At 39.6% G+C, this 144,179-nt stretch overlaps 1 protein-coding gene across 4 annotated transcripts; it reads right to left on the bottom strand.

Annotated features, from left to right (window-relative positions):
• Positions 1–21,538: 21,538 nt before the first annotated feature.
• Positions 21,539–106,258, bottom strand: GK (glycerol kinase). 4 transcript variants are annotated; one of them, XM_068962468.1, is made up of 21 exons: positions 106,098–106,258; positions 94,185–94,258; positions 91,715–91,821; positions 76,980–77,057; positions 65,761–65,837; positions 63,083–63,220; positions 60,894–61,003; positions 59,945–60,011; positions 58,808–58,825; positions 57,027–57,062; positions 56,584–56,651; positions 50,415–50,457; positions 49,586–49,666; positions 35,472–35,550; positions 34,172–34,268; positions 33,309–33,393; positions 32,058–32,178; positions 31,806–31,949; positions 29,509–29,589; positions 26,448–26,534; positions 21,539–24,619 (listed from the first exon to the last, which is right to left on the bottom strand). In XM_068962468.1, the coding sequence occupies exons 1-21, from the start codon at positions 106,173–106,175 to the stop codon at positions 24,609–24,611; spliced, it is 1,680 nt and encodes a 559-aa protein (XP_068818569.1). In that variant the 5' UTR covers positions 106,176–106,258; the 3' UTR covers positions 21,539–24,608. The 4 variants fall into 4 exon arrangements, with proteins under 4 accessions (XP_068818569.1, XP_068818565.1, XP_068818567.1 ...); XM_068962464.1 differs by lacking the exon at positions 58,808–58,825 and adding an exon at positions 69,582–69,665; XM_068962466.1 differs by lacking the exon at positions 58,808–58,825.
• Positions 106,259–144,179: the final 37,921 nt, after the last annotated feature.

Raw genomic sequence — 144,179 nt, forward strand, 5'->3', positions numbered from 1 at the left:
TCCTACTATAATATCTCAGGGATTTACCTACATTTATGTAGAATCAATGCATTGTGACTGCCAACTAAAGAATGTCACTCACCATCTAGCTCTACAAGGATTGTCATCAACTACTGCAGTCACTGACCTTCAGCACCCCCTGAAAGGCATTCAGGGCAGAAATCTGGAATGAGGCACTCTGTGAGCTGGGAAAACTGGCAGAACAGGCCTTCAGATATGTGTTTTTGACACCAATTTCATACATCTTCCCGTATTTAGAAAAGCACTAAAACCATTAACTAAGAGGTCTGTTCCTCGTGACACCTTCTACCAAGACGTGCCATGATAGCATGTAACCCTTCTATAAAACCAGCATAATCACAAAATACTCCTCTTTGGAATAGTTCCCCAGAGCTGAGGCTGTCTCCTGAGCTATAGTCCCAGTAAGTCCCCAAATAAAACTCAAACCCACAGCTCCCATGTTGTGCGGTTGTATTTCGGTCAACATTATCTAGGTACAACTACTGTTTGATCTGCTGTTCTTCATCTAGTGTCACACACAGTGTATCAGATAAGTACTTTGCCTAGTAAAACACCCCCTTACTCCCTGCAAAAGTTCATACTTTATATACCTATTGTTGCCCTGCTGTACCCTCAAAACAAGGCAAATTATATTAAATATACAACACTTAACTAAATCACCTAACAAACCTTTATTTCATGAGACTAAAGTTAATAATTATCCCAAACTAGACTCCTAACTATATCTATGCATTACTTAGGTATGTAAAGTTCATAAAGACAGACAACTCCCTCAATCTGCCATTTACTGCCAACAAAATCGAAATGAAAGTACATTTTAATAATCTCCCAAAGAAAAAAAACTCTCAATACTAATTTTAACACAAGCCAAACTACAATACCAAATACCAATATTATTACTTAAATACATAATTCTTATACATATAAAATCCAACTCAACTTGTTAATGTTGCTTAATAATTAAAGCAAGGCACTGAACTTCCCTGGTGGTCCAGTGGATAAGAATCTGCCTGCCAATGTAGGAGACATGGGCTTGATCCCTGGTCTGGGAAGATTCCACATGCCACGGAGCAACTAAGCCCTCAAGTAGGCCCCACTGTGCAAACTGCGAGCCAGAACTACTGAAGTCTGACAGTCTAGAGGCTGTGCACTGCAACAAGAGAAGGCACGGCGATGAGAAGCCCATGCACAACTAGAGAGTAGCCCCCGCTTCCCACAACTAAAGAAAAGTCCATGCAGCAAAGAAGACCAACCAAAAAGAGAATAAATAATGTTTAAAAATTAAAAAAAAAAATCAAGGCACTGAAAAATACTTAGATGAGTTTACTAACTCTGAAAACACGTAAGGTTTGGCCCCAGCCTTTCTATGAATTTCAGGTAAAATTACATATACAAGTACCTGCAGCCCAGTAAGAATGCCCTCTAAATCATAAAAGATCAAAAGGAGCAGGCATCAAGCACATTAAAAAGTGGCTCACAACATCTTGCTTAACCTTACCCCACAGGAAACAGCAGTGCTAAAAAGTAAGCTTGTAACTGAAAGTTTAAGCTACCTTAACTAAACAGCACAATTGCACTCAACTCACACACTAGTAAAGTAATGCTTAAAATTCTCCAAGCCAAGCTTCAGCAATACGTGAACCATGAACTTCCAGATGTTCAAGCTGGTTTTAGAAAAGGCAGAGGAACCAGAGATCAAATTGCCAACATCCGTTGGATCATGGAAAAACCAAGAGAGTTCCAGAAAAACATCAATTTCTGCTTTACTGACTATGCCAAAGCCTTTGACTATGTGGATCACAATAAACTGTGGAAAATTCTGAAAGAGATGGGCATAGCAGACCACCTGACCTGCCTCTTGAGAAATCTGTATGCAGGTCAGGAAGCAACAGTTAGAGGTGGACATGGAACAACAGACTTGTTCCAAATAGGAAAAGGAGGACGTCAAGGCTGTATATAGTCACCCTGCTTATTTAACTTATATGCAGAGTACATCATGAGAAACGCTGCGCTGGAAAAAGCACAAGCTGGAATCAAGATTGCCAGGAGAAATCTTGTCATCTGCATAACCTCAGATATGCAGATGACACCACCCTTATGGCAGAAAGTGAAGAGGAACTAAAAAGCCTCTTGATGAAAGTGAAAAAGGAGAGTAAAAAAGTTGGCTTAAAGCTCAACATTCAGAAAACGAAGATCATGGCATCCAGTCCCATCACTTCATGGCAAATAGATGGGGAAACAGTGGCTGACTTTATTTTTCTGGGCTCCAAAATCACTGCAGTTGGTGACTGCAGCCATGAAATTAAAAGACACTTACTCCTTGGAAGGAAAGTTATGACCAACCTAGACACCATATTAAAAAGCAGAGACATTACTTTGCCAACAAAGGTCTGTCTAGTCAAGGCTATGGTTTTTCCAGTGGTCATGTATGGATGTGAGAGTTGGACTGTGAAGAAAGCTGAGCACTGAAGAATTGATGCTTTTGAACTGGAGAAGACTCTTGAGAGTCCCTTGGACTGCAAGGAGATCCAACCAGTCCATCCTAAAGGAGATCGGTCCTGGGTGTTCATTAGAAGGACTGATGCTGAAGCTGAAACTCCAATACTTTGGCCACCTGATGCAAAGAGCTGACTCATTTGAAAAGACCCTGATGCTGGGAAAGATTGAGGGCAAGAGGAGAAGAGGACGACAGAGGATGAGATGGTTGGATGGCATCACCAACTCCATGGACATGGGTTTGGGTGGACTCTGGGAGTTGGTGATGGACAGGGAGGCCTGGCGTGCTGCAGTTCATGGGGTCGCAAAGAGTCGGACCCGACTGAGCAACTGATCTGAACTGAACTAAAGAGGGTTGGTAAATTTAGGCCAGCCGCCGCAGTCAGACAATTTACCCAAATTAATAGAAATCCACTATAAAGCTTGTCAAAGAGTACCTCAAAATAAAGTCCTAGCTATGCTACCATAAGCCAAATAAAAATAAATAATAAAATAAAATATAAAATATAAAATTAAATAATAAAATAAAAATAACTTGTAAAACTGACCTTAACATTTCTGATTACACAATAGCTAAGACCGAAACGGGGGTTAGATATCCCACTCTGTTTAGCCCTAAACCCAAATGATTCTAACAACACAATTATTTACCAGAGTACTACTGGCAATAGCCTAAAACTCAAAGGACTTGACAGTGTTCCATACCCTTCCAGAGGAACCTGTTCTATCATCGATAAACCCCTATAAACCTCACTAACCCTTGTTAATACAGTCTATATACTGCACACCCTAAAAGCAATAATAGTAAGTGTAATGATCAGGCATAAAAACATGGTCAAGGTGTAACCTATGGGATGGGAAGAAATGTGTTATACTTTCTACCTCCAGAACGTAAAATATTTTCTAAGAAAGCTTTTATGAAATAAAAAGCCAAAGGAGGATTTAGTAGTAAATTAAGAACAGAGCACTTAATTCAATCAGGCCTAAAAGTACACACACACTGCCCTTCACCCTCTACAAACGTCAAAAACTTCTTTGAACTTATTAACAAGTATCAAACATAAAAGCAGAGATTAAGTCACAAGGTAAGCATACTGAAAGTGGGCTTGGATGAATCAAAAAGTGTGGCTTAAACAAATGCACTTACTTTATACCCAGGAGACTGCATGCTGTGTGAACACTGGGAACTAAAACTAGCCCAAACTTCCCACCAAGCTCAACTATTAAAAGGAAATTAAATAAAACACTTATTCAATATCTTAAGTATAGGAGACAGAAATTTTAATTTGTTAGTTTAGAGAAAGGACTGTTAAAGGAATGACGCCAAAAAGCAGTAAAAGTAGCAAAAACCAAAGTTTACCCCTTTGACCTTTTGTACCGAATATGATGATTTAACTAGAAAACTTGAACAAAGAGAACTTCAGTTAAACCCACTAAAACCAGAAGAGCTATTTATGAACAGTTTATAAGGACAAACTCACCTAACGGACAAAACAGTGAGAAGATCTGAGAGTAGAGGCGACAAGCCTAAAAGCCTGGTGCTGGCTGCGGTAACATGATGTTGCATCCCCAGCAGTCAAGATCAGAGGGGAGAGTAACTGAACGTTCTCCTTCCATGGACTCTCTCCTTCTGGATTCACCACCATACCTCTAAAGCACTGATTCCCTAGCAAGCTCTCCAGGCCCTGCAGGATTACTTTCCGTTGGCTTTGGGATTTAAAGAGGAAAGCTTGAATTTGTTTTGGTCTCCATTCTCTTGTATTTGACCCAAAGGGTTTCTGGGATCACTGTACATATGCTTATGTCAGCTTTCCATTGTAAAAAAAAAAAATAGCCCAACAGACACAGCTATTGTACTGGTCAGTTATTAGCATGTAATTGATGAAACAAAATCTGTTGCATACAATCAACAGTGATTGTGCTCACAGGGCTGTGAGTCAGCTGTGGAGTCTGTTGATCTAAGAGCATCTGAGTCAGCTCCACGTCTATCTTATTGTCCTGAATCCACAGGGTTAGCTAATCAGGATTTTTCAGTAATGACTTATCTTTTAAATCTACTGGCCACACTGAGTTCCCAGGTTGGTCGGTTTGCTTGTAGGTTTTTTCATTTGCCTCTTTCACCTTCCTTCTGCCCTTAACCCGACTCCCCTGTGTTTAAAATGTGGCTTTATAAAAGTTTTAAGACACAGTAGTTTGTTTCTCTGACTTTTAAATCCCAATTTTTAAAAAGATTTTTTAAAAGATGACTTTTCTTTTATCTAGTACATTTATGAAATTTACAGAGACATTTTAGTTTATTATTTCTACACCTGTCAATTCCTAGAACAGGTGGGTAAGAAATCTGTTTATTACACTAAGATATCAAGGGCTCTTTTTATTACAACTATATCAAGACATTCTTTTCTTTTCTGGTATTATTATTCACAGAGGAAGGATCACCTTTTGTCCTTAACTTGAAAGTTCTAGCTAGACATTTATCAAACAACCAGCACTTTCAAAGGCTTCTCAGGCTATTTTGCCAGTTATCTGAGAAGGAATGATGATGAAAAGAAGCTCTGAAACCTCCCCAGAGAATCAGTGATGAAAAAATAAATTAATCCTAGAATGGATAAATCTTCTGTGGTTGATGGGATGGGAGTTTGCTAATTTAGGGTCACCTACTTAGGAATGACTTCGTATGCTTTGCGGATTAATCATAAATATTAATGGCGGAGGTTACTGAGGTAGAAAATAAAGGCTTACAAATACATATATCTGCAAATATTCATCATGGAAACTTTATTGAATGAAAATGAACCACATTTCCAGCCTGGATGGGAGGCGAATTTGGGGGAGAAACAATACAGGTATACGTAGGTCTGAGTCCTTTTGCTGTCTACCTCAAACTGTTGCAATATTGTTAATTGGCTATACTCCAATACAAAATAAAAAGTTTAAAAGAAAAGAAAATGAGCCACATATCTAGGAAGCAAGCCTACATCAAAGACTAGAATATGGAATCAAAGTTCACCCAGTATAACTTCAGGGCATGTGGCTCAATTGCACATGACCTTCCACTCTTCAGCCACCATTTCTTGCTAACACTTCTGAATGTGTACGTCACCCAGCTTTGGGCCCCAGAAATGCATATGGAAGGACAACAGTTAATTGTGATCTGAAGAGACTCAGTTGTGCTAAGAAGTCTGGTAGTGTGGTTCAGAGCATCAGTTCTGGAGTCTGACATACTCAAACCTGCGTCTTGCTCTTAGACTTTGGGCAAATCACTCAACACCCCTGAGCCCCTTCTAGGGATTCAGAGAGCTTGTCTCTTCTGGGGAAGATTCTAGTCCTAGGATCAGCCTTCATGAGCACCACTCCATCTGCCCCTCCACACTCCTGCCCACCCACGAGGCCTCTGAAATTCCCTCCTGGGGTTTTTGCAGGGAGAAGAACCTGAACCTTCCCTCTGGTGGAGACCTGGGGCTCTGGGCCCTTTATTTCCTAACTCTCTGTCTTTAGAAGCATTTATCTTTGCCCCTTGCACCCCACTCAATCAAGCATAAAGCCCTCCAAGCATTAAAAGGAAAAAACCAGCAGAAAAACACTCAATAAATTATCTAGTCAGAGTTAAATAGTATTAACTAATTTTAAGGATATTAATGAGAATTCAACGTGATAATGTATGACAAAGCATATAAAGCACTTAACGTGGATATACAATAACATCTCAATATTATTATTATTATTGTCTACTGATCACCTTATAATAGCAACATTTTATAAACCAGGGGATCAACATTTGATATTGAACCTCTTGGGCAGTTTGCCTTGCCAGGTGGCTGAGTGGTAAAGAACCTACCTGCCAATGCAGGAGATGCAGAAGACATGGGTTTGATCCTTAGATGGGGATGATCCCCTGGAGTAGGAAATGACAACCCACTCCAGTGTTCTTGCCTGGGAAACCCCATGGACAGAAGAGCCTGGTGGGCTACAGCCCATGGACTTGCAAGAGTCTGACACAACTGAGTGACTGAGTGCTCAAAGCACACACAAGACAGACTTAAATTCAAATTCTGGCTCCTTCTTTTTAAGGACATGCAAGGGCTTCCCTGGTGGCTCAGACAGTAAAGGATCCGCCTGCAATGCAGGGGACCTGGGTGCGACCCCTGGCTCGGGAAGATTTCCTGGAGTAGAAAATGGCAACACACTCCAGTATCCTTGCCTGGAAAATTCCATGGACAGAGAAGCCTGTCGGGCTGTCATCCATAGACTCACAAAAGAGTCGGACATAACTGAGCACCACACACACACACACACACACACACACACACACACACACACACATCTTATCATGACTATTTTCCCTATCTACTAAAAGATAATAATAGTTAACATTTATTGAGCAGTTACTCTGTGACACCCTTGTTCTAAGCAATTTGTTTAACCCTCACAACTCTTAAGAGGTGAGGACTGTTATTATTTTCTAGATTAGGCAACAATGCAAACAAACAACTAGACGAACAGCACACAACTAATTATTGTATGTCAAACCCAGGCAGAGAGCCCAAAAGCGTATCCATGTCATCCTTGTTCCCCTTAGTTTTCCTCTGATGTTTTAGAAATGTATTTTATTTTCCCTCAAGATTCTTGCAAATTGAGATTTGCTTTCTATTTGTTATTTATTAGCTGCAATTCTTACAAAACCTTTTAAAAAGTCAAACAATGGAAATGTATATACAGTAAAAGGGAAGGGACTTCCCTGGTGGTCCAGTGGGTAAGGCCTCACACTCCTCATGCAGGGAGCCTGGGTTCAACCCCTGGTCAGGGAACTTGATCCCACATGCCACAGCTAAAGATCCCACATGCTGCAACAAAGATCAAAGATCCTGCGTGCTGCAATTAAGACCTGGTGCAGCCAAATATAATAAATAAAAATAAATATTTAGAAATAAATTTTAAAAAGGGAAAGTCTCCTACTCCATACTAGGAAAAGTATGGTCCTCTTCACACACTAGGAAAGCACCATAAATATGTTCAGTGTAGACCTTTATTAAAAATCTCAATAGCATTCTCTACTGACATTACAATGGCCACAGTAGGAGAAAACCAGTATCATGAGTTTATAATAGCATGACTATAATACGCAGGAATTATGTCCAGAATTGCTTTCTGACTTCTGATCATTTCTGTTAAACTTTCTTCACTTTACCTCAACCTTTAAGGAGAATTTGGAAGAAGAAAAAAGTGACTCTGGAGGTAAATCCTAGGAGATAAAATGGCAACTGAGCCCTCCTTCAGACCAGACTCTGGGAAACTGAACACTGATGATATGAACACTGGTGATATGACCGATCACCATATACATGATGAAAAATTATTACCCAAGCCACCAGAAGGCCCATCATTCATAAAGCAGCATTCAAAAATGGCCATCCCTAAACCACCAGAACAGTCTTTTGCAGCTAAAGGTAAATTCTTAGAATGTGATTCATTCATTTATTCTACACATATATATTCAGCATCTACCACATGCTACACACTCCTACATAATATGACTTAAGAAACAGACTTAATCAGAAAATTAGGAAAAACTCTGTCTTCATGGAGCATATATTCTAGAGAATGGTAAGAGAAACAAACAAGCAAAGTCATTTAATAAAATACATGATGTGTCAGAAGGTAATAAATATTATGGAGGAAAAACATCAGAATTAAAAGTATTGGATAGGCCCAAGATTTTATTCATGTTGCTTATTTCTCATTTAAGATATTTTCTTCTATGGTCTGAGCTGTGTTTTAAATTTTTTGGCTTTCCTATTGTGAGATAGAATTGACATACAGAAAAGCACATATAAATATAAATAGGCAATTATATAAAGTATATATTATTATAGGGTGAACACCATGTACCCACCAGTCCACTCATGAGATAGAATGGCCTGCTATACACTGAATATTTGCGTCCCCGCAGAATTCATATCGTTGAAGCCTCATTCCCAATGTGATGGAGTTGGGAGTTGGGCCTTTGGACATGATTATGTCATGAGGGTGAAGCCCTCATGAATGGGATAAGTGCCCTTATAAGAGAGACCCCAAAGAGCTCCCTTGTCTCTTTTACCTTGTGAGGACAGAGTGTAAAAATGGTTGTCTGTGAACCAGGAAGCAGGCCCTCTCCCGACATCAAATCTGCTGGTGCCTTGCTCTTGGACTTCCCAGTCTCCAGAACTGTGAAAAATAAATGTTTGTTGTTTAAGCCACTAGTGTATGATATTTTTGTTATCACAACCCGAATGGACTAAGACATGGCCCAACCACAACACCCTCCACAGACTTTCAGAGGTATCCACTCTTTTGATTTCCACATTAGTCACTCCCTTGCATTTTAATAGTGTAACTACCTATATATACCTTCCTGGGCTTCCCAGGTGGCTCTAGTGGTAAAGAACATGCTTGTCAATGCAGGAGACATAAGAGACCTGGGTTCGATCCCTTAGTTGGGAAGATCCCCTGGAGGCGGGCATGGCAACCCACTCCAGTGTTCCTGCCTGGAGAATCCCCATGGACAGAGGAGCCTGTCAGGCTACAGTCCATAGGGTCACACAGAGTTGGACACGACTGAAGTGACTTAACACACATACACATATACTTCTCTAAAAAAAGATAGTATAGCCTTTGGGATTTCCTCTGTGATGAGGTGCTTCTTCCATTTAACCATTTTTCTAAATTGGGTTGTCTCCTTTTTTCTTATTGATTTACAGAAGTTTCTTTCAATTCTGGACACAAGTGCTTGGTTATATATATATATAATGCAAATATTTGTCCCTTCTCTGACTGGTGTTCTCACTTCTTACAATGTCTGTGACAGGCATGGAAGGGGCTCTGACCACCTGCGAGGAGGGAGGTTAGCTGATAGCCTCCTGCTGCTGGGTCCTCTGGGGTCCTTCTCAGTGTCTGAACTGCACTTAGGCTTTTTGGGGTGGCCACTGGCCCATGACTGAGCACATGGTGGTACTCAGGTCTGGCCATTTCTTCCTCTTTTAAAATTAAAACGAAAGTTATTTTATTTATTTACTTTTGGCTGTGCTGGGTCTTTGCTGCTGCGAGGGCTCCTCTCTAGTTGCAGCGAACGGGGGCTACTCTCTAGTTATGCTTCTCAGACTTCTCATTGTGGTGGCCTTTCTTGTTGTGGGGCATGGACTCTAGGGCCCACGGGCTCCAGTAGTTGTGGCTCAAGGACTCTAAAGCTCAGGCTCAATAGCTGTGGCATATGGGCTGTTCTATGGCATGTGGGATCTTCCTGGACCAGGGATCAAACCCGTGCATCCTGCATTGGCAGGCAGATTCTTTACCACTGAGCCACCAGAGAAGCCCCTCAGCAGGTTATTTTTCATCATGTCTTGCCTTCCAGTGGTTTCATGAACTCCAGGCTGTTAGACGCCTTAGGAAAATTATTTCTGGTGGCTTCCAATGGCCTCAGGTCGAGAGGCTTTGTGGTTTGATTAAGCCAGACACTTTGCAGGCATTCCCTGTCCAGATTTCATCAACTAAGTTCAGGGCTTGAGGGACCTAGCTCATTGGAGCTAGGAGTTCTGGGGGTACAAATTTGCATGAGACAGGCATGTGCCAACTTCTCAGGGACTCTTTTTCTTCTCTTTTCTACTCTGGCTGTGCTGAGAGCCAAGGCAGCCTTCTCTCTAGTTTCCTGGGATAGGGAATAAGGGAATGGATCCTGGAGGTGCAGTCTTCTTGAGTCCCTTCATAATGCTGCAGAATCACAAGAGACTCCCTTTTATTGTGACTGTGTCCTGCTCCTGGACATCTGGACCCCAGGTGTAAAGATTATTCATCTTCAGTGCTCTGAGAGCTTATATCATGGACTACAGGCTACCATCCCCACGTTAAACATTAACCTGGGAGTTCATATATATATAAACTTTCTATATGTATATATAAACTTTAAAGAAAGTTTATATATATATATTTAGATCTTCCATAGTTTTAAGGTATTATTTCAATATTTCCAATGAAAAGGTTGATCCAAATCACCTAGTGTGATAAATATGGCCACGAATTATTTGCAGCTCTTTCTGTCAAGAGACAGGAACTATTTTCCCTTCCTCTGACTTCAGGCTGGGCATATGATCTGCTTTGATCAACAGAAAGCGGCAGAAGTAACACTGTAGGATTTCCCAAGCCGAAGCCTCAAGGGGCCCTACAACTTGCACTTCTGCTCAGTTGGAACCCAGCCACCACGAGAACAGTGAGCACCTTAGGTGCTCTGGTTAACAGCATAAGCTAACTGTCAGATGTGTGAGTGGGGTCACCCGGGGCCAGCCAGCTCCCAGCCAACTTGTCATCTCACTGGAAGCCCATAAATGATCCAAGCAAGATCAACAAAACTGCCCTCAATGAGCCCAGGCCCAACGGATGGTCCACAGAACTGTGATCAATACAATTGTTGTTGTTTTAAACCATAAAGCTTTGAGGCAGTCTCCTATGCAGCAATAGATAACTGACACTCCCAGCTCACCAGTTATTAAAAACTGCAACTACCCTAAACTGAAATTTTGATGCTAAAACATCAGTAACTTAAAACATAGTAACTTAATATTTTGAGAAGATATTTATGCAAAATTTGTTAATAAGCTAAGGATATTCTACTTTAGGAAGCACATATTTGTGGCATAATTGGATTTTTAATCTTTTTCCGTTTGATTCCAGAAAATCTTTAAGCATACATGATTAGAATGCCCAAGTCCATTTGGATATACTAAAGCCAAAATTGATCAATAAAATATAATAAGAAAAACTCTACTTCAAGTGGCCTAAAAGTAGCTCCACAAAATGCAACTTTAAAAATAAAACCCACTGGACCTAGAGTTTATCATACTAAGCAAAGTAAGTCAGAAAAGGAGAGACAAATACCATAGATATCACTTGTATGTGGAATCTAAAACACAACACAAATGAACATATCTATGAGACAGAAACAGACACACGGACACAGAAAACAGACCTGTGGTTGCCAAGATTGGGTGGGGGAGGGAAGGATTGGGAGTTTGGGGTTAACAGATGCAAACTAGTATGTATAGGATGGATAAACAATGAAGTCGACTGTATGGCCAGAGAACTATAGTCAATATCCTGTGATAAATCATAATGGAAAATATATGAAAAAGGATATATATGTATAACTGGATCACTTTACTCTACAGCAGAAATTAACACACTGTAAATCAACTATACTTCAATAAAATAAACAAAACTCATTCTTTAACCTAGAAACCTGAGTGTAGAGAAAGGAATAGTCTAACTCTAAGGCCATTCACTTTGTTTCAAGTTAACATCCTAGTCACATGTTTTGGATAAAATCCTTCTTAACGTCTTTCCACAGCAAAGCGCAAAATATTTTGGGGAGCAAAGAATCTTTCCCTATGTCTTCCTACTTCAGTATTTGTTTTTTAGCATCTATGCATCTACAACCAAATTTCTTACTTATACTACATTGCAAAGCAGAATATCATTACTTCTCTTGGACAAAAATTAATTTGGATGACTCAGTTCTAAAGTTGTTTATGATTCTTTTTAGACTAGTACATTCAAGGAAACTTTTGAAAAATGTTTTATTTTACAGAAGAGGAATTCCATTTAAAATACAATTTATTCAAAAGATACCTAGGGAATAAATTGTTAAAACAGTTGGCTCAACAACTATTTTATGATTGAAGGAATTTAATCCTATTTGTCACGTATTAACATCGATATGAATCTATGATGATTTTTTTCAAAGCATACCCTTTATCTCATGTAATTTTATGTGGAAAGTATTTACAAATTATTCTATAAATTATTCATCAATTTCCAGATGAGTTGTATTTTATTAGATTTGGATGCTAAAGTGCTACAGTGGATATATGATCAAAGTGCTGATGGACTACAATAATAAAAAACATTTTCTTAGAAATTTTATAAAACTCAACATGTACAAAGCTAATGAAAATGATAATGGAGGTTTTTTCCATTTAAAAATTATAATTTTTTAATGAAAATCTTTAAGTTTATACTCCACTTACAGTGCTTACAAAATACTGGCTATATTCCCCATGCTGTACAACACATCCTTGTAGACTCTTACATACAACATTTTGTACCTCCCACTCCCCCATCCCTATATGTCCCTCTTCTCCCTCCCCATGGATAACCACTAGTTTGTTCCCTATATCCATAAGTCTGCTTCTTTTTGTTATAATCATTAGTTTGTTGTATATATATTTTTTAATTGAAGGATAACTGCTTTACAGAATTTTGTTGTTTTCTACCATACATCAACATGAATCAGCCATAGGTATACATGTCTCCTTCCTTTTGAACCTCCCTCTCATCTCCCTCCCCATCCCACACTTCTGGGTTGACAGAGAGCCCCTATTTAAGTTCCCTGAGTCATACAGCAAATTCCCATTGACTATCTATTTCACATATGGTAATTGAAGTTTCCATGTTACTCTCTCCATACCTCTCACCCTCTCCTCCCCTCTCCCCATGTCCATAAGTCTGTTCTCTATGTCTGTTTTTCCATTGCTTCCCTGCAAAAAATTATATATATGCATTAGTATACAATATTTATCATTCTCTTTCTTACTTCACTCTGTATAATAGGCTCTAGGTTCATCCACCTCATTAGAACTGACTCAAATACATTCCTTTTTATGGCTGAGTAATATTCCATTGTGTATATGTACCACCACTTCTTTATCCATTCATCTGTCGATGGACATCTAAGTTGCTTCCATGTTCTAACTATTGTAAATAGTGCTGCAATGAACAATGGGATACGTGTGTCTCTTTCAATTTTGGTTTCCTCAGGACATATGCTTAGGAATGGGATTGCGAGGTCATATGGTAGTTTTATTCCTAGTTTTTTAAGGAATCTCCATACCGTTTCCCATAGTGGCTGTATCAATTTACATTCCCATCAACAGTGCAAGAGTGTTCCCTTTTCTCCACTCTCTCCAACATTGTTTGTAGACATTTTGATAATGGCCATTCTGACTGGTGTAAGTTGATATCTCATTGTAGTTTCGATTTGCATTTCTCTAATAATGAGTGATGTTGAGCATATTTTCATGTGTTTGTTAGCCATCTATATGTCTTCTTTGGAGAAATGTCTGTTTAGGTCTTTTTCCACTTTTTGATTCTGTTGTTTCTTTTTCTGGCATTGAGTTGTATGAGCTGCTTGTATATTTTGAAAATTAATCCTTTATCAGTTGTTTAATTTGCTATTATTTTCTCCCATTCTGGGGGTTGTCTTTTCACCTTGCTTATAGTTTTCTTTGCTGTGCAAAAGCTTTTAAGTTTAATCAGGTCCCACTTGTTTACTTTTATTTCCTTTACTCCAGGAGGTGGGACATAGAGGATCTTGCTTTGATTTATGTCATCGAGTGTTCTGCCTATGTTATCCTCTAAGAATTTTATAGTTCCTGGTCTCACATTTAGGTGTTTAATCCATTTTGAGTTTATCTTTGTGTGTGGTGTTAGGAAGTGTTCTAATTTCATCCTTTTACATGTAGCTGTCCAGTCTTCCCAGCACCATTTATTAAAGAGGCTATCTTTGCCCCATTGTATATTCTTGCCTCCTTTGTCAAATATAAGGTACCCATAGGTGTGTGGGTTTATTTCTGGGCTTTCGATCTTGTTCCATTGGTCTATATTTCTGTTTTTGTGCCAGTACCATACTGTCTTGATGACTGTTTCTTTGAAGTATAATCTGAAGTCAGGAAGGTTGATTCCTCTAGCTCCATTCTTCTTTCTCAAGACTGCTTTAGATATTTGGGGTCTTTTGTGTTTCCATATGAATTGTGAAATTTTTTGTTATAGTTCTGTGAAAAATGTCATTAGTAATTTGATAGGTATCACACTGAATCTGTTGGAGAAGGCAGTGACACCCCACTCCAGTACTCTTGCCTGGAAAATCCCATGGACGGAGGAGCCTGGAAGGCTGCACTCCATGGGGTCGCTGAGGGTCAGACATGACTGAGTGATTTCACTTTTCACTTTCATGCATTGGAGAAGGAAATGGCAACCCACTCCAGTGTTCTTGCCTGGAGAATCCCAGGGATGGCGGAGCCTGGTGGGCTGCCGTTTATGGGGCCGCACAGAGTTGGACACGACTGAAGTGACTTAGCAGCACACTGGATCTGTAGATTGCGTTTGGTAGTATAGTCATGTTCACAATATTGATTCTTCCTACCCAGGAACATGGAATATCTCTCCATCTGTTTATGTTGTCTTTGATTTCTTTCATCAGTGTCTTATAATTTTCTGTATACAGTTCTTTTGTCTCCTTAGGAGGTTTATTCCTAGATATTTTCTTCTTTTTTGTTGCAATGGTGAATGGGATTGATTCCTTGATTTCTCTGATTTTTAATTGTTAGTATGTAAGAATGCAAGTGATTTCTGTGTCTTGATTTTGTACCCTGTGACTTTGCTAAATTCGCTGATAACTTCTAGTAATTTTCTGATAGTATCTTTAGGGTTTTCTATATATATTATCATGTCATCTGCAAACAGTGAAAGCTTTACTTCTTTTCTAATCTGGATTACTTTTATTTCTTTTTCTTCTCTGATTGCCATAGCTAGGACTATGTTGAATAATAGTGGTGAGAGTGGCCACTCTTGTCTTGTTCCTGATCTTAGGGGGAATGCTTTTAGTTTTTTCACCATTGACAATAATGTTTGCTGTAGGCTTATCATATATGACCTTTATTGTGTTGAGGTAGTTTCCTTCTGTGCCCATTTTTTGAAGAATTTTAATCATAAATAGGTGCTGAGTTTTGTCAAAGGCTTTTTCTGCATCTATTGAGATGATCGTATGGTTTTGATCTTTCAATTTGTTAACATGGTGTATCACACTGATTGATTTGCCTATATTGAAGAATCCTTTCATCCCTACAATAAACCCAACTTGCTCATGGTGTATGAGCTTTTTGATGTGTTGCTGAATTCTGTTTGCTAAAATTTTATTGAGGACTTTTGCATCTATGTTCTTCAGTGATATTGGCCTGTAGTTTTCTTTTTTTGTGTTGTCTTTGTCTGGTTTTGGTATCAGGGTGATGGTGGCCTCATAGAGTTTGGAAGTGTTCCTTCCTCTGCAATTTTTTGAAAGAGTTTTAGAAGGACAGGCATTAGCTCTTCTCTAAATGTTTGATAGAATTCATCTGTGAAGCCATTTGGTCCTGGACTTTTGTTTTTTAGGAGATTTTTTCCATAATTTCTATTTCTTCCCAGTTCAGTCTTGGAAGATTGAACATTTCTAGGTATCTGTCCATTTCTTTCAGGGTATCCATTCTATTGCCATATAGTCACTCATAATAGTCTCTTAGAATCCTTCATGTTTCTTCATTGTCTGTTGTAACCTCTTTTTCATTTCTGATTTTGTTGATTTGATTCTTCTTTTTTCTTAATAAGTCTGGCTGAAAGTTTGTCAATTTTATTTCCTCAAGGTTTGTTGTGTATTTTAGTTCCTCGTATAACAAGGTTTGTTGTATATTTTAGTTCCTCGTAGTTCCTTGTATATTTTAGATCTCATACAGTACTTGTTTTTCTCTATCTGACTTGTTTCACTTAGCATATTGTTTTCATCTTAGTCACTAAGTTGTGTCCAACTCTTTTGCGACCCCATGGACCCCACCAGGCTTCACTGTTAATGGGATTTCCAAGGCAAGAATACTGGAATGGGTTGTCATTTCCTTCTCCAGGATAATGGAGTTTTAAGATACTTGCTTGGTATTGAGACAATAATGTTGTGATCAATATCAGGTACAATTAACACAATTTTGTCTTGATTTGGTCATATTTGTGGATTGCTATAAACAGATTCTTTATAATATTCTAGAATCGCATAAGTGAGGCAGAAACAAAATAAAGAAGAATGAAAATAATTTGGTTGGTATTAGGGAAAAGAATGGGTGCACAATTTTTCCTTGGAACTGGTTGATTCTACTATGTCATCCCAAGAGTCAACTATGAACAGAGGTGTTTTAAAAAGCTTCTTTACAGAAAATAGGCTAACTATGAAGACACTACAATGCAAAGCAGAATATCACTACTTCTCTTAGATAAAAATTAATTTGGATGACTCAATTACAAAGTTGTTTATGATTTTTATGATTCAACTTTTATGACTGAATAAGTTTAGGAGAGTTATAATGTGTAATTAGCAGAGATATTTCAGCTTTAAATTGTTAAATGTTAAATTATAGATGATGAAGAAAATTATCTGTAAATTTGAGTTTTTTCATGAGCTGAAAAGCCTAAGAAATATCAAAACAGTAGGAAAGTATAAGTGGAGTGATGGCTTCACTGAAGCCTTTGTTTTTTATAATCCTAGCATGAAGGCAGAGAAGGCGATGGCACCCCACTCCAGTACTCTTGCCTGGAAAATCCCATAGACAGAGGAGTCTGGTAGGCTGCAGCCCATGGGGTCGCAAAGAGTCGGACACGACTGAGCGACTTCCCTTTCACTTTTCACTTTCATGCATTGGAGAAGGAAATGGCAACCCACTCTAATGTTCTTGCCTGGAGAATCCCAGGGACTGGGGAGCCTGGTGGGCTGCCATCTATGGGGTCGCACAGAGTCGGACATGAATGAAGTGACTTAGCAGCAGCATGAAGGCATCCTGGACATCATTGTAGCAATCGCACATGATCACTATAATGCTATCATGTAATTATGATTAGCCAAACAAGTATACTAGCCACTTCTGCAGCACACAATGATGGAAAGGAAGGCTACCTAAGGCAGAAATGCCTTGAGTGTTGAAAACAGCGCCACCTAGCCGTTGAATTTGTTTCTAACAAGCCAGCTTCTTTCTAGTCCACATGACCTTTAGCAAGCGGGCAAAAAATTTTAGACTTCAAGTGACCGACTTTGGAAACAGGGATCTTGTATGGTACACACTGTGATTGTATATCTGAGACAATTCAGTAGAAATGGCTCAGCATCCTTACATGTTATAATTACTTAATATTGCCATTACAGCTTCCAAAGTACAACTAAAGAAAAAAAAAAAACACATTATATTTGAAATCCTGTCTACTATGATCAGATGAAAGAAATCCATGTTAACACTTGTGCCTTCACCAGTTTTTCCAGTTGTGGGACACAAATCCTTAAAAAGTCTATTAGATAAAGTGACTAAACACCAGTCTTACCTCCCAGTGAGTAAAGAGAAGTGAAATACCCAGCCACAATGGGGAAAAGAAATCCAGCATAGGTGAACAGCTCCCAGCAATCCATTCTCTCTGCTTCTCTGGCACCCTTTCCTCAGTGCAACACCTCCTAGGTTCTTAGTGTGTATGACTTACTTCTCCAGACAGACTGCAGGGTCCTTGAAGGCAGGTCAAGCCCTCTTCTCTTGGGTGCCCTTGTGCTGCTGGCGCTGAGCTGAGCACCCGGCGATGGCTTATTGGTTGACTGATGTCATGGTGGGGCTGGAAGGGCAGGCGATTGATTCCAGCTGAGGAACCCGAGGCGCGAGGGAGGCAGGTGCAGGCTTGAAGGGAATGGGTGCCAAGAATGGAATGGTGGTGGCAGGAAGCTCAGTAGCGCTAAAGGAGTCTGTCCCCACCCCCCAAGGCTCTGACCTAGGAACTTGGGTTAAAAAAAAAAGTTTACAGAAGTAATCCCAGAGGGAATAAATAAATTACTGTAACTCCCGAGATGAAATATGACAGCCACTAAAAGTTCTTTGAATATTGTGGGGATAATTGCTCAGTTTCCAAGCCCAATTTTCCCTCCACAGAAGGTGTTAATCATTTCGATTGTCACTGCACCATTTTATTTTAATCATGTCTTTGTGGTCTTTTAAACACGTTTGAAAGGAAACCAATTTCATCCAATTTTATAATTCAGTGCTTTCTTTCAACTGTAATGAACTAGAACCTGAAATAGAATAAAACAGGTCTTGTGCCCGATTTGAAATTCAGTATAATGGCAGTGCTCTTTCTCCCTTGATATTAAACCTATATCTAGAATGGAGACTTTTTGGCCCAGAAATTTTCTAGCCTTAATATGTAATTCTGAATGTGGTGGGCTGACAGTAGGACAATTCAAATTGTTGGAAGGTTCTATACTGGAAATAAGACAAATAAGTATTTTTTCTGAGTCATGGAATTCACAACAAATGGATGGTTAAGGATATAATTTCTAATATATATTATTGATTCTGAATATTGATGCTTTATATGAGGTGCTTGAAATAATTGTGCCAAGAAGATCAGTAAGATTTCAGCCCTTTTAATTGGTAAAGGTGTCAGGATAAACAAGATTACACTAATGGACTTTGATACATATAATTCGGACGATGATACATTGTCTTTTTTTTTCACCTTATCTTTTTACTATGAAATAGTTCAAGCATACAGATAAGTAGAGGATATAGTAAAAAAAAAATCCATACTATCACTCAGTCAACTCTTAAGATTTTGCTATATTTGCTTTAACTCTTTTAATTTTTTAAGAAACACAGTTTTTCAGGTTCCGGTGAAGTCTCTTGCCTGATTCCATGCTCTGCCTTCCAGAGGTAACCACCATCCAAAACTTGGTTATCTATCATCCCTGTCCAAATTTCATACTTCTAGTTCAACTGTATGTGTTCACATACATGATACGTTGTGTTGATTTGCAGGTTAAAATTTTTATACAACATTTATGAACATCCAAGATCTGTGAAAATACCACCTTAAAGTTTAGGGGAAAATTAAAATAACCACAGGTATTATTTACGAGTCTGGATAATTTTCTACCCTTCTTTCTAACCTCTTATTTTCCAATTTTTCTAAGAACAGTATTATTCATTTCCTACTAACAATTTGATAAAAAAATTAAACGGACAAGAATGCTCATTTTACAAAGAGATCCCTTGGCTGTTGAGAAACCAGTGATGTAGAGAATGAACTTGCATATATTCACTGTCATTTGAATTAGATTTACAATTATTTGAAGAGGTAGGTGGCAGACATTGTTCTCTCCTATAAACACTGTAGTAAAGAAAGAGACGTGGAGGTAAATTAATAAAAGGCTGAAGGTTTAAAATGAGCTTGAGGAGAAAGGAGATGAGATTAAACCTTCAAGAAAATTAAGACAGCACAGTTTCTTAACTACAATTCAAGTTATTGGTAATTATTGTAATATGTTTTATTTAATATGTTCAGAAGACTGCCTCCTCATTTACCAAGTCTTTGGGGAAAATAAGTTAGCTGTATCCTTTTGATCAGTATATTCTATTGGACAAACCATGAAAATCCCTGGGAAGCTGAATGGGAGCCCAGATCTTCTATTTCTTCATAATCTTTTATGTATTAGTGACTAAAGGATTTTTCTTATTTCCAATATTAGATACTTGAAAAAGAGTTAATGAAAGTGAAATAAAAAGGGGATACATTTATTAGCCTCCATATTTTTGAGGAGCAAACAAAATTTATTTCCTTCAGAGGGTTCATTTCAGGGATTATAAGCTCACATGCTGTCAGGGACTGGTCAAATATATTTATTTTACATAAATGCAAATTACACTTTCATTGAGGTATAATTCATATACCATAAATGCATTCCTTTAAAGTGTATGCTTTTCAGTTTTTAGTATATTCACAAAGTTGTGCAATCATTACCCCGAAAGAAACCCTGTCCATTAGCAGTCACGTCCCTTTTCCCTTCCCTGCACCCCACCGCCCCCCCGACTCTGGCAGCCACTAATCCACCTTCTGTCCCTGTGGATTTGTCTATTCTGGACATTTTGTGCAATCTGAATCATACACTATGTGGCTTTTTGTATGACTTTTTTCACTCTGTGCAATTTTCAAGATTCATTTATGTTGTAGTATGAGTGTGGTACCTTATCATTTTTACATGTGAATAATATTCCCTTGTATGGATATCTCACCTTTCATTTACCATTCATCAGTTGATAAGACAGTTGTTTTCTCTTGCGCTGTTATGAATAATGCTGTCATGAACATTCATGTACAGTGGCCTCTGAACTTAAGCTCAAAAATTTAGATTTGCAGGGGCTTCCCTAGTGGTACAGTGGTTAAGACTCTAAGCTTCTGCTGCAAGGGGTGAGATTTCAATCCCTGCTTAGGGAACTAACATCCTGCACCACAATGTGGCATGGCCAAAAATTAATTAAAATTGATTGAGCAACCAGTTTTTAAAAACTTGGTAAAAAAAAACTTATTTCATACTGGGGTATAGCCGATTAACATGAGCAACTTGTTTTTAACCTATCTTCTGCTTCTCAGAATATTTATCTTTATAGTCCCCAAATTTAAGTTAATAGGTCATTTTTACTAAATCTGATGACAGGGAAATCTTTAGAAACATTGGTGAGAGTTCTTTGTCTGTGATACTTAACACATTTTCTCCTTTAACGTAAGACCAGAGCTAAGATATGTACCTATAAAGTATAGATCAAGTAGCAATCAAGTTGGTTTTGAAACTCACTCAGTTTTCCAGTAATCCCTAATATGTGACCTGATGAATTGTTAGGTTGCAAGAACAGATCAAGTAAACTTCCTTATTTAAAAAGTACAGTTAAAACAAGCTATTACAAAGTTCTAGTTAAAAACTAATTCTTGGAACACTTTTACACTGTTGGTGGGAATGTAAAATGGTGCAGCCACTATGGAAAACAGTATGAACGATTCCTCAAAAAATTAAAAAATAGAACTACCATATGATCTAGCAATTCTACTTTTGAGTATATAGCCCAAAGAATCGAAATCAGGATATCTACACTCCCAGGTTCACTGCAGCATTATTCACAAAAGCCAAGATATAGATAGAACCCAAATGTCCATTGACAGATGAATGGATAAAGAAAATGTGGTATATACATACAATGGAATCTTGATCAGCCTTAAAAAAGAAGGAAATTCTACTGTTTGCAACATCAATGTACCTGTAACACCTTATGCTAAGTGAAATAAACTGGACACTAAAAGAAATATTGTATAATCTTACTTTATGTGTGGAATCTTAAAAAGTCAAACAGAAATAGGATATTGGTGGTTAGCAGGGGGTGGGGTGAGAGGGGAAATGGGGAATTGTTCAATGGGTATGAAGTTAGTTACACAAGATGATTAAGTCCTAGAGACTGCTGTACAACTTTTAGTGCCATAGTTAACAATATGCTATTGTGCATTTAAAAATTTAAGAGGGTAGATTTCATGTTAAGCATTCTTAAACATACCAACACAAAGCAAAGGGACACAAGGAAATTTTTGGAGGTGACTGGTATGTTTATAACCTTGATTTTGGTGATGGGATAATGGGCGTATGCATTAAGTCCAAGCTCATCAAAGTAGATACATTAAATATGTACAGTTTTCTATATATCAATTATACCTTATTAAAGCTATAAAAATAGTAATTTTTGCACTTCTCTTTATGATTAGACACTATGAGGTAAAAACTACCTACTTGACTACCATTGCTGTTATAGTTTCTGTGCTATGACATCTTTTGTCTCATGGTTCTCCTAAATTGCAATCATTCTTCATTCCCACAGGATACAAAATACCTATAAGCCAAAGAACTGAGACTTAGGCATTTTAAAAGAAACACACTAAAAAAAAATTCTAAGATATTATTACAGAAGCAAAAATGCATTATTTATGTTACTGATTACCTGGAGAACAAAAGATTGAGGTGTTGGTGATTGAGTTCAGAGAATAATGGCATACTTGACTCCACCAACTCACCCAGGTAGAGAGGAAGTGAAGCATAGAGTGGAACCAGTAAGCCATGGTTAGCCATGACTGCAAGACCCTATTGAGAACAGCTGCTGACCTCACCGGGGCCTTTTCTGGATGCTGAGATGGGACAATGTAGTCTTTTTTGACAGAACAAGTAAGGTGCTCATCATCCCAGAAACTGCTTCTTCAACTGTTGGTTAAGTCTTCAGTGTGTGCCTTATCAAGGGCTAACAGCTGAGCCGAACGTTTCCTGAACCATCTTTCTCAATTAACTTTTATCTAAGTTCTAGTCTGGAAATGAGAAATGCAAGTAAGAATGAGGGTCAATTTATTTCAAGTAAATTTATCATTAAATATCAACGTGTATCATTTCAAACATTTATAAATATCACAATTTATAGAAAATTAATGTAATCTTAAAATTATTGGAACAATGCTTTTCACAGTTATTTACATTAACTCAAACTACCTTTGTAGAAACAAATGATGTTTAAAAGTGTCCTTGCCACAAAGTAATAATTTCATAGTACCTTTCTGTAACATTTATGTCACTAAAGTGGCAGCTGCACCAATAAAACCCAGCAGATTCAATAATTTACAAACAGCATAATCAGAACTGCAAACGCAAGCTACCATTCATTCCAAACAAAACAAAACCTTTTATATTAATATATATAAATATTTTTCCATTTTCATTACTGAAGAAAATAATTAGGAGGCAGTATTTTCTTGTTTGTAGTAAAAAAATTAATCTTAAGATTATTTTAAAATTGACATTGAGAAGCTAGATTAGGTAAGTTGTTATAATGCCTCACATTAAATTTTTTGAGAATTTCTTGGTTGTGGGTGCAGCGAGAAGGAAATTCTTGGGTTTACTGGAAGCTTTTTCTATCAATTAAACCATTTTTCTGTTGTATTAATAATATGTCCATAGGCAGAGATAACTACTTGTCATCTCAAATAGAAATTTTAATTGCCTATCAGCCATTTATAACACACTTAGATGGAAAGAGATTCTTGGCTTTTTTTTTTCTACTTAAGTTTGTAAACTTTTTTTGATATCCCCTCAAAAGGATCCTAAATAGATCTAAATATATGTCAAAGGAAAAGCAAACTTTATATGGACTCAGTGCTTGTATTTGAAAACAATATATGCTATACTATTCCATAGGTTTTTTTTAGCATATAAAAGTATGGTATAAGAAATTATAGTCACAATAAAGTACATTTTCTTTTATTCACATAGAACATATACTTAAATTTTAAATGTTGGCTCTTCAAGAAAGCCTCTCCTGGTAAATAATATGTATAACCGTTGCCCAAAAATGTATACAGCTCTTTTCCCCAAAATATTTATACACATAGTGGTCCACTTAAGACCAGCCCCATTAGAATCTACTGAATACAATGTGTTCTTAATTTATAAATGGGCTACCCTCAGTATATAAAATATAAACGCATGTATGTTACACATACAAAGTAAGAAATATAAAAAGGAGAGATGAAAAGAAAAGGAAGTGTTCTTTCCTATAAGATCCTGACAGAAACTCAGTGTAATTAGTGAGAACATGTACTCTTAATTTATAAATGGGCTACCCTCATTATACAAAATATAGAGGCATGTATGTTATACACAATGTAAAAAATATAAAAAAGAGAGATGAACAAAAAAAAAAAAGGAAAGTGTCCTTCCCTATAAGATCCAGATAGCAGCAATTCAGTATAATTAGTGAGACCATGTAAAATACATGAAGAATTTTCAGTTTTGGCAAATACTTTTTAGAAAAATGCCTAAGGAATGAGGGTACTAAATTTCTATATTAAGAATTTAGTAGAGGCTTCCATTTAAGCATTTAGTGAAGATGTTGTGGTCTCCCTAATAAGCAGAAAAGAGGACTTTGGGTAGGAGAGTCTGTTAAAAAGAAGCAAACAAAAAATCACAGATTTTTAGCTGATTAGTAATAGCCCCTTAATGAAGTGTGTGTAGTGCAGGAATCAAATCCTGGCTCATCAGAGTTTGAATATATGTGATAAAAAAATTCCAATGAACAGGATCTGAATTCTTCCTAGATCTTACAGGGAATGAGGCAGGAAATGATTGCAAAAGAGGGGGTCAGCCCCAAAGGTGGCTGGTCCAATCTTAACTAGTGCTGTTAAAAAACACACCAAATATTTCTATAGCATTCTTTCTGCTGCATTTTCTTTATTTCAAGCCACAGGTCTACTTGGAGGATCATGCAGCAAGTGGCTTATAAATAAAATCAGTCTATGAATAGTGTCATCACATTAAGAGACAGAATCACTGGACTCTCTCCATAGGTAAAGAGCTCGCATCTTTGGAATCCATGAGTTGGTAGTATTTACGGCATACCTAAAATGGGACAAAAATCATATATGTCAATAATAATATACATGCAATTTAGGAGTTAAAGCAATGAAGATGATTCAATAATTACTGAGCTAGAAATTCCATATGGTTCCTAAATATTGCTTCACAGGTAAAATGTAACAAATACAACTGGGCCAATTTCAAAATTAGCAAATGAACACTACTGCTAACTGTTTACCAAGACAAGTCATTCCAATTTTTCTCAAATCTCAGCATATGTTACCAAGAGAGATCCTAAAGACGGCAATCATATCTATTTTGGAAGTCTAGGAATTTGGACATTTACTGTATCCTTCAGCTTAGAGATATGTTATATATCCTATTTTTTCAAAGACCAAGCTTTTTCATTCTGTACTGGTATCAAAGGGAACCAGAAGGGAAAAAAATATCAATGAAAACATTCAGCTGCAATGCTATTTTCTTTCCTTTTCCAGACCAACATAATGCAGCCAAAAACAAACAAACAAAAAAAACAAAAACAAAAAAACCTCAGGATAAAGAAAAAAAATAGAACTTCTCCTAAAACAGAATTTTTAAAAATTTAAATTACAGTTCTTCTGGGGAATACTCAGACTCTTCCACCAAACATTCCTGAGAAGCAGAAAGAAAATAAGCATCTGCTAATTCTGCACAGATTTATGTATACAGAAGCCTTTTGTAGTGTATAAAGCACTAATACCAACATAAGGAATGGGTATTATGGAAGAAAAATATTTGAACAAATTTATTATAAACATGAAGAATACAGAAAATGGTAAATCTAATTTTAAATTCTCATGCACATAACTGAAATTTTATCATGATTTAAAAGATAATTTAATGTTCTATTAATGTAGATAATTTTTATTCCCTTTCTGCTAATGTAAATAACTTTTCATTCCATATTTATATATAGTGCTTTAGTGATGATGCCAATCTGATTAATGCTTGTCAGACTTCTAAAAACAGATGTTCTCCCATATCAATAAAACATTTTTACATTTTTAAACCCAGGTCATCTTGTAATTAATTAAGAGAAATAATTCAACTCCCTAATTAAGAAGATTTTTTAAGTGTTTCACTTTCTTGGCAACATATGAAATACGTCATTTCCATTTAGGCCACTAATTTGAAGAAAAACTGAACTATCATTAGGAACAACTTCCAAAAATGATTATTATATTTAAATTAATGCTGGTTATGCAGTGAGTTTTATAATGTACTGAGCAATTTTACTTTTATAAGAATATTCAGAATATGCGAAAATAATAATTCAGTTTGAATTTCACCAATTTATTTCAGCAATAATTTTTAAAAAATTTCAGTTCACCAATGTATTCTCTTAACTAAAATAAAAGTGACGATAACTTTTCCCCAGGTTTAGAGTTTTACAGAAACTCTGCTAACATACTCTGGCCAAAAGTCTTACCAGGATTGAAATATTAAGACTTCTGTGGCAGATTTTCATAAGTATGCAAAACAACTTAGGTACATTTGAAAGACAGTTCAATTGATTTCAAATACTATACATTTCATCTACCACTCTGAACATCCTTTCATTTAAGCATGAACAGTAGTACTTGTGCTTACTGCTGCACTTGCCAGCAGAATGTAGCCCCTCAAAGAAAATCATCTACTAAAAATCAAAGAGAATAAAAGCAGAGTCACAGTCCTTAATTCTGAATCAAATAGTCTATTAACTAGACCTTTAATAGATTTTCCAGGTTCCTAAGAACAGGAAGAAGGAAAAATACTGAAAACTTTCTGTTCATTTATACACAAAGACATTAATGCTAACTCATATAATTGTCTAATTTAAAGAGGAACTGACCTGAGAGGTACCTTGCTCCGATTAACATTACCACGCTACTCACTATAAAAAAGCCCAAGGGTAGACTACAGAAGATACTAGGGTCACCTGTTGTCATCCGAGTAGGAGGGAATTCCAGTCAAGCAAACCAAAAGAAAGACACATAATTACAATATTTGTGTTAAGAATCACATGATAGCAAAAAAAGTTATAAAAATAGTATATTCATAAAAGCTAGCAAAGAGTTATTACTTTAAATCAAAACCAGAATCAAAATTGAGGGCTTATGACAGTTAACAAACAATACAGATAGCATGCCACAAATAGCAAGAACATAGAGCATATAGACCAACATAAACCTTCCACTGGCAAAGCCAAAGAAAGCTGAAGGAGAACTTTCTTTTTGGGAGGCTGCTGATTTTAGCTTTCTTGGTTCTTCCCCAAAAGATACTAAGTGAGCAATCCCATTCCCCATCCAGATTAAAATTATAGATCCTTTGGCTATCAGAGAAGAGTTATATTAGTCCAACTCATTAGTTTGAAAATAAATTTCAAACCCTATTGGTTTCATTTTCTTTTTTACACACAGTTGGTATAACAAAATGAACCTGAAAATTAATGTTACTATATAATTTAAAAACTAAACTGTATTAATCTATATTTTAAAATATTGTCTGAGAACACAATTGTTTTGATATTTTCTAACCTGACTGAAAACATTTCCTTTAAAGAATAGCTAGAGAGATACAGACATAGGCTTTTCTTGAATTTAAACATTATGTATCTTGAACATTTAACACTTTTTGGAAAAAAATGTTATTTTGGTGGATTTGGAGTACAAAGTCATGAAGTCATTATTTATCATAAGCTCTCTCCAAAAAATATTAAATCCCCAATCATTCCTACATTTTAAACATATTAAATATATGTTAAAAATTCTTTATAGTCCATTCAAATATAGTTACAAACAAGAAAATAAATATGAATGCTTCAAAATTGGCAATATGCTTTGGAAATTAAGCTAACATAATATTCTTCCCATAAATTAAAACTATTTAAAGAGGATAAGAGGCCAGGTAGCAATTTGAATAGATTTATGAGATCATCAAAATAGGATTCTATCTGTACTATTATTACATAGCTTACATTGCTTGAGGAACAATCAGCATTTCACTAATTGACTGAATATTGTTATCCGGATTATTATACAGTTTTAGAGACTCTCAAAATGTTGTACATGAGTGCTTTTCATAAATCTGCTACAAATTGTTTTCACACTTTGCCTTAAATACACTGCAGCCTAACTGAAACAAACACCAAGTTTGAAAAATCGAAAGCTCTCAAAAAATCAAATTATTTTATCATCAATTCTGAAGGCAGAAACAAAAAAATCATGTAATTTTCTTTTATCCACTTTTTCTTGGCATTTTAAGTTCCCTGACAGTAAGGTAAAGCAAACAGAAAATGATCAATTGGCTTTGTGGGAACTTGGCGATCAAAATTATATCCTCAACTGCAAGTAAGGAAGAAGTATGTGTGGCATTGACATGGAGGTGGATATGGCGAGGGAGGGGAACAGGTTGAATTGTGCCATTTTATTTATTTATTTGGCCATCTAATATTTTTTGGCCATAAAATAAATAAAATACATTTTATTTATTTATTTTTTGGGAGCATGCGGGATCTTGTTCACTGACCAGAGATGAACCTGTGCCCCATGCATTGGAAGTGTGGAGTCTCAACCACTGGACTGCCAGGGAAGTTTCTGTGCCATTTTAAAAAATACAACTAGTCAAAGAAATCAGAGAACTCATTTTCATCAGCTTTTAATTGAGGGTAACCAGAAAATAAATCAGGGTGCACAGCTGCTGCGTCCTTCAAAGCAACTAGTACTGTGCTACAAAAAATACCTATGATTGAGAAGTTTAACTATAAAAGGTCTCAAAACTGCAAACAGTCTTAGCAAGAAAGGCTTTGTCACCATCTTAGAAAGAAAGGTGGGTCTCAGAACAAAGGATTTAAAGACAATGGATATTAAGCCTAAAGCTTATTTAGGAGAATAAAAGCTTCAAGTAGAAACAGGATGATCCCAGAAGCTTCTCTGAAAAGCTAGATACATTAAAAGTGGTTCTTGGGACTTCCCTGGTGATCCAGTGGCTAAGACTCTGGGCTCCTAATGAAGGGAGCCTGGGCTTGACCCCTAGACAGGGAACTAGATCTCCCATGCTGCAACTAAGCACCGGTGCAGCCAATAAATAAATTTTTTTTTAAAGTGGTTCTATACTCACTTTGGGGTTGGAAGGCAGGCTATATTTCATTTATAAACTCTTCTCTCTTAAACTATATGCTTCAAAATATTATTGGCCATCGTTTCATTCATTAAATTCCAAATCTTATATTTAGCAAAGGATTACAATATCAAGCCACATTAAAGGTATGTTAAAGGCTGTTGCAATATTAAAGGCAGCTCACAGCTGTTTACAACTAAATATTTTATTTATGGTAGATACCTTCCCATCTAAGTGATTAAAAACAAAAATTCTCTAATTTCTGCCAAGAGCATTTCCTAATTATGACATTTCTAATTTACTATGTTTGGTACATTTCTTCCTCTGATTTCAATGAATTCTTGCAACATACACTCACTAAGGACTTGGGAGCAGACAAGGAAGTAATGAAATGTATTCTGAAATCAATATAGCTTTTGGTCAGTTCAGGTCATGAAAACAGCCCCCCAAAAAGGCAAAGTCAGTCATGAAGAGGATAAAAAAAAGTTTAGTTGATTTTTTTTTTCATTAGGAAGAAACTAGAAATACTTTTACTTTTAGAAAACTAAGTTATCAATCAAAGTACCAGAAATAAACTAATAAGGAAAGGTATGGCAGGACAGAGTTAAGCACATATATCAATCTGATAATTTACATTTTATGTTTAGAACTTTAAAGTGTTTTCAAAATGTTAGAAACTATGAGCATATGATAATGCTATTCTTCAGAGCAGCCTTGCTAAGTATAAACAGATACTTAAAGAAGCTATTTAACATACTAGGACAAAGTGGCAATAACAATAAAAACATTTTTACCACTTTCTGAAGACTGAGTTGTAACCCAACCCATTGATTTCATCACAGCTTTCTTCCATGTAGAATAACGAATTTCACTTTCTAGAAATAGAAGGTAGGAAAACCATACATAAGAAAGGCAGTTTACTCAATGTTATGTGGCAGACTGGATGGGAGGGGAGTCTGGGGGAGAATGGATCCATGTACATGTATGGAATAATCTACCAGGAGACCCCAGTTCGATTAATAATCTACCAGGAGACCCCAGTTCGATTCCTGGACTGGGAAGATCCACTGGAGAAGGGATAGGCCACCCACTCCAGTATTCTTGGGCTTCCCTGGTGGCTCAGACGGTAAAGAATCCACCTGCAATGTGGGAGACCTAGGTTTGATCCCTGGGTTGGGAAGATCCCCTGGAGAAGGGAACGGCTACCCACTCCAGTATTCTGGCCTGGAGAATTCCATGAACTGTACATGTACAGTCCATGTGGTCACAAAGAGTTGGACACGACTGAGTGACTTTCACTTTCACATGTATGGCTGAGTCACTTTGCTGTACACCTGAAACTATCAATAACAACTGTTAGTTACTATACTCCAATACAAAATAAAAAGTTTTTTAAAAAAGAAAGACAGTTTACTAAGATGTTCTAAGTACTATACTTATATTCACTCATCATTCTTGATAAATTGTTTCACTTATTAAACTGACGCTTGTTACACTGTATTTAACTGACATGGAGCTTTACCAGGACTCAGATCCCGGTATGGTGGCCAAAGACTGCCAGTGACTGCAGAGAGAAGCTTGTGTGGAAGTTGGGGGGAAATTCAGCCTGGTCTGCAAAATGAAAGGAGATGCGGAGACAGGCTATCTGCTAAGACCAGGTCATTTATAAGCAGGTGGTGATGAATTAGATAGGAGAATCCTATTTGATCTGCTTTCTCTTTGGGGGAGGGCAGAGGACCTTGGAAAGTGAAAGTCGCTCAGTTGTGTCTGACTCTTTGTGACCCCATGCACTGTAGCCTGCCAGGCTCCTCTGTCCATGGAATTCTCCAGGCAAGAATACTGGAGTGTGTAGCTGTTCCCTTCTCCAGGGGATCTTCCCAGGCCAGGGATCAAACCCAGGTGTCCCTCATTGCAGGCAGATTCTTTGCCATCTGAACCACCACAAAATCCACTATGATGCCATTTTTTAACATATAAATTTATTAATTTTAATAGGAGGCTAATTACTTTACAATATTGTATTGGTTTTGCCATACATCAACATAACCCTGTATGAGAGACAGCAAAAGAGACAGAGATGTATAGAACAGTCTTTTGGACTCTATGATGCCATTTAATACACAGCTTTTTAAAAAGGTTTAAAACCAAATTGAATATATAAAACCTGACTTTTGTACACAAACTTAATTACAGGTATTGGGGCTTCCCAGGTAGCACAGTGGTAAAGAATCTGCCTGCCAATGCAGGAGATGCAAGAGACACGGATTTGATCCCTGGGTCTGGAAGATCCCCTGGAGGAGGAACTGACAACCCACTCCAGTATTCTTGCCTGGAATAGTTCACGGACAGAGGAGCCTGGCGGGCTACAGTCTATTGGTCTGGCTTGTGGCTTAGTTTTGTTTGTTACAACAGTGAGTCAAATATTTAATGCTCATTGATTTAAATTGTTGCTGCTTTTGTCAGGCTAGCCCTGCTGTGCTTAAAAGTTACCAGAATGGTCCTTAGCCAAGTAAATCCTGTCCTAAAACTGGTCATTGGCACTAAAGATGACCCAATGCAGACACAATGGGTCAGTGGTCTATATATCTCCCTTGTCACTGTCAGAAAAGGTTACACTAACAGGCTATTAATAAAACTGATAATGTGGCAGTGTTATCCTCATACATGAAGAGACTATAAACAGTAGAAGTGAACGGTAAAAAAGTGATTATAGAAATTTGTTTTTTTTAAATAGGGAACTATTTCTCTTATTCACATTCATTCAGATATGAAGCCAAATATGTTTAGCAGCTGAATATGAAATTACCTTCACATTTGCAATCTTATTTCATTTCTTGATTTGTGACTAAACCACCAAACTCTCTATCCCTTTTCACAGTACACCAATCTTCAGTCTTTACGAGTACCCTCACTGAAAAAGATAACTGTAGAGCACAGGGAACTAGACTCAATATTATGTAATAACCTATATGGGAAAAGAATCTGAAAAACATAGTATATATAACTGAATCACTTTGCTGTACTGCTGGAACTAACACAACATTGTGTTAGAAATCAACTCTACTTCAATAAAAAAAATAAATAAAAGTACCCTCAGCGTTGATCTGAGGTTCAAATCGCTCCATCGTGACAGCCGACAAGTCCTCAGGCTCCAGACTCCAGACGCCAACCCCTTCTGCAGCCCCTGCAGCCATGGCAGCTCCCAGGGCAGTTGTCTCGGGCATGGACGGCTTCACTGAGGGGAGCGAACAACATCACTCTCTTAGCAGTGACATATGCCTGAAAAATCAGTTCTCCAAAAAAACATGACTATTGGGGTTTGAAGGAATGAGGGCTTACTGACCTACTGGAATATACAGAATGTCTGCTTGTAACTGCATAAGGATTTTGTTGTTGGTCATTCCACCGTCTACCTGCAAATGGCTGAGTGGAATTCCACAGTCGCGGTTCATGGCATCCAAAATCTGAAAAAAAAAAAAAATGCAATGAACATCATCAAAGTACCACACAGTAATATCCAGAAAATAGTCATCTTCTACTTAAAAACACACAAAAGCTCCCCAAAGCCTACAGAAGAAAAAAAGAGATTTCTTCTAGGTCCTCCTTGATTTGGTTACCACCAACCTTTTCTCTGGGGAACTTCCCTGGTGGCTCAGACGGTAAAGCATCTGCCTGCAATGTGGGAGACCTGGGTTCAATCCCTGGGTCAGGAAGATCCCCTGGAGAAGGAAATGGCAACCCACTCCAGTACTCTTGCCTGGAAAATTCCATGGATGGAGAAGCCTGGTAGGCTACAGTCCATGGGGTTGCAAATGGTCGGACACGACTGAGCGACTTCACTTATTCACTTATAACCTTTTCTCTTACCACTCCTCTGCACTCACCTCTATATCCAGGCAAGCCAGACAACTCTTATTTTGCACCCTGATTTCCTGCCATGATATATTTTCCTGATTTTCCTGTCTATGTTTGTGCTACTATTCAAATCCTTTACCTAATATGTGTTGCTCAACATCCCCTCAACTGTAAAATGCCCAGTGCCCAGCAGCTAACAGGAACTTAAAGAGTAATGACAGCTGGGAAAAGAAAACAAACTTGCATTTATTACATTACTGTTTAGGCAGGCTTAATTAAATTTTTTTTTCTTTTGGCCTTACTGTGCAGCCCATAGGATCTTAGTTCCCTGACCTGGGATGGAACCCAGGCCCACTGCAGTGGAAACATGAAGTCTTAATCACTGGACTGCTAGGGAAGTCCCCAGGCTTAATTTCTGATTATGCTGGGAAGATTGAAGGCAAGAGCAGAAGGGGGCGGCAGAGGATGAGATGGTTGGATGGCATCACTGACTCAATGGACATGAGTTTGAGGAAACTCTGGAGATGGTGAAGGATAGGGAAGCCTGGCGTGCTGCAGTCCATGGGGTCACAAAGAGTCGGACACGACTTAGTGATTGAACAACAAGAACAAGCTTATTAAATTTTCATAAATTTCTGGCATATATATATATATATATATATATATATATATATATATAAAATTTGTACAGGAATAATAAAGGTGGATTAAGTACAGGAAAAAGGCCCATATTGATTACCTCTCGAGTTTGGAAACAAACAGCTTCTAATGCAGCAAAAGCAATATGGCATTTATTGGTGAACTGAGTGAGCCCACAGATGATCCTAAAAATATACACAAAGATTTTTAAGATTAGAGAAGAATAAATGAGTCATTAATCGGGAACGTTCTAAATATGGAAAGGTTGAATTTGGTACATAGAAGTGTATGGGGGGGAAAAGACATTAAAAAGCCAAAACTGGACACAAACATTAAGTAGCTGGCAAAATCCTTATAGTCTACAATGTTGCATCCACATATGAAAAAGTTCATGATCTATCTGAATAGATGACAATAATATAAAACCAAATCAATACTCATCTAGATGATGGCCTTTTGATATATAACTTACAGGTGCCTTGATAAAAGATAATAATACTAACATGAATAGGAATATAGCCAGGGCTTATTGTCAGATGACATAACTTCATGGAATTTTTTCTAATATTTATTTATTGATTTGCCTGAACCAGGTCTTAGTTGTGGCAGGTGGGATCTAGAACCCAGGTGCCCTGAACTGGGAGGGAGGGCAGAGTTCCAGCCACTGAGCCACCAGGGAAGTCCCTGGAGTTCTTGTTTATGTCATGCCAAGGGGCATGCAGCGCAGTATCTTAGTTCCGCAACCAGGGATCGAATCCATGCCCCCTGCAGTGGAAGCGTGGAATCCTAGCCACTGGACAGCCAGGGAATTCCCAACTTCTAAAATTATACTTCCCAAGTATAAAAGGTTTCCTCCATACTTCAAAATCATTTGAAAATAGAAAACTATTAACCAATAAGTTCTTAGCTAATATAGTAAATAAATCAAGACTGACAAAAGCATACCTTACTTTCAATTCTTACCCTCTTGCACTAGGCTCCCAATAAGGTGCATACAGCCCCGAAAATGCTGGGACGAAATAGCAGCCATAAGAAGTACCTACTTCTTTAGCAAGTTTTTCTAATGTTGAAAACAAACAGCAAAAACAAAAAAAAAAAACACACACACAAAAAATCATTCCAATATATACTACTTCTTTTCAAAAACAAGCACACATGTTTAAAAAATTAGGACAGGACTTTTGGTTTCCTAATATGCAGTACAGCAAAATGTTGCTAATTGTAGCAGAATACGAGGAGCAACAAAAGCAAATTTCTCCACAAAATATAACCCAATCTGCATGTACACCCACAGTGGATTCATGTCAATGTATGGCAAAACCAATACAGTATTGTAAAGTAAAATAAAGTAAAAATAATAATTAAAAAATATATATATATAACCCAATCCAAGAATGAAAGGAATTGGATTAGTTTTGTTAAGGTATTGTAGTTCATTTCCACTATTTTTTTTTTAAAAAATATGTAATTTATTTTCTAATGTGCTGGGTTTTTGTTGCTGTGCACAAGCTTTCTCTAGTTGCAATGAGTGGGAGCTACTCTCTAGACATGGGGCACAGGTTTCTCATAGCAGTGGCTTCTTTTTTTGTGGAGCACAAACTCTAGGGCATGCGGCCTCAGTAGGAGTGGTGTAGGGGCTTAGATGCCCCACAGCATGTGAGATCTTAGTTCCTGGACCAACAATTGATCCTGTGTCCCATGCATTGGCAGGTGGATTCTTAACTACTGGACCATCAGGGAAGTCCCCATTTCCACTATTTTTAAGGTTGCTGACTAGCAGATGAAGAAGTGGCCTTCACTGCATTCCTAATCAGAAATGTGTCCCTGATTGTCTCACCTTCAGGTGAAATGAAACAAGCAGGAGAGTGGGTAGGGAGTTCAAAATAATTACCTATCATTTGAAAATAGCCATAGTAATACTTAAATTACAGGTACTGGAGTTTTAATTCTCACTCTAATAAGAGTTAAAGCTCTTTCTTATCAGATAAATTTAACTGCAGATTCTGGCAATCTTCGGTGTTCAATTTTACACTTGGGTAGTTTTTATGCCCTACTGTGCCTATTTATGAATAAGCACCACTAATTATGTCAATTTGTTGTTTTATAAATCTTCACAAAGAGTCTTTTATATATATATCAAACTCATAATAGGGATCCATATAGTTTAATGTCAAATACAGGGCAAAGCATTAACAGACTGCAAGGGTAAAATATTTACAATTTTCATTATTTAGATTCCAGCCCTTTGTTAGAACATACTCACCAATTTCCTCAGAGCTTTTTATAATTCCAAGATTGTCTCTAAGCCAGCGAATAACAGCACCAGCTATAGCTACTGAACCCTATGGGAAATAAGGAATCCAAGAGAGAATATGTTAAATATGTTATCAGTATATAAAGTTCTTATTGAGCATATTCTCTGTGTATGATTCTACCAGATGGATACGATTCAAAAATTTCAACTTTGGGACTTCTACAAACGTCATAAACCAGGGCTTTCAATATAAACATGGTTTTATCTAAGTCATTGTAGAAATTTTTCATGAGGCAGAGAAGCGAGCCCTCCAGTAGACCTTGGACCTGTTCCCATAGATGGACATAACTGTGGTGAGCAATCTGTTTCTTGTACAATTGTTCTGTTGCTAAATGACAAAGGTATATTATCACCCAGAATACATTCCCATTGTAGCTACAGAGTTATTGGGAAATGTTATGCGAAGAGTTGACTCATTGGGAAAGACTCTGATGCTGGGAGGGATTGGGGGCAGGAGGAGAAGGGGACGACAGAGGATGAGATGGCTGGATGGCATCACGGACTCAATGGACATGAGTCTGAGTGGACTCCGGGAGTTGGTGATGGACAGGGAGGCCTGGAGTGCTGCGATTCATGGGGTCGCAAAGAGTTGGACACGACTGAGCGACTGAATTGAATTGAACTGAACCCTGAAAGTTTTTTAAGCCCATTTCCCAAATTAAACAGTATATTAAATCTAGCAACCACACACAAAACTAGTCAGCAAAGAAGGCTAACTGCAAAGTAATTATTCTTAGATAACTAATGAGGACCTAACTGTATAGCACAAGGAACTCTACTCAATGCTCTGTAGTGACTTAAATGAGAAGGACATTTTTAAAAGAGTGGCTATACGTATAACTGATTAACCTTGCTATACAGCAGAAACTAACACAGCATTGTAAAGCAATTATACTCCAATAAAAATTAATTTAAAAATAATTATTCTTTATAACAAAATCACCAAGGAATGGAGTGGAGGGAGAATGTATGGCTGTGGCAATAAGGAAGAAAACATACAATTTGTAGTCAGATGAACTGGGTTTAAGGCTGAATTCTATTTTTTAATAGATACGTAATTTTAGGTAAATTAGTTGGGCTTTCCAAGACTCCATTTATTCGCCTATATAAGGGTAATGACTATAATAATAGTTACCTAAAGAAATTACAAGGAGGCTTAACACAGGAAGTATACAGGAATATACAGGAAAGTTATTACTGAATGTAAATATTAGTTTCACTAGTTAGGTGTTAAAAAAGCATATCAGCCAAATTCCATTGACCGATGTATGGATAAAGGTAGCAAACCTACACACTGGAAAATTATTTGACCATGAAAAAACATGAAATTCTGCTACAACATGGGTGAATGTTGAAAACGTTATGCTAAATGAAAGATCATATATTGTATAACTCAATTTATATGAAATGTTCACAATACACACATCCATAGGCACAAAGAGTTGATTAGTGCTTGCCTAGGGTTGAGGTGATAGAGTTAGTCTTTGGGGAAATAAAAATGTTCTCAATTTAGACTGCAGTGATGACTGCAAAACTCTGTGAACATACTAAAAACCACTGAATCATACACTTTAAAAGAGTGAATTGTGTGATATGGGAAGAACATCTCCATAAAGCTGTTCATAAAAAAAAAAAAAAAGATTCTGAGGCCAAGGAAGTATTAGCACAAACCATTAGGAGTTCCAAAAAAGGTTTTTTGGTTCTGATGTTTCATTCATACACATTTGTTCATCTTCCGTGTTTTTTTTTCCATATAGATTATTAATGTAAATTACTTGATAGAGTCACTCCAAACCAAAACATCAGGTAATATAGTTAAGTATAGGAAACATAATTTTTTTCATACGTTGCTTGCCTCTCTATCCCCAGTAAATAGAATTGCAAATGGTTATCCCTTCTTGCCATCAGTTTTCAGGATGTAAACAAACTAGACGCTGAACATGTTGCTGTTAATACATTCTACCATTCATGGCTGCTATGAGAACAAGTCACTATATTCTACTGAAAAGCTGGCAAAACACCAGTTGCTCTTTTTATACAGTGAATTTTCAACTATAAAAATTATTTGAGGAACTGATTCGACATCTCTGTGAAGATAGAACCAGATTTTAAAAGTGGGACAACGACAATTTAGCAAACACCTGACAAGGGACCCTAACCCAATGCCTCTCCTCAAAGAATACACTTCCTAACTTTGATATATTATATACTTAGGTAGAGAGTAGGACTATTAAGGAGAACTAAGTACATTTTTTGCTTTTGGAGACAATTCAACTCTGAAACATCCTTTGGAAGCAAACAATTCAGATATACTAGTTGCCAAAGATTAGAAAACACATAAGATTATCTAGACCAGTGCTGTTAACAGAAATACAATGTGAGTTGCAGATATAATTTAACTTTTTTAGTTACCATAGTTAAAAAGGTTAGATTAATTGTAATATATTTTGTTTAACTCAATATATTAAAAATATTATCATTGCAACATTGAGATATGTTTATATATATATATATATATATATATATATATATATATATATATATAATTTACTAAGTCTTTGAAATCAGGTATATATTTTCCACTTACAGCACATTTCAATTTGGACTAGCCACATTTCAAGTGTTCAATAGTCAGGTGTGGCTAGTGGCTACCATACTGGACAGCACAGTTCTAGATCTACATGGAAAAACAGATGTTCTTTCTCCTTATACACTTAAAAAGACACTGGTCCTACATGGCACCTAACCAAGAAATGTGTATGTTTCCAATGGTTTTAGGTGAGTAAACAACAAATTTTAATAAGTCATTGAGCTGGAGGTCTAGTGGAGTGGTCTTATAGCTATCAGCTAGTGGAACTTCATGTTTTGGGAAATCAAATGTTGGTGTACCTCCTTTCCACTGATGAGGGCAATATGTTACATGCTCAGATAATTTTTTTTCAGAGGAAGCAATGTGGTTGTAATAAAAGGAAAATCAAGATTTTCATTAAAGGTAACTGATTGAGAACATTATTGAGGACATTATTTAAAGCCACTGTCAAGCTTCCAGAAGAAAATTATTTTAAATTTGGTCATCAGGAGTATATAGGAGTGTTCTATTGTTGAACAAAGAAGTAGGTTTAATATGAAAAACACTTATCTGAAATAAGTATATAATTTTGGTATCATGATATAATACTTGGTATAGCTCTTTACAAATTAATAAAAATAAGAGAAACCTCCAAATTCACAAAAGATGTAGTCTTCTGAATCCAAACGCAGGAGATAAATTGGAAGGTGGTATAATGCTTTGAAGATGGGCAGGGAAAAGAGTACAGGAATGGAAACCTAAAATGATAGTTAGAAGGTGACTGTCTACTTGTGATCAAATAAGTTACTGTCAATTATATCATAAATATAAAGATTCAATACTTCAGCTCATCAACTACAAATATGAATCAACCCTTATTCTAAGTCACGATCCACTGGGAAAGCTACACAGAAGCTTAACTGAGGTTTTCTAAGAAAAACAAAAACATAATAGAAAAGAGAGGGCTTCTCCAGTGGCTCAGCGGTAAAGAATCCACCTGAAATGCTGGAGACATGGGTTCAATCCCTGGGTCGGGAAGATCCCCTAGAGAAGTAAATGGCAACTCACTCCAGTATTCTTGCCTGGGAAAACCAATGGACAGAGAAGCCTAGCAGGCTAAGGTTCATAGGGTTGCAAAGAGTCAGATACAACTGAGTGATTGAGCATGCACAAAGAAAAACATAATAGAAATGAGGGGTAAAAAGAAGAAGTTCAATGATAACTGGACAAAAGAAATAAATTACTAAAAACTAGACAAACAGCCTGGAAAGTGAAAAGCTAAGGAAAAGGCTATGTAAAGATTAGATTAAAAATAATCAAGTAGCTCTGATATAATGTCATAGCAGGCAAACATACGTTCCCTCAAAAGTTCCTTGAGATGAATGTTACTGCCATGAACAGTATTATAAAGTAGATTATTTCAGGATGTAGGATGTGTCTTACAATGCAATTATGGTTAAAATCAGTACATGTGGAGAAAAATTATGTAAAATTTAGGTTATCCTTAAATTGCTCAAAATCAAGCATTAGGCACAGGAAACAGTTTTGTGTATGCTACAGTAATACACAACACTATATAATTTATACTGTACTTAATTTATATATGATTGCAAATGCAAAAATCTAAGTACAGCATTTTTAATTGCAAAGAGAAGACAACAGGAGCAGAGAGGTGAATTGGGGAAGCATTTTTGAAATGTAATCTGTATCATTAATACTTTGGTAACAAGTTAGAGAATTAAAATTAAAAGCACTCATTTGTCAGAAAGTATACACCCGTGGCAGATTCATGTTGATGTATGGCAAAGCCAATACAATATTGTAAAGTAGTTAGCCTCCAATTAAAATACATATATATATATATAAAGAAAGTATACTTTCTAAGAAAGTACATTAGAAAAGTCCATAAACAATGTTTATAGGCCCCCATGATCCTCAACTCCTGCTATTCATGCTCTTCCATGATCCTTTCCCTTTAAGTAAGGTGGGATCTATGACTTGCTTTTAACCAACAGGGCCTGTCAAAGGTGACAGGATGTATGTGGCAATATGTGTGTGATTACGTTGCATAAGATTATCACACCTGTTTTCTGGACTCTCTTCCCGCCTTGCTGGTGTTAAGTCCTCACATAGGAAGGAACTGCAGGTGGCCTCTAGGAGCTGAGGACAGCCTCTTGCTGATTGCTGGTAAGAAACTGAAACCTCCAGTTCTACAACCACAAGAAACTAAATTTGGTCAATAACCTGAGTGAACCTAGAAACAGATGGAGTCTCAGATGAGACTGCAACCTCAGTCTACACCTTGTGCAATCTCAGTCTAAATCTTGACTTCAGCCCAGTAAGACCCTGAGTAGAAGATCCAGCTAAGCTTTGCACGGAATCCTGACCCATGAAAACTGTAAGATAATAAATGGGTATGGTTTCAAGCTACTTGCATCAGTGGTAGGACTGTTATGCAGCAACAGTTAACTAATAAATAAGGCTTATACCTAAAATGAATATCTGGCTCAAGAGAGATGAAAAACTCCAAAAAAAGAAAAATTTGACACCAAAATCACAAATCACATCAAAGAGATGAGAAAAAGGACATTTAAAGAAAACAACGGGTGGGGAGTGTTAGCCCCTATGGAAGATGGTATGGAGATTCCTTTAAAAACTAGGAATAAAACCATCATATGACCCAGCAATCCCACTCCTAGGCATACGTCCTGAGTAAACGAAAACTGAAAAGGATACACATATCCCATTGTTCATTGCAGCAATATTTACAATAGCTAGAACATGGAAGCAACTTAGATTTCCATTGACAGATGAATGGATAAAGAAGTTATGGTACATATACACAATGGAATATTACTCAGCCATAAAAAGGAACACATTTGAGTCAGTTTTAATGAGATGGATGAACCTAGAGCCTATTATACAGAGTGAAATAAGCCAGAAAGAGAAAGATAAATATCATATACTAACACATATACATATGGAATCTAGAAAGATGGTCTTGAAGCATTTATTTGCAAGGCAATAATGGAGAAACAGACATAGAGAACAGACTTATGGACACGGGGAGAGGGGAGGAGAGGGTGAGAAGTATGGAGAGAGTAACATGGAAACTTATAGATAGCCAATGGGAATTTGCTGTATGTCTCATGGAACTCAAACAGGGGCTCTGTGTCAACCTAGAGGGGTGGGAAGGGGAAGGAGATGGGAGGGTGGTTCAAGAGGGAGGGGACATATGTACACCTATGGCTGATTCATGTTGAGGTTTGACAGAAAACAAAATTTGGTAAAGCAATTATCCTTAATAAATTAAAAAAACACAATGGGGGTGTTATAAGGAATCCTCTTTGGAGCTCATGTTTAAATAGGCAAAAATGGCATAATATAGGATTTGGTATATAAACAATACCTGTTGAGTGTCTACTATATGCCAGACTCTGGGATAGAGTGGTGAACAAGACAGGTAAGTCTTCTGACTGCAGGGAACTTATATCCTAGTGACAAAATACAGAACATGGAAGTCTCAAACCCATAGTATGCTCAAGTTCATAATCAGATCAAAGCTCCCCAAGAGCATTTTGTTTTGGGAAATAACATTTAGAAAAAGAAGATGAACGAGGAAGGGAGAAGCACAGCTTGGGGAAGATGGCACACAGATGGCAGAGGGAAGGCAGAACTACTCACTCTATTTTGGTAATTCTTGCTCAATTTTGTTTCAGTATCTTCCACCACTAAGGAAAATTTCCAACTAGCAACAGTGGGACAAATTTAAGCAGTTTAATATGAGTTTAAAGTCTCAAAACAACTGAAGGATCATGTGTTCCACTTCCTTTTTACTAACAATGAAATAGGGACCCAGAGACGTTAACATTCTTAGTGATAAAATCCTATCAACAGAGATGGTTGAGTTTGCACTTTAAAAAATCACCTGTGTCCATAACAGAGGATAACAGGCAAAATATAAAAAGAGAAAAACAAAACAACACATGATAACTCAAGAAGAAAATAGCATCAATGTGGACAGAAACAGAAATGCACAGCCAAATAGGGTTTAAGGCCACAGGCATGAAGGATTCTGGTTCATTGTTCTGTATGTGTCAGGCAGCAGGAGGGGCTGGAACTGACTCCTGCAGAGGCAAAGAATTCAGAGTGCTTCATGTAAGATCAGGAAGAGTGTCAGTGCTTGAAGCCAGGGGCTCGGTGGTGCTCTCCTGCTTGTGTAAGGGTGTTGGAAAACAAGCAGTTGTCTACCTGCTGACTCAGGCTATTGGCTTAATGGAAAATGAGACCAGAAGGGAAAATTTCAAAATACATGAAGAAATTCAGTATTAAAACATCAGACATAGTGTTCAGAAAACAGAACACCTACATGCAAAAGAATCAAACCAGACTACTTTCTCACACCATATATGAACATAAACTCCAAACAGATTTAAAATTTAAATGCAAGATCTGAAAGTATAAAACTTCTAGAAGAAAACACAGGCTGTATGCTCTTTGACCTCAGCAATATTCTTTTTTGTACTGTCTTCTCAGGTGAGGGAAACAAAAGCAAAAATAAACTAAAAAGCTTTTGCACAATGAAGGAAGCTATCGACAAAATGAAAAGGCAGCCCACTGAATGGGAGAGAATATTTGCAAATGGGGTTAGTATACAAAATATACAAAGAACTCATATAACTCAATGTCAAAAACTATCTGATTAAAACATTGACAGAGGACCTAAATAGACATTTTTCCAAAGAGGACATATAGATAGTAAATAGCCCCATGGAAAGGTGCTCAACATCACAAAGCATCAGGGAAATGAAAATCAAAATCACAATGCAATCTCCTCACACCTGTCATAATGGCTATTATCAATAAGACAAGAAATAACAAGTGTTGCGAAGGATATGGGGAAAAGGGAACCCTTGAGCCCTGGTGTCCACTTCTGAGTAATTTTTCAAAGAAAACAAAAACACTAGTTAGAAAAGATATATGCACCAGCACGTTCATTGCAGCATTATTTACAATAGCCAAGATATGAAAGCAACCTGAATATCTCTCGATAGATGAATAAAATGGATAATTTTATAATATATAATGGAATATTACTCAGCCATAAAAAGGGGTGACATCTCGTGATCTGTGAAAATATGGGTGGACCTAGAGGGTACTTGCTAAGTGAAATAAGTCAGAGAAAGAAAATATAGCATGGTATCACTTGTATGTGGAATCCAAAAAATAAAACAAATGAACAAACAAAATAAAAATAGGCTCACAGAAACAGAGAACAAAATGTTGGTTGCCAGAGGGGAAGAGGGTAGGAGGATGAGTGAAAGAGATGAGGGAGATTAAGAGGTACAAGCTTCCAGTCATAAAATAAACAAGGCACGGGACATCCCTGGTGGTCCAGTGGTTAAGACTCCATGCTTCTAGTGCAGGGGGTATAGGTTTGATCGCTGATTGAGAAGCTAAGATCCCACAAGTGGTGTGGCCAATAAATAAATTAATTAAAAAATAAACAATCACAGGGATATAATATACAGCACTGGGAATATAGTCAATATATTATAATAATTTTGCATGGTGACAGACGCTAACTAGACTTATTGTGGTGATCATTTTGTAATGTATAAAAATACTGAGTCACTATGTTGTACACTTAAAACTAAGTTGAGTGTAAATTAATTATACTTCTATTAAAATTTTATTAAATTAAAATATACAGACTTTTAGTAAATTAGATATTACTGCACATCATATGCTAGCTTAGAAGCATCACTTCTAGTAAAAATGTATGGAAGGGGAAGAAATGACATCAGTCAACAAAACTTAACAGTTGGAACAGAATTCATTCCAGTCTGAGAAGTAAGTCTTTAAAATAAGTATGTGCTAAATATATTCAAAGGAGTGCATTAGAAGACTTCCCTGGTGGTCCAGGTTAGGACTCTGAGCTTCCACTGCAGGGGTACAGGTTCAATTCCTGGTTGGGAAACTAAGATCCTGCATGCCATGTAGCATGGCCAAAAAAGAAAAAAGAAACAAAAGCCAAAGAGGTAAATTAAGGTATGATTTCCACAAAAATTTAAAATGAATTACAAACCAAAAGAAAGGGAAATAAAACAAAATCAGGTGAAAACTAACCAATTAAAGATTCTAGAAATGAAAGTACTGAGTGAGATTTAAAAAGGTAGTAGTTGAGATAAACCATAGAACAGACAAGAGAGAACAGGTAAATTATTGTTCTTATACACTGCTGGTGGTATTTACATATGGTAATGAAAAAGAATGAAATAATAGCAGTGAATCTCACAAAGCGAATGTTGAGTGAAAGGGACCAAAGTTTGCATACTGTATTACTCAGTCTCACTCTTTTGTATTATTAACATATAAACTATTAAAAACATGCAAAACTAACTCTGGTGTTCAGGGTTGCACATTTAAGTGTTAGAACTATAAAGAAAATAAGAAAGTGGTTATAATAAAAGCCAAGGCAGTGTTACCTTAGGGGAAAGGAAAGAAGCTGTGATTGGGAGTGGCACATAGTGGGTTCCTGGCAGTTGTCTGTTTTTTGACCCGGGTGAGGTTACATGGGTCTTCATCTTTAATATTTCTTTTTTCTGGCTGCACAGCATATGAAAACTTAGTTCCCTGACCAGGGATCAAACCCAAGCCCCTTGCAGTTAAGGTGTGGAGTCTTAATCACTGGACTACCAGGGAAGTCCCACATGGGTCTTCTTGAATAATACCGTGTTAAGCTGTACATTGATGGTTTATGTATTTTTCTCTACATGTTTTACATTTCACAATTAAAATGTTTTTGTTTTGTTTGTTTTAAAGAGAAAATCTTGAAATGTAGATACTGAGAAACTCACCAGGGATACAGCACAGAGAAACAAAGAGATTAAAAACATATAAAATGGCAGTTAAGAGACATGGAGGGTGGGTTGGAAAGTTCCAATATCCAGACAATAGCAAATCTAGAAGAGGACGGAGGCAATGGTAGAGAAGCGATATTTGAAGAGATAATTGCTGAGAATGTTTCAGAACTGAAGACAGACTTGTATCCAAGTACCTAACAGAATAAGTAAAAATAAATCTAAACTAAGGCATATCATAGTAAAACTATGGAATGTCAATGATAAGGATATAAAGTTTAAAAACTTTTATATCAGGGCAGCCAAGGTCTGATTGGCAGCAAAAATATGGCCAAAAGGGATGTAGCTACAAAAACTGAGATTTTTTATATCCACTCCAGAGAGAGGGCACAATAAAGAGAAACCTATAAAGAACAGGCTTACTACCCCAGATTCTATGAACTTTCAAAGGTTGTCCCTCAGCAAGAAAATCCTGGGGGTGGTGAATGGGGACATAAAAGGTCTGGGACCAAAGAAATGATACTGGACACAGAAATTGATAAATACGTCAATTAATATGATTTATGATTGACTGAAAATAGTATCAATTACTGTATGTTTAAGAAAAGGGGGAAATGAAAATTGTAAATTCCATAACATGACTGCTGGTGGAGGTGGTAAGTATAAAGCATTCAAGGTCCTCATCGTGGTTGGATGGTTATTAAAAATATTAAACAATTATAAACACTCTTGGAAAAATATATAACTATTAGTTTGAAAGTACTACTAAAAAACCCTCAAACAACAATTAGAAATGCCTTATGTTGCTTCCTAGTCAGCAGAGGCATAATGAAAGAAGACTAAAATCTAAGAGGGGTAGGCATAGTTTCTGTTTTCAAAGAGGGTACTTAAAAAAAAAAAATTATTTATTTATTTATTTTGGCCTCACCAGGTGGGTTGTGGGATCTTTGTTCCCTGACTGGGGATTAAAACTCTGCCCCTGGCAGTGAAAGCATGGAGTCCCAACCACTGGACCACCAGGGAATTCCCCACAGAGAGTACTTTTGAAAGTAAAGAAAGTTACTTTTTGACACCTCAGATGGCAAAGCCTAGCCAAAGTCTGTCAAATTACAGAAATGAGTATTAAATACCTGCTTTATAAGCACTTTCCCCAAAAATGAAGCAGGGCAACTAGGTGGAATTTGCATGAATTCACTGAGAAAAAGTTATACCAACCTGGCTTGATTCTCTGCATTCTTATTTGATTTTTAAAAAAAATTTTACAAAATTTTTGTGAAAAGAATTAGAAAACATGGAAAAGAAATTGTGTTGTTAACAAACTAGTGTGTGTGTGTTATGGCTGAGTTGCTAGGTTAGCAGAAGGGTATGACATATGGGGGATGCAGGGAGAAGAACACTAGACTGAGGAGACTGAAGCCCTGACTATTCAGATATATAAGGAAGGAGATGGTCCAATGGGGCAGCCCAGGCATCTAGACTCTGATGTCCAATAATGTGGATTTGCATCAAACTACCTTGGCCAAATGACTCCAGTTTCACTTGCCTTCTTCACGCATGAAACAAGGGGATAGCAGGGTGTAGCGAAGCCTGTTGTCATCTAATCCACTGCTTCCCTCAGCTTTAAAATTCTATGAAACTAAAAAAAATTACATGAATCAAAACAAAATCATATGGTAATATATATGCTGGTGCTCTGTGACAACACGGAGGGATACAGTGGGGAAGGAGGTGGGTTCAGGAGGGAGGAGATGCATGTATACCTATGGCTGATTCATAGTGATGTATGGCAAAACCCATCACAGTATTGTAAAGTCATTATCCTCCAATTAAAATAAATAAATTAAAAAAAATCATAAAGCTAATGTGTTAAGTCTCCAGAAAAGACAAAACTGGAAGAGTAAGGGTGAAGAATGAAAAAGCATTCAGACTTGTGTCAGAATTGGCTGAAATCACTATCATGAAATTTAATAGGAAGAAACAAAGACCTCAATTTAGATGAACAAAAGATTGTCTCTGCAAATATTAATACAAAATGGCATAGACGTGGCTTGATAATTCATTCAAAAAGAGCTAGATATTTTAATATATGCTCTTGGAGCCAATGATATGGTGGGATGATTAGACTAAATGAATGAACTCTCAGGCTAGAGTAGCAGAAACAGTGTTTATGGTCATGGAGGCACAAATCCCACAGTCGGCATATTTCATTTTATTATTTTTTAAACACTTGTTTGTTTGGCTGCACAGGGTCTTAGCTGCAGTATGTGGGATCTAGTTCCCTGACCAGAGATTAAACCTGGGCCTCCGGCATTGGAGCTTGGAGTCTTAACCACTGGACAACCAGGGAAGTCCCAGGAATACCTCATTTTACTGTGCTTCCCAGATACTAGGTTTGTTTGTTTGTTTCCCCCACAAACTGAAGGTTTGTGGCAACCCTGCACAGAGCAAGTCTACTGGTACCATTTTTCTAACATTTGCTCACTTTGTATCTCTGTGTCACATTTTGGTAATTCTAGAAATATTTCAAATTTTATTATTATATTTGTTAAGGTGATCTGTGATTAGTGATTTTTGGTGTTACTACTGTAATTGTTCTGGGGTGCCACAAATTGTTCCTAGATAAGACGGCAAACTTATAAATGTATATGTTCTAACAGCTTCACCGACTGGCCATTCCCCATTTCTCTACTTCTCCTCAGACCTCCCTATTCCCCGAGATGTAACAATATTGAAATTAGGCGAATTAATAACCTTACAATGACCTCTAAATGCTCAAGTGAAAGAAGTGTCCCATGTCTCACTTTAAACCAAAAACTCAACAGAAATAATTAAACTAATGACGAAATAATATCTAAAGCTGAGACAGGCTGAAAGCTAGGCCTCTGGCACCAAATGGTTAGCCAAGTTGTGAATGCAAAGGAAAACCTGAAGTAAAGTAAAAGTGCTATTCCAGTGGACACATGAATGATAAAGAAGTGAAACAACTTTACTGCTGATATGGAGCAAGTCTGAGTGATCTGGATAGGAGATCAAATGAATCACAACATTCCCCTAAGCCAGAGCAAGGCCCTAACTCTCTTTAATTTTATGAAGGCTGGAAGAGGAGAGGAAGCTTCAGAAAAAAATCTGGAGCTAGCAGAGGTTGGTTCATGTAGTTTAAGGAAAGAAATTGTCTCTGTAACATAAAAGTGCAAGGTGAAGCAGCAAGTGGTGATGTAGAAGCCACAGCAAGTTATTCGGAAGATCTAGCTAAGGTCATTAATGAAGGTGGCTACTAAACAACACATTTTCAATGTAGATGAAATAGGCTCATATTGGAAGGAAAGACATCGGAGACTTTCACAGCTGGAGAGAAGTCAATGTCTAACTTCAAAGCTTCAGAGAACAGGCTGTCTCTCTTGTTAGGGGCTAATGTAGCTGGTGACCTTAAGTTGAAGCCAATGTTTATTTACCACTCTGCAAATCCTAGGGTCCTTAAGAATTACAGTAAATCTACGCTGTCTGTGCTCTATAAATGAAACAAGAAAGCTTAGATGACAGCACATCTGTTCACAACATGAAGTGCTGAATATTTTAAACCAGCTGTGGAAACATAATGCTCAGAAGAGGATTCCCTTCAAAATATGAAGGGAACTGACAATGTATCTGGTCACACAAGAGCTCTGATGGAGATCTACAGTGAGATTCATGTTGTTTTCCTGCCTACTAATGCAACATATGGGCTTCCCTGATGGCTCACGGATAAAGAATCTGCCTGCCAATGCAAGAGATGTGTATTCGATCCCTGGGTTGGGAAGATACCCTGGAGAAGGACACGGCAACCCACTCCAGGATTCTTGCCTGGAGAATCCCATGGAGAGAGGAGTCTGGTGGGCTACAGTCCATGGGGTCATGAAGAATTGGACATGACTGAGCGACTAAACAACAACAACGTGTATACATTCTGCAGCCCATGAATCAAGGAGTAATTTTGAATTTCAACTCTCACTGTTTTAAGAAAGACAACTTGTATGGCTATAGTTGCCATAGACAGTGATTTCTCTGATGAATCTATCCTGGGCAAACTATAATGAAAACCTACTAGAAAGGATTTAGCATTCTAGATGCCAAAAGAACATTTGTAATTCATGTGAAGAGGTCAAAATTACATTAACCAGTCCAACCAGAGTTTAGAAGAAGTTCACTCTATCCCTGATGGATGACTTTGAGAAGTTCAACACTATTTCTAGGAAGTAACTAAACATAATGAGAACTAGAATTGGAAATGGAGCTTTTTTGTGACTGAATTGTTGCAATGTCATGATAAAACTATAGCGACTGAGAAGTTGTTTCTCATTCTTACAGATAACACCGTGATTTTCATTAGCTTTGAATGTCTGCTTCCCTGGTGGCTCAGACGGTAAAGTGTTTGCCTGCAATGTGGGAGACCCAGGTTTGATTCCTGGGTCAGGAAGATCCCCTGGAGAAGGAAATGGCAATCCATTCCTGCACTCTTGCCTGGAAAATCCCATGGACAGAGGAACCTGATAGGCTACAGTCCATGGGGTCACAAAGAGTCAGACACAACTGAGCGACTTCACTTTCACTTAGAATGTCTGTCATATTATCCATACTGATTGAAATGTACTTACTTCTAATGCATAATATACAGGTTTATCTCTGCCGAGTTTATAAGCCACTGTGGTCAGAAGGCCATGTTCAGAAAATACACACTGTAGAAAAGAGAAAAAGAGTTTATAGCCAGGAAAACAAAAAGACAGCATAAGATTTTTAAAGCAAAAATGATCTAGTTATAACTCAATAAACATGACAATTTAGAAAATATATCTTAAAAATCAATATTACCAGTTTTAAGAACAATACACTTGGCAGACTGGGATATATATATATATATATATATATATATATATATATATATACACACACACACACACTACTATATATAAAACAGATAACTAATAAGGATAACTAATAGCACAGGAAACTCTACTCAACACTCTGGGTTGGGAAGATCTACGTGGAATGACCTACATGGAAAAAGATCTTAAAAAAAGTGGACATTCTTTGCTGTACGCCCGAAACTACCACAACATTATAAATCAACTATTAACTCCAATAAAAATTATTTTTAAAAGAACAATACACTCAAATAGTACAAAAAGTTTATCCCTTTTTGGAAATTGGACTTGAATTAAGAATCTGACAAGCTCCTAGTGAGATATTCTACTAACACAATTAAAAACACACATATAAAAGTTAAAGAACCTAAAATGGTTCTTACAAGAATGCTTAAAATGTAATGATACTCATCATTTTTATTGAGCTCTAAATTAAACCCTCATAAAAAATTTTTAAAAAGCTGCTGACTCAAAAGTTACTTAATAGCAAATTATGTTGAAGTATTATTTATATGAAGTTAAAGAAGACTTCCATGAATCTTTTAATTTGAAAAACACCAACCTTACGGCCTGTATTACATAGTAAGAAGCAGCCTGTTCCATACCTACAGTTAGGGGAAAAATGAACAGTAGGACAATTTTATTAAAAGTAAATGCTGAAACGTTAATAATACAACATTGACATTTAACATAGAACAATAAAAGAAATGAAATTTTTAGAAAAGTTTCAAAAGTTAACAAATATCACATACACTCTTGGAATAATGTTTTAAAGAACAGTCTAGGGATTTCCCTGGTGGCCCAGTGGTGAAGAATTCTCCTGCCAATGCAGAGAACACTGGTTTGATCCCTGGTCTGGGAAGACCCCACATGCCACAGGGCAACAAAGCCCATGTGCTACAACTACTTAGCCCACATGCCTCAAAGCCCATGCTATGCAACAAGAGAAGCCACCACCATGAGAAGCCCAAGTACCACTAGAATGTAGCCCCCACTTGCCACAACTAGAGAAAGCCTGCACAGCAACCAAGACCCAGCATGGCCAAAAATTAACAAACAAATATTTTAAAAATATGTGCTTCCTTAAAAAAAAAAAAAAGTCTAGAAGAAAATGTACTTAGTGGAATCCTAATGGAAAAACTCAACATTCAAAACACTAAGATCATGGCATCCAGTCCCATCACTTCATAGCAAATAGATGGGGAAAAAATGGAAACAGGGACAGACTTTATTTTCTTGGGCTCCAAAATCACTGCAGATGGTGACTGCAGCCATGAAATTACAAGATGCTTGCTCCTTGGAAGAAAAGCTATGACAAATCTAGACAGTGTATTGAAAAGCAGAGATATCACTTTGCCTACAAAGGTCCATATGGTCAAAGCTGTGGTTTTTCCAGTAGTCATGTAGGGATGTGAGAGTTGGACCATAAAGAAGGCTGAGGGCCAAAGAATTGATGCTTTCAAACTGTGGTGCTGGAGAAGACTCTTGAGAGTCCCTTGGACTGCAAGGAGACCAAACCAGTTAATCCTAAAGGAAATCAACTCTGAATATTCATTGGAAGGACCAATGCTAAAGCTGAGGCTCCAATACTTTGGCCATCTGATGCAAAGAGCTGACTCATTGGAAAAGACCCTGATGCTGGGAAAGATTGAGGGCAGGAGAATGGGGCGGCAGAGGATGAGATGGTTGAATGGCATCACCAACTCAATGGACATAAGTTTGAGCAAGCTCCAGGAGTTGGTGATGGAAAGGGAAGCCTGACGTGCTGCAGTCCATGGGGTCGCAAAGAGTCGGACATGACTGAGTGACTGAACAACAGTGAAAAAAATGCAAGTATAGTATTTGGAGTTTAGTCGTAACCCAGGTTCCTGTTTATATTAATAAAATAGCACTGAGTTACAATAAATCCTAAATTCTCTCACAGTTACATCTCTACTAATCCACGTATAGTGAAACATCATGGCTAATAGCCATTCAGCAATGGGGCAGGCCGGCCTAGCTCCATCATTAGGCAGCCGTAAACCTCTGGCATGGAGAGGGTGTAGGCCCAGCGTGGGGGAAAAGTGTAGCTGGACTTTGGCACAGGAGTAGCTAGGAGGGAAAAGCTATTGCTGGTCTATCTTCTCCCTTCCCTACGCAGGATAGGGTGTTCTAACAGTGCTCAGAGAGTCAGAGCCAGCACGTAGCACAGCTGCCAGGGAAGAACTGAATTTACTTTGTGGAGGCCTTATCAGCAAAAGCTTTGGACTCTGCAACAAATCTGGCACTTGGACATGCATGAGTGGTTCTGAACTGTGCCGAGCAGATAAGTGGTTCAAGCTGATATCAGCAAGGGTCTCATAGCAACACTTTTCAAATGAGTTGGCTGTCATCCCTGGCTCACCACAGCTGTCCTAACCTGCCTGGGATTCCCTCCCCACAGGCCTTGCTGCTGTGCTCTGTGACTTTCATTAGCCCAGGTGGGAGAATGGGGAGGGCTCAGCCCAGCGGTGCGCAGACAGATCCCAGCAGATGCTGCTATTAATATTAGTCAGTGCTAAGCCAACAGACCCCTCTGACTGTGTTCGTCTTATGGAGCAAACAGAAAGGGGGCAATTTTTTTTTGAAAAACATCTTTCCAGGAACCACTGATGTGAAGAAGAATTCACCCAAGACCATCCAACTCTTTTGCTTGATTCAAGCATGATTGTGGGCTGCTTGATGACCAGCCAGCACATTCAGGGAGCACGGCATCCATCAGTATCTACCTCAGTTTTCAAAGATACCAGTCAAATAACACTTGGTTCAGGTAATAATACATTTATGAAGTCAAAACACATAAATCTCTATACCTTTTTACTTCTGTGACGCTGAAAAAGCTACATATTTTAAGTCAGTCTCCATGAACAAATATTCATAAAAGTGGAAGTTAATTATCTGTTCCACACTTTATAAAGGAGAAATCTGTACTGATTTAGTCCCCATATAAACACCATGTATACAGAACAGTAGTGTACAAGTCCTAAATTATGAAATTGACACGGAGGCTCAAGGTACTTCATAGAAGTAAATTCTTAAGTTCATGTACACTTAATAAGTAATTAATGAGCATTATCAACACATGAAGAGACTTCTTTGCTACATTTAGGCCACAGCAATTTTTTTTTTTTTTTTTTGTGGTCGAACAGTATGTGGGATCTTAGTTCCCCAACCAAGGATAGAACCCATGCAGTAGAAACTCAGAGTCTTAACCACTGGACCACCAGGGAAGTCCCTAGGCTACCGCTTTCAAAGCCATATATAGGCAATTATTTTCTTCTTAAATTTTATTTATTTTTTTCTTCCCAGTCATCAAAAATATATGGGTTTTTCAGCATTTATATGGTCTACCAATCCTTTCTCAAGATTCTACTGTGTTCAGACAGTGGGGGTGGTGGGGTGGGAGTGTGTGAGTGGTCCTAGCTGAATCTGTGGAAGAGGCAGGAGGCCTCTGCTACTAGATTTAGAGCCTCTGGGAGAGAGAAGGCACTTCAAACACAAGCTTAATTTAAAAACACAAACGAACAAAATTCCCCAAAGTTGGAAAGATCCTATTAATCTAACAAACTGTCTACTTCACTCCTCCTTCCTGGATGGTTGCCTGTTTGCATAGCACATTCTGTCCTGCTGTCTCTATCTTCTACTTACTGCATCTCTTCTGACCATTTGTAACCTGGCTTCCATCTTGAGCATTGTATTAAAGCTTCATTCTTGGAGGTCACCACCGAAGACCTGATTTCTATGTCCTTTTTGTTCTATTTTGCACTGCTGACCAAGGCCCTCTCTAAGAGACCCTGGTAGAGTCTTAAATAGAGACCCTGAATCTCCACATTAATGACTCACTACATTCTATTTGTCTGAATTCTCCATCCAGTCATCGCTTCCTTCTTCTAAATATCTCCTCTACCTATATACTTTTTCTTGGTAATTTCATCAATTCTTATTGCTTCAAAAATCACCTCTAAATATGGGAAACTCAAAATCTATACTTTTATACTACATTCATTCCCCATGACCATGTATGTATAATGTATAGCCTACCAGTATCACCAACATATCCCAAACACAAAGTCTTGAACCCATTCCATACTTTGGCTACGTCTAACCACTGGGACCAGGTGACTAGACTCCATAACTGCTTCCTGTCTCGTGTTCCTCTGCAGTGCCATGGACATCCACCCATACCTCCATCTCAGTCCTCCTCATCCTTCTTAGTCTTTGTTGCTGTTTCTGAGATGCTGTAGCCGCCTCCATGTCCTCTCTGCCTCTAGTTTTTCCTTGCTTTATTTTAATTTAGTTGTTTATTTTTGGCTATGCTGGGTCTTCACTGCTGAGCGGGCTTTATCTAGTTGCGGCAAGTGGGGGCTACTCTCTAGTTACAGTGCTAGGGCTTCTCATGGTGGTGGCTGCTCTTGTTGTACAGCACAGGTCTAGGTGCGGGAGCTTCAGTAGTTGCAGTATGTGGGCTCAGTAGCTGTGGCTCCTCGGCGCTAGAGCACAAGCTCAGTAGCTGTGGCACAGGGGCTTAGTTGCTATGCGGCATGTGGGATCTTCTGGGATCAAGGATCGAACTGTGACTCCTGCACTGGCAGGCAGATTCTTTACCACAGAGCCACCAGGGAAGCCCTCTCCTCACTTTAACCCAGGACTGCCATATCATTAACGAACAGCTCCAGTCATCTCTGAACAGCAGCCCCCAAACCTTCAGGAAGTATCCCATTGCCTTCCAGGAAAAAAAAAAAAAACAAAACAAACTCCTTACTCTGGAATTTAGGGTGTCACACCACCTTAGCCTTATTTCCCCATAATCACTTCCCTACCCATCTGTCCTCTACATTCTCTAAATAAAGTTTTCCATTTCCTTATTTGCATCTTAGTTCAGTGTTCCACGTGTTCACCAATACTGCTCAGTCTTCAAAACGTCTCGCTACTAACAATCTTTGTGATTTTTCTTCCCTCCCTTTGAAACCCAACAGCTGTACTTCCAAGTTTCTTATGGCACATAAGTTCTGATCTATACTATGATGAACTGTATATCTGTTATCTTTTCCTTCAGGAAGAGAAACTTGAGCCAAAGATCTTACAATTCTTCCCCTCTTTCAACCTGCAGGGGCTGCTGAGGTACTCAGACTGCCCTCCCTAACTTAAATCCCACATTTCCGGAATTGGCTGATAATGCTTAAGAGGGAGGGGAGCATAAACAGAAACAAAATAAACTTTGTGCAGCTTTACTGGGCACCTCCCATGTGCTCTACAGTGTCAGGTACTTGCCAAAGAGAGATAGCATCTGCTTTACTAGCATTAGGGTGCCAGGCAGAAGAGGAAAGAAGAGGGCAGTGGGGATAGCCTACTTTTCTATCATTTCTCTGACTCCTGACTTAGCTACCTGGAATCCAGAATTCAAAGAATATGTTTCTAGACCCACAGGATACCATGACCTGAGAAGAATTTTCCTATCTCTCCTCTCAGAAAAACTGTCACCCAAATGTCACACTTTTGCATGAGGACTTCTGACCCTACTAGAGTATAAGAACACTACATCTAAAATATAGAGACATTCCGTTACTGACAAAAAGGAGAATGTAAGCACTGAAGTTAACATTAATGAGAGAATTAGAAAATGCTCAACAGGACTTCCCTGGCAGTCTGGAGGTTAAGACTCCACACTGTCACTGTAGGGTGTGTGGGTTTGACCCCTGGTCGGGGAACTAAGATCCCACATACTGTGGGGTGTGGCCAAAAAAAGAATCCTCAAGATAAAAACCATTAAAGGTAGACAGCCTGCTGCCAGGGCTATGGAAATCTTTTCCACACAGGGGACAGTAAAGTATAAAGGTCAAGTGCCCTAAATTGAATCAGCTGGATTCGGATGCAAAGACTGCCTTCCTCACTTACTAGCTTAACTTCTGAGTATCTGTTTTTCTCATCCTAAAGTGGGAGTCATCTTATCACTCTTAAATATGGGGCTTGTTATAGACTACATGTGTGACTATTAAGAAGATGAGAGGAGAAGAAAAATGCACAAAATCTCTACTTCTGTCATTCCTTCTGCTTTGTGTTGAAGCAGAAACTTCAAATGACGGGGAGAAAGCATAGTGCCAGAGAAATAACTTTGAAAAATCCCACAAAAATATGACTTTGAAATTAGTGAGAAAGTCTTGTGCAGGAACAATATGTTGAAAATTAGAGTTTCATCATGGCTTTCTTCCCTCTGCTCAGCCTCCCTCCAACAACCTCTGCAAAGGGCAAGAATACTTTATTTTTTATTATTTAAATTTAAAAAAAATTGTATTCATTTTGGCTGCCTGTATGGCATGTGGGATTGTCACATTTCCTGACTAGGGATCGAACCCATGCCTCCTACATTGGACATGTAGAGTCTTAACCACTGGACCACCAGGGAAGTCCGTCCCAAGGCAAAAGTACTTTAAATCCGCATTTAGTTTCTGTATGGGAAAGGTTTTGAATTTTATAAATTAAGATTTTCACAAGCTTCATCAGTGTGTTTACATATGCCATGGTTTGATTTATGTGAAGGAGATGAAGAAAAACAAATGGCAAAAAGTGTAAACGTATATAACTGTATTGGCACTCTTGAACTATTAATTTTCAGTCTGGAGAAACTTCAAAAGCTTTTCCTCATTCCAAACACCAAAGGGAAAAACAAACAAACAAGACCCTATTGGTTTGCAGGTCTGTTTCTTAAAACTCACGTGTTTTTGGCTTGTCCATCTTGGAAGCACATTTGTCCCACCAATGCAGCAGACTGGTCTCCCAAACACTGAAAGGATATATGCCAATAAAGAATACTAAGATAATATTATCCATTTTCTTTTTAGGAGAGCCATAAGATTTATTTTTCCTTCTTCATTTAAGAAGGAGCGAACTGTCTTATATTCTTTGCATTACCTCCATTTGGCCATTGCCCTATGTGTTAATGCTCCAAACAGGGATAGGAAGGGAGAGTTAGAATTAATTTACTCAACAAAATTATTAATAGCCCACACTGCATCCCGTCAAAATAAGAATTAGCCAATCCTTCTGCTCTTACTTATTTTCCTTGGTTAAAGGAGGAACAGATTGATTAAGGCAAGCCAGAACATGAAAGGGGGTGGGGTAGGGAGGTGGTAGGGAGATGTTTGGTGATGAAACTTACCCCAGATATTGGCACACCTTCCAAGGCCCCAGCTTTCTAATGAAATTTTAAAAAAGGATTATGAATAATCACAAGTTTGGCTCTAATAACATAACTGTAATAGAAATGAACACAAATAGCAACATGCCAGAGCATGTGGGCAGACAAGACAAAGCAAGTGTTTCAACTACATGAGTGGTTCAGAGAGAGAGATACTAGCAATATTCCTGGAAGAGACATGGACATGAAACACTGGACAGGGAGCCAGGAGTTGCAGGATCTACTCCTGGTTAGTTAGTTAGTTAGTCACCGAGCAGGCTGCTGAAACTTCTCTATACCTCAATTTATTCATCTATAAAATGGGCCTGAGCTTATATGAATGCCACAGACCATTAGTTCTTTGCTATTATTGCTGTTACTATGAACAGACTAACACATCCTTCATAATGAACACAGAGCTATCAAACTAGCATGGAACATGTTTATTTTGGAAGGCTGAACTTTACCAACTGTTCTTCCTAACCAAACTGCTCTTGATAAATAAGAAACAAGAGAGAGGTTCAGGTATGGGGCATTATTTGTTCATAGCCAACATCATTCTTCACATTTTGATAAGCAAGAGTTAATTTGTGTCATGAATAGTGGTTTTGATTTTGAACCAGTATGGCTAGCACTCTAAGGAAAAAATGAGATTTAAGTGACTGACTGTGAACTTTACCAAATTTAATTTTGAAAAAAATACTTACACTAATACAAACCAACATGTATTGATATCAAGGAATTAGGGGAAAGGAATATGATCCCCAAAGTACCTGTGATGTATTGGATTGGCTTAAAAATTCATTCGGGTTTTTCCATACCATCTTACAGAAAAACCTGAACAAACATTATGATGAACCTGATATTAGGAAGAGGACCAAACAAAAGATTTCATCTGACCTTTCAGTCTGCCATTTCTCTGGGAGCTTTGGGTTCCCCCTCTGTGATAGTGAGGGGAAGAAGAGAAGCCACCTCACACAGCTATGGTTAGGAAATAAGAGCATGCATGTGGAAATCATTCACAAAACAGAAAATACCCACTAGATAGTGGGGCAATATTTTATTTCTTTTATGCTTTTGGGTTAATCCAAGACCTTTTATTTACTGTATATATTCTTGGACAATCTGAACCTGGCTTATAAGTGAAGTGAATCAGGAAACCTAGAGACTGGATATGTAAGGTATTCAGATACTGTAAGAAGTCTTTGCTTACACTATTCAAGTTATTATCAAACTACCAGCAGAATCTACTATGTGCGGTCAGGCACAGAAAGCGCTCTTTTTTCTTTACAGGGAGGGGGTCCCTGGAGGATTCCTGGGAATATTCTCTGGTGAAGCATGCAGAAAAAGTGACAGTGCATTTCCAACTAACTGGTCTGAAAGGTTGGGCAAGATGTCATTTAAGAGACGTAGAGAACATCTAAAAACTATACCTCATTTTCCTATTATGCTACAGCCCAAAAGCACATCACAACTGTACTTTGTAATAGGGACTATCACAATTTCTCATTTCAGAAAACTATCTTAGTCTTTTATTTTGAAACATCACTCCTAGTTTTATGGAGGACTTAAAAAGAAACAAATACGATTATGTTTTAATAATAACTAAAGCTTCATTAGAGCTTATAATAATTTTCAGGGTCATGGAAGAGTCTGGATTAATTTGCTGAGTAAATGGATTTCTGCTTATCTAAAACTAAATGGAAATGCACTGTATCTTTTCCAAATGAATGGGTAGCATCATTGGTGGGCAACCTACTCACCGGGCTATGAGAGATTTTCTATAGTCAGCAAGGGGGAGAGAGGGGGACAGAAGGATAATATTTAAAATGCAAGAGAAAACTAGGCCAGTTAAATGTTTTTTCAACCATTCTCTGAAACTGTTTCTCAAGAACAGTTTTTTTTCCTCTGATCCAAGTCAGTTTATAGGTAGCTATGAAATTATCAAAGCACTTTTAAACTGTAGATAAGCAATGATTATGCTTCCCTTAAAAAATGCCATGTTGCCTTAAAAGGCTTTATTATAAATGAAACACTTAAGACTTCTTGCTTAAGTTTTAACCAGAACACTCGGGTATTCTAGTGTATTAAGTCTATAAGTAGACTAATACTTTTTATGAAATGTCCAAACATTATTTTTTGGTAATTAATCTTAGACTTTTCTTAATTTTTACCATACATTCTAGATTTTTGAGCTTAAACACCAGTTCAAATCATCCTAGAGGTTTTCATTCCTGGTGTGTAATCAGAAATACTCAGCGATGCTATGTGTAATTTGTGCTTAGACTACTTCTTCTGTGGGTTTCAATGAAAGCAACAGTAAAAATGCCTATGATGAAAACCAGTTTAATTAACAATCACAAATCAGAACAGACTCTTTGCTTTCAGCTTCTCTGCTAAAGTTTTGTTCAGGCTGACAAAGAATCTAATATGAGACATGGTCTGGCCATTAAAGGAGATTCAACAGGAAAAAGAATGCCACTAAAATGTGAAGAGACCTTCCTATAAATTAAAAGCAGGCAATGCAACTACTAAACAGTTATTTGGATTAAAAGAAGAAACTGGCTCAAATATTCCCTTATCACCTACCGCAGTTAGATTATCTCATCAATACTTTAAAATACTCAAAGAAAAGCCAATAAAGTTCATAGCATATAAAATTTTATATGTAGTTTTATATAAAGTATACATAAAACATAAATTGGCAAGAAGGACTCAAGAATTTGAAGTTATAAAACTATTTAGACAATACTAAATTCTTATTTTACATACCGCCAACATTCATAAAAAATTCATGGGTCTCAAAATATAAAACATAACACAACTGACTTTTGAATTCTGAATAGTAAGGTTTTTATTAAGATAAAAATTAAATTTAAAAAATTTCTTTTTCTTTTTACCATTAGGCCATAGATCTCTGAAGAACTCCGGACATTTGGAAGAATTTTCATTGGAATTTCAAAAAATCTAAAAAAAAAAAAAAAACAGTAAAATGAGATTGGGTATATAATGCTATTTTAACTAAATATCTAGAAACATTTATATGAATTTAAAGGCATGCAAACAAAAATTAAAAACAGGCATATTTGAGAGTTGACTTAAATGGGAAGAAATAAATAAGCCAGCAGTAGGCAACTCCGGTACTCTTGCCTGGAAAATCCCATGGACGGAGGAGCCTGGTGGGCTCCAGTCCGTGGGGTCGCTAAGAGTCGGGCACGACTGAGCGACTTCACTTTCACTTTTCACTTTCATGTATTGGAGAAGGAAATGGCAACCCACTCCAGTGTTCTTGCCTGGAGAATCCCAGGGACGGGGGAGCCTGGTGGGCTGCCGTCTATGGGGTCGCACAGAGTCGGACAGGACTGAAGCGACTTAGCAGCAGCAGCAGGCTTAGATATTTAACACTAACTTTACATAAAGAAATCAATACAAAAGCAAAAGTACACAAAAAACAAAGTACTTTTATAAAGGAACCTAATTTTCCTTGAAGAATCATTGAGACAATTACTTAATTTGGCTTATTTATTATATATGCAGTAATAGTCTCTTACAGGGAGCCCAGTCTTGTGCTCTGTGATGACCCAGAGGGGCAGGATGTGGTAGGGGAGGGAGGCTCAAGAGGGAAGGTGTATATATACATATTCGCATTGTTGTATGCCAGAAACCAACACAACATTGTAAAGCGATTATCCTCCAATTAGAAAAAAAGAGTATACAACATAGACTTGTATATTGTAGTTAAATATCAACAAAGTTTGGTGCTCCACTGACAATCTGAAAATAATTAAGATTTAGGTTATAGACAGGCAACAAATTGGAAAACTATCATGAGGGCAAAACACAACTCACTCGCAGAGCTCTTTATCCCATTCCAAAGAATGGATGTTGAAAAGCATCGTCCTGCTTGCATTTGTTACATCTGTACAATGGACACCTCCACTGGCTCCTCCTGTCAAGCTCTGGACAGAAGAACATGACATGTTAAATCTGTACTTATCTGCAATTTAATTTCTACTTTGTCAAGAGCCAGAATCTGTTGCAGAGCCCATTCAGCAAGAGAATGGAACGTTTTAACCTTTCAATTACTTCATCTTCTAGTGTTCCTTGGTGTCCAACAGAAATACAATGTAACAGAACCACATTGACCCACACATGTAATTGGATATTTTCTAGTTGCTACAATTAAAAAGCATAAAGAAGCAGGTGAAATGAATAATACTGTAAGTTTTATTTAACTTAATATATTCAAAATATCCTTTCAACATATGAAATTATTAGTAAGACATTTTACCTTTTTTTGGTATTAACTCTTTGAAATGCAGTGTATATTTTACACTCATGCACATCTCAATTCAGACCTGCCACATTTCAAGTGCTCCATGGCCATATGTGGTCAAGTGGCCATCATAGTAGACAGCAGTTCTAGTTGATGGTTAATGAAAACAAAAAAATCAGCTTTGCTTTCATCCTTTTATCTTTGGAAGATGCAGAGTCTTATTAAATTTGATGTGCCTACCTCGTGGGATGTTATTGACCTGTGTTGCTCCTGTTCTTGCTGTATGCGTGCATATGTATATGTATGTGTGTGTGTGTGTGTGTGTGTGTGTGCCTGTTTTGAAGTAACAATTCTCACTGGGCTGCACTGCACTGACCCAAGCTCTGAAAGCAGAGCTTTAAACTCTCTAATGTTAATACCCTTGGACCTGAACTACAAGGACTGCTGCTTTCTTTTATGTAGAAGCAGCGAGGAGTAAGAAAGGAACAGAAGTGCAGTAATGGCATCATGTGGGAACAGGGGAGGAAGGGGACAGCTCAATGCACTCCCTCGAGTGTCCTGCAGCTCACAGTTCAACATACTGCCTTACTCTGGCTCCAGGCAATGGTGAGAACTATTGTCCGAATTATTTCAACTGTGACTAAAACATATGAAAACTGCTGGCCATGAACACAAAGCATAACGTGCCCTGGCCAAGACAGGGAGGGCTGGGGAAGGCGCCACTTCCTGATAGAGGGTTTTGTCTGATCTGCTCTGTGGGTCTGGCAAGCGACAAGAGGGGCAATGTTCCTTTAACATTCCCCTGAATGTTGGAAAAAAATAATAATCCCACACTTACAGAAATATTTGCAAATGAAATTATATGTCTGGGATTTGCTTTAAAATTATCCATGGGGAGAAGGAGTGAGTATAGTGGGAACAAGTTTGGCCATAGCCAATGACTGTAGCTGACTCATTATTTTAGAGGTTCATGACACTATTCCCTCCACGTTTTGGGTTTATTTGAAAATACCCTTGAAAATAACTGAGAATAAGAAAGGCAGGGAGATAAGGAGAGGGAGGGAAGAGAAGATATGTATGCATCTGGGAAATGTTTGCTTCTACTCATTCATGTTCAATTTAGGCAAGAAGATTATACATCAGAATTTTCCACTATGATTTTTCATATTGTGGCCTAACTAAGTAATAGACACCTATGTGATGTTGAAAGTAAATGCTAAAAAGTAGTCCCAGGTGTATTACCATGTTAAATAGTAGAAAATAGAAGAGATAATTTCTTCTAAGAAATGGCTAGTGGAAAAGAAATACAGTTAACCCTTGTGCAACACAGGTTCAAACTGTGCTTATATGTAGATTTTTAAAATAAAAACTATAGTATTACACAATCCGTAGATACAGACTGCTAACTATCTCTGGTGGGTCCTAGAGCCAGTCCCCTGCATGTACCAAAGGAGTGAATAATAGGCAAGGGATACAGGCGACTGAAATTTACTACTTGATAATTACCTAAATTAGTTATGCTAAAGGTAACAGACATGAGATATGGTTTTGGCAATCATCCTTCATTTTCACTGAAATAAGGCAAGAAAAAAATCAAAAGGAGGTAGCCAAAATTGCCTCTCAAATGGCAGCTGAAATTTTCTGCTGTTTCGTGAGTGGCTTTTCTTAATGATGCTGCCAACTAAAAAGTTTGAAACTCTCCATAGAAAAAAGATAAGCAATTTAAAAATGTTTTCCATACATACATGATTTTTAAACATACCCAAATAAGCCATGAATCAATGGTCCCAAAAAGAGCTCTATCTTCTTCAACAGCCTTTTGAACTTTTCTCACATTGTCAAGGAGCCAACGAAGCTTCACTGCACTGAAATAAGTGCTTAGTGGAAGGCCTGTCTTGGACTAAATACAGTTATGACATTCAGCCAGGAAATGAAATTCTTAACAGCTTAAAATAAAACACCAAATCAAAAAGGTCAACAAATTACAAAATATGCAATGACCCTAAAGGCAATCTCAAAGTATTATGTATAAAAAACACTTTTCCTATCTCATGGCACAGGAAAGCATGTTCATGAACAAAAATCAGAGTGATATGTTTGCAGTTCAAAGAGCATCCATGTAGCAAGATAAAGAGAAAATTAAATGACACATACCCTGAAACCTAGATAGCTCAGCCACAGATGTTAACTTTTGTGATAAGTTAGTATTACACACAGAACCTAGTCCAAAACCCTGCCTTTTATTTTATATTCAGTGAAATTAATATTTAAAGCTATTGAAAATCAGAGAGTGCAAGTTTATCAATTCATAAACTAATCACCACAATCAGAAGATTGTTTTAAGATAGATAAGATTTAACAAAAACAATATGTTTGTGTGCTAAAAATATAAGAAATACATAGTCAAACACACATACATATTTAAATAACATAAAATTGGTGGACAATAGAGCTCAAAGACACGCCAGATGAAAGCAACCCAAAGTTGTTCTATTTAAGAAAGTAGTTGCCAGTTGAAACATAGTGTTGTACACATGAAACTTATATGATTTTACAAACCAATGTCACTTCAATTAATTTAAATAGTGTATGTGTGTGAGTTTGCATAAATTCCACAAATACATTCAACAAAGGGAGGGTTAACTGAATAAAGGATAGAGGGTAAAAATGAAACACAGGTTTCCTTGAGAATGGATCCAGTCCACTCATTTTAGTTAGCATATTAAACACTATATTTAGAAGGGCCGGTGAAAGTGATTAAAAAACATACATCAAAATAATGCAACTATCTTTTCCTTCTTGATCCCCATTCTCATTTAGCACCTCACCTAACTGCAGGAAGTGATCCCTTTTCCTTCTCACCTCCCATGGATACGCATAGTAAAAAATCTCTAACTGTTTAACACTGTAATGCAACCTTGTAAGTTAAGAATCTTAGCTCACAGTTTACTGTGAAAAGATCCATGCTCAAAAATTATAATAGAAATGACATATGGGCTTTAGAAATAATAGAAATAACATATGCTTCTTTCATTTGAGGAACCAAGGGTCATCCCACAAACCAAAGAGTATGGTAGCATATTAAAAAGCAGAGACATTACTTTGCCAACAAAGATCTGTCTAGTCAAAGCTATGGTTTTTCCAGTAGTCATGTAAGGATGTGAAAGTTGGACTATAAAGAAAGCTGAGCGCTGAAGAATCGATGCTTTTGAACTGTGGTGTTGGAGAAGATTCTTGAGAGTCCCTTGGACTGCAAGGAGATCCAACCAGTCCATCCTAAAGGAGATAAGTCCTGGGTGTTCATTGGTAGGACTGATGTTGAAGTTGAAACCCCAATACTTTGGCCACCTGATGCAAAGAGCTGACTCATTTGAAAAGACCCTGATAATGGGAAAGATTGAAGGCAGGAGGAGAAGGGGACAACAGAGGATGAGATGGTTGGACGGCATCACTGACTCAATAGACGTGAGTTTGGGTGGACTCTGAGAGTTGGTGATGGACAGGGAGGCCTGGCGTGCTGTGGTTCATGGGGATGCAAAGAGTCGGACATGACCGAGTGACTGAACTGAACTGAACTGTGGCTCAGCCGGTAAAAAATCCGCCTGCAATGCAGGAGACCTGGGTTCAATCCCTGGGTTGGGAAGATCCCAGCCCAGAATGGAAAGGCTATCCACTCCAGTATTCTGGTCTGGAGAATTCCACGGACTGTATTAGTCCATGGGGTTGCAAAGAGTCAGACATGACTGAGTGACTTTCACTTTCACACTTTCACTTTCAGAATCAACAACCACAAGAAACTACCATTTAAGAGTCCCACTGACAAATATAAAGGGAATAAACCAAAAGCCCCAAACAAACAAACAAACCAAAAATCAAACAAACAAAAAACTCTGGAATTTCCTTTTGGATACTAGGAGAGCTTGACCTTGCTAACAAAAGTACCTCACCTGTTTTAAATTTTTTCTCCCCATTTGTCTGAAGAGAGATCTATATAAGGACCGAAAACCAGGCAATTTTTTGGCATCTTCATATGAAGAAAATTAGAAGAGGAATTCACGTAAAGGCTGGAGTGTCTTCTACTTTTGCTCCCAGAGTCCAGATGTCTAAAACCTCAAAAGCACCCAGAACTTTCTTTGATGGATGGTGAAAAAGCAAGAGAGAAGGATTTGGAAAGCATGTGGAATTACAGAAGCACTCCCTAGGAAGTATGGTTTAAGCCCACTGGGACACTTTATCATCCCCTCCAGCCTATTTATCTTGGAACGTTATTTCTCCAATTCACCACAGGGCAAGGAAGACAGGTAATTATCTGTAGAGAAATATTCTATAAATTGTATCAAATAACAATTGTGCAATAAGACAGAAAGTCTGGTGAAATCTCCAAGCTTTTTTTCTGTTAAATGAGCATTTTAATAGCATATTTTTGAAGAGATCTCTTACCTTGACAAAGTTATTATTTCCTGGGATTCTTTTACTAAGACTCTCAACAGTAGACTGGGTTCTTAGGTCAAGCCACACTATAGATCAAAACACAATAATAAATATGAAAAGCTTGATTTAAAAAAAATCAGACCTTAATGAAATCACTATCAAGGATAGGAGACCGATTAGTTTCTATAAGCAATTAAAATGCTGTAGCTTACCAAAGACAGATATTAGAAAATTAGAAATGAATGGGCATATTGTTAGAAGAGAGGATAAATTTATGAGGGAGAATTTAAAGCTTTTATGCAAAATTATAGACCAAGTTAGGAGAATAATACATACCTTAGGGTGCTGATTTTGTATCCTTTTTATAGAAAAAGATGAAAAAACTGTTTTGGATATGGACTTTCTATGCATACACGAGTGCAGAAAAAAATATAAATGCAAGGCAGGCTAGTTGCCAGGGCAAAATGCACAGCTCAGGATGACTGTACTAGGTATAAAAGGCTGTACCTTGGAAAAACTGGGTAGCAATTTGTGACAAAGTAGAGAACCTGACACTATTATAGAGGGAAAAAATTAGATTCATTTGCTTATGTACAGAATGCTTATTTATATTAAACTCTTTCAAAGTAGACTAGAATCCAGAATCATTACACGAATCATTTAAAGGTCACCATTCTTTCTCCTTGCTAGATTATAAAGAGAACTCTCCATTTTAACAGATCAACCTTGTTTTTACTGAGTAACTATCACTCTCTTTCTGATCTCCCTAGTAGGAAGTTCTGTTCTGCTTTACGACAGAAGGCTTGAGAAAGAGAACGCATTAAAGGGTATACAAACCAATTGTGAAAGATAAACAATAGTATCAGCTGAGCTTTATTTGTCAGATTTCAGTTCTGAAGCAAACTTTTGTAACTTTGAATATGTGAGTGCTCACTCGATATTTTTAGGCACTGACTATGCTCAGACGGCTCCTGAAAACAGTCTATTTAAAGGGCACCAGGAAGATCATGCATGCTTGTCTGCTACCCATGTGAGTGCTGGCCGTTACTGTCTAGTTTGGTTCACCCTTAACTATACTATGCCTTTCTCTTCATTTAAAAACCAGTTACTTCCTGTTGTGGATTTTAATCAATTCTTTTTAATTACTTAAAGCATTATTTCCCTTGAGGGCAGTCTGTGCTTGATTTTGATGGTGGCTACTTTGCAGGAGAATTGAATCAGGGACTTCAGGATACTATACTGCTGTGGTCCCCAATCTTTTTGGCACCAAGGACTGGTTTCGTGGAAGACAATTTGTTTCAGGACCAGGGAGGGGGAGAGGGGTGATGATTCAAGTGCAGTAGAGTTTGAGCTCCTACGAGAATCTAATGCTGTTGTTGATCTGACGGAGGCAGTAATGTGAGGGATGGAGAGTGGCTGTAAATACAGGTGAAGCTTTGCTTGCTTGCTTGCCCTCCATTCACCTCCTGTTGTGTGGCCCAGTTCCTAACTGGTCACGGACTGTCACCAGTACTGATCCACGGCCTGGGGGTTGGGGACCCCTGCTATACTGGTTTCCAAAGTAAAAAACAAGGCTCTTCATCACCAAGGAAACAGGAGGCAAAGAGGAAGCCCATGGAAATACACAGCCAAGCAATGACCCCTGCTCTTTGCTGCCAGGCATCCATTCTTCCTGCTGCTGGGAGCTGTAGCTCTGATTCTCTTTAGGAAACCACCTCTCCTTCAACCTCAGCCTGAGATTCCACCCTACCCTCGGCTCTAGAATCTTGTCCCCAATGATTGGTTCAGGTGTAGTCAGATTAGCCTGCCTGAGATTTTTGTGCTTAGTCCGCAACAGTCCCTGTTCTCAGCTCAGCTTGGGAGTGTGCAGCTGGGACCTGCTGTGCCCTGGAAGAGAGCTGAATCAGCCACATCTGGAGTGAACCTCAAAGAGACAGACTGGTGGGGGACCCAGGTGATACTGTCTGACTCAGGAATCAAACAGCAACTGAACAAAACTACTCAAAGAATTCCTGTTTTTTTCCCCTTATAACTTCATTTTAGTTGGGGCTGACTTTTCTATGACTTGCCCTGGGATGGATACAAGCCATTAGCAGAAGCATCATGGAGTCTCCAAGGTCTCCTGTGTCCAGGGAACACGGCAATCTATCCACTTTGTCCACAGAGGCAGTGGTGTGTGACTGTGACCCAAGGGGACCTTCCTCATAGGCAAGCAACCCTAGCAGGTGTTAACGGCTGGACCAGAGTAGTTGGGCAAAGTAGAGGCATTCTAGAGAAAGGTTTTAAATCTGTGACAGGTAGAATTCACAAACACATCTCAATCCTCCATGTTTCAAACTACAGTGGGCTAGGGGTTTAAAAATCAATGTAACTTTGATTACCTATGCAAAAAAAAAAAAAAAGAAATAAGATGGGTTAGGATGGAAAATGTCAACATTCACTGAACTCAGCAGGATAAATATTGACTTGTGAAACTTTGTTTTAGTTATGCTGGTTTGCTGAATCATGAGGTAAAATTTATTTTTTATCAAGGGACACTGCTAGGCTTTAGGCTTTTTTTGCTTACTGATCCAAAGCCTTCCAGATCAGCATTTTTCTATATTTTAATGGACATAAAAATTACTAGGGAGTTTAAAGATAAATCCCACTGCCAGAAATTCTAGGACAATAGGTCTAGGGAGGGGGCCCAGAAATTACACCTTTTAAATAGATGTCCTCTTTTTAAGAAACACTGCAAGATTCAACAGCAGTGGTTCTGATCCAGAAAGCACAGCTGAACCACCTGGAAAACTTGAAATCACACATCCTGGTCCCTACATCAGAGGATTCTTATTTTATTTTTTTCCCTTTGTGGCCATGCTGCATGGCATGTGAGATCTCAGTTCCCCAACCAGGCAAATGAACCCACAGCCCTGCAGTGGAAGTGTGGAGTCTTAACCATCAGGTAAGTCCCTGCATTATAGGAATCTGGTTGCGACTCCAGGCAAGGAGAGCCTGAGTCCTCCCACCTGTGTTATTCAATGGTCTGCTCAAGCTTGAGAACCTCTTTTTTAGGGCACGTTCTTTAGGACACTGAATCTGTTCCAATTGTTAATTTCAAAACAAAACTAGACACACACTGATGATCAAGTGGCTCTGTGATTCTATTGCTCTTGGACAAGGACTACTTAAGTTAACGGAGCACCAAGCTCCTCACTTAAAAGCTTCGAAGTACCCACAGTACTGGTATCTGGTACCAGTATCTGGTATCCACAGAATGAACCCCTCACTGAAGAGAGTCAAAACACTGGAGGTGAAATCTACATTTTTGACTTTGCCGCCAACAAGCTATGTGACTCAAGCAAGTCTCATTTCCCTTTAGGGCCTGGGTTTTCAGAATATAAAATAAGGCAGTTTAGACTAGATGGTCTCAGAAATCCCTCTCCTTCCATTATCCCATGATCACGGAAGGCTGGCAGAATTTTTGTTTTTATAACTCGAGTCTAAAGTGATTAGAATACATGGAATGAATTAGTAAAACTGCCAAAGAGGAAAATGTCAGTGGTCGGTACACTACCAAGCAATACACAAATGCTTGAAATTAATTGAATTAAGAACAAAGGAAAATTAGAAAACTCATTAAAGGAGCTAAGATGGCAGAATTACATGAGCAGAATAAGAGACCAAAAGCCAAAGAGAAGATCCCGAGCAGGAGGACTAAGCCCCATGTGGAGGTAATTTCTGAGAACAATCAGAAGAGGTGCTAGATCCAGAACCAACAGCAGCAGTCAATTTTCCCCAACACATCTGAGTTGGAAGCTGGGGGCGAGCAAGAGCCAGAGCACCAATACCTGAGCAAGTGCCAGCAGCTGGAACTGAAGAGCCAGAGGGAACAACGGCAGCTGGATCTGAAGGACCAGGAGAAACTGGAGCAGCTGGAGCATTAGGAGAAATAATGGCAATTCATGCTAGAAATGGCCAGGTTCAAGATTTGTGTTCTCTTCCTGACCATTTAGGACATGGTGGCTCACATGGGCAAGTTCATCAATGGACAGTTTTCTACCCATTTGAGTGTAGAAAAAGATAAGGAAGAGACATGGAGCAGAAGGGTAACAGGCTGTCCAGTCAGTCTCTGGTTCGATAGCATTTCTGGCTGGACAAAGATCAGGTCAATTCCCGCTTCTTGTTCAGATGACTCTTCCCTACCTGGCCACACAGTCTGTGTCCCAGTTACGAAAGTGGCTCAGTTGGTTATTGACTGCTGACCCGACCGCAGAACTGAAATGCTGTGTGATGCAGTGAGTGCATCACTAGGGGATGTATGAGTGGAATGTTAAGGGAACTGCTAGTCTCTGCAGAAGTGGGCAGGGCACCCATAGGAAGACAAGTGGCTTTGGGAAGGCAGTGCCCCAGGAAAGCACTTCCCTGGAAGGGTGGCCGGAGGTACAGTCCACAGAAAGCAACAGCATGTCTAGAGGGAACAGGGAACTGCTCAGTCCGAAAGTGATTCAGAAAAACATCGGAAGGAAAACAGAGTCCAGAACACCATACAGCCTGTTTCTAGAAAACACGTCCCTTACTTAGACTAAACAAACTGGATTTAAATGGTTCCCACCACCAAACGAATAGGTTCCAAAAACCCAACTTGGGTGACCTGGAATTTGTCTTTGTATTAAGTGAAGTCATATCCAATATATGTCTCATTGATTTAGTTTGTTCTGAAAAACAAAGTTTTAAGAGTAAAGAAAAATGCAGTTGCCTCAAAGCCCATGGGTCAAGGTTAATTGAGTGATGTAGTAAAGAGTATAGGGGAAGAAATCTGTTTTAGAATATTTAGAAATTTGAATCAGTTTTAGTTAGTCATAACAATAGAAGGAAAATGTACCAAAGGGGGGGGGGAACCACACTAGAGATCATCTAAATTATTTTCAGTTGACTAGAAGCAAAGGCAAATAAGACAGCTCCTAGGGATGCATTGGAGAAGGAAATGGCAACCCACTGCAGTGTTCTTGCCTGGAGAATCCCAGGGACGGGGGAGCCTGGTGGGCTGCCATCTACGGGGTTGCACAGAGTCGGACACGACTGAAGCGACTTAGCAGCAGCAGTAGCAGCAGCAGGGATGGTTTGCTACTGGCCTGACAGTGAGATAAGGTAAGGCCACAGGTTATGGAAGAACTAAGCAAGGACTGCTGACAGTTAGTTACACTCAATGTTATTGGGTTGCTTTCCCCACAATGGACATTAAATCTAGGAAACCAGATTTAACTGCTATGTGTTATGGTAATTAGCCAAAAGTTAAGCTATAATAATTAAGCTGGGTATGAGGTCATTTGCAAAGGGGAAGAGACTGTCCCTCAGCTGATGACATTTTCTGAAGTCAGGTGGGGGCCAAAAGAAAAATGGAGAGTTGGGGGAGGAGGTGGTGAATGAAAACATGTATGTCAAAATTTGGGGGCTGAAACCTATTTCAGCTTTTAGGTGTATAAATGTCAAGATGCCAATGGTTGACGTGAGTGTGTGTGACCCCAGGTAGGCTCTGCGATTCCCATAAGAAAGAACACCTGTTGTTTAAACCAGCCATTTCATCTGGCGTTCCTGGACTGAAAAGGTCATCAGCCAATTCAGAATAGTGGCCATGTTCTGAACACTTACTGAAGCCTGACAGTCTGCTAGGCATTAAGTGTCCTATGTGTATTAATTCATTGATCCTCAAGCCTATGAGGGCTCCTATAATTTCTCCAGCTTAATCACTCAGGAAACAGGCACAGAATGGGCAGGCAGTAAGTGGAAAAGGCAGAATTTGAACCCAGAGTCTGAGTCCAGAATTAAATCTCTATGATATAGATGTAACCAAGAAGAAGTCATAGCTTTAAATAGAATATGAAAAAACATAGCTCCAAGTTGAATTTTAATTTCGTTTCTTTTTATTTAAACTGGCAGAGTTGAGGAATTCAAGCACCACAAAATATGGCAGTACTTCTTTACCCAGAATTGAAGGAGATGTAAGGCATTCAAAGAACACTGTAACAACAGACATGACAAAATGAAAAATAAGGGGATTGTGACAGAGTGGAATACTCCATATTTTAACAAAAAATAACAATCTGCTCCCTTCCCAAGAAAAACAATACAAAAAAACCCACACCTTTGTTGTTTAAGACCAAGCGTGCTTAGGAGTTTTAGGAGGTTTGCCAGCTATGGTTTTCTTTCATGTTGATATTCTGAAACATATCCCAGTTCCCAAAAAGATAAAAGAATTGAGCTCAAGGTTCCTTCAGATCTCAACAGATGACTAACCAGATTTAATCATTGGCCTGGGGTGAACTAATATGCAAAAATTTTTTAAAAAGGCAAAGAGAATGACCAATGTCTAAAACTGTCACTCTCTGCATAAAAAGTCATGTGTCACAGGAAACTTTAAATCCAGTACCTTAGAAAAAATGTTTGTAATACCATTTAAAGAAGGAATAATGGCTGAGAGACACATGATTTTTATTTCTGTAATATACTACAGGGCTCACATTAGTGACTCTGGCCTCCCTGGATATTAGTCCTTACTATGAATAATATTTTGACATTAAATCATGAATTGTGTTCAACAGAAAGCTACCACGATGAGGGTCCTGTTGCACTTGGCTTGCCATGCATACCAAGCAACTTCAGTAGTGAGTGATGAAACTTAGCCAAGAAGTGGGGAAAGAGCTGGGCCACCCGAGTCAAGCCAGAATGTTTCCCCGGCAGCATCAGTGAAATGTGTATATGAATTTGCAAAAATATCAGTTGATTCAAGCCTTTCCCCACTCAACCTCTGAACTACCTGTGGAGCTTTGTGCTTCTTTATCAGTTTAGTCTGTGGTACATTTGTCAATCTAAACTTCCTTTTCAATACTATGAAGAAGACAGCAAAGCCTGTAGACCACTAAAAAAAAAAAAAAAAAAAAGGTGGTTCTGGAAGGAAAAGGCTTAGAAAAATGGTGGGGAGAGGAGTAGAGGGAATTCTTTGGAAAATATTGATGAAGATAATGCTGAGAGGGAGAGAGAAAAGTCAGAGGGATGAGGAAAATGAAAGATAAGCGAGAGAAGGCAGAGGGCTGCTTCAGATCCAGGGCCACAAAGCTGCTGCAATCCATCTGTGAGACCATCACAGTAAATGGCTGCATCATGGCCCAGGGACTAGGAAGGAGGGATGTGTTTTATCTCCACCTTGGGTACCATACCAATGTTCACCCCGCCAATCACAGAACTAACATAGAAACGCTAAGACAATATGAAGCTTCTGAAACAGACCATCTGTGCCTCAATGGATACCTTTGCATGTTTTTCTATCTCATAAGCATACCGTTACAAAAGATGTCAAACGACAAACACACCCTAATGACAAGGAAGAACAAATAGCCTTTCTTGGTCTTCAAGGTCTTCCCCAAGCCTGTTTCATGTCCGCTAACAGGACCCCGAATTTCTCCTCTCTGTTATTGTACAGGGGCTGATTGAGTAGATTACCTATCAAGGACCCCATAAAAATGGTGACATAATAAAAAGCAATTAAAAAAAGAAGACTGGCCCTCTCTTGTGCTTGCCTATTACAAATACTGTTCATTGGTTATATAATTTACTAAGTAAACAGAAAAATGAAGAAGCACAGGATAGGCATCGAGTGAGAAAAGGTTTACAAGAGGAAGGGACAAGGAAGGAAGAAAATATATAGATAGAGAAAGAGGGGAAAAGTGAAAAACCAACTGGCCATGATATAAACGAAGACAAAGAAGCTCAAAGACAAAGATATGTAAAAAGCTGATTCTGTTTCATGATAAAGCTGCTAAAGATTTCATATTGTGTTCATATTCTCAACTGAAAATTTGCATGGACATATGCCACCTTAGTATTTCCTGGGTGGAAGAATATTAGAGGCAGCATTTATCCTTGTCATGACTTAGTGGCATCTCCTCCCAGCTAATTACTCTCTGTCCTCCTTTTCTATTCTCTTTCCTTGTCTAGCCTCCAAATTTCTACCCCTAGCCTTCTGTGTCACCAAGGCAAGCATAGTAACTGCCTGGTTTGTCATTATCTGCCTAGGGGTCATCACAGAACCTGTCTACAGAAAGCCACTTAAACTTCAGTTGCATAAATTAATGTAACCTTCATTCTTATGGTGAATTCATCTATAATAAACTGAGACTATATTAACAACTTTTTGTTTTGGATGCACCACAAGGCATGCAGTGCCTTCAAGTTCCCTGTCTTAGTTCCCTGACCAGGGATCAAACCTGCACCCCTTGCATTGAAAGCATGGAGTCTTACCCACTGGACCACCAGGGAAGTTCCTGTTACCAACTTTTAAGTCTACATTTTGAAAGAGCTCTTTATAACAGAGCCACAAATTCTAATTGTCCAGAAATGAGCTTTAATTCCAAGTCCCATATTCAGCTTGGCCAAGAGAGAAAGTCATTTTTCTCTCATGTTGGCACTCTTTAAATATTACTTAATTTCCTTCTGTTTTCTCAGGCTAAAAATCTTATAGCCCTGTTTTATTTTTGCCTCATGTTTATGCCCTATTCAATTTCCAAACATACCAGTTGTATCTTTCCTCTGAAAGGTCTGGCCAATTTGTCTCTCCAGTCTTACTGTTCTAATCCCATCAGCTCATTAGCAGTTTCAATGAACTCCTTTGCTAGATTTTATTGAAGAGAGTAATCTTGTCCTTTTTAATATAATTACTTACATGGTAGGATTTCAATGCTTCCTATTTGTCCTTCCTTCCTGGTTCTATTCCTTTTTCTTTCTTTCCTGCCTTCTTTTTAAAAGTCATTCTATTTTCCCTCTTCAGTATACATTATTTACTCTCTCACTGCTTAGCCTAGAGACCACAACATGCATCCTTGATGGTACTGGGACCACAAGACACTTTAATCTCATCTACTACATATTCCTTTCATGTACTATTGTTGCCATGTAGTATTTAAAATTTTAATATATTTTGAACATCACAATACATTATTTCATACAGTCAAAATTCAGTTAGAATGACCTACGTATTTTCTCTTTCTTGGCCTCTGTATTCCTCCGTGCATTGCCTAGTTTCCACCTGAGAACATTTTTTTCCTTTTACCAGAAAAAAACTAGTTTTTCTTTCAGTAGGGGTTTGCTTGTAATGATTTTTCTAAGTTTTGGTTTGTCATTGCCTTTATATTTTACCTTCATTTCTTAAGGATATTTTCACTAAATATAGAATTCTAGGTGGATATTATTTTCTTTTAGCACTTCAAAGATTTCATTCCACTGTACTCTGTTTCCATTGAGAAATCAGCTAGAAGTTTTAGTGTTGTTCTCTTCAAAGTCATGTCCTCTGGCTACTTTAAAATTCTTTTTATCTTTAGGTCTCAGCCTATGTTTGTGTATGGCTTTCTGTGTATATATCTTGCCTGGGGATTCATAGTGCTTCTTGAATTGGTGGCATATTTTTCAACAGTTTTGAAAAACTTTTCTCTCTCTCTCACTTTCCTTTTCTTCTGGGTCCCCAATTAAAACTATGTTGAACCTTCTTATCTTACTCTATATTTCTCTTAGATACTTTTCTACATTTTCTAAACCTTTGTGTGTCTGTGCCTCAGCTGTGTCTAATATGATGTAAAACTCATCAATGGAGTTTAATACCATTATAAAATTTCTATCCTTAAATTTCTAATTGTTGGCTAAGATTATCAATTTTCCCCATGAATTTCTTGAACATGCAGGTCATGGTTAAAGTCTGATAACTCTAATATTAGGATTTCCTATGGGTCTGTTTGCAATGTCAGTTGTTTCTTTTGGTTTTCAGTCATTCTTGTTTTGAACGCCTGCTATTTTTTAAATAGAAAATTAGAAATTGTAGAAGAAAAAGGAACGAATAAATAAGCACATCACAAAAAGTCTTCCTGGTAAAACATTTACTGAAATCCTTCACTATAAGTATAACTTCAACTAACCTAGTTGCATTATTTTAATATGACAACTCGAAGTCCAAAGCTGCATTTCTACTATTCAAAGTTTAGAGTTTAACAAGAACTTTCTGGTTTCTATGAGTAGGCCCTTCCTTTCATGAGGGGGAAAACAAAAAGTAAAACCCTACAGGGTACCCTAAAAGGTATAAAAAGTTGGCTAACATTTGTCTGTGAAAGAATACTCTCCTAGTCACTAAAATTGTAATATCCTCCTTATATTCAAAATGAGCTGCTCATGAGAATGAGAAGAAAATAAAGATTCAAAAGAGGTACTTTGTCTAATAGGACTTTTGGCTACAATTCTTTCACCTTTTCTTTGCATCTTTAGTTTTTTATCACAAGTACAGAAGACATACTAAATGTTTTCTTGTAACACCTTAATTTCTTAAACACCTTAATTTTTTATAAAGATTCTTTCCAAAGGATTCACGCTACTCTTACAAAACACTTTTTAAGCACATTTTCTGCTTGAACGTCACTTTTTCCAATCTATACTAACGTTAACTGCAAAGTAAAAATTGCTCACTCCATAAATCATTCCATCTCTGACAACTTCTGTCTCCACTCCCCAACCCACAACCTGCTACTTTATTGACCAAAGAATGGTGCTTTTCTATTTGTGACAGAACGATGCCTTTTAGTGATTGTATATTTAGAACAAAATCTTCCTTTTAGTAAGTGAGAGTGTCATTCAGTGCTCAATTGTCATATGCTGCTAAGAGTGAGACTAAAATATACATGGTTATTTCCACTGAATAAAGCGTGATATCTAATGGTGGTATGTTTGAGATTCAGCCTTTCCACCCTGTGGACATAACCACATTTATAGCAGAAGGAGCTAATATGATGAGATTTTTGTTTTCATAAGCTCAGTAGAGTCGATTCAAATGCCTATATGGGAAGAACAAGTACACAAGTACTTTACAGAGAGGTGGACATGGGACTGGGAACATGTGTAATCTTGAGTTTTGAGGGGAGGAGGAGATAAAATCTCTTTTAGGTGTCAGAAACAGCAGGGATCACGAAAAGTTCTAGCCATACTGATTCATTTATCTAATACAAATTATCAGGAAGGGGAGAGCAAAAGAAAGAGTTAATTCAACATGGGAATAACTATCTGAAATTGGTAAATATATAGCAACCCATTTCTTAGAAGACTCTTTGAGATTATAGGAAACATGACTACATGCTTTTTGAGCCAGATGTTTTAGTATGACCACATCTGCAAGCAGAAAAAGGCCTTGCATTTGACATCCACGCACAACAGCTTACCTACAGCATTGTAGAGAGGTTCTCCAGTTAACTTGTCCCAGACTACAGTGGTTTCCCTCTGGTTACTGACACCAATAGCTTTCAAGAGAAAATTAAACAGAAAAGAATTAAAAAAAAAAAAAAAACAACAAGCAAAAATCTGAGGATAGTTCTCTTTTTTTTATATAGGCACAAGTAAACATAACAATGTGGGGGAAAAAAGACATTTGGAACATTAGTAGTGGTATTGAGTTGATTTTCTTCAAATGGCCCCAGGAAAAACAAACCTCCAAGTTAAGCTTCTTTTTCTTTCTTACAGACTCCTTCCCTCTTTACTATCAGCACACCATGACATAGACCCAGATCAATAGTGAAAAGAAAGACTCCCAGGTTGGCTTATAAAAAGGGAATGCAATAACTTCCCCAGTTTACAACACCCTATTTATTATGCTGAGGCGACCAACAATAACCTCATTCATTTATTTACTAACTGCTACAAGAAATTTCCCTCTGTGTGCACACACACATCTGCATTTAAAAAAAACAGCCACCAATAGAATCCATCATGCTGGGTAAACTCATATTATGTTTAGTTAGAAATTCAATTTTTTCATGTATTTCAATAATAGTTTACAAGACATAGAGTTTGAATCAGGCATAAGTACAATATGTGATGGCAATTACCTCATACTAACCCATATACAACTCAAGGGCTATAGTTACAGTAAGTTACTCTAAGTAAAATACCATTCCATACCATTTTATTCAGTTTAGCTTGATTCAGCTAAATTGGAGGTTTTCAGCCTTGGCTGTACATTAGAATCAACTGCAGAGCTTTTATAGAATTCTAGTGCCCAGGGCCTGGAGCAAACATTTTCATTTAACTACCTGGGGTAGCATCGGAACACTGGTATGTTTTTCTTAATACTCCCCACATGTATAGAGTTGCATATGCTGGGCTAAAGGGCTCTTTCAGAATTTAACCTTAAAGGCAATATAATCAACCCATCTTATGCTAAAATCTCTGGAATTGCCTGTTACGAGACCACTCAGACACCTTCTAGTGAAAAGATACTACCTTTCACGAGGCAAACCAATCTATGCCACACAGCTTTTCTATTTGAAAAAAATCCTTTTCCTCGTCGTTTCTTCCTGTCGATCTTTGACACACTCTTTGGAGATACAAGAATAAGGTGACTCCTTCCACAGGTCAGCCTTTCACACTTGAAGCAGTTCTTCTGTCCCTCCAGGCTTCTCTTCCCTTGCCGAGGCTGAACAATCCAATTTCAATCCACTGCCCCGACCTCCATACGGCATGGTGTAAAGTCCCTTCACCATCTCCCCTAGGAATATGCAACTATCTGTCCAAATTACTCACACTGTACCCCAGAATAAACATACTAGCAATGTTCTGACCAACAGAGATCTGAAGGGGACCAGAAGCTCCCTTGTTTTAAATCATCTTCATCCAACGCAGAGTTACTCATTGTAACACCTTGCCTAGACGTACAAAGATGAATGAGATTCCATTACCAGGAAACTTAGAGGCACAGGGTGAAAGGAATAGATTTGGGGGTGATTTTTTTTTTTTTTTTTTTTTACAAAAGGAAGATAACAATGTTTGCAGGGATACAGGAAGAGAAAGAAGAATATGGGGGTAGGGGAGGAAGGGGTCTGGAAATGAATGGGACACCGTCCTGATTCTTACAGTAACAGAGGGGATGAGATTAATACCCAGGGAGGAGCTTCACTAGGTCAGAAGCTTATTCGCTGCCCTTGTGATGGAGGGAAGGGGGCAAGAGATACAGACATTAAGAACAGGGACAGGAAGTTGAGGAATTTAGATGCCAGAACCAAGACTTTCTCTATGAAGTAGCATACAAGGCGATCTGCTAAAACGAGGATTGTGCAATTGGGCCCTATTCAATAGAGCTCAGGCTCCAAAGCCAGACTGCCTCTGCTTTCTAGCAGTGTAACCCTGGGTCTCAGTTTTATCTTCTGTAAAATGGACATCACCAGTAACTCCCACCTTGAAAGTGCAAGTGTTAGTCACTCAGTCTGTCTGACTCTTGCAACCCCACGGACTGTAGCCCTCCAGGCTCTTCTGTCCATGAAACTTTCCAGGCAAGAATACTTGGAGTGGGTTGCCATTCTCTTCTCCAGGGGATTTTCCTGACCGAAGGATCGAACCTGGGTCTCCTGCATTGCAGGCGGATTCTTTACCGTCTGAGTCACCAGGCAAGCCTTACCAGGTTCCAAAAAGGGAAACTTGAATTGATGCCTATTGAAACAGTGCCTGAGAGGACACACGTATATCCATGGCCAGTTCATGTTGATATATGGCAGAAACAAGCACAATATTGTAAAGCAATTACCCTCCAATTAAAAATAAATAAATAAATAAATAAAACAGTGCCTGGCACACAATAACTACTCCATACATGTTACTTATGGCTGCCGTTCAGTGTCATCATTGCTATGCAGACAGTGGAGTGTCAGTCGCAACGAATGGGACTGAACGAAGTAGGACACTCAAAGGTAAAGGAATTCCCTAGCAGCACTGTGGGCACAGCAGAGGCTAGAGACCTCAGCGGGACCTTGGCAATGGTTGTTAAGGTGAACTTCACAGTGAGGACCATCAGGAATTCATGCTCTACTAAACTCTCCTATTCTTCCCCACTGCATTAATTAGTGGTTAACTAGTTGTCTGTCTCCTGAGTTGCAATCCTGGAGTTTCTATTCTACGCCCTTCAGGCTACCCTTCTTTTTTGGTTCATTCCCTGGTGGCTCAGATGGTAAAGCATCTGCCTACAATGCGGGAGACCCAGGTTTGATCCCTGGGTCGGGAAGATCCCCTGGAGAAGGAAATGGCAACCCACTCCAGTACTCTTGCCTGGCAAATCCCATGGATGGAGGATCGTGGTAGGCTACAGTTCATTGGGTCGCAAAAAGTCGGACACAACTGAGCGACTTCACTTTTTACTTTCTTTCCCCTGGTATTTAGAACATCTAGAACTATTGCCATCTGAGTCATCAGTCACAGGTTCCACTCTGACCACTTCTTCCCCCGCTCTCTCAGTTTGGTTCCTTCGTGCCAAGCAAAAGTGCTTTTCTTGCAGACAAAGTCCAGAGAACCAGCTTTCTCAGGACTCTCTTCCACACAAACACGTCTGGCACTGGTTTCTCTGATACAGGTCTCTGAACTTCTGAACTTCTTTGACAAGCTGATTACTTGCCATTTTTACCCTAAAATGCTCTAGGTTTTCTATGCTCCTGAAAGAAACTTTTATTGACTGCACAGGTACTTATCTTAATAGTTTCCAATTTTAATTCCTTCTTTTTCAGAATAACATGTTTAGGTTTCATAATTTGCCACCCTAGTCAAGCTACAATAAGAGCATATGACATACAAGTCTTTTAGCTATAGATATTATAATCATTGGCATATATAAAACCCAATGTGTAAAAAAACAAAAACAAACAAACAAATAAAACACCCAATGTATTACTCTTGTATCTGGCAGACACTTTTTTAGGATTTTGTTTTCCTCAACACTGAGTGTAGCTATAAAATTAACTAGTTAAATGCTACATTTAAAATCGGGTTAAATTTTGCTTAAGATTGCCTGTGAAAAGTTATAACTGCAGTTAAGAAAATATAATGAGGAAAAAGCCTTTGGAAATAGTCCAGAATGTTATAATTGTTGTCTTTGTAGAATTATAGATGACATGCATCCTTATTTAAAAATAAGTTATAATTTATAACTGGAACACATTTCTGAAAAAAAAAAAATGAAAAACACACATAGTAAAAGAAAGTGGCTCCAAGGTAAAGAGTATGCCTGCCAATGCAGGAGACACTGGGTCAGGACTATCCCCTGGAGGAGAAAATGGCACCCCACTCCAGTATTCTTGACTGGAGAATCCCATGGACAGAGGAGCCTAGCGGGCTATGTCCATGGGGTCGCATAGAGTCAGACACAACTGAGCGCATACACACAAAATAATACAATCCCTAGAGGAAGGCTCTGGGACTACTGGAAGTTCCATGTAGGAAGCAACATAAAGCTTTTTAAGAAAGTACCATCTGGAAGATGTGTGCTTATGGCAAGTTGTAACAATTTCAAATGATAGCTGGCAACTGCTGAGAAGTGCTTTGGGACAAAGAATACCTTTTCTGAGAGGTGATTTCCTTGTTTTGCAAGGGTGTGAGAACTACTATCTAATCATTTAGGATTTGATGCTCTCAACTTTGTAACAGTGTATTTTGTGTTCTGTTTGTACCTCCTGACAGAGGATGAATGAGAGAGATTATCTGGTTTTGTCACTCTGTATACTTTTTATTTACATTTTTTATTGGGGTATAGCCAGTTAACAATGTTGAGCTAAGTTTCAGGTGAACAGCAAAGGGACTCAGCCATAGATTTACTTGTATGCATTCTCCCCCAAACTCCCCTCCCCTCCAGGCTGTTACAGAACATTGAGCAGAGTTCCCTGTGCTATAAGTAGATCCTTGTTAGTTACCTCTTTTAAATACACCAGTGTGTATATGTCCATCCCACACTCCCTAACTATCCCTTCCACCTATCCTTCCCCTTGGCAACCATGAGTTCGTTTTCTAAGTCTGTGAGTCTCTTTCTGTTTTGCAAGGAACTCTACTTGCACCTTTTCTTTTAAGACTCCATATATAAGGGATGTCATACAATATTTCTCTTTCTGTCTTACTTCCTTCACTATGACAATCTCTATGTCCACCCATGTTGCTGCAAATGGCATTATTTCAGTCTTTCTAATGGCTAGTCAGTCTGCATACTTTGTATTTCCTTCAGTCCAGTGACAGGCAAACAGAGCTGCCCAGCTCTCTAAGCCAAGAAGGAAAGCAGCAGCCTATTTGCTTGTCTTGGGCTTCTGTGAGCTGTTAAACTGGAAAGTGAACTCTGATTTTAGAGACCTTGTTTGTAGGGACCTGAAATCAACACACTTCGGCTGATGAGGACGACTAAAACCAATGAAACTGGAGTTTGTAAAAGAAATACAACCAGCTATGATGAACTCAGTGATTACCAGGTAAGTGATCAATGAGTCACTCTTTAGTAGGGAAAAAAAATCATTTATTTGCTACACTAGAACTCAAAACTCAAGCCATTTTGAGGTTAACATCTGTGTGGCTCAGGAAAGAGAGGACTGGACCAGGAGACAGGGCGGCTGAGCATGCATGTTATCCATCACTAAAGAGCTCCACAACCTGTGATGGCTTCCTGTCCCCTCATCCGCAACTAGGTTTGGGTGATGGAAAATCCTTTACATCACGAGGCTTCTGTGACCTAGAGCTCTAGCCAAAGCTTGGCCCTTGACAGTGCCCATTCAAGAAATTATCTGGGAAAAAAATTTTTTTAGCACAATCGGCCTGATATGGATGGGCTTGTGGAATGTTCTCTTCCTCGGCCATAGGCTGAGAGTTGTTGAGAAGGAAGTGCTGGGTCACTTTGGTTAGGGTATAAGTTTCACACTGGCCAGACATGGAGGAGCAGAGAGCAGGGAGCTATGTGTTCAGTGCTCTTGCAGACAGTGCAAGTGGAAGACAAGTTACTTGGACTGCAGTTATGTGTCATCCTCAGGAACACCACAAAAACAAGAGAAAAAAGAACCACCTGAGTAGGTCCAGAAGGCTAACACACTGCAGCCTACCTCACCTGTACGGGAGGTAGAATGAGATCAAAATCATGGCCAGTGGCTCGGGAGTCTACATCCTGAACATGGCGTTCAGCCACCTAAATGATTAACGTCACTGGTAATGGATATTTTGACAACAGGGTGTGCTGCTGAATGCCTCATATGTTTACACTGTTTAGACTGTGAAAGCTGCGAGGACAATTCAAGAAAACTGACCAACAATCAGTTTCACATGCAACTCTTCTAAAACTTGGTGAATGCAACTCTAAAAGAAGTGTGAAGCTCTTCCCTTAGATGTAGGAATAAAATGAGGGTAGGATATTAAAAAAACTGTTAACCTATATCAAACTGCCCGTGGGTATTTCTTGTAAAAATCTGCAGTAACAGAAATATCACTGTTAACAGTATCCTATGAATTTGTAATGGGATTGACATGTTTCTCCCACTTGACAGCTGTACAACCCTATTTGTGCTCCACTGTGTCCCAAGGGCACTTAGCACGTTATAGGCATTCCGAGTTTGCTGAATGACTAGTTTTGATTGTGCTTAGTCTTTTTTTGAAATGACTTTTATTTAGGGAAATAAGGGAAACTCTGGGGGAAAAAAAATCAATGTTTCTGTTAGGGACCAAACGACAGTCTCTAGGACCTGAGTCATGTTTACCAGAAAGAGACAGGATATGCGCTCATCCTGCCTGGCCAATCATGTAACGCCAGCTACTCCTGTAACTGAGACAAAGAACTGCCTGTATATAAGCCGCCATACTTCTTTGTTCACGGCTCTTGTCAGATTCCCTTGTGTGGGATGAGACTTGGGCCCTAGCGCGCTAGGAATAAACAAACTCCCTTCTTGCGTTTGCAACACTGTGGTGGCCTTGCTCTCTCGGTCGGTTCGGAGATACGGGCATGGAGCATAACATCTGGGGGCTCATCCGGGATCTCTGTCCCGCCAGGGAAGACAACTCTCCTGGTAGAAGGGAGTAACCTCGTTAGGCGATAAGAGCTCTGAGCACCGGTGCTAACGTTGCAGAAGCCCAGATTAAGTCCAAGGCCTAGTAACTTACTGGGGAGGCATCTGGCTGTAAAGTGCAGAGGCAAGTCAGCGTAAGGCCGGGGCCTAGCTTCATGCTGGGGAGGCAGCTGGCTCTGATACTGGATTAAGTCAGCGTAAGGCCAGGGCCTAGCTTCGTGCTGGGGAGGCAGCTGGCTCTGATACTGGATTAAGTCAGCGTAAGGCCGGGGCCTAGCTTTGTGCTGGGGAGGCAGCTGGCTCTGATACTGGATTAAGTCAGCGTAAGGCCGGGGCCTAGCTTCGTGCTGGGGAGGCAGCTGGCTCTGTGAACATCCTGCAGGTAAGACTGAGTGCATTGTCGGTGGCCACCTTGTGTTTGTTATCTGTTTGTCTATTTGTGGTGTCTGCGCTGCTCTTTGTGTGCTCTGTTGGCTCCCGGTGTACTTTTCTGTGATCATGGGACAAACAACTTCTACTCCTTTATCTCTTATGATTAACCACTTCTCTGATTTCAAGTCTAGAGCTCAGAATCTTTCGTTACTGGTAAAGAAGAGCAAACTGGTGACTTTCTGTTCTGTCGAGTGGCCCACCTTTGACGTCGGATGGCAACAAGAGGAAACCTTCAATCCCCAAATTATCCAGGCAGTTAAAGAGAGGGTGCTTACTCCTAGTCCTGCCGGGCACCCAGATCAGACTCCCTACATTCTGGTCTGGCAGGATCTAGTGAGGAACCCGCCAGAATGGCTTAAACCCTTTGTTCTCACTCCTCCTAAACCTCCCCGTCCCTCTTCCCCAACTCCAACCTCACCAAGCCCACAGGTGTTAGTAATGAAGGCTTCCGAAAAAAAAAGAAGAAAAAAAGGATGAAAATCGACCAAAGCCGGTATTTTAGGAATCTTCTCTGTATCCTAATCTGATAGATCTGGAGACCGAATTGTTCCCACCCCTGTATGCGGATCCACATCCGCCCTTGCTTTCACAGGTTTCATCGGGAGAAGCCAGGAGGAGAACCGAGCCTTCAGCTCATCCCAGAGAAGGGGGCCCCACCCAGGGAACTAGGGGAAAAACAAGAGAAATGGCCAATGTAGCGGAAGAAGACCCGGAAGTCCCCTCCTCCACTGTTCACGCGTTTCTGGTCCGGGCGGGACCAGCCAGAGAGGGTGGAGAGCAGACATATCAGTATTGGCCCTTTTCCACTAGTGATTTGTACAATTGGAAAACCCAGACTCCCTCCTTCTCTGAAAAACCGCAGGGTCTTATTGATCTGTTAGAGTCTATCCTTTTTACTCATAATCCCACTTGGGATGATTGTCAGCAACTGTTACAGGTGCTTTTCACTACAGAAGAGCGCGAGCGGATCCTGTCAGAAGCTCGAAAAAATGTGCCAGGGGTGGATGGGAGGCCCACAATACAGCCTAACCTCATTGAGGAGGGGTTCCCCTTGGTGCGACCCAACTGGGACTTCAAACGTGTTGAAGGTAGGGAGTGTCTCCGGGTATACCGTCAGACTCTTATGGCCAGCCTTAGAGCAGCCGCCAGAAAGCCGACTAATTTGGCCAAAATAAATTCAGTGAGGCAGGAACCAAATGAGAGCCCAGCAGCCTTCCTTGAAAGGATAATGAAAGCTTTTAGACAGTATACCCCTATGAACCCACAGGCAGATGAGTCACGAGCGGCAGTTATGTTAGCATTTATAAATCAAGCAGCCCCCGATATTAAAAAAAAGTTACAAAAGATAGAGAGGTTAAATGAACAATCCTTGCAAGATCTAGTGAGGGCAGCCGAGAGAGTTTTTAATCATAGAGAGACCCCAGAAGAGAGGACCGTATTAGAAGAGAAGAAAGAGAATTTAGAGCTGAAGAAAACCGTAAAAATCAAAAAGAGCTGGCCCAGATATTTTTTGCTGGGGTTGAAAACAAAAACAGGTTCCAGAAAGGGAAAAAATTGGACTCAAAAACTGAAAAAAAAACGACAAGGCGTAAGCTTGAAAAAAACCAATGTGCGTTTTGTAAAGAGTTTGGACATTGAAAAGATAAATGCCCCAAGAAAAATCTAAAAGAGGAGCCCAGGAACCCCAGAAACGAGACTCCCTCTCCAGACAGTCATATCCTCTACACGGGTGAGGATAGCGACTAGGGGGGTCAGGGCTCAAAGCCCCTCCCCGAGTCCTGGGTAACTATAAATGTGGAGGAGAAACCGGTTGGCTTCATGGTGGACACGGGAGCCCAAAACTCAGTCTTAAACCAAAAAGATGGACCCATGTCTAAGAAAAGTAGCTGGGTGCAGGGAGCAACCGGGACTAAATGATATGGATAGACTACAAAACGGCATGTGAACTTGGGGGCCCACCAGGTGACCCATTATTTTCTGGTGATACCTGAGTGTCCAGCGCCCTTGTTGGGAAGGGATTTACTGTCTAAAGTAAATGCCCAAATTCATTTCGACCACGGAGAAGTGTCGGTTTTAGATGGGACTGGGCATCCTCTTCAGGTCTTGTCTCTGGCATTAAAAGATGAATACAGACTCTACTTGCCAGAGGCCCCAGCGACAATAAGCCCCGAAGTACAACCATGGGTTCAAAGATACCCTCAGGCCTGGGCTGAAACTCCAGGAATGGGACTAGCCAAACAGAGGCCCCCTATCATTGTGGAACTGAAAGCCAGTGCTTCCCTGGTGAGGGTACGACAGTATCCCATGAGTCAGGAGGCTCGACAAGGAATTACTCCTCATATACAACGCCTCATAGACGCTGGGGTCCTGAAAAGGTGCCGGTCCCCATGGAAAACTCCCCTGCTGCCTGTGAAAAAGCCTGGGGGAACTGATTTTAGACCCGTTCAAGATCTACGAGAAGTCAACAAACGGGTGAGTGATATTCATCCCTAGGTTCCTAACCCTTATACATTGCTAAGCAACTTGCCTCCAAACTACATTTGGTACACTGTTGTAGACTTAAAAGATGCCTTTTTTAGTTTGCCTCTTGCCCCCGCAAGCCAAGAGATCTTTGCCTTCAAATGGCAGGAAGACGGTAGTCAGACCCCTGTGCAGCTGACATGGACTCGCTTACCACAGGGTTTCAAAAACTCGCCCACGTTATTTAATGAGGCCCTGGACGAAGACCTCTGTGAGTATGGGGTTGAACACCCTACCATTGTTTTATTACAATATGTTGATGACCTTATGCTGGCGGCGGCTACAGAGAAAGAGTGCCAAGAGGCAACAGGTGACCTTCTCCAAACCTTGGGGACTTTAGGTTACCGGGCTAGTGCCAAAAAGGCCCAGATTGCCAAACAAGAGGTTACATACCTCGGTTATAAGATAAAACAGGGCCAGAGGTGGCTAACACAGGCTATAAAAGAAACCATCCTCCAGATCCCTGAGCCGGCTAACCCTAGACAAGTGAGAGAATTTCTGGGAACGGTGAGATATTGCCAGTTATGGATCTTGGGGTTTGCAGAAAAGGCCAGGCCCCTATATGAGGGGACCAAAAAAAATAAGGACTGAAAATGGACTGAGCCAATGAAAGAGGCCTTCTAAGAGCTCAGGCGAGTCTTGCTAGAGGCTCCTGCCCTTGCCCTCCCTGATCCATCTAAGCCTTTCCAATTATTTGTAAATGAAAAGCGGGGGATAGGAAAAGGGGTACTAACACAGAGATGGGGACCATGGAAGCGACCTGTAGCTTACCTTTCCAAGAGACTGGACCCAGTGGCAGCCGGATGGCCACCTTGCCTCCGTATCATTGCAGCCACCGTGCTCTTAGTCCATGATGCTGATAAACTGACTTATGGACAGAGACTCTTGGTCTACACTCCTCATGCCATAGAGAGAGTTTTAAAGCAACCCCCAGGTAAATGGATTTCTAATGCCCGCTTGACGCACTACCAGGCCTTGCTACTTGACACCCCATGGATTCATTTCCAAATGCCCTGCACTCTAAATCCGGCCACTCTTTTGCCCAATCCGGGAAAAAATAGCCCCCTCCATGATTGTGATGAGATACTGGCCGGGGTAACAGCAATGCGAAAGGACTTAACCGATACTCCACTGGATAACAGTGAGCTAAGATGGTTCACAGACGGCAGCAGTTATGTAAAAGATGGACAGAGACGGGCGGGAGCCGCAGTAGTAGATGACTCTGGACGGACGATATGGGCAGAGGCCCTTCCCCCGGATACCTCAGCACAAAAGGCAGAGTTAATTGCCCTGATTCAAACATTAGAGAGAGCCAAAGAAAAAAAAATAACTATTTTCACTGACAGTCGCTATGCTTTTGGCACAGTACACATCCAGGGCCCGATATATCGGGAACGGGGGTTTTTGACAGCTGAAGAAAAAGAAATTAAAAACTTGCCTGAAATCCGTAGACTTTTAGAGACTGTACAGATGCCTCGGGCTGTGTCAATAGTACACGTACCTGGACATCAAAAGGGTGACAGCCCCACGGCACAAGGAAATCGTGCCACAGACCTGGCAGCTCGAAAAGTAGCTGATAAAGATTTCATCACCCCTGTGTTGGCAATCGGACTTCCACCTCCAGGTATGGAAACTCTGCCCCCAACCCCTGAGTATTCATCCACAGACTTTGCTTGGATCCAAAAACACACCAACCTTCAAAAAGATAAAGATGGATGGTACCGAGACTCAGACGGCTACTTGATACTCCCTGCTCAGTTGGGACGGCAACTATGCGAGCATTTGCACTTGTCTACTCATCTGGGAGAAAAAAAGACTCTGATGCTCTTTCAAACTGCGCGCCTGCGATTTCCCCGGCACCAGACAACTGTAAAGAACATAGTGCATGCTTGTAAGGCGTGTCAACAGATGAGGCCAGGAAAAGGACAACATGCAGGACTGAGGTATCGGGGAGAAGGACCAGGACAACACTGGGAAATAGATTTCACCGAGGTAAGGCCAGGCAAATATGGTTACCGGTACTTGTTAGTGTTGGTGGATACCTTCTTAGGGTGGGTAAAAGCTTTTCCTACAAAGGAAAAAACCACAATGATAGTGGCAAAAAAAGATTTTAGAAGAAATAGTTCCCAGGTTTGGCCTGCCAGTGACCATCGGCTCTGATAATGGACCTGCCTTTGTAAGTCAAATAGTTCAGAGCCTTGCCCTAGCCCTGGGGACTAAATGGAAGTTACATTGTAAATACAGTCCACAGAGCTCAGGGCAAGTAAAAAAAATGAATCGGACTCTAAAAAAACTTTAACTAAATTGGCTATAGAGACTGGCAGGGACTGGGTGACCCTCCTTCCCTTCGCCCTCTTCCGTGCACGTAATACTCCTTATCAACTTAATCTGACCCCATTTGAGATTCTGTATGGGAGACCTCCCCCTATATGTCCAATATTTAAAGGAAAAAAACTACCACCTCCCACGTTGGGGCAACTCCAAGAGGCCTTGATGGCCTTAAGCAAGGTGCACTCTCGTGTCTGGAAACTGCTCCGGGAAATACATGTGGGTCAAAATAAGGGAACTATTCCCTCACATGACATTGGCCCAGGAGACTGGGTGTGGGTCAAAAGGCACCAAACCAAGGCACTAAAACCCAAATGGAAGGGTCCTTATGTTGTTCTTCTTACCACCCCAACTGCCCTAAAGGTCGACGGTATCGGGCCTTGGGTACATTGCAACCACGTACGCCCAGCTGCTTCAGCAGAGCAAGAAGACGCTAAAAAAAAAAGGAAAAACATCTCTGCACCCGTCCAACCCCTTGAGGCTAAAGCTTCGAAGGCGCCAACAGGACCAGGACAACTCGGCTGGGCCATCTTGTGGATGACCCAGTTACTCTGCTCCGGAGTTGCCAGCGTGAACCCGCATCAACCCGTCAAAATCACCTGGAAGCTGCAAAATAGACTAACACGTGAGATGCTTAACTCCACCACCGCAATACATCCACCAAATACTTGGTGGCCAGACTTATACTTTGACCTTAAGCCGGTGGTAAATGTACACTGGAAGAGGGGCAAGCTCCCAAATCATGCATTCTGGCCATGTCCAGGTGCGCCCAGGCATAACTAAAAGATCTGTGGGGAGATACAGAAAAGACTCTGTGCTGCCCTAAAAAAGAGTGTTGTTTTTATGTTGATCACACAAAAATAGTTAAAAAAAATCTATGGCCAAAGTAAAAAAAAGACTAGCCCAACGTAAACGAGAATGTGAGGCTCAACAAGGATGGTCTGAGTCTTGGTTTCAACAATCCCCTTGGTTGACCACCCTAATCTCCACCTTGCTAGGTCCCCTGCTAATACTTCTACTGATGCTTACCTTTGGCCCATGTATTATCAATAGACTTGTAGCCTTTGTAAAGGAACGCATAAATACCGTACAGCTGTTTGTGCTTTGACAACAATATCAAACTGTGTCTCAGGACCGAGAGGAAGATTCCTCTATATGATCTAAGGACAGGGGGGAATGTTAGGGACCAAACGACGGTCTCTAGGACCTGAGTCATGTTTACCAGAAAGAGACAGGATATGCGCTCATCCTGCCTGGCCAATCATGTAACGCCAGCTACTCCTGTAACTGAGACAAAGAACTGCCTGTATATAAGCCGCCATACTCCTTTGTTCGCGGCTCTTGTCAGATTCCCTTGTGTGGGATGAGACTTGGGCCCTAGCGCGCTAGGAATAAACAAACTCCCTTCTTGCGTTTGCAACACTGTGGTGGCCTTGCTCTCTCGGTCGGTTCGGAGATACGGGCTCGGAGCATAACATTTCAACTTGGGAGTACGAGTCAATTTAAGAACCAAGATGACATGAATTAAGGAACCACCACCACCAACAACTAATTATTCCCTCTACCTAGAGACAAATTAGCCAAGGAAGAAACAGAATAGCCCTTGAATGATGAGCTAGAAACATTTAAACTCTAAGGAGATGGCAATAACCTCATTATGCTTTCACCCTTTACACTAGCAGCACATCAATTTTAGATGTCTGGGTTATTTTTTCCTCCCTGTATGAATGGAGCAAAGTCAAACATAGGCAGATATTCTATTAAAACTACTAGGAATGCACAGAGGCATCTATAATAATCTCACACTCTCAATTATTTTAGGGCAACTTCATACATGAAGTGTTTTGATTTCAAATAATCTCTGTCCACTCCAAGCTGTTCCTATTCTTTCTCTCCTCAGTAAAGAGCATCTCTATAACCATCCAAGAGCTCCAGGAAAAAAAATCAAGTCTCATCTGTGACCCATCTCTCCCCCTCACCCCAGTACTCTCTCTGCTCCCCTGACATCCAATTCATCAGCAAGGTCTGGCCCTTTCTCCTCACTTTCACTACAACCACTGTTGATCAAGTCATCGTCCTTTCTCTCTCAGGACTTCCAGAGTGGTCTCCACACTGGTCTCTTTGAGTCCACACTTACACCTTTCCTATCCACTCTCCATGCAGCAGTCAGGGAGTTGTTTCTAAACTGCAAGTCAGACCCTGTTATCCTCTATCAGCTCACTTAAAGCCTTCTCATGGCTCCTTGTGACACTAAGAACAACATCCAAACTCCTAACTGACCAACAAGACCCTATCCACTTTCCAGATTTCAATTCCTACTGAAAGCCTTTATCAGGTTGTAAGAAACAACACTTCTTTTACGTTGTTTTTGATATGCTGGCCTTCTTTCTGATCCAGGAATTGGCCAAGCTTATACCCACTCAGGACCTTTGCAGATGCTACTTTCTTTTCCTCAAACACTCTTCCCCCAGATATTTATATGGCTGGCCCCTTCTGGCCTCCGAGACATCAGAAAAAGTGTCACCTCCTCAGAGAGGCCTTCTCTGGCCTTCTAATCTAAAGGAAGCCTTTCTCCATATACTCTACCATATCACTGGGTTTTATTTTCTGCATGGAACTTATCCATTTCTGAAATTAGCTAATATTTCTCTGCTCTTCTTGGTAGTCTCAAACGCACCAAAAGCAAAGAGAAAAGGGACCTAATCTTCCTGTTTATTGTTGTATCCTCAGTTCTTGAAGAAATGCTTGCCATTGCACAGGCACTCGAGTATGTGCTGAATGAATGAATGAATTTAATTGAGATAATCACAGAGAGAGTAAAACATTAAAAATACCTTTTATGTTGGAAATATCAATATTGAGCTGCCCGAGTTTCTCACACGTTTTCTCTATACACTCATAGACAGACTGCAGAATTTCCTTAGGGTCCTGCTCCACCCACCTTCAAACAAAAGAAAGTATTTTGGTTAGTCCACAAACAAGCAAGACAGATATAATTTATTACTCTAGAGATGTTCACTTATGAGGGTGTGGCTGCATAAACTGAAGAAAATCAGATAAGCAAAGCATATCCAATATTCTAAAGAAAGGACTTAAAGAAGGGCCAATTTCCCTTACATTTTTATTATTCTTCATACAGTAATTAACCATTTCAAAGGAGGTAATACTAGGCCACAAACAGCAGATATTCTACCTGTTTTAAAATCATTTTTTCAAATCCAGTAAGAAATAAGTTCCCCAATTCTTTATATCTTGTAGGTCTGATGGAATCTGATAGTATTCACATTTCACTAGTCATTAGTCATTTTTAAACAGACTAAATACAGATATTATTCTTTGGACACACTGACTGATTACCTTGCTTATATATTTGTTTGTTTGTTTATTTATGAAGCACAACAAATTCTGAAGTCAAATAAGTATATTAATCACTTTTGTCATGATTTTTCCTAAAATGTTTTGTTAGAAAGTAGGGAAAAAATTTTTTATTCCTTCCAAGAACTATGTCATGTAGACAAGTGACTGGTCCAAGTTTTCAGACCAAATCCCAGGGCAATTGTACGTAAGGTACAAGAACCACAGAAGGATGAATGGCTCATAATAAATGAGAACGGTTTATATCTGAGAAAAACAAATGGCATACCTTATCTATGGAAAAGTAGAAATGACACAAGTTAAAAGAATCCTACGCTACAATCTGGAAGTAGCAAGGGAATGCCAAATGCCTTTCTTCTCAGCCTTCCTCCAGGTCTGCCCAGCTTTCCCCCAGGCCTGCCCAGCTTTCCCAAGCTATGAATTCTGTCTCTAAATTTTCTCTTTCCAAAAACCCAATCTCCTTCCACATATTTCTAATTTCTATCCCTCCAAGACTAACTATCCTCTCTCTTAAACTGCAATGGGATCAGGTCTATGGACAGTCATTCCAATGCTAGTAACATGTCAATAACTTTTATTATTAAACAAAGGAATTCCCTGAAACAGAGGAGAACATTTTTAATGGAAAATCTGGTAAGGCACTGCTTTGTTTTCCTCTTTCTTAAATTGAAGTAAACTTTACAATATAATGAACAGATCTAAAGCACACACATTTGTTGAGTTTCAACAAATGCATATACCAATCTAACCCACATCCAGATATAGAATATTTCCATTGCACCAGAAAAGTTCTTTCATGCGTTCAAGTCAATCACACACTCACAGGCAACCACTTTCGGGACTCCTATCATCCTAATCAGTTCAGCATCTTTTTAAATTTTAGATAGTCATATAGGATGTAGTCTCCTATGCCCAGCTTTTTTTCATTTTCCATGATAACAGAGATTCAACCATGTTGTTGCATGTATCAGGCCACTGTTTTAAACCTGCCGAACAGTATTCCATTGTTATTGTTTACTGATGAATAGTATATTCATTGTTTACTGATGGCAAACATTTGCGGGGTTTCCAATTTTATTATGAACAAAGCTACTATAAGCATTCATGTAGATAAGCCTTTCTATAGGCATATGCTTTCACTTCTCTTGGATGAATTCCTAAGAGTGGAATGCAGCAGATATATGATTTATTTGATAAGAAACTGCCACACAGTTTTTCAAAGTGGTTGTATCATAAATATCAATTTTTGAACACTGTACAGTACATGTATATGTACTATATAGAGGAAATATATTATTAATACCACAATTACTACATATGAACATTATTTCCCAAAAGGATGATTTAGTAGCAGATGTTAAGATATATGAATTAAAAAAAAAAAAACCCGTTTCTTTATTTAAGGAAAAAACCTTCATGTGCAAATCAGGAGAGAAGCAGCTTGACAATAATGAAGACATAAAACTAAATGACTTCAAAGTCAATGTGGAATTTCTGACATCTAATATATCTCTGCTTTATTACTTTACTACTCCTTTTCTGTCCCTGAATTTCTAAGCCATCAGTCACATTTTTGCTGACCTACCAAGTTAGTGCTTCTTTTTAAATATATATATTTACTTATTTATTTATTCTTTTTGCTAAGCCAAGTCTGAGTTATGGCACATGGGCTTAGTTGCTCCTTGGCAAGTTAGATCTTAGTTCCCTGACCAGGGATAGAAACCAAGTTCCCTGCACTACAAGGCAGATTCTTAACCATTGGAGCATCTGGGAAGTCCCAAGTTACTGCTTCTTTTCTTGACTAATACCTATTCCTTGTCTTCTCAGGAGGGTGTTTGGTCAAGCTTACTTTACAGAGACATAGGGCAGGTGGGTTGAGATGGACTAATAAATATGAGGTATCTTTACATATTAAATTAGGAAACATACCCTTCTCTTGGAAACTCTTGTTTTATTTCCACTTGATGATGACTAAGTAGTTCGGCTGTTTTTGAATTGAAAACCTGAAAAATATATTGCAAGAGTAGAGTAAAAAATGCAGGTAGACAGCAAAGATGTTCAAAAGTTATTCGGCAACTGAAGTTCTTATTCACTGATAGAAAAAGCATTTCAGAGGAAATGCCTGACAATGCTCTCTTCAGATAGAATCATGCAAGTTACAAGGTAGCTTCAGAAATAACTTCTTTTTAAATAGATGAAAATCTGTTAAAGATAAAGCTGAAGAGGCAATTCTTCATTCTTTAAAAAAATGGTTCCAGATGTAGGAAATTTAATACATTAACCAGTGAATAGTATGGATTTCTTTTAGAGATTAGGAAAACCAAAAATAAAAGAGCTGGATCAGTGCTGATAGTGATAGTGTCAGGTTCCATTCTGCATCCATCTTGCATGTAGAAACAGGAATCATAGATGCCCAGGCAGGAAAGCAGCCTGTGTAAATTCTTTTGAAGGAAAGTGTAACAGTGTATCTCACTCTTATGAGAGCCAAGGAGAGTCATTATCAGGAAGGAGAGAAGAGGACCCACCGTGGCATCAAGCTGAGTGCTCTCTGTGACGTGAATTGGTGACTCTTGATTATAAAACATTAAAACTCGTGGAGGAAAGCTACCAAAAAATAAGTGCAGTACTAGCCTCTGCAATTTTAACACCATTAAAATAACGCTTCCTGAAAACCTAACAACTTTTTTTCCAAGTATTATTTTTCACCTGGGTATATCTATATTTAAGTATCATATGACTTAGTCTTTCAGAGTTAAGAGTTCATATTTTAATTAAAATTAACTTCCCCAATCACTTTAATTGCAGCAGTAAAGTCACCTCCAATTAAGAAAATGTTTCCAGGCCTACGTTTCCTGTGGGAGAAAATTCCTCGCTGAAGACAGACTCAGAAAGACAAAGTAGTAAGGGGAAACACATGGTGAGTCTTGTTGCTGTTCACCTCCCTACTCACCACACACATCATCTTTTGGGGAGGAAGTGATAAACATAATGAAAGCAAGAAGGCAAATTCTCAAGTCCTCTGAGGAGATAAAATATCTCACAAGTCAAAGGTTAACCTGACACATCATAAATAAAAGGCATTTGGCAGAAACCGGTGTAATATACCAGTAATTTACAACTTTAGCATTAGTGTAAGTTTCTAGGATGTCCATTCCATTTGTCCCATTTTATTTTCTAAAGTTTCTCTAGGGCCTGGAATAGTGCCTGGCCTAGGGTCGGTAATTAATAAATATTTGTTGAATATCTAAAACACTGTGGTCTATCAGGTTACTTATTAGGAGATACATTATTAAATAAAATGGGAAATGGTTATATGGCATAAGCTCTTAATAGGAAGCCATAGTTGTATGTTTCCTCATATTACTCCTGTTCTCAAAGTCTGCTGCTGCTGCTGCTGCTGCTGCTGCTGCTAAGTCACTTCAGTTGTGTCCGACTCTGGGCGACCCCATAGACAGCAGCCCGCCAGGCTCCCCTGTCCCTGGGATTCTCCAGGCAAGAACACTGGAGTGGGTTGCCATTTCCTTCTCCAATCTGTGAAAGTGAAAAGTGAAAGTGAAGTCACTCAGTCGCGTCCGACCCGTAGTGACCCCATGGACTGCAGCCTACCAGGCTCCTCCATCCATGGGATTTTCTAGGCAAGAGTACTGGAGTGGGGTGCCATTGCCTTCTCCGTCCCAAAGTCTACAAGTCCCCAAAGGACCCTGGAACAAGAAACAAGAGAGGTGGGATGGGAAGGGGGAGGGAGGCTTAAGAGGGAGGGGATACACATGTAATTATGGCTGAAATCAACACAATATTGCAAAACAATTATCCTCCAATTAAAAAATTTTTTAAAATAAGGTGTGCCTTTTTGGTGGATGGATTCATAAAAGACTTTGACAGTGGACCTCGGGAGCTATGACTGGAGTAGGCTTCCTCTTCCATCACCCCCTAGTTTTAAGTAGGCTAATGTCAGGACCCTTACACACACACACAAAAATGGGTTTAAAGGTTGTTGAAATAGGCACAGAAAAGGGAAGTAATTTGGCAAATCCTATGTGGCATATTAGAGCATGATGTCTGATCACAGAACACATAGATGTAAGAGGATGAAGTCTGGACCTCTCTACTTCTTTAGAGCTCTGACTCTGAGGGGAAAATGGACATCGCCTTTAGGTGTTTAGGATCTGACCCTGTGCATCACTCCCCGGTATATGGGGCACATTTTAGATTTACTATTTTAGAATCTGCAACTTGCTTCATGGATCATCATCCAACAAAAATATAATGCAAGTCACAAATGCAAGCCACATATAATTCATAACATAATTTTGTAATTTAAAATTTTCTCACAAAAAAACAGTAAAAAAAAAAAGCTGGTAAAAATTAATCTTATTAACATTTTTAAACCAATATATCTAAAATCATTTCAACAGGTGATCAATACAAAATTGATTAGCTTGTCTACTTTTTTAGTACTAAGTCTTTGAAATCTGGTATAGACTTTATACTTCTGGTCCAACTCAATTCAGACTAACCACATTCAAAGTGATCGATAGCCACCTGAGACCAGTGGCTGTCATATTGGACAGTAAAGTTGTGGAGTAGTGCTTTTCTCATATACCTAGTTCATGTGAGGAACTGTAATGAAGCCTCCTGATTATCCATTTGTCTGCAGGTGGACAAGTATCCAAAGTAAGCTAAGGATGTTTCCATTAAGACTCTATGGCTGGTGGGTGAAAGTGAAGTCGCTCAGTTGTGTCCGACTCTTTGTGACCCCGTGGACAGTAGCCTGCACCAGGCTCCTCCGTCCATGGGATTTTGTAGGCAAGAGTACTGGAGTGGGTTGCCATTTCCTTCTCCAGGGAATCTTCCTGACCCAGGGATCGAACCCAGGTCTCCTGCATTGTAGACAGACACTTTACCATCTGAGCCACCAGGGAAGTAGGTAACTCCAATGACAACACATTGCTGCTGCTAAATCGCTTCAGTGGTGTCCGACTCTGTGAGATCCCATAGAAAGCAGCCCACCAGGCTCCCCCGTCCCTGGGATTCTCCAGGCAAGAACACTGGAGTGGGTTGCCATTTCCTTCTCCAATGCATGAAAGTGAAAAGTGAAAGTGAAGTCGCTCAGTCGTGTCCAACTCTTCGCGATCCCATGGACTGCAGCCTACCAGGCTCCTCCATCCATGGGATTTTCCCGGCAAGAGTACTGGAGTGGGGTGCCACTGCCTTCTCCAGACAACACATTACCCAGGAGCAAAAATGCTAGTCTGTTCTTTTCAGGTAGATTTCAAAAGCCACTGTCACTGAAAGATGGCAATGGCTATACAATTTGCTTTATAAAATGAGTAGCATGGTCAATCATGTAAAAACTGTTAGATGGCAAGGGAGAAACACCCCTGAGTTACAGACGCTCCTCATCTTTTCACCCTTTTCAAGTTTGAAACTCAATTTAAAGATCAGTCCAAACTGCAGACGCACAATGACACAGAACAGAAACTCTCTTTTAAAAAATTCATGTTAAGAAAATTCATTTAAAGAAATACACAAAAGTTTATGGGATCTGAAAGAGATCTGAACCAGTGTTCAGCGTCCTCCCCGCATCTCTAGGACCCTTCAGAAGCCGGGAGGGAGGGAGGGATAGAGTGTTTTAACTCAGTCTCTGGACCACACCCTACCTTAGATTTCATATTTTACTGACTTCAGCTTCCAGATTTAAACTCTTCTAGAAGTGCACTTAACCATGGAGTTCCAAGGCAGAAAGCAAAATGACAATACAAGCTGAAACCCATGGACCTAATGGAATGGTCTCTTACCAAGTGAGCTCCGAGAGATGGGATAGGACTGACAAACAGGACTAAGCTCTAGGTTTTCTAAATACCAGAGCTTTTCCAGTACAAAATCATACTGGGACTAATTATGATGTTTTCATCCATTAAGTGACAGCAAATATGAAGAGGTTTTCTAACATAGGCTGCCTATACTATCAAGAGGAGGAAGGACATCCAACCCAGACTTGGGGGGAGATGGAGAAGGGCTCTCAGAAGATGTAATTTGCAGACGAAGACTGGGAACAGTGGGGAAGGTAGGCTGAGGCAGGCAAAGCAGCTGAGGATGTGTGTGTGCAGTGATCCATGTAAGATGTCTAGAGGTGTCTTGGCAGCCGTGGGTACTGAATGAAGTGCATTGCTGAGATATTCAGTTTAGGAGGTATAAGTATTTAGATGCATCAAGGGGCTTGGATAGGGAGGAATGACAAAAAAGGAGGAATATTCAAGGATGACAGGTTACAGGTTCTAAGTTAAGAGCAGGCAGTGTTTTGTTATATTCAAATGGATAACCAACAAGGACCTACTTACAGAACAGGGCACTGTGCTCAATGCTATGTGGCAGCCTGGATGAGAGGGTAGTTTGGGCGAGAGTGGATACATGTATATGTGTGGCTGAGTCCCTTTGCTGTTCACCTGAAACTACCACAACATTGTTAATTGGCTATACCTCAATATAAAATAAAAAGTTAAAAAAAAGAGTAGGCAATGTTACAAAACAAAGGTATGGGAAGGAGCAGTAATTACAGTATGGAAAGGGGTAAAGAGATTGCCAATTTCATTCTAAACAACCTCTGTTTGAGTGAAGACACCAGCAGTCAGTTGCTAATGTTTGAGGACACAGCTGAAAGAAAGAGATCCATTAAGGGCAGAAACTTGGAACTAGTAGATAAATAAGTCCTGGAGAGCTGATGCACAGTAGAGTAATTAGAGTCAATGGTAATGTACCAGAAACTTCAAAGTTGCTAAGAGACTCGATCTTAATGGTTTCCACCAAAAAAAATGAGTGAGAATTATGTGACAAGGCAGAGCTATGGAGATAATGCTACGGTGGTAATCATATGGCAATATACAAATATATCAAACAACACAGTGTTCATCTTAAACTTATATGACCTTCTGTGTAAACCATATGTCTATTAAAAAAGAGAGAGTTTTAGAACTGCATGTGAGCCAGAAAGGCAGTTGAGAGCGTCATGCTTGATGTCATATGGAGGCAAAAAGCACAGGCCTGGAAGAGCAAGGGCTGGGGGTCAAGCTCAGCCCTGTGCATATCAGTTTTTTGGTTGTGTTTTTTTGTCTTTTTCTGGCCATGCAGCACAGCATGTGGGGTATTCCTTGACCAAGAACAGAGACTGAACAGGTGCCCCCTGCAGTGGGAGCATGGAGTCTTAACCACTGGCGGGCGTGCTAAGTAGCTTCAGTTGTGTCAAACTCTTTGGGACCCCATGGACTGTAGCCCCTCCAGGCTCCTCTGTCTATGGGGATTCTCCGGGCAAGAATACTAGAGTGGGTTGCCATGCCCTCCTCTAGGGGATCTTCCTGACCTAGGGATAGAACCTGTGTCTCTTACGTCTCCTGCATTGGCAGGCAGGTTCTTTACCACTAGTGCCGCCTGGGAAGACCTTAACTCCTGGACCACCACGGAAGTCCCATGACAGCTATCTGACTTTAACTTTTCTAAATTGCTAATTTTTCCATCTGCAAAGGACTAAGTAATGTATGAAAAGTATTTCATACAGGGCGAGCCCATAACATGTATCCAAAAGATGTTACCACTACTGCTATCAGTGCTACTATTTTGATTACTGTTCCTATTATTACTACTACCACCAGCACAGCAGATAGGTGATAAGAGTTCAGATTAAAAAAAACAATCACCAGTTCTGTATTCATCTCTAAGTGCAAATCACGTCTCAGTTCCAGAGTTTGTTTTTGGTGGGGGAGGGCAATGAAAACTTGAAGAAACAAGTTCAGGTAGGAAAAGAAAAGTTCAGCATAGTGCTGGCACAGAGTAGAAACCCAAAAGATGTTACCACTACTGCTGTTGCTACTACTGCTGCCACTTACTACTACTATTTCTATTATAAGCAGGAGAGTTAGAAGTCATCAGTCTATATTCACCACTGTGCCTAAATTATGATCAATTTCCAGATTTGGAAGAGGGGGACATTTAAAAACCGAAAACAAGGAAAATTACTTCTATAAGAACTGTTTAAAAAGAACTTTCTGAAACAATGCCCACCTTTTCTGTCTCAGCCAAAGGGGAGTAGTGGAGACACGAAATACAGTCCTTACTAAGTAACTGTCTTTCAGGCTTGCCTCACCCACCCTGTGACTAACTCAAGCATCCCATCATAAACATGCATTCACCTCCCTCCCCACGTGATTTCCCCACTAGCCTACTCATGCCACACTCTACTGGGTAAGTAAGACATTTTTCAGGAATGCAAACTCCCTCTCTAAAACACCATGATATGTAAATCTGTAGCATCTAAAATAAAAATACTAGCTATGAACATGTTACATTGCAAACTTGACCACAAATGGCATCATGGCATCTTCCCAAAGCCAGAGAAGTAAAGAAAACATAGCAAATGGCATATTTTTCTTTAAAAAGTGAGGTTATATTCAATAGCATATATTTATACATACTTCTAATATAACTATAGTTGTTAAATCCAACTTTTCCCAAGACCCCACAAGTTTTCCCTTTCTAGTCTTTCAGTCCAAGAGTTCTAGACAACACATCAAGCCCTGGAGGCCTCTCTCTGCTAGTGTCTATTCAAGTAACAAGCACCTCTGTTGCTACTGTTGTTTAGTTGCTAAATTGTGTCCAACACTTTGCGAACCTATGGACTCTATGTAGCCCACCAGGCTCCTCTGTACATGGGATTCTCTAGGCAAGAAGCCTCGAGTGGGTTGCCATTTCCTCCTCCAGGGATCTTCCTGACCCATGGATCAAACCCATGTCTCTTGTGTCTCCTGCATTGGCAGGCAGATTCTTTACCACTGAGCCACCAGGGAAGTCCAAGGAACACCTACCAGATGCCAAACGTTGTATTAAGCTTTGGAGAAGGGGAAAAAAAGATACCTCTTTGCTCCTCATGGAAGTCCAAACTGAGGGCTCTAAACATTTATGTTTATGAGACAAGAGGACAAGAGAAGGTGGCAGCCCTCTGATGAGATGTTCTTACCATTTCTGTAATGTGATGGGCAAGAAAACCAACTGAGTGGGGGCTGGAAAACACAGTTACATTTATTATAAGAGGGGTCTCATTCCAGCTGTGGGCCAAATTCATTTTACCAAATTCACTGTTCATTAGTTCCTGTCCCCTAATGGGTGATTAATATTTATGCATTGAATACATAAACGAAAGAAAGCGGAAACCCATCCCTTAACCTTGAGATCTCTAAGTATGATGAGACAACCGGGGCCAAGGCAATGTTTCCTGCCAAAATAAGCATGGAGCTACAATTCAAGTCATTCTTCACAGATGCTGGCTATTGGAACAAAATGGTTACGCAACCATTATCCACGGTGACTACACCTAAGCCCTGCCCAGGCCCCACTTAATCTGAGTCACAAGATGATCAAAACCAGCAGTACTTATTCAAAGGCAACCTTTTTAAAAAAAAAAAACAGTGAAACCAGTGTGTAAGTCTGTTTTACTTGGTGAAGATTCATCTGTGACCATAATCAGAACTGGTAAGTGCCCAGCCTCCTATCTTCCCTCCACAGTCAGTCTTCCACATCCATGGTTCCGTTTCTACAGATGTGAGCAACTGCAGATCCAAAGTGTTTTCTAAAAAAAATTCCAGAAAGTTCCAAAAAGCAAAACATGAAGTTACCCTGTGCCTGTCACCTATGTGCATGACATCTACACTGTATTTACAACTCCTTACACAGTATTTACATTGTGTTAGGTGTAAGCATCTAGAGAGGATTTAAAGCATAAGGGGGGATGTGCCTAGATTATATGCAAGTGATATGCTATTTCATTACATAAGGGATATGAGCATCCTACGATTATAGTATCCATGGGGGACCTGGAACCAATCCCCTGGATATGGAGAAACAACTGTACCCAGAAAACTGGGGAACTTACTGAAGGCAGGAGGATTTAGGACGATAGGCTTCTGACTGGGAGAGACCTGGATTTGAATCCCAGTTCCATCAGTCATTCTACAACCTTGGGCACATTCCCCAACATGTTCTAATAACCTGTGTAAAGGAGCTCAATAATACTACCTACATCACAGATGTTATGAGGATTAAATGAGATAATGCTGGGAAAGTCCTCAATAAGTACCTGACACATCACAGGTACAACACAATCCAAGCCTTTGTTTTTTTAATGTATTTTCAATTGGAGGATAATTGCTTTACAATGTTGTGTTGGTTTCTGCCATAGATCAACACCAATCAGCCATCAATATACACACATCCCCTGCCTCTTGAGCTACCCTCCCACCTCCTACCCCATTTTACTCTTCTAGGTGCAGTCTTTTTTTAATAGTCAATCTAATGGGGAAACAACAAAGCTACCAAATTAAAGAAGGAAGTTGACTGTTTCAGCTGAAGCTTTTGTCTTATAAAGAAATGGCCCCTCCTTTAAACCTGTTACACTAATTCTCTTTCCAAGAAGTTCCTACTCTGCAATCTGGGTAAACCCTTGCCAAGCCCAGCTCACTTTCCTATCAGACAAGTTGGAAATTTTCTTTTGGTGCAAAACATATGCCTAGGTTCCCCAGGTTAAGTCTTTGACTACTAGAGGAAGAAATGAACACATTCTAAATTTGCAGCTCTACTACTAAAAGAGAAGCAATTAAGTAATCAGACATACCCGAGTCAGAGAGCTTTAAGATTTTTTGACAAGATAAAAAGGAGAATCCGAATTCAAATTCAGTTGACCTATAAAAATCTTTTCAAGAAATATGTGTAAAGCACTCCCTGTAGAGAAGACAGGTGTTCATTTGTCATGTTGACCAAGATATTTTAAGGAATACAAAGATGAACAAGTCTCCAAAAGGAGGTTCCTGCTTTAAGTCAGCAGATATATAACAACACAAAGTAAAGCTGATAAGAGCTATTAACAGAGACATAAAAAGAATGCTCTAGGAAGGGGGAGAAATTCTGAGTAAGGGTTTGAGCAAAGACTTCCACCAAGAGATGGTAACTGAGCCACTATTTGGAGGTAGAACAGAATTTCAAGGAGCAGATATGGGAAAATGGGGGGGGAGGCATTTCCCTTGGATGAGAGAACGTGAATAAACACATCTTGTGTCCTTTATGGGAGAAAAAATGTAACCAGCATAGAAAAAGGGACAGGGAAGCTCAGTGAGGTGATTGGTCCTGTGAACACTGAATGAGACACGCAAATACAATGAATAATGGCCAGGAAACTATTTTAATACTTTTCACTTTATAAGCTTCCTTATGACAGTTCTTATTTGTTGTATTCTTTCCTGAGAAGAAGATAAGCAATTATTTCTGAGTCATAATTACGACGTGGAACAATATGACTGGTACAACCCCTGGGGATCACTTTGTGACTGCAGCACTTGTTCAGCAAATCTATTATCTGAATTTTGCAGACAGTGGTTTAGCAACTTCTTTCCTTATAACCAAGGGAGAAAAAAAAAAATCCCTTTCTAAACCATTGCCAGATTTTTCTCTACTTCACCCAGAATCTCTTTACACAGGTAGTCTTCTATCTACCTCTGAAGCTTTCTTGAAGAGTTGTTTCTCAAGGAGCAGGAAACTTTACTGATCAACTTTTAAACATCACTCTGTAAGCAGGATGGGAGCCTTTTGAATGTGCACCTTAGCTTACTCATTGATATCAAGCCACAGTAAACAGCAGCCGACTTCTTAAAGGCTCCTGCTATTCATGTCAATCGCTGAACAATCGACTGTGATAATATAAAGTTGATTCATTCCTTCCCCACCAATGCGGAAAGACAATCCTGAGGGGCCAGAACAACCTGCAGTAGATAAAGAAGACTGCTGGGCTACATGCATGGCAACAGTGTTAGTCGCTAAGTTGTGTCCAACTCTGCAACCCCATGGACTGTAGCACTTACCAGCCTCCTCCATCCATGGGATTCTCCAGGCAAGAATACATTCCCTTCTCCAGGGGATCTCCCCGACCCAGGGATTGAACCTGGGTCTCCCACATTGCAGGCAGATTCTTTACCATCTGAGCCTCCAGGGAAGCCCCATGTACAGCAACAATGACAAGTCAAAAGGAAGACCAGCACGGTCAGGCTGGCAACTCAAAAGGCAGCCTACAGAGTTAGGAAATATTTTACCCACTTTCAGAGAGGGCAAAGGCTGTATAAACTTGGGAACAACTGCCATGTTTGGTTTGGCCCCTACAGTCCGTTAGCAGCTAGTTGCCAACGTTTAAGGACAGGAAGATTTCACTGAAAACGCTTGACTACCAATTTTTCTTAAAGAATCTGAAGCTTGTGCAACATGAGGCGAGTGTTCCTGCCAGGCAGCTAGAGGCTGTCCCTTTAGCCTGAGTCCGATCTCCAGCCTTCCTCCTCCCTCTACCTGTCTGTCCCCTGCAGGCAATTGTGTGGGCAAATCTTGAATGTGGCTTCAAAACTCAACCCACAGTTAGTCAACACACATGTCTTAATAGTCTTTCTTAATTTGGGAAGATGGTAGTGATGACTGCATACTTTATTAATCAAATCTAGTTAGGTGAACTTTCTTATGATTCAGGGTTACTTTATAAATATTTATATGAAAATAAGACAAAGTAAAACCTGCCCTGTCTGATCAAAAGATAAACAATGTAAGAAACAGGAGAATTAGGTCTTGGCAGCTCAAACCAGTGTAAGTCACTAAATAAGAACCAAGCTAAAACTGGACTGAAAGCTTCTGACTTTAGACAAGAGAGATGAATATCAAAAAGAAGGTACAGATGCAGGTTTTAGTCAAGTGGTCAACTAAATAGAGTTCTGAAAAAAATATATAAAAGGTATATACAATGTATACATACATATACATACTAAAGAAGACATGAAAACATGAATTGAGAGAAAGAAGTGAAGAGGGAGCAATCATTAAATATTTATATCAACTTGCCAGGTTAGTCAAATGTCCATTGAAAGAATGAGCTCTTAACCAACAACAGTTTATTTCAATTACTTTTAAATGATCTTACTGAACTCAGTACTAGCAGTACCAGATTACTTTAAGAGCAAGTTTCCTAATGGCCCCAAACAAATCAATCAGCAGAGAGTCACTTAAATAGCACTCCATTATGGCAAAACTCTGCTGTCACACATGGCAAATAAAAAGAGAAACAATTTCCCTGTCACTTTATGTTGTGAAGTGCCGAGAGGACAGTCATCTTTGTAACAGGCAAAGTATCGGAACTGAAATTTACAAAGCTTCGAAACGAAATCAGGATTCCGCTGAAAGCAGTGTAGTGTGACTTTTCCCTAACGTGTTATGCCACTCGCCAGCCCCTGAGCATTCTACCTTCTGCAATGTCTGTGGGAGACGATGACACGGCATCATCACGCAAATACTATATTTGTTTGCTCCACAGACTCTGTGTTAGGCTCCCACAGCCGTGACACAGCTTCCCCCCATCCAAGGACGTCCTGAGCCGGGCAGGCCAAATGCTTCTGGGGAAGACTGCAGCAGCGGTCAGTGTGGCCACCTGTCCCCGGCGGCAGGCGGGCCGCTCTGCACGGATGCTCGATGAGTCCTAGCTCCCTTCGGGGGAGGAATCCCCCCATCAGTAGGCGGCCGCGCTCCACCACCGAGGCCAGGGGGCTACTCAGCTCAGCCGCGGGGGTCGCGAGAGGCCGCGTTCCCCCAGGCCCGGGCGGGGCGGCTCCAGCGTGGCAAGTCCCACTACGGAGCTCTTGGCCTCCTCCTCTTGCCCCGTAGCCGGGGCCCCGGGCCGTGGGAAGAACGGGATGGGGACGCGACACCCAGCCCTGGCGTTCCAAGGCTCTCGCCCCGGTTCAGCACCTTCTCAAGTGGCACCCACCCCGGGCTCACCAGAAAGCGCGTCGAGCTGGTGCCCTGGTCCACTGCTCCCACCAAGGGCCCCAAAACTGCTTTCTTCGAGGATGCCATGAAACCAGCTTTGGGTCGGCAGGCGGTCTGGACCCGTTTCCCTGGTGACGGCGACGGGCGGGGAAGGGGCGTGCGGCTAGCCTGGAGGGCCTGTAGGCTGGCGGCAGTAGATGGCTCGGACCGCGCTTCGAGCGGCCCCTTTACCGGCGCGGAGCCTTCTCGCCCCGCCCCTCCGGCCCAGGCCCCGCCCGCACCCGCGTTCCCCACGACTTCGGGGGCGGAGCGAAGTGGGGGGGCGCTGTCTGCCAGGCCGGCCAATGACCGAAAGCGGAAAGAGAAGGAACGTTCAGACAGTCTGAGGGAGTGTGACGTCATGGGGCGGGGCCTGGGCGCGGCGGAGGCGGTGTCCCGCGCGGCAGGTCACGTGGGCCCGGCGAGCCGGCCGCCGAGCCCGCTTGCAGCAGGGCCGCAGGGGGAAGCTGGTGCTGCCCATTGCAGGGAGCATCACTGGCCCGCAGAAAGGGCACAGGCCCACCTACGCCCCGGGGCTTCGGCTCGCGGATGGGTTCCAAAATGCGGAACTGCTTGCTCCTCTGGTGGGCTGTGCAGAGCACGGCGTGAGTCACTCTTTGGACTGACCCCGCCGGGCCTTCCCGCGCTTCCGATGCCCCGCCCACTTACCCGTTCCTCGTCCCACTTAAGAATAATCTCCTTCACTGGGGCTGACCCTAGGTAGTGTCACCTTCAGGGGCAGCGCGAATCCTTCGCCTCTGGAGGTTTTTTAGGGATAGGGAACTCAGAAGTTCTTTCGGTTTAGCGTTTAAGGAAAGCGCTCACAAATCAACCTCCTCAGGTCATCAATTGACTATGCAGAAAGTCCCGGGGCCCCTCCCTGTCCTGATGCGCCCTTGCTCCTCGCTTGACCTCCCTCTGGTGTCCTCTCCCTTACCCGCTATTTCCTCTCCCTCCGTTAAATGCTGTGGACAGCAAAAGGAGAGAAAAGGGGCCTGCTCATTTGACCTTGAATTTACTTTGCCGGGTTCTTTGGGATACTGTTTTTCAGGAATTTTCAAACTCTGGACCGAGACCTACTATGAGAAATAGCTAACAAAACAACCCCAGGCATATGTTGGAGTGTGTGTGTGTGCACACGCGCGTGCATTTATATTTATATAGTTACATGTTATATATATTTTATATATCGTTACATATATTCTAAAAGTTTCCAAAACAATATTTATCTTTCTGTGCATTCTGTGTATTTGTTATTCTATTGCATATCATCTTGTTAAAATGTTGGTTGAAAACATCACTAAATTGATTTTGTAAACCAGCATGCTCTATCAATTTCAGAAGCATTGTGCTATTCCCACTCTCACATTTTTTTCCACCCCATTTCCTCAGTGTTCCTCTCAGTGTTCTGAAACATCATTTCTGTTTTTTCCCCTTTTGCCTTACTCTCCACCACATCACTTATTAATCTCCTGTGTTTACAGTTTTCTCACTCTTGCTCTGGAAGCAAATTTTCCTATACTCTGTTTAGAAATCAAATTCTAGTGTTCCAGATGAGGCCTACTTCTGGAGATGCTGGACTTGGTAAGTACTGATAAACTGACTTGCTTTAGGAGTGCAGATGAAACAGTATTTCTGAATTTCCTGGAAGAGGAAAAGACACAGACAGGCATACCGGCAAATGTAAAGGAATTAAGCCAACTTGCCCCAGATGGAAAACCCTGAAAAATGTTAATTGATACAGATAAAGATTTCCTTGACTCTAACAGGCAGTAAAAAGAAAGTCACCAAACCTACCACATTGATCCATTAAAGAAAAATCCCTGAGCATGTGTGAACTTTCACACACTTTTGACTCTCAGATTCTAACAGGACAGCAAATCATTTGTTCAACAGTATCATGTGATCAGAATTCAGACGTTTCAGAAAAAGTAGGACTAGATGTACTCAAGAGATTCTGAAACTTATTGATCTTGTGGTTCCCATGATAGTCTGTGTGTTCCACATTGTCATTCCTTTACCAAAACAGAACTTATGTCTTTGAGGAAAAGTGACTTATGCATGTCTTATCCTGGATAGAATCTAAACTTTGAACCCTTCTTATCTTTAACATAAGCATTCAGAACATCTGCCAGTGTTCCAGAAACTCAAGATACTTATCGAACCCTTACTGTAACGTAACTCATGATTCCTTAAAGACAAATATCCCCATTCTTATGTTGGTTCAATTCTTGAACCACCTTGTGGCTTTTGCCTGTATAAGCCCTTTACTCTTTCTCTTCCCCAGAAGAGAACCTGAATCTGTGTCTCTGGAAATGAAATTCCTAAGACTTCAACAAAGCTCTTTGTTTTGCAGGCCTTGATATTGATGATTGATACCAAGGGTATCAGTGAGTCTTAATTGGGAGAATCCATCTCAGCCTTATCTCAATGGCACACCTTAAATATTTACTCTGACTCTCAGAAACTTATTTATTCTCATCTTTTTGGAATCATCCCTGTTTGCATACTGTTTCTTATCCCTTTAAACCCCAGCTACAGTCTGGAAACTTAAATCTATTACGAAAGTGAAAGTGAAGTCACTCAGTCACATCTGACTCTGCGACCCCATGGACTGTAGCCTACCAGGCTCCTCTCTCCATGGGATTCTCCAGGCAAGAATACTGGAGTGGGTTGCCATTTCCTTCTCCAGGGGATTGAACCCGGGTCTCACTCATGGCAGGCAGACGCTTTAACCTCTGAGCCACCAGGGAATAGATTTATATATAAATATAGATTTATATATAGATTTTAAATATAGATTTATACATAAATCTATTATATATAAATCTAAAAATCAACCAATATATATTCTGATTCCATTTTTCATACTATGAGAAAAAGTTGGAAATAACTGGTGATGAAAAATTAGTTAAGGGACTTCCCAAGCAGTTCAGCAGTTAAGACTATGCGCCTAATGCAGGGGGTGCAGGTTCAATCCCAGGGGGTGCAGGTTTAATCCCTGGTCAGGGAACTAAGATCCCACATGCCATGCAGCGTGCCCCCTCCCCAAAAAAGAAACTAATCAAAAGTCGATTTAAGAAAGAAATGGAAAAATTTTTTGAGCCAACCTGAGGATTATAGCCAAGGAGACCATCTTTTAGAAAGCTCTAAGGACTGTCAGAAGACAGAGCACAGTTTTGTTTTTGAGACTAAAGGTGATATGTCAAATGATATATTGACATGTCTACACAATCCAGATCTGCATGTAGAAAGGGTCATCTAGTAGTGGGTCATCCTGACTGTTTACAAAGTTAGGAAGGAATGATATCTCCTAAGGAGGTCTGTGATGCAGATGCACAATACACACTAAAGGGGACAGAGGAAAACAAAACAGGCAGAGAATAATATCATGTTTAAATTTTTCTTTTCTTGCCATAAAATGCCACAAAATGAATTTAATCTCATCATAACAGTGGTCCACGTGAGGCCCAGAGTGCATAAGTGACTTCTCTGAGACCTTCAGTGGTAGAACCAAGACCAGAATTTCCACCTCCTGACACAAGCAGAGTGCCCTTTGATGGCAACCTGAGGAAAATTAGGAAGAGAAATGGATAAAAAGGAAGAAGATAGGATGCTGGTCCACCTTGATCTCCCCAACACCCACTGAGATTTGTAGGCAAAGTGATAGAAGAAACACTGGTTTGGAAAACTAAGGACCTTGGTTTGAAGTTGACCCTGGCATTTAACACTTAATCTTCCTGAACTTGAGTATCTCATTGCCTCCCATGGCTTTCTTTTGCTTATCTGTAAAATGGGGACAATATCTCTGACATGGGTAGGTTAATGTGAGACTTAAGTAACTCAGTATCTGTGAAAACACTCTACAAGTAGCACATTTAGTACACACTAAAGGGGACAGAGGAAACCCAAATGGGCAGAGAATAATATCATGTTTAAATTTTTCTTGTCTTGCCATAAAATGCCATAAAATGAATTTAATCTCATCATAACAGTTTACAGTTCATCATGAAAGGCAAGATGGAAGCTTAGTAGTAGGTGTATTTCTATCAAAGAAATCCAGAGGTAAAGACCAAGGTCCCTCATGCGAATGGTTTAAGTAGCTTGAGTCATCGAAAGCTCATTGTGAAATATCTCTGACTGGTACAGCAAGGAATCAGTGTTAACTCCACCCCTCCCCCCAAGAGTTTCTGGGTGTTTCACTTATATTTCTCCTCTAGTTTTTCTTGTTCTTATTAATTTACAAAGAATTTATATAAGCAGAAAGGCCACATTTCCTTAGAGAATTTTTCTCTTTTTGTCCAGTAACACTTCTTGGTCTTTTCATATTTGCCCAACTTATTTTTCTAGTCTAGTCTATTATTTTTTGTTTGTTTCTCACTGCCTCTTTGATCAGGTCTTTATTCAAAATCAGCTGTCCAAAATGATTTGATAGTCTAGTCTATTTGGAAAGTTAGCTTTTCCTTAATCTCTCCTGGTTATTCTAATGATTACTTGGATATGGATTGACAGATATACAAAAAAATAAGTATAACCTGGAAAGGATTATAATTAATAGGAGCAGTCCTCCTATATTTTATGGGACTGGAACGATTTAGGCAGATACATGAAGTGCTGTGCCCAAGGTAGCAGAGGAAGTTAAAGATAGATTCAAAATTTAAATATACTTGATAATAACAGCCAGATTGAGGGCCTTCCCCTCCTGCTATGTGAACTGGACAATCTCCTCGCAGGCATGTTAACAATCTAAGTATAACATCACTTTGCCGACAAAGATCCGTATAGTCAAAGCCGTGTTTTTTTCCAGTAGTCGTGTATGGATGTGAGAGTTGGACCATAAAGAAGGCTGAACATTGAAGAATTGATGATTTCGAACTCTGGTGCTGGAGAAGACTACTGAAAGTTCCTTGGATAGCAAGGAGATCAAACCAGTCATCCTAAAGGAAATCAACCCTGAATATTCATTCGAAAGACTGATGGTGAAGTTCCAATACTTGGGCTACCTGATTTGAAGAGCTGACTCATTGGAAAAGACCCTGATGCTGGGAAAGATTGAGGGCAGGAGGAGAAGGGGGTGACAGACAATGGATGGTTGGATGGCATCATCGACTCAATGCGTGTGAGTTTGAGCAAACTCCAGGAGATAGTGAAAGACAGGGAAGCCTGGCATACTGCCATCCAGGGGGTCACAAAGAGCCGGACAAAACTGAGTGATTGAACAACAACAACAAACTCCCTAGCATTATATATCATTTCGTGCAATGTTACCGTTATAATAGATATGGTGATCATTCTCAAACTTTACCTACATTAGAACCACCTAGCAGTGGTCCCCAACCTTTCTGGCACCAGGGACTGGTTTCATGAATGATAATTTTTCCACAGACTGGGATGGGGTTTGGTTTCAGGATGATTCAAGCCCATTACATTTATTGTGCACTTTCTTTCTTTTATTATTACATCAGCTCCACCTCAGATCATCAGGCATTAGATCCCAGAGGTTGGGGATCCCTGATATAGGGGACTTGTTAAAACCTGGGCCCATAACCTCAGAATTCCTGGTTTAGTAGATGAGGTCTGAAAATCTGCATTTCTAACAAGCTCCTGGGTGATGCTCCTACTGCTGGTACAAGGAGCACACTTTGAGAGCCACTGTGCCATGCATATGCTAGAATATCTATTTTTCTGGGATTTGGCAAAACTGTGAGATATGAGAAATTTGTCTTCTGACTTGTATAGAACTCTTCTGTCCCAAATCTTAGTTCTCTGTTAACGATCAAATAATCCACTTAGAATACTGGTAGTAAAGGTCAGAGGCAGAGATTCTCAAACATTAGTCTGTGTCAGAATCACCTAGGGCACTTATTAAGGATGCAGATTCCTGACTCCCTCAAATGCAATGTACAAGGCTCCCTGGTACCAGGGATTTTCTCCTGATCATTATTATATCCCTAGGGTGTGGGTGTTCTATAAGTGACTGTTGAATGAATGAATGAATCTATCAATATGATAGACTGTTAAATAAGTGGCTCCTAATGAATTGTGCCTTTTGATAATAATGTCCTTGTGTTGTACCTTCCCACATTTTGGCGGGGGAGGGGGGTGGCTATTTTAAAGTTTTGTTATAGACTTTGCTACTGGATACAAATAAAGGCATACAACTGTCATAGGTGTGATGGGCAGTATGTACAAAGTCTAAGCTGTAAAAAAGCATTTTAAAATGTAGACTGGTGTTTTGGAATACGCTGTGTCAGAGGCTGCCCATATTAATGTTTTTGGTATAAAATGGTAACATTTCCCTTGATAAGCAGACAAAACCTAACCACTACCTTATAGACATTTCCATCTCCTGTAACTACTCTACTGTTACTTACCCACATTAGTCACAACTCACTTCTGTCCCTTCACAGGTACAGAGGACACTGGGCTTGGGCCATGTGACTTTCATGATTAATGGGATGTTAGAAAACATGATGCAGGCAGAGACTTGAATAAGTCTTTGTACAAGAAACATATGCCCTCTTGAAACTGAGCCGCCATGCTGTTAAGAAAACCAAAACTAGCCAATGAGAAGCCACATGAAGGAAAACTATGGCATTTTTGTTGACCAACACCAGCTTCCAGATACATGAATGAAACCATCTTGGATATATCAGCCCCAGCAGAGATCCCAGATGATTGCAGCTGCTAAATGAGGGACCAAGCTGAATGAGTGACCTTAGCCAATATCACCCAGAGCTCATTCATAGAGAGTTATGAGAGAGAATAAATGGTTGCTGTTTTTAGGCACTTGGTTTTAGAGCACCAGAGAAATGATATGATGAGTACATTTTGGTGTCATCTCTATTCCTCACAGAATTTAATTCTTGGTCTTATTTGATTATAACCAAGACACTGGCTCTTTTGGAAAAGTCAAAATATGAACATCCAGAAACTTTCTCGTCTTCCAAAACCTTTGAACTAATGCAAGTTGAGCTGTCAATTGAAAATCTGTTTAACCTCCAATTAAAATAAATAAATTTATATTAAAAATATTTAAAAAAAAAAAAAAGAAAACCTGTTCCTGATAAGGTTCTGGACAAGGGTGATACCTGGAATGCCTTTGAAGCCTTGGTTTGATCTGTTAAACGCAAGTGGTGCTTAAGGTGGGACCATGCTTTGATTTCCTTCTCCTAACATCTGTTTGGCTCTCTAGGCTCACATTCTCTTATATCCCTCATGCTTTCTCTTTCATGTGCGTGTTTGCCTTTTCCTCTGCATATGCTCACCTCCAGGCCTCCAGTGGCTAACAGAAGACAAAGATGTATGCTCCTTTTTATTTTCTGCTTTTGGCTACTATATATAAAGATGGAATTTTCCATGTGGAAAATGCTTAAAGAGATGGGAATACCTGACCTGCCTCCTGAGAAATCTGTATGCAGGTCAGGAAGCAACAGTTAGAACTGGACATGGAAAAACAGACTGGTTCCAAATAGGAAAAGGAGTATGTCAAGGCTGTATATTGTCACCCTGCTTATTTAACTTATATGCGGAGTACATCATGAGAAACACTGGGCTGGAAGAAGCACAAGCTGGAATCAAGATTGCCGGGAGAAATATCAATAACCTCAGATATGCAGATGACACCACCCTTATGGCAGAAAGTGAAGAAGAACTAAAAAGCCTCTTGATGAAAGTGAAAGAGGAGAGTGAAAAAGTTGGCTTAAAACTCAACATTCAGAAAACTAAGATCATGGCATCTGGTCCCATCACTTCATGGCAAATAGATGGGGAAACAGTGGAAACAGTGACAGATTTATTTTGGGGGAGCTCCAGAATTACTGCAGATGGTGACTGCAGCCATTAAATTAAAAGACAATTGCTCCTTGGGAAAAAAGCTATGACCAACCTAGACAGCATATTAAAAAGAAGAGACATTACTTTTCCAACAAAGGTCCATCTAGTCAAAGCTATGGTTTTTCCAGTGGTCACGTATGGATGTGAGAGTTGGACTATAAAGAAAGCTGAGTGCCGAAGAATTGATGCTTTTGAACTGTGGTGTTGGAGAAGACTCTTGAGAGTCCCTTGGACTGCAAGGAGATCAAACCAGTCAATCCTGAAGGAAATCAGTCCTGAATATTCATTGGAAGGACTGATGTTGAAGCTGAAACTCCAATACTTTGACCACCTGATCCAAAGAACTGACTCATTGGAGAAGACCTGATGCTGGGAAAGACTGAAGGCAGGAGGAGAAGGGGACGACAGAAGATGAGATGGTTGGATGGCATCACCGACTCAATGGACATGAGTTTGAGCAAGCTCCAGGAGTTGGTGATGGACAGGGAAGCCTGGTGTGCTGCAGTTCATGGGGTCACAAACAGTCAGACATGACTGAGTGACTGAACTAAACTGATATAAAGATGGAAAAAATATGAATAATGACAAAAATGAGCTCAATGGCATATATCCACTATTGATACTATGTATAAAATAGATAACTAATGAGAACCTACTGTATAGCGCAGGGAATGCTACTCAGTGCTCTGTGGTGACCCAAATGGGAAGGAAATGCAAAAAAGAGTGGTTATATGTATATGTATGGCTGATTCACTTTGTTCTACAGTAGATACTAACATAACATTGTAAAACAGCGGCACTCTAATAAAAATTAATTTTAAAAAGTGAAGTCAGTGTAATCACAATTATGTTCAATATTGCGTTCAATTATGATTCGAAATTATGCATTACATTTATGATCACGGGGCAATGGCTTTTCAAAGTGCTCCATTCACGCGTTCATATCAAACAAAGAAAAGAAAATCGCTTTCGTGCCTTTCTGAAAAGTCCCATAGTAGGCATGGGACTACATGTTTGGATGTAGGAATTCACCAGTCTCAGTGAGATTACAATCACTCAATTGCTGATTCTTTGACAAAAATGTGTGCTCTTGAAAAGGTAATTTTACAGTTTGTTTGTCTAAGCTCCCTATTTAAACTTGACTAGGGAAAAACGGAGGAAAACCTCATTTATCACTCAGTAAGGGCATGTAAGTATTCATTGTTCTTTTAATGGGAAACTCTGTTTTTGAAATATTCCACTAAAGTCATCTGTGTCTTTCGGGAAATTTATATGAAAAGAAACATATGTATGTATGTATGTATGTATTTAAATTGTTTTTGGCCTCACCCCTTAGCATGTGGGATCCTTGTTCCCTAACCAGGGATTCCTGTACCCCTTGCATTAGAAGCAAGGAGTCTTAACTACTGGACCACCAGGGAAGTCCCTGGATTTATTTTTTTAATTAAAGCATTGGAAATATCTTTTCAGATTATCTAGCTCAACTGAACTTATTAGAGTAGGAGAAAATAAAGGCAAGAATCTAAGTTGCTTGTCCAAAGTCACTCAAACATATGAGGTTGGTTACCAAGTGCTGATTTGCACATGTGTGTCTTATGTGTGTCTGCTCAGTCGTGTCCGACTCTGTGTGACCCCATGGACTAAAGCCCACCAGGCTCCTCTGTCCATGGGATTCTCCAGGCAAGAATACTGGAGTGGGCTGCTATTCCCTTCTCCAATGAATTTATTACTATTCATGAAAAAAGAACTCAGAGTATAAGCCAACCTACAAGGAATCAATAGTACTATTTTCCCAAAACACTGAAAACATATAAACATTTTATATATAAATGATTAATCGCTAAAAAAAAATTGTGGCCTCTCTTCAGAGTCATTCTACCATACTTTTTGTTCTCCATTCTTCCAAGGCCCCATTTCTCACCATTACACAAAACCGAAGTCTTCATCTCTGTCACCAATCTCTCTATGTTATAGAATGAGAGACACCGGATGCTGGCGAGGATGTAGGGCAGTGGGAACTCTCATTCATTGCTAGTGGGACTGCAAAATAGTGCAGCCACTTTGGAAGACAGAATGGCACTTTCTTACAAAACTAAACATCCTCTTACCACTGGACTCAGCAATTGTACTCCTTAGTATTTACCCAGAAGAGCTGAAAACTTATATCTACACAAAAACCTGCAGCAGATGTTTATAGCAGTTTTATTCATAACTGCCAAAACTTGGAAGCCATCAAGATGTCCTTCAGTAGGTGAATGGATAAGTCAACTACAGTACACGCAGACAGGAGAATCTTATTCAGTGCTAAAAAGGAAATGAGCTATCAAGCCATGAAGAGACATGGAAGGATCATAAATGGACATTGCTAAGTGAGAGCAAGCAATATGATTTCAAGCATAGGACAATCTGGAAAAGGCAAAACTATGGAGACAGTAAAAAGATCAGTGCTGGCCAGGGGTGGGTGGGGTGGGGATGTGTGGGGATGAATTGGTAGAGTACAGAAGATTTTTAGGTTGGTGTAACTACTCTGTATTGATACTATAATGGTAGATACATGTCATTATACATTTGTCTAAACCCACAGAATGTAAACATTAAGAGCAAACCCTACTGTAAACTATGGACTGTGGGTGATAATGATGGGCCAATGTAGGTTCATCAGTTGTAACAAATGTAGCATTCTGGTAGTGGATGTTGATAATGGGGGAGGCTGTGGGTATGGGGACAGTGGCCATATAGGAATTCTCTATCCTTCCTGTTCAATTTTGTTGTGAATTCAAAACTGCTCTAAAAAAATCTCTTTTAAAGAAACTAGAAATACTTCTAATAGATATGGATGGTTCTGTCCCTACTTATCCTCCTCAGCTGACTATACATTACTGGGCATTTATTACTTTGTTTGGGAAATCACCACCTTTTCCCTCCCATTGCCATTTCGATTCTCTGGTCTTGACCTCCTTTACTACTTTATTTATTGCTGCACCACATAGCTTGTGGGATCTTAGTTACCCAACCAAGGATTGAACCCATGCCCCTGCAGTGGGAGCTTGGAGTCCTAACCACTGGACTGCCAGGGAATTCCTTCAGTCTCCTTTACTTTCAACTACATTGCTTGCACTGGTATATTTTCTTGCTTATGATAAAATGAATTTTTTAGAATTCCCTTTAGTTGTATTTTAATGCTGTTGTTCAGTCGCTAAGTTGTGTCTGAGTCTTTTGCAACCCCATGCGCTGTAGCCTGCCAGGCTCCTCTGTCCATGGGATTTCCCAGGCAAGAATACTGTAGTGGGTTGCCATTTCCTTTTCCATGTATTTTAATAAGCTTATGAATTTAATACTTTTTTTAAAAAAGCTAAGGCTATTTTAAATATTTTGTGAAAACTGGCACAAGATGGAATCACTAAATTCTGGAGGACAGAGGGTTTTTTTTTTTTCCTTCTTTTAAGAACAGTTGGTCCCGAAATCCTTGCTGTTCAGGAGAATTTCAAGAATATTTTGTACTTCCATTTTCAAATATACCTCAACTTCTCCTCTCCCCTTTATGCCCTTTCCCCCGGTTGCTGGTTCATGACACTAAAGTCCACAGATGGAAATTCTTTCTTTGTAGTTATGTCTGGCTGCCTGGAAATGATGGTGATGTCACAATCTTTGGTTAGGCAATCTAGCAAGAGGAACCTGGTTAAAGGGAAGATAACTTCTATCTGTAAATTAGTATTTGTACAATGAGAAAACCATCAGTTTCTCAGGTCAGTATTTCGTCTTCTTTTGGACAAGGAGATAGGACATCTCTGCTCATTAAAGAGAACTTGCTTTGCTGTAATGCCAATGTCCAGATCCTTTGAAATGCCTGCCTATTCTGCAGGTGACGGAGTCCACATTGCTTCATCCTTTAGACATTGCCAGTCAACAAATCTCACAGATAGGGACACCCAGACTGGCATATGTGTTCAGAAATAGAGAACAGAGTGCTCACTTCGAACTCATGATTCACAGCTACGTGGTTACAAAGTTTAAAGGAACAAGCCCCATTTCAAGTGAGGGTCTGGTGCCTTCTTTGGTACCCTCAGTGAAGTGTTTTGCAGTAGAATAGCTTTTCCTTCTATAATTGTGTTTATTATGTGGGAACCTTCTCTGCTAACAAATATAAGAGAGCTTGTGACATGGCTTGCATTCAGGAAAGACTATTTTCAATCTTTTGGTTTTCCCCGTTTAATTCTACTGATACTCTTTTTTTCTAAAGAAGAAAAGGCAGATCAGATTCTAGTCAGAGTGAAAATACTCAGATACTTGTATATTTTATAACTATTTTTCTTTCTTTTTTGAAAAAATTGAGGTATAACTGACAACATATTAGTTTCAAGTGTATAATACAACTATTCGACACCTGCAGACACTGTAACATGGTCTCCACAGTAAGTCTAGTCACCATCCATCACCATCAAAAGTTACTAAAATAATGTTTTTCTTGTGATGAGAACTTTCAAGATCCAGGCTCCTGGCAACCTTCAAACACGCGGAACAGTGCCACTGACTGTTGTCACCATTCTGCCCTCCATCCCCATGATCTATGCTTTTTACAACTGGCAGTCTGTACTTGAGACCCCCTTTACCCATTTCACCCACCCCCAAACCTTCCTCACTCCTGGCAACCACCATGCTGTTCTCCACATCCATGAGTTTTGTCTTGTTTCTGTTCTGTTTTACAGATACCACAAGTGAGTAACATCATATGGTATTTGTCTTTCTCTGTCTCACTTATTTCACTTAGGATAATGCCCTCAAGATTCATTCACGTTATCACAAATGGCAAGATTTCTTTTTCTTTTTTTGGCCATGCCTTGTGGGATCTTAGTTCCTTGACCAGGGGGGAAACTTGTTCCCCCTGCAATAGAAGCATGGACTCTTAACCACTGGATCTCCAGGGAAGTCTCTACATTTAATTTTTTTTTCATGGCTACTTAGATGAGTGTTTCTGTGGCTTTAGAGTCACACAAGTCTCTGAGTCAAAGTCTTGTTATGCAGGACAAGTTGTAGCAAATTAGAGGTTCTCTTAGACTCACCCCTTTAAAAATACCACTTTCCTGGCCTTTGGCCCTTGCTCACAGGCCCTTCTTTAGCAGTAGTCCCTTCTCCTTCCCTCCCCACTGTAGCTTGTTGTGTGTGCTGCAATAATGGCTTCCAATGTGTTCACTCCTCCCTGTCTCCAAGCCCTTGCTTAGTCTCCATCACCCTAGGTCTACACTTGACCAGGCGACTTGCTTTGGCTAAGGGCGCAATAGGAACTATGATGAGTGGACACTTAAAACAAGCTTCTTCATTTGGGCCAGGGCTCCTTTGCTTGAAACTTCTCTGGTGGTCAAGTGGTTAAGACTCCATGCTTCCAATGAGGGGGCACAGGTTCAATCCCTGGTCAGGGAACTATGATTTCACATGTCATGTGGTGCAGCCAAAAAGAAAAAAAGGGGGGGGGAAGAAAAACCAGCCTAACAATCACCGGGGATGTGAATGAGGCTATCCCAGAATGTTCAGCCAGCATAGACCGCAAGAGCCATCACAAATGTCCCAGTCATCACAAATAATCCACAGAACTGTGAGCTAACTAAAATCTTTTGTTATTCTCAGCCCCTAAATTTCAAGATAGTTTGTTTTGCAGCAAAAGCTATGTGACACACAGTCTCAATCAGTTTGATTTTCTATCATGTGAGGGAATACTGATCATACAACTTGTTATTCACCTTTCCTCTTTTTCCATTTTGGACAATATCTTAGTCCAGTTCTTTAGTTCCAAGGAACAAAATCCACTTAAGTTAGCTAAAAATAAAACTCTGTGTGTATATATGTGAGAGTGTGTGCGCAGGTGCACAAGTAAATATGCTAAGTGGGAGATTAAGTGATGGTTTTAATGATAAAACAGACAACTTTTTATACACAAGACCTGCAGTTCAATCAAGCCTTATGTATGCTGGTGACGAGAAGCCTCTGAGAACTGAGTCTACTCTAATTTTCTTTTTTTTGCCTCTCTGTGACTCTTCTCTGAAACTCTTTGAGCATCTGCTCTGTTTTCCTCCTTAAAAATCACCTTTCTCTGTTTATTCAAGTGGTACAGGGCACCAAATGACACCTCAGTCTCCATGTATAGAAGACTCCATTGCTTTTTTTTTTTTTTTAAGATTTCTTCTGATGTGGACCATTTTAAAAGTCTTTATTGAATCTGTTACAATATTGCTTCTGTTTTATGTTTTGGATTTTTGCCCAGGAGGCATGTGGGATCTTAGTTCCCCAGCCAGGGATCAAACCTGCACACCCCTACACTGGAAGGCAAAGTCTTAATCACTGGACCATCAGGGAAGTCCCTCTATTGCTTACTCATTGCAATCTTTTACAAACTCTCAAAAATTTAATTGACCCTGGACTTCTGTGGTGGTCCAGTGGTTAAGAATCCACCTGCCAGTGCAGGGGACACAGGTTCAACCCCTGGCCTGGGAAGATCCCACATGTTGAGGATCAACTAAACCCATGTGCCACAACTACTGAGCCTGCCCTTTAGAGCTTGGGAACCACAACTACTGAGCCCACATGCCCTGGAGCCCATGCTCCTCAACAAGCCAAGCCACCACAATGAGAAGCCCATGGACCACAACTGGAGAACAAGCCCTGCTCGTCACAACTAGAAAAATCCTATGGGTAGCAACAAAGACCCAGCACAACTAAAAAATCATTTTTTAATTGACTCAATTCATTTGCCTTCTGCTTATGAGTCAGCTTCCCGTTAATCAAGTCATCACCCTGATCCAGTCACTGTGGCGACAGGGGACAGATAGGTTGGGCAAGAACTCTTGTGCATCTACTGGTTGACTTGGGTTCTGCTGAACTAGGCGGGGCTGGGCTAAGTGCCCCTCCTTCAGGCTGTGGTAGCCTGGGTGGCCCTTTTTTGCACTGCTGGTTGTGTATTGTATGTGCAAAGTTGTTTCAGTCATGTCCAAGTTTTTGCAACCCTACGGACTGTAGCCTGTGGGCTCCTCTGTCCATAGGATTCTCCAGGCAAGAATACTGGAGTGGGTTACCATGCCCTTCTTCAGGGGATCTTGCCAACCCAGGGATCGAACCTGCGTCTCTTGTGTCTCTGGCATTTGCAGGCAGGTTCTTTACCACTAGCGCCACCTGGAAAGCCTGGTTGTGTATTAGATGGGCTCTATTCCACATATACTCTTTCCTTCTTTGCTTCAGTGAGATAGCTTGTTCTGAGGCATGTTTATCTCCTGGAGAGGGCAAAAGTGCAGGAGAACAAATGGAAATGTGCAAGGCTTATTAAGGCTAGGCTCAAAACTGTCACACTGGTACTTCCATCCAGATATCATTTATCAAAGCAAGTTACATGACCAAGCCCAAGGTCAAGGGGCAGGGAAATCCACTCCACTCATGATGAGACCATGACAAGTGTCTGTTTGCAGGGAGGGCTGAAGACCTGGAGTCAGCAAGGCAATCGGATACATCTTCCCCTTTCCACACCTTTGAGATGCTCATCATTGGACCAACAGAGATGGCAGCGTTGGTGACTAATGGTGAAGAGTGGGAAGACATAGGTCCAGGGGTTAGAGGAACTAGTCTATAGGAATGGCTTCTAAAATTGTTAGCAGTCAAAATGACACAGTTTAAAGGGACATGGTAGATATGGGCTTACTCTGGATCAATACTATTATTCCAGGAGATCCAATGTGTTACCATAGTTGCAATCTCCAGGCCACAGCATGACCCTACTGGAGAGGGCCAGCCAAGTTGTTCAGGGTGGAGCCCTTTTCCCTGGAATGAGAAAACTGCTGTGCACATCAGGAAAGCAACACAGATATATACAGTCATATAGCTGACTGATACAGAAGAGGTCAGAGCTGAAGTGGCAGCATGACAGCAAGCACTGGCCCAAGGCTAATAGCACAAGACTACTTCAGGCCCCGGGCTTCCCAGGTGACTCAGTGGTAAAAAATCCGCCTGCCAATGCAGCAGACATGGGTTGGATCCCTGGTCTGGGAAGATCCCCTGAAGAAGGAAATAGCAACCCACTCCAGTATCCTTGCCTGCAAAATCCACGGACAGGAGAGCCTGGCTGGCTACGGACCATGGGGTTGCAAAGAGTTGGACATGATTGAGTGACTGAGCATGCACTTCAGGCCCCAGAAGATTTACTTTGGTCAGGCTTGGCTAGCGCCAGAGATGAAGTTATTGAAGTCCCGAGGGCCTGGCAAGGAAAAAAAATGGACTAATTCTGCTAGCTCACAATGTTTTTTCTGTCTTGTAAACCCTCTGCCTCCAGTGCCCAGCCTGCTATACAGCTTGTCTAAATGATTCAGTTGGCAGGTATCATGTTCCACCTTATCTGTTTCTTACTTGTCATGTGTGGATTGTGTGGAAAATCACATGACTGTTTAAAATGATAAAAATCAGAGCAGGCCTATGTCCATGTAGTTGGTTCTGATTTTTTAAGGAACAGAAATTAGGGTAACAAAGTCAGAAGACCCAGTAGGTGTAAACAGGTGGTAGGAAGAAGAGGCAATAAAAACCAGAAATCATTAGTCAGGGTTCACTCTCATAGGCCCAGAAGAGGCTCCCAATACCAGTGAGTTCCTAATGGTGAAAAGAGCCTGTGCCCTGACTATGTGTTAGGAGAAATGAGGGAGAAGCCTGTTTTGAGCCCTTAGGGGAAGAAATGGACATTGGCCAAGCAGCAGAGGGAACTCTAAAACTTCCTCATCTCTGAATTCAGAGTAAGCTCCTGTTCATTTCTGCAGTCTCATTCCCCACAACTTCCCCATCTGTACTCTACCCACTGCCAATGAGCATGCTTTCTGTTTCTCAAAGATGTCCTGCTCTTTCCCTGTTCTGTGCCTCTGACTGGGCTGTTCTCACCATCTAGGATGCTGTCTTTCCAACTTTTGCTGATCAAGTTATTCTCACCCTGTGATATCTACTATCTCTAATTCTACTTCTTCCATGAAGTGGATTCCTTAAGCAAATGTGACCCATTCTCACTTTAGCTCCCACAAGACATCTCACAGTCTGCCTTTTATTATTATTTTATTTGTACATGTTTTAGCCATCCTTTCTCTTGCCTTCCCTCTGTATTCAGTTCAGTTCAGTCGCTCAGTCGTGTACGACTCTCTGTGACCCCATGAACCACAACACGCCAGGCCTCCCCGTCCATCACCAACTCCCGGAGTCCACCCAAACCCATGTCTGTTGAGTCGGTGATGCCGTTCAACCATCTCATCCTCTGTCATCCCCTTCTCCTCCTGCCCTCAATCTTTCCCAGCATCAGGGTCTTTTCAAATGAGTCAGCTCTTCGCATCAGGTGGCCAAAGTATTGGAGTTTCAGCTTCAACATGAACATTCCAATGAACATTCAGGACTGATCTCCTTTAGGATGGACTGGTTGGATCTCCTTGCAGTCCAAGGGACTCTCAAGAGTCTTCTCCAACACCACAGTTCAAAAGCATCAATTTTTCTGTGCTCAGCTTTCTTTATAGTCCAACTCTCACATCCATACATGACCACTGGAAAAACCATAGCCTTGACTAGACAGACCTTTGTTGGCAATGCCTTTGCTTTTTAATATGCTGTCTAGGTTGGGCATAACTTTCCTTCCAAGGAGTAAGCGTCTTTTAATTTCATGGCTGCAATCACCATCTGCAGTGACTTTGGAGCCCCCCAAAATAAAGTCAGCCACTGTTTCCCCATCTATTTGCCATGAAGTGATGGGACCAGATGTCATGATCTTAGTTTTAAGCCAACTTTTCACTCTCCTCTTTCACTTTCATCAAGAGGCTCTTTAGTTCTTCTTCACTTTCTGCTGTAAGGGTGGTGTCATCTGCATATTTGAGGTTATTGATATTTCTCCCGGCAATCTTGATTCCAGCTTGTGCTTCTTCCAGCCCAGCGTTTCTCATGAGGTACTCTGCATAGAAGTTAAATAAGCAGGGTGACAATATACAGCCTTGACGTACTCCTTTTCCTATTTGGAACCAGTCTGTTGTTCCATGTCCAGTTCTAACTGTTGCTTCCTGACCTGCATACAGATTTCTCAAGAGGCAGGTCAGGTGGTCTGGTATGCCCTTCTCTTTCAGAATTTTCCACAGTTGATTGTGATCCACACAGTCAAAGGCCCTCTGTATTAGTTATCTGTTATTGTTGTTGTTGTTCAGTCACTAAGTCCTGTCCCCATGGACCACAGCATGCCAGGCTTCCTTGTTCTTCACTATCTCCTGGAGTTTGCTAAAACTTAATCCCACCGAGTCGGTGATGCCATCCAGCCATCTCATTCTCTTCTGTGCCCTCCTCCTCCTCCCTTAAATCTTTCCCAGCATCAAGGTCTTTTCTAATGAGTCAGCTCTTTGCATCAGGTGGCCAAAATACTGGAGCTTCAGCTTCAGCATCAGTCCTTCCAATGAATATTCGGGGTTCATTTCTTTTAACATTGACTGGTTTGATCTCCTTGCAGTCCAAGGGACTCTTAAGAGTCTTCTCCAGCACCATCCTCTATTTTATCAGGACCTATAAAGATGCTTGTTCTCAAAGTCTCTGCCCTCAAAAGACTAGTTTGTCTAGAGGGAGATATAAACAGATGACTGGGGATTGAACATATGGTAAAGATTAAACAGAAGGGGGAGTAAGTTCTATGCATCCTGTAAGAAGGGAACACTAACCAGCCTTCAGGAGTCAGAATGCAGAGGGTAAAGGGCAGAAGTCATTCAAGCAGAGTTGGCAGCATATGCAGAGACCCTGGGATTGTTCACAAATTTCTGTAAGAAGCAGTGCATTAAATATTTATATTTAGATCTTAGGAAATTAATAACCCAAATGTATCAATTATATAAAAACTTTCTTATTTGTCACTTCTTCTGGCAACCTTCAATAAGCTATCAGTTACTGCAATTTATAAATGAGGAAACCAGGCCCAGGGTTCAAATGATCAACCTGGAGTCAATCAAATTCAAAGTAGCAGAGTAAAGGTGACAACACAGATCTTCTGATGCCAGGGTCATGCTCTTTCCTCTACATTCTGCCTCTCAGATCCAGCTCCTCTTGAAAGGAGAGAACTGGGCAAAAGGTCAAGGAGAGGCTAGAGGATAAATGACATAACTTTCATGGTCTGAGCCCAAGATTAACTCTGCTTAATAAAGTATAGAAAATCCAGTGCTGGTAGTGGGTAGACCAGAGTGCCTTTTAATCTCTTCCCATGGACTCCTCTGCTTTCAATGGTTGGCACTGCTTTTCACACTGGTAATAAGAAGGATGGTGGTGAAGGATGACCTCTAACCTACTTAAAGAACTGATATGCAAGCGGTGATGGTAGCCAACAAGAATGTCATAACATTCAAGTGTAAAGAATTACTTGGTAGTGGCACAAATCACCTGACTGAAATTCTAACGTCAGTACAAATGACATCTCAATGGTGAACTTTTTTTTCTTAATAGGATACTACTATAACTCCAAGTTTCCACTTAAAAATATACATGTGCATATACATGTATATGTGTGTATACATTCATAATATTTAAGTGGCGTAATATAGGTAAAATCTAAAGAGATTGCTGTAATTCCCCAAATTCTGGTCTCTACAGAGATCAGCACTGCCACCCTCTGTAAACGGTGGAAACTGCAATTATCTAGTAATGATACTGTATCCTTAAATGTCAATTGTTTCCCTTATTAATAGCCTTGAATGATGGAATATCTGTGTTGGATAAAACCTTGGCGATCACACCTCATTTTCTACATTACAAATTAGATTCAGGGAAATTTGATGATTCTCTTGGGCAACATTTCTTTGGGATTTTCATATATGTGATGCCATTTCATCACTGAAATCTCGAAAAGTAGAACAAATGGTATTCAATTTTACAGATGGGAAAAAAGAGCTCAGAGAGTTTAAGCCTTGCTTATGAGCACAAGAGTAATAAATGACTCTGCCAGCATTTTTGTGCTTTTATCTGAAGGAAATGACAGTTAAGGAATAACATTAATTAAAAATTGGCATTTTACTGTTTTCTGATGCAAGGTAATAAGGAGGTAGAAAGTGTTCTATATTGGAATCTGAGACATTTCTAGCAGCTACTGGCCAAGTAACCTTTGGACTAACTTCTTACATGTGTTCATCTCCTAAGTCACAAGTCTGGAATTTGACCTGTCTCTCAGGGTTAGTATGAAGCTCAAATGAGCTAATTGCTGGGAAAATGCTATAAACTAGAAAATGTTAACTGATTATATGGTGATTCCTGACAGACTTGATTATATGGTGATTCCCGACAGACTTAACAGAACTTGATTATCTGTAAAGTTTTAATGGAAAAACATTCTAACCAATGTTTTCATATAAAAAAAGACAACTGTAGGATTTGCTCTGTCAAAGTTTTAAATGATTGTCACAATTTTCTGGTGCTATCTTAAGTAGAGAAAACAGAACTATGAAGTAGAACAGATATAAAAAATAGACTAATAACATTTTAAGATGGTAATATATGGCAAGTCAAGTGACACAAAGTAATAAAAATGAATTATTAATAAGTGTGCTGAAGAAAATGGACAGCAATATGAAGAAAAATTAATTTATAGTGATATTTATATCATATCCTAAATATATTTCAAATTAGTTGGTTAAATATTAAACAGCCATCTATTAACAGAGCTAGAAGAAAATAGAATCATAAATCTTAAATTAATTGCAAAAGGGAGATAATTTCTTGATCATTACACTCAGAAATATCTATGATAAAATGCATTAAATAAGAAATGAAAAGTTTTCCCACAACAATGAATAATAAAATGAAAACAACGGAGTGAGAAAGATATTTGTACTTGATATGCAGGAGTAAGAATTTCTCACCCAAAATATGTACATAAGAGAGATACTGATTTATAAAGGCAATAGCTACTTTCCAGTGCAAGCAGGGTCAAAGAATATGAATGTACGGTTACATAAGAGGAAATATATGTAGTAATCAAATCTTATTAATTTATTTATTTAATTTTTGGTTGCACTACATCTTTGTTGTGGCAAGTGGGCTTAGCTGCTCCGTGGCATGGGGGATCTTAGTTCCCTGACCAGGAATTGAACCAACATTCCCTGCATTGGAAAGTAGATTCTTACTCACCAGATCACCAGGGAAGTCCCTCAAACATTATTCAAAAGTTAAGCTCCCAGAAGAATTTAAAATTTTGTGAATTAGAGCAACTCTAAGGTGTCATTGTAACTATAATTCACAAAAATAAATCAATTTAAACAGGTCATTGTTTGACAGGGGTGTAGGGGAAAATGGTAATCTTATACAGTGCTGACAGAATTTAGGCAATCTTTTCCAAGGAAGTACTTCAAAAGTACATCTTTTACAAAGACATTTATGTTTACATCTCGTATTATAGTCAAAACTTGGAAGTTTCTGAAATACCACTGTGTAGAAATTACTAGGCCTATTGTGATCTGTTTGGGCAACAGATTAATAGTCCCATTAGAAATGACAAATGTTTGATCCATATAAATATATGAAAATAAATATATATAACATAATTCTGTATAAAACAAATCAACAATGTACAGACATTGATATCAGTCTTATAAAATTCACAGTATAAGCAGTAGGGTTGGAAGGGACCCTGCTGCTCAGTAACAAATAATTTTAAATGAAGTTTTCCCTTCTCATGTAATTATTTGGTTCAACTTTATTTTATACCATGTATAAACATAAAAATATGAAAATACAGTTTAAAAATCAGAGATAAATCTAATTCTTCTATGGGACTGTGGATTATTATTATCTTAAGAATTTGGGGGACATCCTTTGCAGTCTAGTGTTTAAGACTCTGTGCTTCCAATGCAGGGGACATGCATTTGATCCTGGGTCAGGGAACTAAGTCCCCACAATGCCATGTGGCATGGCCCCCCCATTTTTTCCCACATCTACAAATTGTGGTTTATTTACTGCTATCAGCTGAATTTTGTGTCTCCCAAAATTCATTTGTTGAAATCTAATCCCCAGTGTGACAGTGTTTGGAGGTGTGGCCTCTGGGAGATCAGGCCATGAGGGGATAGCCCTTATGAAAGTGCCTAATGAGCTCCTGTGTCCCTTCGGCTGTGTTAGGTTATAGTAAGAAGACAGCTCTAGAAACTAGGAAGCAGGCTCTAACCAGACACTGAATCTACTGGTGCTTTAATCCTGGACTTTCCAGCCTCCAGAACTGTGAGAAACAAATATTCCCTGTTCTTAAGCCACTCAGTCTATGGTATTTTGTTATAGCAGCCCACACAGACTAAGACATTTATTATTTATACTTGTGATACCCGTTGATCTTTTTTCCTTTTATCAGTTCAGTTTGTAGACTTGGAACTAGATATACTCTTAAGAGATTATCTAGGTCAATCTTCTCATTTTGAGATTGAGGACATTGAGGCCCAGGGAGATTATGGGACTCCTCAAAGTGACAGAACTTGACAGTTACAAATTAATATTCAGTTTATATACAAGCATTCCTTATTTTCTCATAAACAGATTCGTCATACCTCCAAATGAGCATGTTATCTGTCAGAGTAACTCAGTGTCAAAAGTATTATTACCTCAACCTTGCACATAATTAAAGAAATGAAATTCAAAATAATAAAATGCAATGTATCTCTTATAAGATTAATAATAAATTTGAAACATATTATATTTAGTGATGGTGGGGGCTTCCCAGGATCTCAGTGGTAAAGAACTTGCCTGCCAATGCAGGAGATACAGGTTCACTCCCTGGGCCGGGAAGATTTCCTGAAGGAGGCATAGAAGAGAAGTCAAGGTGCTGCCAAGGCTGTCCTCCGTCTGGGGGAATCCAGGGGAGAATCCTTTTTCTTGCCTTTTCCAGCTTCTCAAGATTGTTCATATTCCTTGACTCTGGCCATCTTCAAAGTCAGCAATGGCCAGTTCAGTCTTTCTCATATTGCATCACTCCTGACACTCTCCTTCTTCCATATTTGAGGACCCTTATGATTACACATAAGGGAAGCTATGGGCTTCCCTCAAAGCTCACTTGGTAAAGAATCTGCCTGCTATGCAGGAGACCCTGGTTCGATTTCTGGGTTGGGAAGATCCCCCAGAGAAGGGATAGGCTACCCACTTCAGTATCCTGGCCTGGAGAATTCCATGGACTGTATAGTCCATGGGGTCGCAAAGAGTCAGACACGACTGAGCGCTTTTCACTTATGATTACACATGGGTTTCCCAGGTGGCACGGTGGTAAAAGGAAAAAAATCTGCCTGTTAAGCAGGAGACACGGGAGACGAAGGTTCAATTCCTGGGTCAGAAGATCCCCTGGAGTAGGAAATGGTAACCCACTCCAGTATTCTTGCCTGGGAAATGCCATTGACAGAGGAGCCTGGTGGCTTAGAGTCCCTTGGGTCACAAAGAGTTGGACATGACTGGGCAACTAAACAGAAGCAGTATAATTACACTGGGCTCACTGAATAATCTAGGAAAAATTTCCTATCATTAGGTCAGGTGATTAGCAACCTTAATTCAATCTGCAACCATAAATCCCCTTTGCCATGAGATTAGAACATGGGATTATTCAAGGGATTAGAAAATGGACATTTAGGCGGGGACCTTTATTCAGCTTATCATAAGACATGAGGACCATGGCCACTCTGGGACTATAGAGGGATGCTCCCAACATGAGCCAGAGGGGCTGGAATGCTAATAATTTATAGAAGCTGAATGTGGTTTTATATTCTCACACTGACAGTACCTCTGTCAAGTGTAGCCTGAAGGAAAACTTGTTATGCTAGTTTGGTACTTGAGCTGAACGTGGTAAGCATACAGGACTGCCAAGTGTTTAATTCCTTTATTGTTTCTCTCTTCCTTTTATTTTGAGAGTATTTGTTGGTCCTATATCTGCATCCATGCTTTTGGCCTTTTGTGGAGTCCTTTACCCACCAACACAACCACATTCTATTGTGAATGTGTCCACGTTACTGTGTCCTTACCATACTTCTTGAGAAAGTTCCACCACTCACAAAAGCCCTTGCTAAAACACACGTATCAACATCACTCTTCACTGACAAAAGATATGTTAGTAATATTTATTTGAGGTGCACATACATGACATGCCCACAGACACACATACACAAAATTTACTCTAGAGGTTTAGGTGGGAAAAGAAAAGGAAAATATAATTTAACTTGAAACAGAAACCCCATGTAAAATTCAGGAGTAAAAGGTAATCTGGGGATAATAAGAGAAATTGCTTCTGTAAATAGAATCATACTGTTTAGGAACATTAATTTTTTTTAATTAAATTAAATTAAATTATTTTTTATTGGCGTATAGTTGCTTTACACTGCTGTCAGTTTCTGCTGTATAGCAAAGTGAATCAGCCATATGTATATATTCATTGTTGTTCAGTTGCTACGTTGTGTCCGACTAAGTCTCTAAGTTGTGTCCAACTCTTTATGACCTCATGGACTACAGCACGCAGGGTTCCCATATATATATATATATATATACACACATACACACACACACATATGTATATATGTGTACATATTTCCCCTCCCTTTTGGATTCCCTTCCCATGTAGGTCACCACAGAGCACTGAGTAGAGTTCCCTGTGCTATACGGTCGGTTCTCATTAGTTATTAATATCTACGTTATGCATAGTATCAATAGTGTATATATGTCAATCCCAATTTCCCAATTCGTCTCACCCAGGAACATCAATTTCTTTTCTAAGGTCCCAGGTGCACATTTTTGTCAACAATTGTATATAATTCCGCCCCCCGCCCCAAGCTTAATCTTTCCTTCTGATGTTGTGGCATTAGTAGTATCCAACTCAGAATTTGAAAAAGAGGTTGAAAAAAACCACCATCTGAAATGGAGGCAACATGTATCAAAATGGGGGAGATTAATCACGGACAAGAGTGATCTACCTAGAGAGGTGTAAGGGTTAGGAAGGTTAGGAGAGAACTAAACCGGAACTTAAGTGGACGTCTTTGAAATCCCAGTTCTGTTAAGTTTTACTCTTTAAAGTGGAGATAAGGGCGCCCGTGGTGGTGCAGTGGATAAGTACCTGCCTGCCAACACAGGAAACCCAGGTTTGTACCCTGGTCTGAGAAGATCCCACATGCTGTGGGGCAACTAAGTCCGTGCGCCACAACTACTGAAGCCCGCATGTCCTAGAGCCTGAGCTCCACAACAAGAGAAACCACCGCAGTGAGAGGCCCGCGCACCGCAGCTAGAGAGTAGCCCCCGCTCTGCACGACTAGAGAAAAGCCCATGCAGCAATGAAGCCCCCGTGCAGCCAAAAATAATAAATAAATACAATTTAAAAATAAAGTGGAGATAACATGCTGGCTAGTTGCATTTCAGAGGGATGGACAAAACTTCAAGGCTGAGTGGCTGTCCAAATAGAATCCCTCATGGTTGGCAAAAGACGGGATTAGAGTCTCCTGTTTGGGAGGGCATTTCCTGAATTTGCTCTGCCTGGTATTAGGTAAAGGTGTGGGGCTGTAGCAGCTTCTCAGCACATATTCACTTGTAATATTCTTTTCACCCTGGTATAAAAGTGAAAACTACTAGGAACCAGGTGACTGGTCTCCACAGTGGTTGGTTTCCAAGGAGATCATGTCAGGAGAATGGGGCTTGAGGAGGGGCTGGAGTGAGACGCAGAGTAGAAGTTACACATGGCTTTAGGCATGTCAATCCAGGGAAAGTCATCTGAGAGACACACAACTACTGTGTCATTTTCAAGGCAAGACATAAAGCGCTTCTTTCATCTGCATGGGGCTCTTTATGTAATGTGGCTGTGTGTGTTCTGTTGGGAGGATGAATAGGAAGCACACGCTTGCCTTTCTTCAAGCAGGCCTATGGGAACATTCTTGTCAGCCCTGCCTCTCTCCTATCTCCTCCCACTCTACCCACCAAGAGTAAAGACGAGAAGCACAAAGCCCACTTCAAACCACGCTTACTAAAAAGCCAAGTACCCTTGTGTGGTTAGCATACGTTATTTAAGTATGTTGCTGCTGCTGATGACATATCCTGAAAAGGTTATGTAAACTGCTTGTGAAACACACAGCAAAGAAAGATAATATCTTCATAATTTTTTTTTTTTGGCCATGCCATGCAGCATGTGGGAATCACAGTTCCCTGACTAGGGATTGAACCCATGCCCCCTGCATTGGAAGCAAGGAGTCTTAACCACTATGCCACCAGGGAAGTTCCAGAAAGGTAATATGGCAATCATTCATAAGTTGTATATCTTTTTTCCCCCACCTCCCTACCTCAAAGAATGACTGTATATCAACTTGCCCATTGACTTTAGAATTCATAACAAGGGGCAAATCAAGTGACAGACAAAAGAGTTTTCATTTTGCTAAAATCTAAAGAAGCTTGACCTTACGATTTTATAAAGCTTTATTTCCTGAGTTAATGGAAAAAATCTTTAGCATTAAAATTTAATGGTGCTATGCCTTTTTCTTTTCCAAAAAAAGGTTTATGTCATAGCTTATCTTTCCTGTCTGTGCATCCTTCTTAGCAATTTTAAGCTTGCACTGTGCTTATCCTGACTATAGATCCTTTCAGCAAGGAACAAGACATTGAGAAATCACAAATCATTGCTTTGCTTACATTTCTAGTGTAAGAGTTGAATATTTGTTTTAAATAAGATACTATTATTTTCAGCCACCTTTTTTTTTAAAGGCCACGCCATGTGGCATGTGGGATCTTAGTTCCCCAACCAGGGCTTGAACCCGTGCCCCATGCATTGCAAGCATGGAGTCTTAACCACTGGGCTGCCAGGGAAGTCCCTCAGTCACCTCTTTTAATGAAAGTCATTTAGTGAAGCCACTTCAAAGTTATGAGAATGAGGAATTTCTGTGCCTATTTCTTATTTCATTTAATAGCAGGAATCAAAGTTTAGTCAATGCTCTAACTTGCAAAAATCTCTAACTAATAAAGAACTAAATGTTTTGTGTATTTAGTCTTTGTCAGGAAATATTTAAAGAATTTATGAATTGTTCTTCGGAAATTAAGAGGTACAGAAGACTAAGTGGAGGGTGGGAAAGTCCAAAAACTTAGTTTTAAGGGCATAGCTTATTAACTGCCTAACCTTGAGCAATGGATTGATCTGACTTACCTCTCTGATTTGAATTATATGAACTGCACATGAATTGAGGGACTTTTAGCTGTGAAACCCTAACATGGAATGATTAGTATACTAATTAGGTCCTGAGCTCAAGGATTCTGGAATCAGACTGCCTGGGTTCAAATCCCAGCTCATTTGTCTACTGCACTGTGACCTAGAGTAAATTACTTAACCTCTCTGTGCATCACTTCATTATCTATAAAATATGGATGAAAATAACACCTACCTCATAGAGTTGTTTCGATGATTAAATGACATAGTATATGAAGATCACATAGAAAGTAGTATGTAAGTGTTAGCTATTATACTAAGGCTAGTTTAAATGTATACATTGGTTAACGATCATTCACAGAATAATCTGCCACAATACCATTCTCGAATTGGTTTGATTACCAAGAAGAAAAAGAGAAAAAGAAAAAACTCCTTATGGATGACAACCAAAACTATGTACCCACCCAGTTTACTGTCTACAATCATTAATGTGACTGTATTCCTCCATACTCCACTGTCTTCATCACCATAATTTACTATCTCAGCAGACTCTTGCCCAAGAAGGTAATATTTGCAAATAACTTTATTGCCTATTCTGGGAACTTTCTGAAAGACACACTACACACCCAGACTTTTAATTCCTTGCCCTGAAAATTCTCACCTTCCTGTGTCCACCAATCCTAAAATCATGATATTGTATATCACAATTCTTACCTAATCCTAAACCAAGACTCCTCACTGAAATGCCTTCCTTAATCCAGACTTCCAGATCTCATAAATATCCTGGTTTTCCCCTCCTCAATGACTATTCTGTCAAGTTTGCTCTCTTTTACTGCACTAAGAATAATTCAGCTACATCTTGTCAATAAGACATCTTGGTGATACTTACGGGGATCCAGTATTGCATATGATGAATTCTGGAACTGGAATCAGAAGATGTGAATTGAAGTCACAGCTCTGCCAGATGAACAAGCCACTAATTTTCAGATGCACACGTGCATTAACACATATAATATTATAAAAGTGCCCACTCTAGTATATGGTAATGAATACTTGAGCTTTCCTGGTGGCTCAGTGGTAAAGAACCCATCTGCCATTGCAGAAGATGCAGGTTCGATCCCTGGGTTGGGAAGATCCCCTGGAGAAGGAAATGGCAACTCACTCCAGTATTCTTGCCTGGAAAATCCCATGGACAGAGGAGCGTGGTGGGCTACAGTCAGTGGGGTCACAAAGAGTTGGATGTGACTTAGCGACTAAACAACAACAAAGAATACTTAATGTTTTTTATGTTACTGTTCCTTTTTGATTGCCAGCAGGGAAATGACTACAGTGTTAGTCTGTTCAAGCCATCCTCTCTAGTAAATGCTCCTGGGCTGCTAGTAAACCACCTTATACATACAGCCAGTGAGAGCTGAAGAGCCTGGAGGATGAGGTCTTCTGAGTGGAAGGAACACAGAACCCAAAGCAAATACTGAACTGTTCTTACCTGCAGAGAGCTAGTGTGTGTGTGCATGCTCAGTCATGTCCAACTCTTGGGAGCCTGGCAGGCTACCATCCATGCGGTTGCAAAGAGAGCTAGTAGCTGACTCTCAAACTTTATGGGTGGGACTTCTCTGGTAGTCCAGTGGTTAACACTCTGCCTTGCAATGCAGGGGATGTGGATTCGATTCCTGGGTCGAGGAAGTAAGAGCCCGCAAGTTGCAGAGCAATTGGCAACTACTGAGTCCACGCGCTCCAGTGCCCATGAGCCACAAATAGAGAGTCCACGTGCTGCAACTACTAAGCCCATATGCCATTAGAGAGTCGTGTGCTGCAACAAAGATCCTGCATGCTGCAACTAAGACCAATGCAGCCAAATAAATAATATATAAATTAATTAAACTATTTTAAATACCTTATGGGTGGAGGGCTGAGGAGGACTAGCCCACACAGTTTCCTGTTCCCCAGAACCTGGTGGCTCTGTGGGAGGTGTGCTGTGTGGACACTTCTTAGGCCTTCATCACCTTGCTCACAGATTTCTCTGCTCCTCCTTTCTCACTTCCTGTGCCAGTTACTGATAAACTGACTCTAAGGTCTGCCTGCTGTGGGAAAATGGGTTTGGACCATTAAACTCTTCTTCCTTTGTCAGCTGCACAATGTTCAGCTTTTTCAGTAGAAGGTACTGGAGAGACACTGGGGCGGGGGGGATGGATTCTACGTCATGGTCTGATGTGCTTGCTCAGCAAGCTCCTAAAGGATGCTGGGTGTCCCCAGTGAGGGTAACTTCTCCAGCATCCAGCACCCACAGTGCACTAGAGCCAGCAGCCTTCAGGGTCCAGAAACTTCCCCTTGGTGCCCACTTTGAGTGGTTTTATAGCAGAGTGCCTCCCATGAGACACCTCCCTGTTACCAGCTTCCCAGGAACCCTGGAATATAGAATTTCCCTAGCAAGTTACAGATAGAGGGTTTCTATAAAGTTCTGCTGGTGTGACCACACAATGACTTCTCTGTCATCCAGTGAGTCATGGTCATGGCTTCTCTGCAAGTTCTGGATTGGGTCTAGGAGTGGTAGCTGCTTCTACTTCTTTTTCTAGATTCTGTAAAGTTCTCTATACCTTTCACCGAGCAATCCCTCATTCCCCCAACTTCCTGTGATATTTAACGGGCCTTCTAGATTTTTTTTATTAGGCATTTTAATTTCTTACTCTCTGAAATGCCTTTTCGCATTCTTTGCTCATTAAAAATACTATTTAAGTACGACTGACATTCAAAAAGCTGTAGATAATTAATGTATACAACTTGATGAGTCTAGAGGTTTTATACATCCATGAAATCATTATCACAATGTATTTTAAATGAATAACAACTTCAATCACATATAACATTTCTACACATTTACTCCTCTTCCTTTATGTTACTAATACCAGTATTGACTTCTTTTTATATTATATATCTACAAACAGTGGGGAAAGGAAATGGCAACTGACTCCAGTATTCTTGCCTGCAGAATCACATGGACAGAGGAACCTGGTGGGTTACAGTCCATGGGGTCGCAAAGTGTTTTACATGACTGAAGCTGAAACTCCAATACTTTGGTCACCTGCTGTGAAGAACTGACTCATTTGAAAAGACCCTGATGCTGGGAAAGATTGAAGGCAGGAGGAGAAGGGGACGACAGAGGATGAGATGGTTGGATGGCATCACTGACTCAATGGATATGAGTTTGCCACATCTATTTAAAGGCTAAAGAAAGATAAAACTTTCCAGACAAACAAAAACAGAGAATTGTTCACCACTAGACGCTTACTCCTTGGAAGAAAAGTTATGACCAACCTAGATAGCATATTCAAAGGCAGAGACATTACTTTGCCAACTAAGGTCCATCTAGTCAAGGCTATGGTTTTTCCAGTGGTCATGTATGGATGTGAGAGTTGGACTGTGAAGAAGGCTGAGCGCCAAAGAATTGATGCTTTTGAACTGTGGTGTTGGAGAAGACTCTTGAGAGTCCCTTGGACTGCAAGGAGATCCAACCAGTCCATTCTGAAGGAGATCAGCCCTGGGATTTCTTTGGAAGCAATGATGGCTAAAGCTGAAACTCCAGTACTTTGGCCACCTCATGCGAAGAGTTGACTCATTGGAAAAGACTCTGATGCTGGGAGGGATTGGGGGCAGGAGGAGAAGAGGATGACAGAGGATGAGATGGCTGGATAGCATCACGGACTCAATGGACGTGAGTCTGAGTGAACTCCGGGAGTTGGTGAAGGACAGGGAGGCCTGGCGTGCTGCGATTCATTGGGTTGCAAAGAGTCAGACACAACTGAGCGACTGAATTGAACTGAACTGAGACATGCTTTACAAGAAGTGCTAATGGGCGTTCTATAAATTGAAATGAAAGGACACTGAACAGCAACACAGAAGCATAGAAATGTATACATTTCTCCTCTGTTCATGGAGTTCTCCAGCCAAGAATACTGGAGTGGGTTGTCATTTCCTTCTCCAGGTGATCTTCCTGGCCCAGGGATTGAACCCAGGTTTCCTGCATTGGAGGCAGATTCTTTACCATCTGAGCCACTAGGGAAGCCCAATAGGCAAATACATAATAATGTAATACTGTAATAGTGGTACATAGGATACATTTGACCCTGGCATAAACGTTAAAGACAAAGGCATTAAGAGTAAATGTAAGCACAAAAATTTGTTAGTTTAGTTGCTCCACATCATGTGGGATCTTCCCCAGATCAGGGATTGAACCCATGTCTCTGCACTGGCAGGTGAATTCTTTACCACTGAGCCACAGGGAAGCCTTTTCCCTGACTTTTAAAGGAGAGTTTTGCCAGGTACAGTTAATATTATTGGCTCATAGCATTTTTCTTTGAGCACTTTGAATATATCATCCCATTCTTCCTTGGACTGCAAGCTTTTTGCTGAGAAATCTGCTGCTAGTTTTATGGGGGTCTCTTTGTATGTAATGAGTCACTTTTCTCTTTCTGCTTTCAGGATTCTCATTATCTCTAACTTTTGACAATTTATAGGCATAAATTTCTAAGATATTGTGGGTTTGGTTCCAGACTACCACAATAAAGTGAATATCACAATGAAGTGAGTCACAGTTGTTTTAGTTTTCCAGTAAAAGCTATGTTTACATACAAAAACTACTAGAACTGATGAATGAATTCAGCAAGATAGCAGGATACAAGATCAGCATATAGAATTCTGTTGTATTTCTTTCCACTAACAATGAAATATCAAAATGGGAATGTCAAAAACAATCCCTTTTAAAATCACATAAAGAAAGACTTAGAAATAAAACTGACCAAGGAGGTCAATGACTTATATGCTGAGAACTATAAAACACAGATAAAGGAAACTGAAGATGATTTTAAGAAAAAGGAAAGATATCCAATGCTCTTGGATTGGAAGAATTAATATTGCCCAAATAGCCGTACTACCCAAAGCAATCTATAGATTTAATGTGATCGCTATCAAAAACCTCCCAGACTTCTCAGTGCTACAAACCTGCAGTAATCAAAGCAGTATGGTATTAGCAAAAAAACAGACATATGGATCAATGGAATAGAATAGAAGGCCCAGAAATAAAGCCTCATCCCTTCAGTCAATTGATCTTTAACACAGGAGGTAAGAGTATATGAGAAAAGATAGTCTCATCAGCAAGTGGTAATTGGGAAAGTTGGACTGCTGGATGTAAATCAATGAATTTAGAACATATTCTCACACCATATACAAAAATAAACCCAAAATGGCTTAAGGCCTTAAATATAAGACACGACACCATAAAACTCCTAAAGGAGAACATAGGTAAAACATTCTCCAAAAGAAATCATATCAATGTTTTCTCAGGTCAGTCTCTCAAGGCAATAAAAATAAGAGCAAAAGTAAACAAATGGGACCTAATCAAACTTCAAAGCTTTAGCACAACAAAGGAAGCCATCAACACAATGAAAAGGCAATCTACGGACTGGGAAAAAATATTTGCAAATGATGCTACCAACAAGGCCTCAATTTTCAAAATATACAAACAACTCATACAATTAAAAAAAAAAAACCCAACCAAAAAACAGGCAGAAGACCTAAATAGACATTTCTCTAAAGATGACATACAGATACCCACTAGGCACATGAAAAGATGCTCAACATTGCTAGTTATTAGAGAAATGCAAATCAAAACTACAATTAGGTATCATCTCACACCAGTCAGAATAGTCATCATTAAAAAGTCTACAAATAACAAATGCTGGAGAGGGTGTGGAAAAAAGGGAACCCTCCTAGACTGTTGGGGGGATCGTAAATAGATGCAGCCACTATGGAAAAGAGTAAGGAGTTTCCTTAAAAAACTAAAAATAGAGTTACCATATGATCTAGTAATCCCACTCCTGGGCATATATCTGGAAACTCTAATTCAAAAAGATACATGCATCCCAGTACTATGTACAATAGCCAAGACATAGAAGCAACCTAAATGTCCATTGACAGATGAATGGATAAAGAAAATGGAGTTTACACACACTCATACTGGAATACTACATAGCCATAAAAAGAATGAAACGATTTCATTTACAGCAACAGGGATGGACCCAGAGATTGTCATACTAAGTGAAGTAAGTCAGAAAGAGAAAAACAAATACCATATGATATTGTTGTTGCTGTTGTTCAGTCACTGAGTCGTGTCTGACTCTTTGAGACCCCATGGACTGTAGCCTTCCAGGATCCTCTGTCCATGGGATTTCCCAGACAAGACTACTGGAGTGGGTTGCCATTTCCTTCTCCAGAGGATTTTCCTGACCCAAGGATTGAACTTAACGAATATATCATTTACATATGATATTACTGTAATATCATATGTAAAATCTAAAACACGATACAAATAAACTTGTTTGCAGAACAGAAACAGACTCATAGACAGTAAACAAACTTATGGTTACCAAAGGGGAAAATGGGAAGGGATAAATTAAAAGTTTAGACAAATGGATAAGAAAGTTGTGGTACATACACACAATGGAATATTACTCAGCTATTAAAAAGAACGTATTTGAATCAGTTCTAATGAGGTGGATGAAACTGGAGCCTATTATACATAGTGAAGTAAGTCAGAAAGAAAAATACCAATACAGTTTATTAATGCATATATATGGAATTTAGAAAGATGGTAATGACAACCTTATATGTGAGAGAGCAAAAGAGACACAGATATAAAGAACAGACTTTTGGACTCTGTGGGAGAAGGCAAGGGTGGGATGATTTGAGAGAACAGCATTGAAACATGTATATTACCATATGTGAAATAGATCGCCAGTCTAGGTTTGATGCATGAAACAGGGTACTCAAAGCCAGTGCACTGGGACAACCCAGAGGGATGGGGTGGGGAGGGAGGGGGGAGAGGGGTTCGGGATGGGGGACACGTGTACACCCGTGGCTGATTCATGTCAATTTATGGCAAAAACCACCAAAATACTGTAAAGTAATTAGCCTCCAATTAAATTAATTTAAAAACAAACAAAAATGTCTAGGATTAGCAGATACAAACTACTGTATATAAGATAAACAACAAGGTACTACTGTTTAGCACAGGGAACTAGATTCAATCTCTTGCAACAAACCATAATAGGAAAGATCATGAAAAAGAATATAAACACATACAGAGACATATATATCTGAATCACTTTGCTGTGCACTAACACAGCATTGTAAATCAGCTATACGTCAGTTTTAAAAAACGTTGTGAGAATTATCTGGTGGTCCAGCGGTTATGACTCTGCTTCTACTGCAGGGAGCAGGGGTTTGATCCCTGGCCAGGAACTAGATCCCACATGCTGCAACTAAGAGTTCACATGCCATGAAAGGATCTCGTGTGCTGCAATCAAGATTGAAGATCTCACATGCTGCAACCAAGACCTGGTATAGTTCAATACATAAATAAAAATTAAGAAAAAAGGATCATTGATCAGAGATCACCATAACAAATAGTAACACAGTCTGAAATATTGTTACAATGATCAAAATGTGACACTGAGACACAAAGTGAGCAAATGCTATTGGAAAATGCACTGGTAGACATGCTCTACGCAAGGTTGTCATAAACCTTCAATTTGTCTTAAAAAAACAAAAGCAATGTCTGTTAAGTACAATGAAGCAAAGTAAATGAAAACAACGTATGCCTGTAATGATCATGTACAGCAGTATAGACCTCTTTAGGTTCCACCTGTTTGAAGTCTTTGGGTTTCATGAATCCAGATGTTCATTTTCCTCCCCAGATTTGGGAAGTTTTCAGTCATTATTTCTTTTAATAAGCTTTCTGCCCCTTTCTCTTTATCTTCTCTTTCTGGGATTTCCATGATGCCTGTGTTGACATGAGGGATGAGATCTCCTATTCCACTCTCTTGCTGATGTCACTTCTTATTAGTAATTCTTTATATGGCAAACTTTCTTTGTGGACATTTTCTTTCCTGATTTGACTCAGACTAATATGCTTTCCAAAGCATTTCTCTCTCTTTATTCTTTTTTAAAAATATTTATTTTTATTCATTTATTTATCTGGCTGTGCCAAGTCTTAGCTGCAGCACGTGGGATCTAGTTCCCTGACAGGGATCAAACCCAGGCCTCCTGCATTGGGAGTACTGAGTCTTAACCAATGGACCACCATGGAAGTCCCTCTCTTTTTATTCTTTTCCTGTGGTGTAAAGGGTAGGGCAGGAGATGAAGCCTTTCCCTAAGTATTTGCCAGATTCCCCAATAGAAATAATTACATCATAGCACCCATTAGTCTCTTCTGCAGCTTTGCAGATTTTGAAGCTTTAAATACTTCTATTTTCAGTATGCCTTTCTTTTCTTTCTAGTTACCACTGCTCTAAGGCAGATATGCTCACACTCTGGTAGTCTCTATTGGGGGAAAGAGGTCTTAGAGAAGGGGAACATGAAGAATGACGAGCTCTGGTTGATCTTCTAGCAAATTTAAAATCAAACACATCCTGCCGTCACAAAAATTAATTTTCTTCCCAAAGTCTGTCTATAAGAGACAAAAGACAAAGGCCTATAAGAGAAATTCAGTTTTCTCTCTAATATACACTTGACTTTTATTTATTGGGAAGTAACATTTTGTTTTATTAGCTTAAAGGAACATTTGCCTTCTCTCAGCTCTAATTTACGTTACAAACTATGCCATATTATTTGAGATTAACTGGTCACAGTGATTGCAATCTCTTTCCTCCTTGAAATGGGTGTATGTGTTTATGTGTCTTCTAAATTTTAAATTAAAAAAACCCTTCAACTTAAGGAATAAAACAGGTTACTAACAAAATATATTTAGAAATAATTTATAAAATGAGAATGATTAGCATTTGTTTCTAAAATTGCTTCCTCTTTTCTTAGTTGGTTGAAGTTATTTTTACATTCTTTTAAGCCACAAGGCAGCTGTTCTTTGACCATGCCTCTCATTCTGTTAATTGCTTCTGAGTCTTTTGCACTGATGCCAAAGCATCAACTGTAACTGAACATCTTTTGGAATACAACAAGCTAATTTACTGCAGAAGATTTTTATATTATTTTTAATAGCGTCATGAAGCTATCACTGACATAAAATGAAGTTCACATATTTAAAGTGTATAGTTTGATGTGTTTTGACATATGTACACACTCATGAATTCATTACCACATGATGCATTTTTGTTACTATTGATTAATTTATATATTTTAGAGTTTTATGCAAATGGAATCATGCAGTATGTACTCAATTCTGTTTGGCTTTTTTTTTAACACAGAAAATTACTTTGAGATTCATCAATGCTGTGTGTATCACTAGTGCATTCCTTTTTATTGTTTACTGATACATCACAATCTTTTAATTCATTTACTTTTTTATGGACATTCAGGATATTGGGCTTTACTGGTGGCTCAGACAGTTAGGAATCCACCTGCAATTCAGGAGACCTCAGTTTGATCCCTGAGTCAGGAAGAGTCCCTTGAGAAGGGAATGGCTACCTGCTCTAGTATTCTTGCCTGGAAAATCCCATGAACAGAGGAGCCTCACAGGCTCCATAGGGTTGCAAAGAGTTGGACATGACTGAGCAACTAAGCATGCACACAAGGATATTTCTAGTTTTTGGTTATTACAAGTATAACTGTAAAGTATGACATCTGTATACAAGTACTTGTGTGGATATATGCATTTATTCCTCTTTAATTAGGCAAATAACTAGGAGTGGAATAGTTGGATCATATGGCTGGTATATGTTTAACTCTTTGATAAAATGTAAAAATGTCCTCTGAAATGACTGTACCATTTTACATTGCCACTAGAAATGTATGAAAGCTCGAGTTGCTCCACATCCTCACCAAAACTTGGTGTGGTCAGCCATTTTAATTTTGGACATTCTAACAAGTATTTAGTATAAGTGCATTATCATTTTAATTTGAATTTCCTTGAACTAATGATGTTGACCATCTGTTTATGTGCTTATCTGACAACAATTTATCTTCTTTGATGTAGTATTTATTCAATTTTTTTTACTACTTTTTGAATATTTAAAAATTTTAATTGGAAGATAATTAATTTACTATGTTGTATTGGTTTATGTCATACAACATCATCAATCAGCCATAAGCATACATACACCTTTTTTGAATTTTAAAAAAGCTTTATTGGAATATAGTTGCTTTATAATGTTGTGTTAGCTTCTGCTGTACAGAAAAGTAAATCAGCTATGTGTATATATATTTCCCCTATTTTTTTGGACTTTCTTTCCATTTCTTCCCATTTTGGACTTTCTACTCAGAGCACTGAGTAGAGATTCCTGTGCTATACAGTAGTTATCTATTTTATATAGAGTATCAGTACTGTATGTATGTCAGTCCCAACTTTCCAGTTCATTCCATCCTCCCTTACCTCCTTGGTATCCATAAGTTTGTTCTCTACATCTATGCCTCTATCAATCTATACTCATGAAATTAATTAATTTTTAAAATTCTATATACAAGTGAGATCATATGGTACTTACCGTTTTCTGTCTTATTTATTTCACCTAGCACAATGCTCTTAAGGTCTATCCATGCAATTACAAGTGGCAAGACCTCATTCTTTTTTATGGCTCAATAATATTCCATTGTATACACATACCACACTTTCTTTATTCATTTGTCCAATGATGGACATTTAGATAGTTTCCATATTTAGCTACTGTAAAAAATGATGCAATGATCATAGGGGTGTATGTATCTTTTTAAATTAGTACCCAGAAGCACTTTAGACAAATACCCAGAAGTGGAATTGCTGGATCATATGGTAGTTATATTTTTAATTTTCAAAGAAAATTAGTGGCTGCATCAATTTATATTCCCACCAAGTATACAAGGCTTTGCTTTTCTTCACATCTTCGACAATATTATGTATTTTTCTTGTCTTTTTGGTAACAGCCACTCTAACAGGTGTAAGGTGATATCTCACTGTGGTTTTGATTTGCATTTTGCATAATCCTTCTTTACTGTGGAAATCATTTACTTATTCATTGAGCATATGAAAGTATAGGAAGATCTATGTCACAAATTAGAATCTGGCTGACATCTTTAAGTTTTGTAGTGCA

Source organism: Capricornis sumatraensis, chromosome X (genome assembly GCF_032405125.1).
Source record: "Capricornis sumatraensis isolate serow.1 chromosome X, serow.2, whole genome shotgun sequence".
Taxonomy (NCBI): domain Eukaryota; kingdom Metazoa; phylum Chordata; class Mammalia; order Artiodactyla; family Bovidae; genus Capricornis; species Capricornis sumatraensis.

Bases quoted from the DNA above. Each gene is read 5' to 3' on its own strand.
- GK (XM_068962464.1), bottom strand. From the start codon at position 106,175: ATGGCATCCTCGAAGAAAGCAGTTTTGGGGCCCTTGGTGGGAGCAGTG. The intron at 65,838-69,581 runs GTATTGGTGCTC...TTTGATCTATAG, and splicing joins AGCTGCTGGCACTTGCTCAG to TGTGGCTTGACCTAAGAACC. The intron at 33,394-34,171 runs GTAAGAATTGAA...GTATATTTTTAG, and splicing joins TGGGAGCCTAGTGCAAGAGG to GATCATCTGTGGGCTCACTC.